Source organism: Larimichthys crocea, chromosome XVII, assembly GCF_000972845.2.
Source record: "Larimichthys crocea isolate SSNF chromosome XVII, L_crocea_2.0, whole genome shotgun sequence".
Lineage (NCBI taxonomy): Eukaryota > Metazoa > Chordata > Actinopteri > Sciaenidae > Larimichthys > Larimichthys crocea.
Window position 1 is genome coordinate 28,971,521 of NC_040027.1, and position 142,500 is coordinate 29,114,020.

At 39.2% G+C, this 142,500-nt stretch overlaps 10 protein-coding genes across 32 annotated transcripts in view; 6 read left to right on the top strand and 4 right to left on the bottom strand.

The window, feature by feature from the left end:
• Positions 1-676: 676 nt before the first annotated feature.
• On the bottom strand, positions 677-4,207 carry gamt (guanidinoacetate N-methyltransferase). The gene is made up of 6 exons (XM_010742670.3): positions 3,803-4,207; positions 2,413-2,558; positions 2,225-2,288; positions 2,061-2,128; positions 1,640-1,750; positions 677-928 (listed from the first exon to the last, which is right to left on the bottom strand). Exons 1-6 carry the CDS (start codon positions 3,978-3,980, stop codon positions 788-790), a joined length of 708 nt encoding a protein of 235 aa, XP_010740972.2. The 5' UTR covers positions 3,981-4,207; the 3' UTR covers positions 677-787.
• A 10,910-nt stretch (positions 4,208-15,117) lies between these two features.
• Positions 15,118-35,799, top strand: dazap1 (DAZ associated protein 1). 10 transcript variants are annotated; one of them, XM_027290278.1, is made up of 14 exons: positions 15,118-15,295; positions 16,525-16,565; positions 18,363-18,529; positions 19,078-19,143; positions 20,239-20,346; positions 20,585-20,633; positions 24,618-24,700; positions 28,238-28,385; positions 28,606-28,638; positions 29,233-29,403; positions 30,232-30,399; positions 33,048-33,140; positions 33,592-33,639; positions 34,896-35,799. In XM_027290278.1, the coding sequence occupies exons 1-14, from the start codon at positions 15,264-15,266 to the stop codon at positions 35,066-35,068; spliced, it is 1,380 nt and encodes a 459-aa protein (XP_027146079.1). In that variant the 5' UTR covers positions 15,118-15,263; the 3' UTR covers positions 35,069-35,799. The 10 variants fall into 10 exon arrangements, with proteins under 10 accessions (XP_027146079.1, XP_010740980.2, XP_019115167.2 ...); XM_019259622.2 differs by having other exon boundaries at positions 15,136-15,295; positions 30,235-30,399; XM_027290276.1 differs by having other exon boundaries at positions 15,137-15,295; positions 29,254-29,403; positions 30,235-30,399.
• A 1,038-nt stretch (positions 35,800-36,837) lies between these two features.
• Positions 36,838-50,842, top strand: LOC104928398 (dipeptidyl peptidase 9). Of its 2 annotated transcripts, none has more exons than XM_019259626.2 (21): positions 36,838-36,993; positions 40,123-40,213; positions 41,143-41,390; positions 42,443-42,555; positions 42,907-43,080; positions 43,989-44,160; positions 44,248-44,358; positions 44,595-44,723; positions 45,064-45,125; positions 45,214-45,314; positions 45,430-45,607; positions 45,718-45,877; positions 46,216-46,295; positions 46,525-46,695; positions 47,098-47,233; positions 47,398-47,543; positions 47,759-47,905; positions 48,057-48,209; positions 48,382-48,524; positions 48,707-48,818; positions 49,436-50,842. In XM_019259626.2, the coding sequence occupies exons 2-21, from the start codon at positions 40,158-40,160 to the stop codon at positions 49,526-49,528; spliced, it is 2,685 nt and encodes an 894-aa protein (XP_019115171.1). In that variant the 5' UTR covers positions 36,838-36,993; positions 40,123-40,157; the 3' UTR covers positions 49,529-50,842. The 2 variants fall into 2 exon arrangements, with proteins under 2 accessions (XP_019115171.1, XP_019115172.1); XM_019259627.2 differs by lacking the exon at positions 36,838-36,993 and adding an exon at positions 37,199-37,217.
• Positions 50,843-52,279: 1,437 nt separating this feature from the next.
• On the bottom strand, positions 52,280-54,997 carry LOC109141011 (angiopoietin-related protein 4). Its single transcript, XM_019269853.2, has 7 exons — positions 54,489-54,997; positions 54,234-54,344; positions 54,037-54,124; positions 53,434-53,547; positions 53,226-53,321; positions 52,841-53,131; positions 52,280-52,734 (listed from the first exon to the last, which is right to left on the bottom strand). Exons 1-7 carry the CDS (start codon positions 54,912-54,914, stop codon positions 52,553-52,555), a joined length of 1,308 nt encoding a protein of 435 aa, XP_019125398.1. The 5' UTR covers positions 54,915-54,997; the 3' UTR covers positions 52,280-52,552.
• A 15,635-nt stretch (positions 54,998-70,632) lies between these two features.
• On the top strand, positions 70,633-97,961 carry kank3 (KN motif and ankyrin repeat domains 3). Of its 2 annotated transcripts, none has more exons than XM_019269881.2 (12): positions 70,633-70,727; positions 86,512-86,586; positions 87,706-87,793; positions 88,491-90,269; positions 90,535-90,637; positions 90,811-91,044; positions 91,232-91,322; positions 91,667-91,886; positions 91,992-92,134; positions 94,531-94,731; positions 96,275-96,376; positions 97,232-97,961. In XM_019269881.2, the coding sequence occupies exons 3-12, from the start codon at positions 87,757-87,759 to the stop codon at positions 97,289-97,291; spliced, it is 2,970 nt and encodes a 989-aa protein (XP_019125426.2). In that variant the 5' UTR covers positions 70,633-70,727; positions 86,512-86,586; positions 87,706-87,756; the 3' UTR covers positions 97,292-97,961. The 2 variants fall into 2 exon arrangements, with proteins under 2 accessions (XP_019125426.2, XP_027145755.1); XM_027289954.1 differs by having other exon boundaries at positions 87,710-87,793.
• A 954-nt stretch (positions 97,962-98,915) lies between these two features.
• Positions 98,916-108,183, bottom strand: LOC113747957 (GTP cyclohydrolase 1-like). 2 transcript variants are annotated; one of them, XM_027289957.1, is made up of 6 exons: positions 108,146-108,183; positions 100,517-100,626; positions 100,318-100,373; positions 100,204-100,235; positions 100,027-100,111; positions 98,916-99,784 (listed from the first exon to the last, which is right to left on the bottom strand). In XM_027289957.1, the coding sequence occupies exons 2-6, from the start codon at positions 100,583-100,585 to the stop codon at positions 99,655-99,657; spliced, it is 372 nt and encodes a 123-aa protein (XP_027145758.1). In that variant the 5' UTR covers positions 100,586-100,626; positions 108,146-108,183; the 3' UTR covers positions 98,916-99,654. The 2 variants fall into 2 exon arrangements, with proteins under 2 accessions (XP_027145758.1, XP_027145757.1); XM_027289956.1 differs by lacking the exon at positions 108,146-108,183 and adding an exon at positions 100,891-101,152.
• Positions 103,769-105,646, top strand: LOC104928403 (GTP cyclohydrolase 1 2). Its single transcript, XM_027289955.1, has 6 exons — positions 103,769-104,111; positions 104,389-104,498; positions 104,646-104,701; positions 104,784-104,815; positions 104,908-104,992; positions 105,234-105,646. Exons 1-6 carry the CDS (start codon positions 103,850-103,852, stop codon positions 105,361-105,363), a joined length of 675 nt encoding a protein of 224 aa, XP_027145756.1. The 5' UTR covers positions 103,769-103,849; the 3' UTR covers positions 105,364-105,646.
• A 172-nt stretch (positions 108,184-108,355) lies between the features above and the next one.
• LOC104928409 (phosphatidylinositol 3-kinase regulatory subunit gamma) lies at positions 108,356-120,454 on the top strand. Of its 3 annotated transcripts, none has more exons than XM_010742691.3 (12): positions 108,356-108,423; positions 110,828-111,570; positions 112,984-113,136; positions 113,580-113,676; positions 113,889-113,987; positions 115,311-115,491; positions 115,823-115,948; positions 116,157-116,299; positions 116,379-116,555; positions 117,734-117,805; positions 117,895-118,056; positions 118,237-120,454. In XM_010742691.3, exons 2-12 carry the CDS (start codon positions 111,318-111,320, stop codon positions 118,424-118,426), a joined length of 1,653 nt encoding a protein of 550 aa, XP_010740993.2. In that variant the 5' UTR covers positions 108,356-108,423; positions 110,828-111,317; the 3' UTR covers positions 118,427-120,454. The 3 variants fall into 3 exon arrangements, with proteins under 3 accessions (XP_010740993.2, XP_019125387.1, XP_019125388.1); XM_019269842.2 differs by having other exon boundaries at positions 115,826-115,948; XM_019269843.2 differs by lacking the exon at positions 115,823-115,948.
• Positions 120,455-136,832: 16,378 nt separating this feature from the next.
• LOC104930920 (gamma-interferon-inducible lysosomal thiol reductase) lies at positions 136,833-141,311 on the top strand. The gene is made up of 7 exons (XM_010745817.3): positions 136,833-137,074; positions 138,092-138,280; positions 138,369-138,440; positions 138,522-138,611; positions 139,657-139,809; positions 140,792-140,860; positions 141,050-141,311. The coding sequence occupies exons 1-7, from the start codon at positions 136,937-136,939 to the stop codon at positions 141,107-141,109; spliced, it is 771 nt and encodes a 256-aa protein (XP_010744119.3). The 5' UTR covers positions 136,833-136,936; the 3' UTR covers positions 141,110-141,311.
• A 67-nt stretch (positions 141,312-141,378) lies between these two features.
• LOC104930919 (cAMP-specific 3',5'-cyclic phosphodiesterase 4D) overlaps positions 141,379-142,500 on the bottom strand; it is an 84,692-nt gene continuing 83,570 nt past the window's right edge. For all 9 annotated transcript variants that reach the window (XM_019268618.2, XM_027289928.1, XM_027289927.1 and 6 more), the window contains one exon: positions 141,379-142,500. This exon is cut by the window's right edge and continues 2,871 nt beyond it. The gene's annotated coding sequence lies outside the window, so the exon portion shown is untranslated.

The window sequence follows — 142,500 nt, forward strand, 5'->3', positions numbered from 1 at the left end:
AGCTGATTGTTTTAATGAAGAAAGCTGAACATTAAACACATTATAGGTACATGACACCAATGTATTATGCACGTCACTTGTCTAAGTCTCACTTTATTAGTGTATCATGGAATTATTAAGTTTTCAGGTTTTCATTAATTTTAGGAGCCATGTTTGTGTTTGGAGACACTTCTGGTGTACATGCTGATGAGCGATGTCACTATAATTTGTCATTTTACAGACAATTTTCCACAGGAATAACATGCGTCTGCAGTGTTTAACAATGAGAGTGGAGAAGCTGCATCATAGACTACACTCTCTGACGTTCATGACAAACTAAGCATTTAAACATGCAGCGATACATCTGCTGCTTGGTCTAAAATTGGGATATGCTTGCTGAGAAGATACTGGGTGATTTAAGACTCTAAACAGATGAGGCTCAGTGGGGTGTGAATGCATTTGTGGTAGTTTTGTGTGGATTCAGGCTGTTGTTGTTTCACATATCTGCTGCTGTGAAGAATAAAATATATCAATGGACTGATGTAGCACAGTCTGCTGGGGGAGAGCAACTAGATGACCATGCTGAACATAGAGGGTTTGACTCAGAACTAGAACTTATGTATTACTGACTTGAAACTAAATGAGAAAAGTACATATGATCTAAGAAATGTATAATAATGAGTGTGAGCACCTTGTAAGCTGAGTTGGAACAGACTTGAATTTATTGAAATGTGACAAACAATGAAATTAAAAGGAGAATCATTTAAGAGGGCACTGTAAAAAAAAATTGCAGCAGTGTTTCCGGACTTTACTCCTTGATGATGGTGGGAGTAATCATCTTATTGAAGGAATAGTATTTGCAATCATCAGGTGCTGAAATGTCCATGGTGGTGGTGCTAATTTTCTCCTTCTTGAAGCCGGCTTGGACCAGATGAGGCACCTGGGTCTCCTGAAAATCATTAACAGAGACAGAGCTGGTCAATGTTGAGGCGGCTCCCTCTTTATCAGGTCCCTTAAAGCCTGTTTATCATTAACTTTTAAATTATCGCAGCCTGTAATCCAGGTCGGACTCAGCGCAAACCTCCATGTGCACTCAGTGCACCTTGATGGAGAAGTGCACTCAAAGCAACAGAGATAAATATGAATGAAACACTAAGGTCCTGTTGAAATGCACGTCCCAGGAGTGGAAGAACAACGTGTTGATGATTGACAGGTACAATATCAGTGACTGGAAGACTGTACTGATATGTGTTATGACTGTTTGCCCTTCCTATGCTAAATAAAGTACATTTACTCTAATACACATGACAAAAACACTGACGACATTTCCTTCAGCTCATTAAAGTCTTCAATTAAAGCATGTACTGTACATACTGATCTTAGTGTGTCTCCCCAAGTGACAAAAGTATGTATATTAAAACCACTTGATTTTGTGTGTGCTGTTGATGGACACTCTGGTCCCATAATGCACAAAGGAAATACATAACAATGAATTGGAAATGGTGGTCAAACATTTTCATAGAGTTTTTAAATATGATGTTTTCTTTTATGCTAAGTGGAAAAAGCTGTACACTGATGCAATAGAACTGAGACTTTTTTTTGTGATTTTACACTAAATTTCTGTTGCATAAAGAAAATATGGACGGTAATTAAGACGTACCTCGAACATCTTCTCGATGTTGTCGTATTTGGTTTTGAGCAGCTCACCCCAGGAGGTCAGGTTGCAGTAGGTGAGGACACCACCGGACTTCAGCATCCTGTGAGCGTGACCCTGCAGACAAACGCAGACACAACAACAAATCAATCAGTCCTTTACTCCTGTTGGGACATGATCAAAAGAAAACAGACTACAGTACCTGCACCAAATGAAGCACAATGTATAATCGGAGCCTCTATCTTGACACTAAAGTCGCTAACATTGTTTATTGATGCATGTTTTGTGCTATCATTGAGTATTCTAATACATATTTCATGCAAACAATGCCAGGCATTCAGTGATTATCCTCAAGAATGTTAATCCTTCTAGGATTTACTTACTTACTAACTTACTGGTGTGTTGTGTGTGGATTTTAACTACCTACCTTAATGAAGTCAAACTGGTGAGTGTGCCATGTTTCCTCTGACAGGGGGTATGTGTCATACAGGATACCTGAGAGAGGACAGACAGAGTGTTAGCAGTGTGCAAATTAATCATCCAGATCTTGTCAAAAGCCAAAATTCCCCCAAATCTGGTTTAATGTCTTACCATCAAAGTGGTTATCTGGGAGGGTGGGAACAACCTCCTCCCAAAGGCCCTTCAGAGGGACGATCTACAGCAACATAAACATCAACCTTACTTGTCTGCATCAATAACAGTAAACTAGACCTGCAAGCAAACATATCTGTGATAAATCAATATAGGAAGATAATATAGGCTTGGTCGGGTCTACTGACCTTATGTGGTTGAGACTTGGCCCAGTTCTCCAGTCTGGCGAAGACACCATCGTTGCACTCGATGATCCAGTGCTCCTCGATGGGGTAAGACTCGATTTTTGTGGCAGCAATGGCCATACCGAAACCGATCTCCAGAACCCGACCACCTAACAGACAAAAACACAACAGCACAAGTTTAGGTATTCTGATGGCCAGTGATGTCAGGAGCATGTAATGTAATACAACTAATGAAATACAAAAAAAAGCTTATAAATAAACAAACAGTCTTTTGGGTTTCACTTGTACAACCCCACCTAAGATAAAGCAGGTAGTTGGGCAAGCAGGATCATAGACCTGATAGATCAAATTTTTGGTGTTATAGGTTGAAGTTTAGTCCCTCTTGCATGTGGAAGGAAAGCCAGTTGGTTGTAACGTGGTTGGACGGAAAGGTCAAAGGGTTTTATTTCCTCTACGAGGAGCACATAAATAGATTAAGGGGGTAAAGGCTATTTATTGTTGCTGAAGATTTACTGAGCTTCAGTGTAATAATCACATTTCAATGTCATTTTCACTCACTTCAACTGTGAGGAGCTGAAAAATAGGTGCATAAGTCCACAGAAACACAGAAAAGGTCAAAGATCATGTGACACTTTGAGTTAGAAGATTATATTTTTCCATTCTTTACGTGTTCACATTTAAAATTGTTCAACATTGTGGTAGGAAAATACATTTTCAGTGTGAGAACTCGCACGTAAAGCTAAGAGCAGATGAGCTGTTGCTCTCTGCAGACCTCCTGGCTGGTTCCCATGAGTGGAGTAACAGCTGCTGTAGTATTCGCAGAGCTCTGGGCTTCATGCTGCTCACACTCTCACACGTGTCCTCCAGATCACTTACCAAAGAATGAAGGAAAAGGCCAAAATGTGTGTAAAAACTAATCTTAAAATATCATAACAAAATCTCAAAAATAAAAACACCACCACATATAATTAATTTTGCATTTTTTTAAAATGTGTTTTGTTTTTTTTACTTTCATATGATAGTTGGACTGTTTGTTTGGGTTCTTTTTTTTGTGAGGGGTTGTTGTTTGTACTGCTAAATTAAATATATATAATGCACCTCACCTTTTTAAACACAATGTTTTATCACCTCACTTCATATTTTAGGATAAAGGTGTGTAGTAAAATATAATTTATATTTATAATGACATATAAAAACAATATTTTGATGTTATACATACCTGACAGCAAAGCAAAATGTAAAATGACAAACTAACTTATGAATGGCTGCTAATAATTTATGACACCCGCTTCAAAAACGGTTATTTTGGGGTAGTCCATATGCTCCCATTGTCGGACACACCCTTTAAAAGAACGCCGTGTCCGATGATGGATGCCGACCGGGGTAGATTTACCTTTTGAGGCTGCAACGGTCGAAAGAGAGTGCATGTACGGGGTCTCCCAGCGCTCCATCACGGGCTTGCCCATGATCTCCAGGTGTGTGTCGGTCTCATTGTAGCCGGCACTAGCGTCGTGCCAGGAGGCCTTGCAGTCCTCTCCCTTGGAGAAAATGGGCTGAGCGGCGGAGGTCATTTTGTTTTGATGTGTTGGAGGAGGCTGTGGTTGTTGTTTGGTTCTGGATAAACTGTGTCTCCGCACAGAAGAGGGTGAAAAGCGGGAGGCGGAGGTTTATATCGGGTTGAGAAGTGCTGACACGGCGGGAGTTATACTACAGGTCAAGTCACATTCCCAGAGAAGGATCTGTAGCGCACCGAGATCCTCTGGAGAGAGGAGCGCTCACTCCACGGCGAATAACATGGCTCACTGTCCTGGGATAGTTGAGCGAGTTGTTGCCCCCTGTGGTTGGCATGTGTAAGAATAAAGCGTAGTTCCTTTGGATTTGTATGTTTTATGTAGCCCTGTCTTATACAGTGAACATCTCTGGTGCAGTTTCATATTCATAAGTCTGCACAACAAACCTGACATGAAGGCTTTAAACAAACACAAACAACAACAAAAAATTGCGCTGTTGTTTATAACCTGCATCTGCAGTGTCTATAGCATCCAGTTTATTTCCATGTTATGCGTTTTTATGCAAACTGCATCCTCTGTAGCTGGTAAATGAAGCTAATGCAGAAGTGCTAAAAACTGTAATTGCTCGAGTGGCCACTTGAGACAGACTGCAGAAGTGAGTCAATCTCCATAAGTGCCCATATAAAAATGTCCAACTTTACAGCAGAAATAAACATGTTTACAGCCTGGTACAGAATACCGTTTAGTCAATTTCAGCGTTGTACAACTGTACTTTTAACTCACCTGTTCAAACTATATTAAAGTCCCAGTGTGTTTAGAGGTTTTTATTGACAACAATGGAATACAATATATGTTTACATTAGTGTATAATCACCTCAAAATAAGAATCATTATGTTTTTGTTAGCCCTGTATATCTACAGTGTGAGCGGGTCCTCTTCCATGGAGTCCACCATGTTGAACTGCCATTTTTCTACATTAGCCCAGAACAGACAAACCAAACAATCCTACACATTGTACCTTTAAGGCTTAAAGTTATGCTTAACAGCATGGCTGCTTTGATTGACAGGTAAGTGCCGTTACAGATGGTTTATTTGAGCACCCAGTCATCATTCAGCCCACCTCAGGTCCGCCGATGACCCATGTGTTTGCCGATATTTAGATTAACCAGGAGGCAAAAGAAAGCACAAGCAGTAATAGAGCTGCTGGTAATAGATTTTGTTACTAGTTTCACCTGTTTCTATGTTATGCTAAGCTAAGATAACTTTCACCCAGCTGTAGCTTCATATCTGACAGATTAAGCCAATGACTAGTATCAATTTTGAGTAGTATCAGGCCGATTGTCCAGTCAGAAGTTGACCTGGAAGTTGAGATTGCCCTGCCAGAAGGTGTCTCCTAAGTGTGGTCCACAGAGTGAACACCAGAGTGAATGCTCTTTTGTTATTTTTCTGCTCTCTGAGTCTTGGCATGGACAGCTGAAGTCAACCATTGCACTGGACACATGTACGTTTGCTCCTATTGCATAACATTATTGAGCAGTTTGATAAACTTTATATGTAGCATAAAACGCGGCTTTATCAGACGTATTAATAGCTACTATACCTGATGCCTGTTTCTGTATTACTACCCCAAATGCTCACGCAAAACTTTCAAACTGTAAATGCACCTGTTGCAAGTTCACAGCTGGTTTAAATGACACACCTTCAGCTTCTGTGTTAAAGAATATTTTATCCTGCTCTGTTTACAAACATAACTTATGCAGATGCTCCTTAACAAAAGGGAAAAAGTATTCTTCCTGTACCTCTATTTGGATGATGTGTAAATATTATAAGTCTCTTCAGGGCTATTATAGTCCCAGTGGGATTATATAAAATTTGCATTTGGTGTGATAAAGTCACTATAAATTTACATCTGATTATCACAAACACTGCAGGTGTCTGGGTATATTACAGGTATATTTGGTCTTAACCGGATATAAAAGATAAAGTTAATACTCGGACATTAGTTCCATGTAGGAAAAAGAAGAAGTAGAAACTTATTTTGCATAATCCATTAGTATTTTCATTACTTTCTTAAACAAATATGACAATCACTGGTTTCACATGTAAATATATTCTGTTTTCTTTGATAGTAAATTTAATAAATTTGGGTTTTGGACTGTTGGTCTAACAAAACAAAATATTTAAGATGTCAGTGCTCTGGGAAACTGACATTTAATAAACTAAACAATTCCCTGAGGAATACAGAGAATGTAATTCAGTATGGGAATAATATTAAAATCATGTTTAATTTCATCTTTTTATTTAAAGTGTCAATTATTTTACTTAGAAATGGCAGGGGACCTGAAAACAACAAGGTCCACTCTGCCCCCAAACCCTAACAAACCTTAGTTTATCTATTTTTCAATGTCACTTGGCCTTTTCCTGTGTGTTATATGACTCACTGCACAATGGGACAGAACGACAGTCAAAAATGGAACATCTGATCATCTTCACAGCTCCTCTACCCTGGTTACCCATCATCCACTTCACTCCCATTAGGTGAAGCTGAGTGGGACCGGCTCCTCAGTGAGGGTCCTCATCAAATCGCGGGTTTTCATCCATCTGCCACTCTTACACGAGGCTCTTCACTTGCACTGACTTTGAATAATACTTTGTACGGCAACCACAGCACTTTGACATGGGAAACAATAAACCATTACTCTTTTTCTGCAGTTCTCAAATGCTGTCATGTCACCAACCCCAAAAAGCCCATCATAAACCTTTTGATGAGCTTTAGCTCTAGGAAACGTCGCACTTTGGTAAATGCTGATATTGAATTGCAGGAACTACTTGGGCAGACGAGAGTGAAACCTAACTGGGATCATTTCCAGTGATTTCAGTTATTTTCAAGGATACCAGTTATATCAGTGCATAATAGGACAGTACTGTAAAGACACTCCAGTCCTCATAGCAGGGATTGTTAACTGGTTCAAGGTCTAAAGTAAAACTAAAGGTGAATATGCCTTTATTGTTGTTCCCTTCTCTACATGGGATTAGAATTAAACCACATGATTACTGCAAAATATATTTTTTTTAAATGTGAGCAGATGTGCTCTCATCCTAGCCAACCAAAGCTAATCATCAAAACATAGAAAAGAATATAATAAATAGAACAAAATAAAATGAAACCCAAGAATTTCTAAACCTCATATAATTTCACTCTAATCATTCTAATATTTCAATAGCACATATACTTTCCTCTTATGGCATATTCTTGTAGTCTTGTTTTTGTTTCAGTATCCTAAAATGTCCTAACATATCATTATCCTATTATTTCTGTTAGGCTCACACATTTATCTGTCTATCTCAGACTAGTTGTCAGACTAGTTGCTGTCTTTAGCATTCCTCTATCCAGCACATACAGAAGGCAATGTCCAGCAACTGGAGTCAAAGGGCAGACAACGTTTCTCACAGGTCAGCCAGATAATCCCTCTGTTCATTATCAGTCAGTTCAGAGTTCCCTTTTCCAATTCACATTCAAACAGACTTCAACATCTCTTTGCAGTCCAGAGCAGTGTATAAGTCATTTTATACTGCTTTGTGTACTGTAATACTGTATTGTAGTGACAGACACTAACTTGCAGAATTACATATGGAAGCAAAATATTTATAGATTGAATTTAATTGTCCATCAGGATTGTGACAAATAGTGTTGGTTTTAAAAACACATTACACATTTATGTCACATTTAAACAAACCCTGCACAGCAGCCCCCTAGTGGTAGTTGTGGTAAGACGTGTCACACTCTTGATGTCTTCTGGCAGCACAAATAGTGAAAATCATGTGATGGTTGATGATTACAGCAAAATTAATAACATTTCTAAATGGTCTATAGTACAATGTAAAAATGGACAGATTGGATGACTTTAATAAATTTACATGTTTAAGGTTAAACCTCATCCATTCTCCACCAAACCACATTTTGTTTGCAGATCCTGTTTGAATACCCAGAATGCTACTGCTTGTCTCCAGAGGGAGAGGAACTCTCGGTCTTACCAAATGAGCAGCTTGAAGGGATTACAAGATAAACTGGGACTGTTTGTTGAACAAGATGATTACTGAGGCCAAATGACCACGATTGACTGTGGAAGTTAAGATTTTAACCACATGTAGTGTTGAAGAGATTACTCTTTATCTTGCACTGTCAAATCCAGAAACTGTAAATAAGATATTTCCAAATTACAATATATGAACTACAGGAAATACCTTTTAATAAGACCCATCAGAGTGTTTACAGCAGCATATGTAAAGGTGTAATGAAGATTTTGTAGTATTCACACAGCAAAACAACACCCATATAGCAGCCACTACATCAGTAAATATTTATTTTACAACATAAAATATAAAACATTAATTGCATTATTTTGCTCACCGAAACTGTATGTAGATCATTTTTTTCACCATTCAAAGGCTTCTGCGTCAGTGAAAATAGTATAACTAGAACAGAAGAGTAACCAGGCAGGATTTTGTTTTGTGAAAGATTATATTATATTATCCATTATACTGTATTTCTGTTACAAAATGATTTGGCCCCACTGTGTTAGGGTGGTGGAATAAATCTCACAGAGGGATACCTCAAAACCTGAAAACATAAAAACATGTCTGCAATGCTCGAAACGAAACTGCTTTGTGTGTGTGTGTGTGTGTGTGTGTGTGTGTGTGTGTGTGTGTGTGTGTGTGTGTGTGTGTGTGTGTGTGTGTGTATATGTGTGTGTGTGTTTGGGTGAACTGACTCCCTTTCATGGCTGTACTTTAGTTACTATAGTAACCTTGTGGTGACTCCACGGTTGCAGTAGTAACACATGTTCACCCCTTCAGACCAAAGCCGAGCAGGCATGTAGCTGTTGTCAAGAGCAGGCTGGTGGTTGTAAATCTGCTGGATTGCCTTGCAGCTTACAACAGGAAGAGGGTGCTGTTTTTTCTCACGCTTGAGAAATAATTTATGGTTATCGGAGTCTATGGCTTTATTGTTTTATGACATCTGTCTCAGATGGATAATGCAAGACTGAATTTCATGACAGTGAGTGTTGAGTGCTGGTTGAATGCCTTGGGACCTCATTTAGCTTTAGTTTTAGATTTATTTATTTGCACAGTTAAAATTACATAGAAATGACAAAAAATTGAACTGTAGCTTTTATCTATATTAGATGATAATTAGAAAATATGATCCACTGATTAGAAAACATTGTGTCTGTGTCAGGGAAAATATCTGAACTAGTTCCCTGTTCACAAAGGGCTGCAGTTCTGTCAGTGCCTTTAAAGCAAAACTGAAAAGTCTCCTTAAAGCTGCTCAGCTCTGTAACCACTGACTTTAAACACAAATATCTATACATTTATTTTGCCATACACTTTCTGCTGACATGGTATGTCTGTGTGATGTACTGCTGTGTGTAAAATTTGTTTTATGTGTTTGTTTTGTGCTGTTCTGTCACTGTGCGTATGTTTTCAATGTGACCTTCCAAAGGACTGCAGGTCAAAATTATAGCCTTGAGCTAACTCTGGTACAATACATGAAATGGTAGCATTTCTGTTTAATGTAGTACAAAAATACACAGTGTGAATGTAGCTGAACATAAATTGACAATTCTGATTAGTTAACTGACAGAATTTAGAGGACACGAGATAATCATATCTTCTTACCATCCTCCTCCCGCTCCATTTGAACTCTTTATTAACATTATATATTAACATCTCAGGGAAGCCAATCTCCTCTGAGGAACATGATCAAGTTGTTTTCATTGTAATTAAAAAAAAAAACCTGTTTTGATGGACTCCGGTCCCGGTGGAGAGTCTGTTATAAATCTGATGTGTGACCTCATTTTGTCCTCCAAAATGATATTAAAGAGATAAAGACAAACAAGAACATCCTTCAGACAAACATTATGAGAAGGTGAATCGCATTCTGACAGTTATAGTTCCCACTGGGAGCTCTGTGTAAGCGAGGGGAATACTCCAAAATGTGTGCTTCTATTTTTATTGTTAATTAGTTCTACAATTATTGCATGAAGTGAGCTACATATTTGACTTTGCACATGCCTTAAATGACAAACTATATAGCTACATGGACAGCATTTGTACAAATGCACTAGTTGCTGATATACAGTATGAGTTTATGACCTACTGCTACTAAATGTCCTGCTTCTTGGTACTAGCAGAGGCTGATATGAATGGTTTTTCCCTCTGGCAGAAAATGTTTCACTAAATCTGACATGACTTGAATGTAGATATTGTTGAACCGTCAGGAAGTGCTGAGGCATTAATTCAATAAAACGTCTATGATAGGATGTTAAACTATTCAAAAATTGAAAGGTGGGCTGTTCTCACACCCTCAGTCTGATTTTCTAACACAATGACTTTTCCTCTCTAGTAAAACAGTTTTACCCTGAAAATCACAGCCTTCCTGCTTATGTGTAAGACGCTTCAATGTAAGAAATTCCTGTATCTAATTTTAAAAAAGCTTAAAAAAAAACAAATATTAAAAACATTATAAAAGTATTTAAAAATAATAAACAAAATAAATAAATAAAATAATAAAAATATTAAAAAACACTAAACATTATTGTAAGAGTAGTCTATTTTTTATTTATTTATTTTTTGCTAAAATTTGAATGATGCCTATGGAAAAATTGCTTAATTGTAGTGACAAATATGAACTGTAATTTAAAAAAAAGAGAGAAAAGTTCAAAATCTAGTAAGCAAATATGATTATTCAGAACCACATATGGCAATACATAATACATTTATTTAGATAATTTACTAAAGTACAGAACTATTGGCAACAAAATGTACTTAAAGTGTCAGTCATTACACAGAATGGTTCCTGTCAGTATTATTGTACTATTGGATAACCGTATTGATAAATTAACATTCAGGACTGGTGATGTAGCTGTTTGAGGTGCTTTTAGGTAATTTAATCTGTAGCAGTGTTTCATGTTTTATGAACCGATCTTGTGTTTCGTGAGTAAAATCTTAATCTGAAAAGTAGCTCGTAACTATAGCTGTGAGATAAAAGTAGTGGAATAAAAAGTACTGTATTTTTCTCTTAGATGTCAGAAAGTGTAAGCAGCATTAACTGAAAATAATTTGTAACTGTAAAAGCTCAGCTACACCAAGTTTTCTTTGGTGCAATGTAAATCAACAGCAACAAGGCAGGATTGCACATTGCACGTACATTTATAAATTTAACACTCACCAAAATTACATGTACTCCTCTCAAAGGCATAACCTGCATGAAAGATGTCCCTACTTTCATTTGTACTAAAACTGCAAATACAAACAAACAAATAAAAGATGCTCATGTGATTTCATACATCTGTAGTATGGTATTATAATCACAAAACCATGATTTTTTTCTCAGACTATATAATTGTACCATCATAATTTAAAAACATTGCATCCCTAAAGCACAGTTCTTAAGGAAGTGTGCTTAGTTACTTTCCACTACTAGTATTCACCTAATTTCTTTTACACTTGTAGAAATGCCATTGTAAAGATGTTTCTTTATGTCTATGTCTTTATGTTTATGTGTCCAACCAGGATACAGGATAGGACATGATATTTTATAATGTATATGTTATTTGTGTTGTGCTTTCCTCTAAAGCACTCTGCATGTTCTCTGCACTTTTGTATACTGCTTTCATGTAACCTACTGATTTTATACTGATGCTGATGTGAAGTACTTTGTCACCTGTGTTAATATGTAAATGAAGTTTCAGTCACTGACATTTTTACACTCCATAGCAGGTAACTCACAGGTGTATTAATGATTACTGCATTCCCTTTGGTGGTGGTCCTGCTATTGTGTGTTCTTGATCACTGTCACCATTACTGGGACTTTTAATGCAACTGAGCCATTGTTAAACCGTTAAATCCACCTGTGTTTTTGCAACTTTGACAAGTGTCTGCAGTGCAACCACCATCCCTCATACCTGTGATCTCCATCTGTAAATAAATGTAGTTTGTTTCTACATTCATGGACACCATTGTGCATCTGTGACTTGTTAACACTCAGACTTCTGTCGCTTATGATCACGCCAGGCTATTTTTACAAGGAAATGGTTATTGTGCCTGACAAGGTGTTATTTAATTGCACTACATTATGTGTCAACTCGCTCTCTCTCGGTTAGATTTGCATTTCATGATTTAAATGTCACTGCTTAATGCTTGTTACTTCACTCGTGTGATGATTTATTATCTCAGTAAAAGAGTCACTGGATCATCTCAGCCCTGGTTTCAGTAGCTGAAAAGTAATGGCTTGAAATGTGTTGTACACATTCATGTAAATATAGACACCCTTTTATGTTATACGACTTTTGTTTTTGGCTTCTGGCTAAACTTCCAGTTTTGAAATATAAAAAAATATTAAAATATCTTACTAATTCTTACTTTAGCTGTACCGCATGGTCAAACACAGCTTTGGGAAAAAACTAAAAAATGAAATTAAAATTATTACATTAAATTAAATAATATCATTTGACTTTGAAAGTTTACTCTCAGGTGTAACGTGAATGCCACTTGTTCATGTTTTCTGTAATGTAGTACTAATTTGTCTATGGTGTATGTGATTTTATGATTTGAGAATTAAATCTGTTTAAGCTTTTATCCTGCATTTTTTTCTCCTATGCAGGTCTATCGAATAGATAAACATAACACTGACGTTAACATTTACATCACTGACATATTCACACACTGTTATGTTATGTTTATGTTATGCTACGGTAATGTTATGTTATGGTTATGTTAATGTTATGTTTATGCTATGCTATGCTATGCTATGCTATGCTATGCTATGTTTATGGTTATGTTATGTTATGTTATGTTATGTACCCTCCAGGATCGCGCTAAGGGTATAGAGCTGGTCCACAGTTCCATGACCAGGACGAAAACCACACTGCTCCACCTGAATCCCAGGTTCGACAATCTTACAGACCCTCCTCTCCAGGACCCCCAAAAAGACCTTCCCGGAGAGGCTGAGGAGTGTGATCCCCCTATAGTTGGAGCACACCCTCCGGTCCCCCTTTTTAAAGAAGGTAACCACCACCCCGGTCTGCCAGTCCAGAGGCACTGCCCCCAATGTCCACGCGATGTTGCAGAGACATGTCAACCAAGACAGCCCCATAACATCCAGAGCCTTAAGGAACTCCGGGCGACGTCATCCACCCCCGGGGCCTTGCCACCGAGGAGCTTTTTGACTACCTCGGCGATCTCAGCCCCAGAAATAGGCAAGACCACCATGGGGTCCCCAGACTCTGCTTCCTCAGTGGAAGTGTCCACCAGCGGGTTCGGGGGCCGCCACAACAGGCACCGACCACCTTGCGGCCACAGCTCCGGTCAGCTGCCTCGACAATGGAGGCACGAAACAAGGTCCACTCGGACTCAATGTCCCCCACCTTCCCCAAGACGTGGGTGAAGCTTTCCTGGGAGTGCAAGTTGAAGCTCTTTCTGACCGGAGATTCAGCCAGATGTTCCCAATCACGCCCCTCCAGGTCTCACTGTCACCGCCCATGTGAGCATTGAAGTCCCCCAGGAGGACGAGGGAGTCACCAGAGAGAGCGCTCTCCAGCACCCCCTCCAACGACCCCAAAAAGGGTGGGTACTCCAAACTGCCGTTCAGCACATAGGCACAGACGACAGTCAGGACCCGTCCCCCCACCCGAAGGTAAAGGGAGGCTACCCTCTCGTCCACCGGGGTGAACCCCAACGTACAGGCGCTGAGCCGAGGGGAAACAAGCATTCCTACCCCCGTTCTGTGCCTCTTGCCGGGGGCAACTCCAGAGTGGTAGAGTGTCCAACCCCTCTCAAGGAAAGTGGTTCCGGAGCCCGACTGTATCTAGCCGGTACCTCTCAATTTCGTGCACCTGCCTCCGACTGCCGCCCAACTCTCTTTGCACACGCCCCCTGTGACCCCTCCCATGGGTGGTGGGCCCATGGGAGGGGTCCCCCTGACAACATAGCTCCTGGGATCATTGGAACACGCAAACCGCTCCACCACAGTAAGGTGGCAGCTCCAGGAGGGGTTTATGTGGTTATGTTATATGTTATGTTATGTTTATGTTTATGTTATGCTATGTAATGGTAATGATATACCAATGATATGTTAATGTTATGTTCATGTTATGTTTACGTGTGCTGCTGCCTTTCTTGGCCAGGTCACCCTTGTGAAAGAGGTCTTGATCTCAATGGGTTTTTTATCTGGTTAAATAAAGGTTATAATAAATGTTATGCCAATGTTATGTTATGTCATGTTATGTTTATGTTATGCTATGTTATGTTAATGTTTATGTTATGGTAATGATATGTTAATGTTATGTTTATGTTAATGTAAATGTTATGTTAATTTGTATGTTGTGGCAATGATATGATAATGATATGGTAATTATATGTTAATGTTAATGCTATGTTATGTTTATGTTATGTTTATGTTATGCTAGGTAATGGTAATGATATGTCAATGATATGTTAATGATATGTTTATGTTATGTCAATGTTATGTTAATGTTATGTAAATGTAAATGTAAATGTAAATGTTATGTTATGTTAATGTGTATGTTATGGCAATGATATGATAATGTTATGGTAATTATATGTTAATGATATGTTAATTATGATAATGCTATGTTATGTTTAAGTTATGTTATATTATGTTATGCTATGCTGTTATGTTAATGTTTATGTTAATGATATGTTGATGTTGTGTTAATCTTATGTTAATGTTAATGCTATGTTAAGTTTATGTTATGTTATGTTATGTTATGTTATGTTATGTTATGTTATGTTAATGTTTATGTTATGTTACGTTTATGTTATGTAATGTTAATAACATAACATTAACACTGACAAAACATTAACGCAACACAATCCTATGATCTACAGACAGAATACTTCCAAGAAGAAATTTTGATTTGATTTGATTTGATTCTTTAGAAATGATTGTGTTCTGTCATCAGCCCATTGTGTCTTAAGAGGACTGTCTGCTTTTCATCGTTTTCCAGTTGTTTAAATGTTTTAACCGGCTATCATTTATTGTTATGAGGGGCTGTTTCCTTGTAAAAACAATTCCCTGATAGGAATGCTTAATGAACTAAAGCTGCCCCTGTAGGATAGGAGAGATAAATATAGTGAGGAGAGTGAGTGGTTGGGTGTAATGTTCCTTTAAAGGCCGCTGCCCCCTGCAGCGTCGTCATTGCGCAGAAACAGTTTGAACCAAAAAGCGGAGTGACCTTCCTCCGCTCTCAGTCTGAGAGGGGCAGCACTGAAGCAATAAGCCGGTCACAGCTCCTACAGTCCCCCGCTTTAGCCTCAGAAATGAACAACAACTTAGTCGGAGATGAAGTCGGGTAAGATCCATTTTAACAAAGCCTCTCCACTGCGGACGCGTGACATTGTACGCTGCATTGTAACTTATAGTTAGCGCGCGGTGTGTGTCAAGCTGTCATTTGACAGCTAACGTTAGCTAGCAAGCTAGGCTAGCCGTAGTAACTTAGCGACATCGCTAGCCTGAGGAAAGACGGCCAAAAAGTGAAAGTAGTCAACAAAGTAGCTCAGTTGTGGCTGTTCTTGTTTGCGGTGAAATGGACCGTGTTTGTCCGGAGTCCTGTCACTCGGCTTGTCAGGAGAGTGAGTGGACGTGGAGTTACTTATTTCACTGCTGCTTTCGGTTAGCTCCGCTGAGCTAGCCTAGCTAACGCTTGCCAGCGAAGCGAAAGTCTCCTCTTCTTGACTTCGCCGATGCGAGGACATTTAGCGGGCACTGCCGGAGGATGGAGCATCCTCCTCTGCACTAACCCTCCACTTTTGTCACAGCCACACTTTCTCAGTCAGGCATTAACAAACTCGGTAGCTGGTTTAACAGCAGTGCCGCTTAAACTGTCGTTAAACTTGCAGTTTTTTTTGCAACCAGCATCACCCGAGTTCACCGGTCCGCATGCAGCGAGCCGAGCAGCCGCTCTCCTCCCGCTCCGGCTTGACTACACTCGGGGTTTCAGCGATGAAAGCTGGAGCCGGTGGTGGATAGCGGCTGCTGCAGCTGCAGCTGCTGCAGCATCTGGAGTCAGTTTTCCTCAAACTGAGTGTTTTGTTAGCCTGCTAAACGCTATGTCTCTGTCTGTCTGTCTGTCTGTCTGTCTGTCCCGGGGTAACTTACGTGGCAGGAGGTTCATAAAAAGACTATTATTATCGAGGCCATTGCATTCAGTATTAGAGCACCAAAGTGACATCCACGGCCAGGACTAGACCTGCACATGAGTCACATAAAACACGGGCATTTTTCAGCTGGGGCTGTGTACACATCTCCTTAAGCTGCAGCAGCTTTGGTAGCAGCATTGCCTCATGTTGTGTAATATCTGTGTACTTGTGTGTTTAGTCAGCTGTAGCGTTGTTATGCCTCTCAAACTGTGCCTTCAATCTTCTCCACCAAGACCTGTGTGTGTTTGAAGTGTTTTTTTTTTTTTAAGGCCGCTGGACAGACAACACTTTGTAATTATGCTTTTTAGTATGTGACAGTTTATAATTTACCCAAAGTGATGACCAGTGCCTGACTTGATGGTGATTTATCTGCTCTTTTCAGGAAACTTTTCGTGGGCGGATTGGACTGGAGTACCACACAAGGTAAGTCACACTGTTGAACCTGCGAAAGGCTCAGTCACTTGATGTGCAAAGTCTTTTTTTTATTTTTTTATTAATTTGTCTAGGTGACGATGTGTGGACTTGTTGTTGTTTGTTGTCTGGAGTTTGAATCAAAGTTGAATAAACTCTTGTCAGGTCATACCTATAGAGTGGAGCAATAGTATAGAAATATGAGGATTAGGGTTATATGATCTTTTGCATATGGCAATACAATAATTCAAATACGCCTGTTTGATGTGGTCACTGATTTAAATGACGGAGTGCTCATGCGGCTTTGTTAAGACACATTTCAGCAGCTTGGTTGATTTTTGTAAAATAACAACACGCTTTGTTGAATGCCATATTTATCACTGAGTTAAGGTGGACATCATATTGGCACCTATGGAGCGGTTCTCAGACTTTTCCTGGCATGCCTCACTTCAGAAGCTGAAAAAAGTTCACAATTTTTATCAACCATTAACACTGATAGACAAAGAGACTACTTAAAAAGCATCAGCAGACTCAGACAGTTTGTTTATTGTCCCTTCATAAATCATATTCATTCCACTTAGTTTCCCTCCATATTTTCTGGTCGTCCCCCTGCAGTGGCTGTATGTCCCCCTCAGGGGTCCTGCCCCTCAGTTTGAGAACCACTACCCTTACACTGTTATAATAACTACATCATTGCAAATAATATCAATTGTGGTACTGATATGATGTGACATGACACCACTGATATTATTGAAAATATCACATCACAGTGCTAATACGATGTGTATATCATGATAAGTGGACAAGAAAATAGAAACGTGTTAGCAGTCTTACAGCGCTGCAGCAAACACGGCATAGTTCAGCTATTCTGCACGTTTTTGCCATGTTCATTGTCTTTATGCAAATAGAAATGGTCTTCTTAACAGTGTTGGTAGACTGGACTTGTTCTACTTGTTCGTTTTTATTCATGCAGTTTTCCTGTGTTGTCATTGTGATTTCCCTTTTTCACATAATTACTGATGATCAGTTGCAAACCGTAACAACACTGGCCACTCGGCCTGCATTGTATATCCGGTGTACGTATACACTGTCATACAACTGTCATTCACAGTTGTCCAGAGATGGTTGAGTTTGTCTAAAGGACTTAACTGGTTCATGCTCGGTTGGCCATTGTGTAACTTTGTACAAGCCTGTGTTAACAGCCCTGTTAGCGTTATTATCTGAACCACAGCACTGCGTAACTCTCAGCTTGTTTCCCTGGCGATGCCCGAGGGCTTCCCAGCTATAAGAAAAGCAATCATGATAACTCCCTTTTACAAAGTGAGTCCTCATTTGTTCAAGCCTGCACGCCTTGCCTGTGTGGGCGTGTGCGGGCGTTATAGTAGTTGGGTGTACATTTAGTGCTCTGTAACAAGACAGTGGGTCAGTTCTTTGAATGTGACTGCGCTGTTTTGTTTTTACACGAAAAAAGCACCAGTACAATTTCCAACATTCTGCTATAAGACAAAATCAAGGTCACTGAATGACTTCTAGTGTTCCCTGTGTGATTTTATAGAGTGGTGCTTGTGTTTCTTTTTTACCCCCACACCTGTTTTGGTCCCAGTTACAGTTTTAGTACAGGTTGAAGTGCTGAAGATATTTTCTTAGCCTCATTTATCATAATGAAAGGACACGTTCTATAAATCATGACTGCATTTCTTTGTGTTCAGAGGGCAAACTGGGCTAAGTTATATCTTCAATTATAATTTCACCTTTCTGTGCTTATTTTTATGAAGCAGTGCTGTTATGTCATTTTCTTTCTCTTCTCAGAGACACTGAGAAACTACTTTTCACAGTACGGGGAAGTAGTAGATTGTGTCATCATGAAGGACAAAACTACAAATCAGTCACGAGGCTTCGGCTTTGTAAAATTCAAAGACCCCAATTGTGTACGGACAGTGCTGGAGACAAAGCCGCATAATCTCGATGGAAGAAATGTGAGTATTTTAAAATCAAAGGAGCAGATAGGCAAATCATGTTGAGTAATCTGTGTGTGCAGTGTGAAAAACCTCATCCTGTATTTCATCATTCAGAGTGATTAGAAGTTTTTCAAGGAGAAATGCATTTCTGCTTTGGGTTCTTGCTGTCTGCAGACATTAGGACAAATGATGCTCTCTGCAAAGACTGACATTTGTTTGCTCAACAAGACTTACCTGTTCAGATTCAAATGAACAAAACTGGCAGCTAAACTCGGATATCCCGCAGACGGCTGAAAAGAAACAGCTGCTGTTAATCTAGTTTTCTCCACTGCTTTAATGCTTCCATACAGTCAGCTCCCCATGAATGACATATTGCCTCCTTTCTACTGTTGACAGAGGCAGAGAAGGGCATGAAATGTTATTGGCCACATGTTTAAATGAATGTGTGTCAGTACATGTTGTGCGAGGGTGAGCCAGTATACCGTAATGGATTCGGTGAAGAACATTTGAAGGTGCCTTTTATTTGGGGCTAATGTCAAACGTTTTCTCTCCCTCTGTGTTGTCAGATTGACCCGAAGCCATGCACTCCCAGAGGAATGCAACCTGAAAAGTCTCGAACCAAGGAGGGCTGGGTAAGAGGAATCTGATTATTACTATGGAGGCTAGGCTAGGTGTTTCTGCTGGAATAAGACTCAGGCCGTCAGTCTCTGCATCCCCTCCTCCTGAGGTCGGACTCTAGTTTCTTTTAATGGGCCATGAGGAGACCTTGAGCTTCATTTATAAAAAAAAAAAAACCCAAAACACTCTGACTTTGACCTAAATCTCCATTTTCTCACAGGGTACAGCCTTAGTACATTTTGAGAATGATTGGAGTTGTTGTAAGGTTTTGATAAATCACAGAAGCATTAAAGAAGTTTGTGATCAAGATGTCAAATCAAATGTTACACTACCCTGTATCACGATGGTAAATATTTGAATTATAATAACAGTTTTGCATGACCTTTTCTTGAATGTGTGTTTTCTCGATTTTGAATTTTTTTTGCATTCTTAGCTGAAATATCTAGACGGAAAAAAAAAACGGTAGGTTTAGAGATGAGTTGGCTGGTGTGCTACCGAAAACTGCTTTCAGCATTTTTCTTTTTTTGAAATGCAGAAAATCTCTGCACCAACGTGGGTAATTTGTGGGTCGATTAACAATGCCCAATGATCAAGCCACTGCACATCAGATCATTTTGTTCCTTTGGGCAGCAAAGATTTTAGGCACTGTACCTTTGTTGTCAATGAAATACTTTTATACGTCACACATTTGGCTGCAAGCATAAATTGCAAGTCAGAAGCTTTTATTAATGACGCTCATTGCCTGCGACTGGAACTCCTCTCACTGATGTGAAGTCACGTAGCTGCTACTGAATGTTTTCTGAACAAAGCAGAAGATGTAATTGTTAGAAATCATTATTATTGTAAGCAGCCTCTAGCCTTTACAGCATGAATGCAGTGCACAGCAATGGTGAAATGCTTAGTGGTTGTGAGTAAGTGCAGTAAACCGTGCTTTCTGATCTGTGGAGACTAGTGTTTGCATTGACATGACATGTTAAGAATTATACCCCAGGGCAAGAGGAGAACCTAATTTCTACTGCACTGTCTGAATAGATGATGGCTAACTGGCCCCTTCCCAGAGTGATCCTTTAACAGACATTGAAATCCATACACTCCCTGTTTTCTTTCAGAAGGGCAGCAAAGCTGATAGCAATAAATCAAAGAAGATATTTGTAGGTGGAATCCCCCATAACTGCGGCGAGCCTGAACTCAGGGACTATTTCAATAGATTCGGAGTGGTGAGTATTGTCGTGTGCATAATACAAGTCAGTTCATATCGTCATTAAGACTGCTTGAATGGATGTGACATTGAAAAGGGTCAATGCTATAATATAACCAAAAAAAAATAAAAAATAGCGGGATGGGATAGGACAATTAATTATTTGTCCAAATTGAGGCAGAATATTTAATTGGACTAAGAACGGACCATGTCTGGTTTTCTAAATGGAGTCACTGTTTCCCTTTGTCCCATTCAAGGTCACAGAGGTGGTAATGATCTATGATGCGGAGAAGCAGAGGCCCCGAGGTAAAAGCTGATCCCGTTTTTTCTCTCCCCTCTCCATACCTTACCATCTTAAATCTCATGACAAACTATTCTGGCCCAAAGAGAAAAAGCCCATTCAGCCGCAGATATGCAATTGAATTTAAACACTGTCACCCATAACAAGGGTTTTGTGTGCAATAAAGACACACAATAACACACAAAAGCATGTTCACTAAAACCTCATACCAAGTCACCACAGCGTACATCAAATGGAAAACATAACTTGTAATGTTTTAAGGCGGTACATTTTTGTACAATTTGTACAATATTACATATTTACCTGCATAGTACAACCGTAGATGGCACCTTTTTAAAATACATCTCGATATGCTTAAATCTAAAATGATGCAGTGTCCTTAATGACCTTCTGTGACCACATGAGCCAAATTTGTACTCGGTTAAATATATTGTTTTCAGAAAAAAATTGTTTTTCGTGCAGAGCAAGAAGAGAAGTTATCTTCAAATCTTCGAGTCAAGAATAAGGCGTAAAAAACACAGGCTAGTTTCAACTTCACAAAGGCCATCATCAGAGCAGAAATAGTGAAAATGTTCATTCTCGAGAGCAACTTTAAAATTCTTTGGACCTGCTGCACGAGTAGTGCTCTTTATTATGTGTAATTATGATTACTACTAAAATGTATTAGTCCGACTAATGGTGCACAGAGGGCCCTTATGAAACCTCCAGAGGAAGGTTTAAACAGCTCAGCGAAACATTCAGATTTGTTTAAAGATATAATAAAGAATTTCCACCAGCATTAAATTATTAAAAGAGAGGTTCACAGTTTTTCAGGTTTGTCTTAAAACAATATTCAGATGCTCATTTGAACATTTCCAGAGTTTTTTTTTTCTTGGTGTGATTATTCCTCCAGTTCATGTTCGCTGTCAAGAGAGTCCTTCCTAGCATGTTTCCAGTGCTACTCTAAGCAAAAATGTATTCAAGTTTATTTAAAGCTCACATGAGGAAAGACACTGCAACCACATAAGGAAGGGATCTTGTAATGGCCGGTATGAACGGGAGGAAGAATTACAGGAAGCAGCATTTATATGTCTTGTTTCACAGACAGACTGTGGTGAACCTAACCTTTTTAAAGGACACATCCACTCTAAAACAAATGGCGGCATTAGCTGGTGATAGACTAAACATTTTGATGTCCTTTCTGTTGTTTGTTTTGTTCCCACTGCTGTGGATAACAGGCTAAATGTAAATGTGATGTTATAGCACATTAAGTAGGGCTAGTAAGAGTTATATTTATGTCAATTAGTGATTCATTAACTGTTTATTGATCACTTGTTTTAATATTAGAAAATATTAAAAACCCTCAAATCTTCAGTCGATTTCTGGCATGTTTGCTTAAGAAAATTAATTTAAAAAGTCTGTTTCAGAAGTAGGGATGCCAGTTTGTCTCCATAGTAGCGTCATTAAAGCAGATCATATTTGCAGTGCAATCTATTTGTCTACTATAAAATAATCTCTAATTAAACTTACTAAATGCAAGACGTTCATGCATCTATTTGGAGCGCTGAAGGCAAAGGAAATCACTAACTGGAGGAGAGAAGGCAGCTTGCAGGAAAGTAGGTGCTCCAAAAAATACAGTACTTTATCACAACATGCAACTGGCATATTGAGCACAGTTTGAGTGTCTAAGGGGGGATTTGTCCTTCAAAGAGTCTGGTTTCAGCCCAAATGCTGAAGGTGAACATTACATTGTTGTCAGTAGAACAATGGAATATCCTTTTGCTGTTCCAAAAGTCTCTCTAACCTATTTCGACAGACCTTTAACATCTCAGAAAAGTTTGTCCAGTTAATCATAAATGTATCGTGAGTTCATGACATGTGCCGACACTTTTAGCACGGATGGCCTCACTGGGAATCAGACCTCCACGCCACTGGCAGTGTTGGTGTCAGACTCTGCCCACTGAGTTACAGTCACAGCTGTTTCATCTGCATTTGTCCTACATAGCAATGATGCAGCGGCCACTGACCCACAACATGTATTGCTGCTGTTCCTTCAAAGCCCCCATTCATTCTCTGTTGGGACAAACCCAGAATAGTTTGTCATTGGAATTTAACATGATGTATTGTACCAGTAACAATCATTACATAATCTTTAATAGTAGAAACTTTTACTTCTTTTACTAAAACCATTAGACTTTCAGCATTGGAATAAGTTTTCTTTACCTTGATTTAAGCGTAACTGATGTATCTTAAATGGCATAGTATGTGTTTTCCCATATGTAGAAAGTTAAGTATTTTTGTAAGTAAGCCCTTTCTATTTTTCTTTCTTCTGTCCCCCTTCTCCTTGTGAATGGTTTGAATGTGATTAACGGTGTCTCTTAAGATTTGTCTTTTCTCCTTTTAGGTTACTGTGCATTTACTGGTAGCACAGAGGTACAGGCCAAATGTAAAAACACCCAAATTTTTGTAGTTGGTCAGAATGGGGTGTATGCAAAGTTACATCAAGGTTCAAAGTAATTAGAGAGAAAGAGTTGAGTTGAGCTGAACAGCAACTAAAGTTTTCCTTCTTAAATTGGTATGTTTGGTAGAAAATAAGTTCCTGATATAGAGTCATCCTCTGAATCATTTAATTTAAATCAAATGCTTGTTTAGTGTCTTACAAGATGTACTGTAATCAGGTCATTTTGTAATGGCGTAATTATAGACAGAATAAATGATGGCTCCGTAATTATTTCCACAATTAATAGATTAATTGTTCAACAATAATTATTTTAATATAGTTTAATATTAGTATTAAGAATCAAAAAGTCCACAGTCTACAATCATTAGAAAAGTAAGAAAACTTTAATACATTTTCTGTTGATTGGCTAATTGATTATCCAACACTTGTTATTGCTCTATAAATGATCCCAGTCCTACATCTGTCATTTCAAATGATAAAAGTTTTAGTTTAGTCGATATCTGATTTAAGTAAGAAGTCAACTTTGTTGATTGTAACGAAGACATGTCAGCATAACCAAGATATGTCAAATTCTTTAATGTGTCAACTTGGTTTCAAATTTAGATTAAGGACGGGTCATTGACAGATGTTATTAATAGCAATAGATCATGAGGCTTGGGAATCCTTGGCAGGTTACTAGAGGTCTCTAAAATCTCAGTTGTCTCGTAGGACTTTTAATTGGATTCAGGTTAGGTCCCCAAGTAGAGTTGTGCACACAACCCAGTTCTGCCACTGCGGAAAGTTAATCAAATCGAAAGTAGATCACTGCAGCGCGATATGGCCAGCTAACACTCTGAAAAGTTGTGTTCCAAATAAAAAAGTTTACTGAGTGGTTGGCGTGGCCAAAACCATGGACTAAAACGTTCTCGGACTTTGAATTGATGAACTTTGTTTGTCCCCCAAGAAAATCAGTAAATCGCTGCTTTGGGCAACCAGTTATGGCCTATATCTTTGTGTCACCTTTGTGAGCAATATTTTAATTGTCCATTTTAGGCTTATCCTGGCTGACTCAAAAGTAAAATACTGAATTTGGGAAAGCTTGGAGAAAGCTTTAGGCATTCTACAGTTTGTGTTTCTCCATATTTTTGTGATGCATTAACAATGGCTGCTGCGAGTGTGTGCTCCACAGCAATATACCAAGGGACAGATCAAGGTGGGGTTTGGATGAAACGGCATGAAGTAACAAAATGTAGTATTGGTTCAATTGGCAATTATCAATGTTAAGTCAAATGCTGTAGTCATCATGTCTTCATGTTTAGCAGTTAAGCAGTCCTGTGTTGTTAATCTTTACGAAATATTTCACTGCACAGTAAAGAGAAAAGTTTCCTTCAATCCCCCAGGCTTTAGCCTTGGATTTGTGTTGTTCTGCAAGTCTGCGACATCATCCGAACCCCAGGAGCCTCTTGCTCAGTCTTGACGGATCCTCACTCTGCTGAAGCCCAATACTGTTCTTCATCTTGTGTTGTCACAACCCCCCTGCTACCTTGATTCACTCTTGGTCGTTGGCTAGGTTTTGGATTTATTACTTTCGAGGCCGAACAATCAGTGGACCAGGCTGTCAACATGCATTTTCACGACATCATGGGCAAAAAAGTGTGTAGTTGTAGTTTTATTTTACCCTTAAGATCAAACAGAGGCTTGGGCGACGGAGTCACAATTATACTATGATGCTGTGTTATTAGTGTTCATTTTCCAGTGGCTTCCCATCAGTGACTGTAGCATCATATAGCACAAAATTCTTAATCTTAAAATGATCAGGCCACTAAATTAATTTAACTCATCTTACTGTCATTATTATTTTTTGCTCAAAGTTTGACTACTCTTATTGCTTTAGTTTCCAAAGGCACAACGATCCTCCACAAATGCTGTTATATCACAGTTTATATTGTCGCCCAAGGCTTTGTTTAAATTGACCACTCCTTTAGGATGTCTGAAGTGCATTAGGTTGTACTTAAAATATTAAAGTTACATTATTCTGTCATATTAGTCATATTATTCTGTGTTCTGCAGAAGAAAAAGAAAAGATAAAGTCAAGACCTTAAAGCTCATAGAGTTTCACTGAATATAAAACACCTAAAGGATTGGTCCAGTCAGTTCTGTTTCTTTTGTTTTCTGATATTTTGTTGGCAGGTCACTTACACGTCAACATGTTTTCTTTTCGAAAATTTAATTGAAAAGCTCAACTCAGTGACCTCAGTTGAAGAATCTCCATACTGTGTCTGTCATTTCACTGAATAACAAATGGCAGTTCTCCAAAATACTACTTAGGACAAGACATACAGTCTCACAGCAATATTTGCATGTCACTTCTTAGTGTTTGTTTTATCTCAGTGTGTGCACCAGATGGATGGGGTTTACTGCACAAAGACAATTCAGATAGTGTCAGGTAAGCTGTCCATCCGGATAGAAACAATAAATTCATTGTGGTGTTATATATTTAAACACACCTGCTAACCTTCTTCAATTGTTCCTTTGCATGTGGTAAACACCACCCACCTGGCACCTCGGCAGAGTAAAACAAACCATTAAAAAACTGTAGCGATGTAGTAAAATGAAGTACTACTTTGTACATATCTAGCTAGGATTGGGCCTGACACTTGGGTTTTAAATGCACTTTTAAGGCTCTCATTCATGAGCAACCCCCCTTTTCCCCAATAGACATTTTGTAATTAGCAGCTTTTAAACTACTCTACAGAGATGTCAGAAGAGACAGTCTCCTTTCTGCCCTCTGTGCCAACAGTAATCATTTGTGGGCATAAGAAAATGATCAAAGTTAAACACTCAGTCATATTATCACATGTATCTGGTTTCTATCCCTATTCTTTATATGGCTGCTTAAGTGTTCTAAATATTTGAAAGTCAGTTTGTGACACTTGACACTCAGAAGACCTCTGTGTATATTTGGTTTTATTTTACTCTTATTGAGTTCAGGCGTTCTCTTGTAAAAAAAGGATTTATTTGAGAGAGAGGACAGTGCACACTAGGGAGTGGAGTTGAACTATGGATATTTTGGGTTGTTGTTAGGACCTTAAAGCAACATTCTGTAACCTTTTTTAAAATAACAGCTTCAAAATATTTTTTCTGCTACGCTCACTTTTATTCCCACTTTGCATCCCCAATGTAACCTGGGTCGAGTGAGTACTATCTTCCGTGAGAAGTGTGTAACGCTTGATGGCACTACATCACACACTGCCAATTATGTGACTTAGTTTGGTATTCTCAGTATGGATATCATGGCAGAGGTTAAAGAGACTGAAGAGGACGTTGACAGACGAAGCTAAAAAGAGAAATAGAGAATGGGGGGAAAAAGCCCAGACAAGAGTAAATCTTGGACTGGCTTTTAGTCATTGGCGCGAGAGGGAATTGCACTCTGAAAACTGTAGGGGCGCAAAGTCACAAAAAAAACTAATGCTTGCATAATGTTGCTTTAAACCTCCTGACCTCCAGGGAGGCCCTCGTCTGTTTACTGTAAACAAACTATAAATTAAAGTGTTATTTTCTTGTGCGGCAATTAATTTTTCTCCCAAAAGAGAGCCACCAGACAGATTGTTATTGTTGTAAAAAGCTTCCCTGAATCAGATTAAACCAAATTTTATTTGTTAATCAGTCAAATTAAACAAGACATTTTCATTGAGACATCACTGATTATTACGTTTCAAAAATGATTTGAATTCCATTTCCTTGGAAAATGATTCAGCCCAACCTGTATACTCTCCAGTGATAGCCGCCCCCCTTGACTTTGCCCTGGTTTCCAGCAGGAATCAAGGCTCGACTTAATCCATTGTTCTTGACTTGACATTACCTTATGCTGGGACTTGAGGGAGGCTGGGAGATATGAGTTACAAAATTAGAAAATGGAGCACATCAAACTGTGGAACAAATCCCAGTTCTGCTGTTGGGGACTATACAGAAGTCATGGTATCCATCACTCGTAGCTGTGATGCCCACGGGAGAAAGTGCTCAGGTAGCTGCCGGCGGCGGCGGGGCCACTGCCGGAAACATGTGCATGTAATTAGGTCGACAGAGAAGGAAGAGGGGAGGCTGGGGAAGGTGGCAACACCTTAAAGCTGGGAGGAATTTGTGATTCGTTTTCCTCCTGCAAGGTGACCCCAATAACTCAACCCCTCAGTCTATTTCTGGTTGGCTCCCCCTTAGTCTCAGCCTGTTTCTTTGCTCTGGTTAACTGTTGGTAGCTTTGCCTAGTTACAGGAAGGGAAGTTTTGTTATTGGGGCAATAGATTTATATTTGACCCAAGGCATTTAACCATTAAACAGTGATGAATGATAACTATATATAAAAGTCATGTTTAAGGAATTTAATGGATCAATGAAGTCAGTTTCTGAGTGTTGAGTACACAAATTGACAAAATAAGGCAGTAATTCCCAAAGAATTGGTGTTCTTTATTATTATAATTGACTTATCGTCAAAAGGAAACTTGAGGTCACCTTTCTAACATTTAAGGTCCTCCAGCAGTGACATTAAATTGGGACCAAAGTGTAACAGTCACTTGTGCTCTATTGAAAAGTGTTGTCTCACCTTTGACACAGTATGAAGATTCAATTTTAGATTGACTGAAAAGACAATTTATTTGTACTATCTGCATGTTTACCTTTATGTATTATGTTAGAACTGAGATACAAATTTCTCTCTACATCCATTTACCCCTAAAACTTATTCCAAATAAAATAAAAAAGAGATTCTTGATAAGCGTTAGCCGGAGAAAGGTAAGTCATGACCTTCCATTAGATGTCTATCATATATAGGGCAATTCATTTGAGGAAAATAATAAATCTATGTTTCTCAGGTACATCTTAAAAGTCTGAGATCTGGGCATGATGCAGTTCGGAAAGATTGCGAATCATTCATCATTGTGATTTTGTCCACAGTGAAATTCCCGCTTGATAATTAGTACCTGAGACACATAGCTGTACAGCTCTCCTGGCTACACAGTAATATTAATTAACATAGTTGCCCCTCATTACTTTAATAAACATAAAGTGCAAGATTCCAAACTGGCCCAAAATGTTGAGTTTAAATAATCAGTGGTAGGACAGGTCTTGTCTAGGTGAGGGACTTCATGGACCTTATACTGGTGTTGCCAAATGTGCCCTCCTTGTCCCTTTGTCCAGGTGGAAGTGAAGAAAGCTGAACCTCGTGACAGCAAAGCTCCTGGCCAGCTTGGCCCTGGCCAGTGGGCACCCAGGGGCATCTTGAGCGCAGCTAATGGTTGGACAACACAGCCTGCCCAGGGCTGGCAACAGCCTTACGGGCCACAGGGTGAGTGGGAACGAGTCCCAAAGCTGAACCAGTGAGGCTTGCTGTTCAGAGGAAAACATAGTGGTAACTGTTGAAATGTGTTAAACCCTCTGCTTTGAGATTAACCTTGTACATGTAGGTCACTGCTCGCACTGTCAACTGATTCTGTGAACATTTTACATTTAAGGCACAGTACTGTCCTTAGTCTAACATTTTTTTCTCTCTCTTTCTCTTCTTGAAGGAGTGTGGGTGTCGACAACTGGCCAACCCATAGGTAGGTGTTCAACCTCCACTTGACAACAAACACAACATATCTTTTCTTTCCTTTTTAGTAAATTAGTCTTTTTTTTGTTTTGTTTTGTTGCATAGCTGAATTGATCAAATATCAGATAGATTTTGTGTCTTTGCCATGTGATCATGTGCTTATCTTGAAGCACTTGTGTCACAGAAATGGGCTTGCACTCTTTTTGGCCAATAAGCTGATGACAGTTAACAGCACGTGTTATCACTGATTCATAATGGCTGAGGCTGCTGATAATTTGCTGCTTGAGACAGATGGCAGCCTTGAATAGATTCCAGCCTCCCCCTGCTATTGGTCAGGCTCAGTTTCATATCACCACCTCCGGGTCAACCTGCAAACGCTCACTGCAATGTCAGCCATGTTCTTGCTCAGTTTCTTTCAGCTTTAGTTTGTGTTCTGTGTGACAATTTATTTATCAACTTTACGTCTTTTATTCAGCTGTTCAAATTGATAGAGTTCAAATGCAGTACATCTGTCTTCTGTTCATCATCATTATTATTATTATTATTATTATTATTATTATAAAAAACGTGCATATATTTATATCAAAACATTTCTATAAAATAGATCTGTTCTGTGTTGGAGCAGGCGGGTATGGACCGCCATTGTCGGCAGGTCGTGGAACCCCCACACAACCTCCATCACCTTTCAACGCATTCCTGGTCACGACCCCGGCGGGCGGCTTCGCTGCACCTCAGGGCTACCCTCAGCAGGGCTACAGCACAGCACCTCAGTTTGGTCAGTAATACTGATACACTCACTCATTACACTTGGGGGTTTTGACATCACTACAGAGTGCGTACAGGTAAGGTAGCGTATGTAAAGAAACCACTGTTAGTCGGGGAGATGAGGAGTTTTTGAAAATGGTTATTGATTTTTGACGGTCACAGAAGGTCAGCTGTGTTTCCTTCTTGCAAAAACTACTTTTAGATCAGCAAAACCGAAAACAGTTTCCCATTGTTCCTCAAGGCAGCATTTTTATTTTAAGTAAAATGTGTCGCATGTGTTAATTTAATCTATGACAGGTTTTCCAGGCAGCTGTACTATTGCTGTGGTCAGGGAGGAACCTCCACCTTATCAGACATGGACAGTGTGACTCACAGACACCCAGCATTTCATGAAATGTTGCAAAAAAGCCTGTGTCTTATTAAACCTGTTAGCACATAGCAAAATATTACAAAAAATGCTGGGATAGAAGCCCAAAACGATCTGTTACAAGTGTGTTGGCAGTGTTCACAGTTTGATCTGGCAGCTGATATTTAAATGACACGTGGATGTACAATGTGTATTTTTACAGACTAAAATGAAGAGAGATTTGGTGAAGAAATGGATTAATACTTTTAACTAGTAGTGTTATTTTATGGTTCATTTTATATTAGGGTGTGATCAACTGGACTTTTTTACATCCAAACTGTGTCATAAGATGGAAGTACTTCTGTGTTTTACTACTAACAGTGGGGCATGACCAGGGTCATCTGGTCTAAGGCCTTTATACTCCATGTACATTGTAAACAATCTGTGATAAAGCAGCACTAAAGTCATAGAAATGATCTTATTACTCTCCAGCAGGTTACAGTTTCGGCACACCCCAAGCAGACCAGTATGCTCCACAGGTTCCTCCTCCGCCCACCACTCCGGGAACTGCACCTCTGGGCTTTGCCCCCGCCACCACACCAACTCAGGACTTGAGCAAAGCTCCCACTGGGCAGCCTGACTTCCCTTATAGCCAGTATGGTAAGAAAAGCATTGTGCATCAAACGGTTTGCTGCCCTTTTCTCTCCCATTTACTTTTTTTGATTCACCCCTCAGCCCTGCCCATCTCCCTGGATATTGTATTGGATGCAACTACAGCTCATTTAAGTGCATATCTACAAACGTTAGACAAGCAAGGAGCTTGCTCTTGGTACCATTTAGCTTGAATAGCTACACATGCATACATGCTTCTTGCATACATGAACCCCTCTGGCTCTGCCGTGAAGATGCTGCTGAAGTTTCACCATATCCAGGAGTCTTCAGCAGTCATTTCTGTCAAGTTTTTCCAGCTGGGCTTTGGATTGGTAAAAAAATTGGTAGGTCTTGGTAGGTTTGAATTAGATCATCCTGCCTTGCAATGTTCTTTTTTTTGTTTTGTTTTGCATTTTTATTTTGTTTTGGTTTTCAAGGGAGTGCAACCTCCTCCTGACTGACTGTACTAGACATTCGACTTTGTACAAATATTCCTACCTTTTAATTACTCCCTTTACACCTCCTCCTCTTCCTCCCTGTTGATGACTGTGCTGGCTTCTTTTCCTGGTCTTGGCACGATTGCCATAGAAGAGCACCAGCATGACAGTATTATGTCCATGAAACCTTTATTTCTGGAATTAGGCATGTCCAACCTGCCAAGATACCTATCAAAAAATTTGAACATGTCCATCAGTTTTCACTCTGGAGCTTTGCATGCTTGTCTGCAAAATGTAAACTTTGCTCCTCTGCCTTGTAAATACCTGCAGATGTTAGATGTTAGAGTTTTTCTGACTGTCTGTAGGTTTTACTTTGTGGCTGTTGTCTTCGTGGCCTTTGAACTGGACTGTTAGTGTAGTCTAACGTTATCTTTGGACAGTGTGTAGGGACTTGAAAATAATATATATCATCAAGGCCACTCTAGTTTCAATGTAGAAAATGATGTGCCTCATCGATGTCTGTCATTTCAAACATTTAGCCTCTCGAGTGGCATACTGTATACTCATGCAGGATTAAGGGTTTGAGATCATGCTGAGTGCACAAATGGAGGCTGGAGGTTTTCAGTTCTGTAACGATAAAGGCCAAGATACTGTGAAAACTAACCAGCATCCATGGAAAAGGAACAAGCTCGGTCTTCATTTAACACCCACCCATTCAGTCGCCCATAAAAACATAGTCAGTTAAGGGTCAGGTGTTAATTCAGTTCTTTGGCTGGCTGGTATTTCTCTTCTGACTTGGCTTACAGCTGCTTCACACTGCTGGATCTACATTTAAATTCAGTCATGTGATCGCTGTCAGTCATGACAGTTGCTCATCGTGTTCAGTGTTTCCTGCTTGTGCTTATCTTCCATCCAGCTTTTTGCATTTAGTGTCCGCCGCCTGTTCAGGCACTTAGTCCTGTAATTGACGTCAGTAGTCTCACAAAGTTTTTGTGAAATGAGCAGAAAATCAGAAACGCTGATGATGCTGATGTTGTGGGCACAAATCACACACGCCTCTACCACGAAAGTGTACATGGCAGTAGCAGGAAAAAATGACACATTCATCTGTGTAAGGTTCGTAAATGGTTGAGGTTAGACAAATAAAGCGAGTTTGGTTTCAGTTCAGGTCAGTAAGTTTGGCTTATGAGGAGTTGGAGAGTTGAAATAATTTGGTTAGCGTAAAGATCAAACCAGTGGTTTCACATGTTTAATTAAATGGCATGCCATTTTCTAATGCATACCATGTATTTTAAATGATTATACAGTACACTGTGACAATTGATTTGTAGGTCATTTATTACAGTAAACATTTTGTTGACTTTGTTGACAGAACTACTTGGTGCATTCAAGAACAGTGACATCTAAAATGTGAGAATTGTCTGCTGGAAAGTTGTGCCCATGTTGGATTTATGGATTTCCATTTTCAGGAATGCAGCTCATAGAGATGCTTTTTACAACTCCAGGATGTTGAAATGTCCTTGAATGACCCATCAAGGAGAGATTGGTTCTTAGCACTCTTTTTCCTAAGAAGCAGGGTTACACTACTAACCTAAAGTTTTGAAAATAATCAGTTTACAACAAAAGTAAACACTAAACAATAATGTAATGTAACACAAAGATAAATAATGTTTCATATCAATTTATTTTCACATCAGGCTGAAATTAATGGGGAGCAATGGCAGCTTGGAAGATAGGAAATCAACGTAGGAACGTATGGCCTTCTTTGGAAAATGTTTGGCAACAGTGTGACACATATAAGTCGTGTTTTACAGACTACAACATGCAAAACCACTGGTATGGTTGTTTGAGTCCCTGTTTTTAGTATTCTTCCTTCTCCTGGTGTTTTTTTTTTGGTAGGAAAACATATTCCTTACATTACTTGCATCTTAGCATATCATGCACATTTCACAAAATTTCATGAGACCAGGCTGGCATGATTAAAAAAAAAAAAAAAAAAAGTCAGGCGTGCTAGCTGAGCAGATAGCTCACACACTCACACTCCATTTTGTTTTGACTTCCAGATGAAGCTGAGCAGTGACGCCTCTCCAAGCATAGTACAGACGCAGTAAATGAGTATATATGTGCAGCTCTGTTAGCTCAGTAAGGGGGGAACTATGTAAAGTAGTCGGCCAGCAGTATCTGGGTTCAGTCAACCTGGTCTCCTCATCTCCCTGATAGGCTTGGGTAACTACCCTCAGGACCCCTCTGCCTACGGACCAACGCGTCCTTCTCACAGTTATGGTCAGGATGAGCAGGGAGGATATAGTGCAGGTAGGTGCCAGCATCGTCTTCTCCAACCACAAAAAGTAGCATTTGTTCAGTACTGTAGTGTTTATAGAGCTGCAACCTGGTTCTTTTTTCTTTTGCTTTGTGTTTTGTATTTTGCATGTACATTTTGCATGTACATACAAATTACCGTGTGAACTCTTGTATAGTACACAGCCACTGACTGTCTTACAGCTGAGTGGATTTGAAAGAAATTTACATTGAGATTTTACATTGGGCGCTCAAAGCAAGTCATCTCACTCAACGGCTGTAGCTTTACTATACCAAGACTAACCATGTCCTCCTTTTTTGTCCACTCTCTCTGTCCGCATTGCTTTGCTGATTATAAAAGGATGATCTAATTGTCAGGAAATTTGTCCATGGTTCAGTTGTCTATGCATCAGCAATCCATTCACCCGTTGTTTTTTTTCCCCCATGTACTGTCTCTACATTATAGCTAAAGGGGTGAGAAAGGAAGGAAGATTTAAAGAAGGACACGATGCCAGTAAATTTCCAATTCCTCTCAGATTCTTCTGTCGGGCAGTCCTGTTGGGACCGCTCCCTGTTCTTCAGATTTATTGTTTTGGTTCCGTTCATGGAGCAACCCAAAAGAAATGTGTTGTATATTCTAACTTTTCCCCCTTTTTTTCTTTCTTTCTGTCTTTCTATCTCTTGTCTTTCCATTCTAGTTATTTAAAATGTTCCTTACTTCAGTGCTTATTGGTGACATTTCCAAATCTAACTGGATGTTACCATGGCAGGAAAATAAGTTTACCAGTAAGATGATGGAACGATTTGGCTGCAACTGTTTTTTTTTTTACCAGCCATTTGGTAGCAAACCACTCAGGTTGTTTCAACCTTAAAGTCCCCTTGGCTTGGACAGTGGCTGCTGAATTTTGGGTTGCAGCAGCCTTTTGTTTTTTTTTCAGGCAGATTATTTTCATTCCCTGGGTGTCACTTTGTTTCCCTTGTCTGTTTGCAGGGAGATGGTGCCATCCAGTGTTTGAATAGAAGAACATTGTGCGTGTTGCACTGATCATCAAGACAATACAGAGATTGTTTTCCTCAATGAAGCCCAACTTTAAATGATTATTAAACTCACCTTAAACATAGTCATTCTTGTCTCTATACATTTAAACATTGAACACTAAAGGGCTCATTGAATGAATACAGCATTTGAATCTAGAGGAAAAATCCACCATGAAACCTTTTAATGCTTATCACAGTTAATTTATGTATATTCTGTCACAAACATAGCCATTCATAGACAAAAAAATTAAGAATGCATAAATCTCAACATATCTGAAAATATAGATCTAGTCAAGATGTAATTACAGTAGATATCAGAAGTCGATAAGACAAAGCATTTTATTAAATTTGAATGTGATTATCAGGAAATAAATCTGTGGTTATTAACAGCTAGTTATAAAGTACATTCAGGGACAAAATGTGTTAAATTGGAACAATAAGTCAGCATGAGAATATTCATTTCAATGTGAATACATGTATTTCAGGTAGCTAAAGTAGTTTGACAGTTCACTAAAAATAAACACATTTAACCAAAACTAATAATTGGAAAACACTGTATAGTGTAAGGGTGAAAGGTGGATTTTTCCTTTACATTAAAATAATAATAATAATAATAATAATAAAAAAGTTCCTTTTTAAAGCGTTAAGGCTTCTCCCTGAACACCATTTGGTGACCCTGACATTAAAGTCCTCTTGTCTCTCTCTTGTTCCTCCCTCTGTCGACCTCCTCAGGGTACGGGCAGGACCTGACAGCATTCGGCCACAGCTTCGCAGACCCTAGCCAGCCGACGGCCTCATACGGGGCCCCAACAGCACAGCCCACTGCTGCCCCCCAGCCTGCTGCCAGTGCATTCGGCAGAGGGCAGAACCACAACGTACAGGGCTTCCACCCGTATCGACGCTGACCACCACCACCTCTGGCCAGGGCCGCTGTGTAAAGTTAAAATATGAAAAAAACAAAACAAAAAAAAACAAACAAAAAAAAGTCAGGGAAATGTGTGTTCTCGCTAACAAGCAAAACTGGAGTTCTGGATTGTTCTATGGCAACGTTGTTCGCACACAGTTTGTGAAACAGAAACCTTTGTGAAAGCAGGGATTCCAGTGAATTCAAATGGGGTGTAAAGAAACCCAGGTTTTTTTTGCATAACTTAAGGAACATTCAGCAGAAAGAAGCTTTTATCCCCCACCCCCCCACCCCATGTTTTATAGTAGAACTAAACTACTTTGCAATAATTTTGATTGTCTGGTCAAACACTAGCACAGAGACTATATGTAAAGAGACTTGCATATAAATATGTATATTTATGGTGGACACAAATGAAAACAGGGTCTCAAGTTTCCTCAGCTTTAAATTCTAGGGAAAAAAATGTTTTTATTTTTCATTTGGTGAATTTTGTTTACTTTCTGAGCCTTTAAAGTTTGTTTAAAATGGAGATTATGAATATATATATATTATACACAAACTGTGCAATTTTTTAAAAAGAGAATTTTGTACTATAAATGTACACTTTGCTTGTTTTTTTATTTAAAGATGTAGACTTCCCTCAGGTGGCTCTTTTGGGTGCATTTTTTGCACTTACGCAAAAAGAAAAAAAAAGGACAAATTATTACAAAAAATAAATGTTTTAAGGATACAGCGCTTGTCCCAGATGTTTGTATTTGGTTGTGGATGTATTTGTTTTCACTATTTCAGTGGAAGACCTAGAGCTGAAACAAGTAGTCGATGAATGCATTAGAACAGTGTTTGTCAAAGTTTTTACGCCGCGTACCACCTCAGAAAAAATTCAGCTCTCCAAGTACCACCATCATAACAGACGTTATGATACAGTCGAGCCTGTTCAGCTACAGACAGGTCACAGTTAAAAAGCAGAGCTAATATGGTGGAAAAAGGGGCACTCCTGATCTGCACCTCTCTTCCTAATGTTGGAGCCATGATTGCAGTTTTCATTTGACCTCCACTCACTATGTTAACGTAACATTTTAGCTTGTAACGAACCATGTGTATGTATGTGATGTATGCGCACTACGCTCTACCTGACTCCATGTCACACTGTATTTTGATAGTATTATGTTTTTAAATTAATTTATTTTCAAAAATTATTTCAGAGATTCCTTCAAGTATTACCACAAAGCGCTCATGTGGTTTGAGAACCAGTACATTTGTAGATTTATTGATGACTGATAAATAGTTTCAGTCATTTTTCAAGAAAAGATGCCACAAGGAAAAGGGTAAACCCAGCATCTAAAATATGAAGATATGCTGCGTTTCTCTATTTTAATATCAGTGTAAATGAAATATCTTTGGACTGTTGATCACATGAAACAAGTCACAAGACATTTTCTCACTATTTATTTGATATTTCAAAACTGAATGATTTAATAACAGAAAATAATTGATAAAAGTCCCTTTTAGAAAAGAGAGAGAGAGGTCTTTGGTAAAAAATAAAATAAATAAAAAACATTAAACTCACTAAACTGAAATCCTGTTAGTGCTCAAATGCTTGAAGACTGGAGTTTTCTACATTATTAATATGGGTTAGAGTTTCCACATGAGAGCTATTTAAAACATCCAGATATAAAACAGGAGCAGTTAGAGATAAATAAGACATGAAATGGAAAGAGACAGATGAGCTCGTGAGTCATCTCCGGGTCAAAGGTCGTGATCTCGGGCCGTTTGATTCCTGCAGCTATTTCCGCGTTGTTAGCATGTTAGCATCGAGCTACCTGCTCTCTGGAAGTTGAGTCCAGTGATTCAAACCGACCACTGTCTCCACACGGGCGTTTCTTCGACTAAAGGAGAAAAGCCTTCAGCATTTTTGGGGCAGAAAGTGTAAGCTAAAACGAACAAACAAACAGTGAATGAGCGTTGAGTGTTTTTTTTCTGTGTTTGGTGTGAAAGAGCTGATTCAGGATCAGTCACTGTCTGACGGGCGGCTAACTGACGAGCTAGCTCCGTGTAGCGTCCACACAGCGTTCATGTCGGAGTCTGTCACCGTGTGTCACCGGGGTCTGTGAGGGTCTGTCCGGGTCTGTGAGGGTCTGTCAGGGCCACAGGTGAGGACACACTCAGCCAGATGTTGTCTCTGTGCTGCTGTGAAGATGTCGGTCAGTTCGTGGACCTGTTAGCTTCAGGAGCAGATGTAGCAAAAAGGAAAGTTAAAAAAAAAAAAGATTTCTACATGGATGCTAGAAAACTTAAACCATGCACCAACTATGAGGATAATACCAGAGATATGTGTGTTTTTAAAAGAAGAAAGGTTGAAAATACAAACTGTCTCAGCTCTATGAGGGGTGTCATGATAAGATGTACTGAATCAAAGAAGTTAGTGAGGTAACACAACATTAATGTGATATTTTAAACCTGCTGGATGTGTTTGTGAGTCTGATGAAAGTGAAAGTAGACACAGCAGCACCTGACAGACAGACACAGTGCTCTGTATTAAAATTAACCTATAGGATAAATCTGAATTTAAATGTGCTCTTTCAGAGTAGTGCAAACAAAATGTACATGAATAAAATATTTGATAATATTTGATATGGTATTAAAGCATCCTTTCGTCCAGCTGGGGTGGCTAGAGGAATAATTTGGACTCATATGACACTGAGTTATATGGGGGAAATAATTTAATGCTATTTTATTAAACAAAGTCAAGTTGGATCCTTTTTTATTACTTGTGATTGTTTATGATTGGTAAATAAATAGTGCGGTGAGGGGGCGGCATGAACTTTTTTTCTTTGGTTTTTGAAGTAGGTCATGCCGCTGGTTTATTAATTCAACCAACATCCAGATGGTAAAGGTGCAAATAAGAAGCTCGTCGCTTTTAAAGGTTAAATCCAGCCTTTGTGTGACGAAGCAGGAATTGTTGATTGGTTTGTTGGTGATTCGGTTTGTGACCCTGGTTGGTTGTTGCTAATCTCTGAGTTTAATCACTTTACAGGTTATATACAAGTTTAACGCTGTGTTGTTTAGACTCTTCAGGTTATGTTGTTTACCTTTGTGCATTTTTGGTGAATGTTTGAATGGAGCAGCGTTTATCCACTAACTGGTTGCCAAAGCCATTGTTAGTTATTTATCTATTGGTGCATGTAATTGGCGCTGCTGGCCATGTATCATTTGGTAAGAGTCATACATCGTCTTTGTAGGCTGAAGTGGTTGATCTCAGTGTGAATGTGAAGACAATGTTTTGGGAGGATTTTTCTGGTTTCTGGATCGTTGCCCCTTCCCTGATTGCTTGCATAAGTCTTCATCACCACCAGTATCTGTCTGAAGACTAGTCAGATAGTGAATGAAATTATGTCGGCGCTGGGAGCTTTGCTTTTGATATTTTACAATTGCTTTTAACATAAATATGTAAAATAAATGTGTGCCCTTTGCCTGCTCTTTATGTTACGTGGCATTATCCATGTTGAGATCAACATCTCGACGTGGACTCTGGGTCAGGGCTCGGACACTGTCCTGGTCTATGTCAGCTGGCACAGGAGGGTCATCAGCTGATTAAACTCACCTGGGCCTTGAACAATAAAAGCTTGTCCCTGTGCCTCTCTCTCTCATTACATCGTTGTCTTTTGGTTTAGTAGCTTTAGTTTAAATAAATTACTCTTGTTTTAAGTGACAGTAGCTCTTGTAAACATAACGACAAATGCAAAGTGCTTTTCATACAGCTTTTAAAACATTTATGTGACTGCGCATCTCTTAAAATATCAGACAACAATGAAGTAGAGTAAAATAAAGGACATCAGAATAGACAGACCGAGGAGTTTCAGAGCAGTTACAATCATTACATAGTAAAGATCTGTCTTTATTTAACAAAAGAATCAAAACTGGAGGTCCGTGTAATACTTGTATTTCTTTTAACCTCATCTCAGCCTTCATGGGAAGATGAATCACGTGATAACAGGTGGTTAATATAATAATAATGATCATAAACTTTATTTATACAGAACACAAAGTGGTTTAAATAAAAAAGGATTAACACATTTCAGGACTGAAGCAAATAAAATGAAATAAACTTCCCACAATAAATGCTAATAATAAAAAACTCAGTTGAAAGAAGTGAATCGGGTGGTGTCGATTAGCTCAGTTGGTAGAGCATCCGCCCCATGTACAAAAGCTCAGCATTGGCCCAGGGTTCGAATCTGACCTGCGGCCCTTTGCTGCATGTCGTTCCCCGTCTCTCTCTCTCCCCACATTCCTGTCACTCTTCAGCTGTCTCCATCTTTAAAAAAAAATAAAGAAAAAAGAAGTGAATCGGTAAGCCTCAGATCCTCGGGGACTTCCAGAGCTGGGGGGAAGGCCTTGATTGCAAGAGCTGAAAAGTTACAGTTGATATTTTAGCCTGGACCAAAGTGATCCAGTCAACTACCAGATCGCTGCTGCCTGTATGGGAAAAGAATGAATGAAATGAACTTTCATACTCATAATCACTCTTAGGAATAGAAATAAAAGTATGAAATTTGTTCCTCTGATAACACGTGAATTAGTGAAGGAGGCTCCTGCAGTGTTTTCTGGGAATGAACTTCTGTCGAATTTGCACTTCATTTAGGCCTCAGGCAGGAGAACAGCCCACAGTGTACAGCCTGCAGTAAAATGTGGAGTAACCGTGTAACATTTGCCACAGTTATGACACAGACGTTGAAGTGTCGGCGTCGTGCAGTTGAGTCACACTCAGTGAGACTCCATATCAGGAACACACAGCTGGAAGTGTGGCGGTTGTCGGCTGAAGAGAAGCAGCAACTCCTCGATGAAGCAACACAGAGACATCTGCCCTGAATGGGGCCGTCACCTCAGTAACAGATTCACTGTTGATAGCATGTGAGCTTAGCTTAGCTTAGGGTATGGTCTGTTTTAATGATCTGTCAGTTAGACCAGGTGCTTCCATGTAAACCCTCTGGGATTTGTTTTAACTCGAAACAAGCTTCTTCTTCAGTTCTCTCATTCGTTTTACCTGGTTTCCCACAGGATGTCAGATCTGGTCCAGGATTGTTGAACGGTTAATGCACAGAGTAAAGAGGCTGAAAACCGAAGACAAAACAGAAGACGGCCAGGAAAGGTACGAGACGTTTTTCCCCTTTGCAGCTGTCTGAACTATATTTGTTTGGTTTTGAAACATTCGAGCCAAAGAAAAGAATTTCCATCCTGTTTGCTGCCAAACAAAAGCTGTCACTTGATATATTAATAGTGCTGAGAAAATGTATTAATGAAAAAAAAAAATCAGAATCACTTTAAATCACTTTTATAAAGCCTTTTATTAATGTCATCATGTTGGTGTATCTTGTATCTATTGTATTTCTTTATTTTTATAATATTTTCTGTTTGGTGTTTTATTCTATTCTCTGCTTTCACTGACCTTATTTCATTTAATTGGTATCGTGCGCAGTTTCTTTTTTTATTATAGGTTTTATTATTATTAATTCATAATGACGATAATAGTAACGACAATAACAGTTCTGTGTTTAGTATCACGTCCATGCTGTGAGGCTGTACTTTGACACAGCTTTGAGCTGAACGCTAAAGTTAAGATTCTGAGGAGCAGATAATTATTGCCACGTTCATCATCCTAGTTCAGCGTCTTTGCATGCTAACACTTGTTACAGCTCAGGCTGATGGGAATGTCATTAGTTGTGCACACATTTGTTCATAAAGTATTGCACAAATTTAAATATGGTAGCGCTAAATATAAAATGAATCATCACAGTCCATCCCATAGTCGAGGTACTGTATTTCAGTCTGGATCAAAGTGTTGGATCGATGAACTGACAGACCGCTATGGCGATCCTGCTTCATCCGACACACAGATTATATGATCAGAAGACAAAGAGATCAGTTCAGGTTTCTGTCAGGACGTCTGATGAATTAGTAGACAAATTAAACCTCAATGAAAGAAAAAACCCATATTGTATTTGACGGTTTTCTAGCGTTACTTTCTCGATGTGATTAACTGTAGCTGTGTCTGAGCTGATCAGAGTGTCTGTCCCACAGCGTCCACAGAGAGTCAGTGGCAGGCATGATGGGGGTGGACGAGCTCTCAGACAGCACAGAGGTGGTGGAGATGGAGGACGTGAATTCCACCCGGTTCCAGGTGGAGAAGCATTCATGGGATGGTCTGCGGAAGATCATCCACAACAGCCGCAAGAACACAGGCGTGGTCATCAGCAAGGCACCACACGACTTCCAGTTCGTCCAGAAGGACGAGGCCAGTCCGCATTCCCACCGGATCTACTACCTCGGTGAGCTCAGGGGGCCTAACAGCTGGGACCTGTCACAGCTCAATAATTTATTAATTTTCAGGCAGAGTACGACTTTAAATTATGCTGAGTGGCAAATAATGTCATCCTCTGCAATATAACGAGTAAAACCCAGCTCAGATAAGGTGCTTTCAGCAGGCAGCGACTGGTTTGCATGCAGATTCAGTTGCTTCCTTTCACTTTGAACAGTAGCATGCTTCTGTGAATAATCAGTGGATACAGCTGGTGAGTCAGAGGTGCAAGCCTGCAACTGTTTTCAAGCTTATTTGATATCCAGAGAGCCGCAGTGGATCGAGTTAGTGCGTGCTGAAGTCATCCAGGAACACCATTTTGCTTCGTTACCACGTTTCTGCTTTTTTTTCTGATGCAGCTGCAGTGCAGAGTATTTCTGTAAAATGGTTGCTGTTCTTTGCTGCCATGTGTCAGACTGCTTGTTATAGCATGTGATATCACTTCCAGAGCTGTTTTAAGTGATGTAATGTGCACTACACAGAGTCATGGTAGCATGGTTGTTTACTGTACAAACAGTCACGCCAGGACGGAAATAATTGTTACCGACTCAAATTCTCCCTTTTAGTATTTAGAGCTCGAAACAATTGTAACAGTCAGCTTTATAAAGCGATACTCTGTGACATAAAAACAATCTTTTCCCCAAATACTGTGATTTGTTGTTTATCTGTCACATATGTTGATTCTCAAATATAGCTCAAGCAATCCTGCATAAACTCCTTGAACTTTTTTTAAAATGGGTGCTTAACTTTGTGTTTTTCTTCCTTGGGTGCTGCACAGTTAGATTTGTAGTTTTTGACAGCACAAAAATATTTTCAGCTTTCAAAAACCTCTGTGGTTTTGGTGAATCAAAAAGCATTTTTTCAATATACAGGAAAAGGGTGAAGCAGACCCAGTTTTTTTATATGATCTGTAGCTGAAGATTCACCAGAATATAAACCGGATTGAGCTTGTTGGCTCTCGCTGAGCAGCAATCTCATGAAAACAGGTTTGCTTGACCCTGTCTTTGCTGTCTTTTCTTGCAGGAATGCCTTACGCCAGCAGGGACAATGCATTACTCTACTCAGACATTCCCAAGAAAGTCCGCAAAGATGCTCTGTTGGTTTTGTCATGGAAACAGCTGCTGAATCACTTCAAGGTGAGGAGCTCTCTCCCTCCACTCTCTGGCATTTTAACAAGATTGATTATTTCCAAACATAACCTTTTAGAGCATTTAGATTGATTGTGAAACATTCCTTTAAAACTTCTGTTGTAAATTTACCCATAAAGATAAAAATAATCTGGACCACTAAGGCTACAAGAGAATATTTCACTGAGGTGTATTGATTTCACAAACAGAGAAGATAAGGGGTCCTGTTATGTTGGTTGATAGTACATAGTATGGTAATATCTTCTTACTGTGTGTTTGTTTTCTATGCCCTAACAAACACTGACCTCGCTTGGCCAGCATTGTCACGTTGCGTGTTCTCCTTTCACCCCCTGACCTCAGGCTAGCCCTCACCGCGGGGGTTTCTCACGGGAGGAGGAGCTGCTGCGGGAGAGGAAGCGTTTGGGGGTGTCTGGCATCACCTCCTATGATTACCACCGTCCCAGTGGACTCTTCCTGTTCCAGGCCAACAGCAGCCTGTACTACTGCAGCGATGGTGGAAACAACAGCTTCATTGTGAGTAAAAGGACAGTTAATTAAGACTTTGATTGCCAGTGACTGCTCTTGACCTGCAGGAGTTGATGAGGTTTCTGAATATGCCAGAGTCACAGCAACTGCTTGGCCAGAGGTTGAGATTTCTGTCTTTTGAGTTCCCCAGTAAGAATAGGAGTGGCTACATTTAAACTTTAAACTTGGTGTACTCTGCTCCTCGACCAATGTAGTCTAAACTTCTCTCCAGACCCCTCAACCCTGAAGATGATAATAGAATAGAGTCATGCTTATGTAAATATCGGCCAGTATTAGCTTATCACAGATATACTTATTTAGAAATCTTATTACAGGGTTTGTTTACCTGAGAGCACTGACAACTTTATTTTTGATATTTGCTTTTGCTAATTTTCTGGATTGATTTATAGTTTCTTCACATGAAATGTCATAAAATAGTGAAAAACAGACAGTATGGTTTTCCAGAGCTAAAAGTAACACACTCTGATATCTTGTCTTACTAACCAACAGTCCAAAGATAGTAAGTTTAGGGTCATAAAAAAAATCTGATAATCACCATGTATTTTGGTATATTCTTCTTTAAAAATGACTTTTCCTACCCTTATGATATATTGTGTTGTAGATTCTAAAGATTAGATTAGATAAGATTATTAATTGTTGCTGGTACATTTTCTCTTGATCAGCTAATTGTTTCAGCACTCATCACATTTCTCATCAAGGCCCAGAAGGAAGAATAACAGTCCCATTTTTAGCTTTGCTGCAAAGCATTTTGTTTATTTAGTCTGAGATAGTTCTCTCACAGCAGCATTATATTAAAAACCAAATACCACTCTGATATCAGCATCAGCATATTTTTGTGAACTCTTGGTCTCGGCAGCTGCGGCCTCATCCTTCATCCTCTCTTTGTGCTTGTGCAGACTTCTCCTATCAACTCTCCTGTTGAGATTAAGAGTCAGTGTTCAGGCACGCGGATGGACCCCAAGATCTGCCCCGGGGACCCCGACTTTATCGGCTTCATCAACAACAACGACATCTGGGTGACCAGCATTCAGACGGGTGAAGAGAAGAGGCTCACCTTCTGCCGTAAAGGTCAGGCTGAGACACATATTTCATATATACACATTTACATTTTTTATTTTTTCTGCATTGTTTTATTGATCTCATTGTTCATTTCAGGCATTGATAACCCAAAAGAGGACACCAAATCTGCTGGTGTAGCCACTTTTGTCACACAGGAGGAGTTTGACCGCTTCACTGGATACTGGTGGTCACCAGCTGCTCGTGAAGGTGAGTTAGTCACAGAGACGTAAAGTGTTCTCAGAGGTTTCTTAGCAAGGAGACTTATTTTAAACAGTCATTATAATCATAGTATTAGTAGTTTTCAAATGAAAATTCATTATTAGATGCAAAATAATGAGACTTTTCTAAATGTGGTTTAAAACAAAGATTAAGCAGGATCTTTAATGAACTAAATCAAGTGTTTCTGCTTGGTTTTACTGGTCTCTCTTTCTCTCTCACTTCAGAATCAGAGGGTGGTAAGACTGTGCAGATTCTGTACGAGGAGGTGGACGAGGCCGAGGTCGAGATCATCCATGTCCCGTCTCCGGCTTTGGAGGAGCGCAAGACTGATGTCTATAGATACCCACGCGCAGGTACACACAAAAAAAACACCTAAAGACACTTTTTATTTACACTATAAGACGTGATGTATGATTGATGTATGATTTAAAAAAATATATATTAAAATTTTTTCATGTAATCAGTTTTATTTTACATTGGAGTAATCACTGACAAAAAAAACACTATCTTTGAGGACAAAGTCTTACATCCACGTTTAGTAGCAGTCTTTATCTTCCATATCTTTGCTGGTGTCTTAGAATATTAGCCTCAACACGTTACCTGTATGCAAGTAAAACGGGCAGACTTCTGTTACCAGAAAGGTTTCATGTGTTATTCTATTTTGGTACGTAACTCAGTTTTGCTTGTATCCAGGCAGCAAGAATCCTGATATTACTCTCAAAATAGCAGAAATTAGGACAGACAATCTCGGCAAAGTAAGTTCTTGTTCAGTGGCACAAAACTTGATACCTGAAGGTTCTTCAGAGAAATGCTAAAATGTCAGCTTGTTGTTTTCTCCCACAGATTGTCAGCACACAGGAAAAGGAATTGCCTGTTCCCTTCACCAGCCTCTTCCCTGGTGCTGAATATATCACCAGAGCTGGATGGACAAAAGACGGCAGATAGTAGGTTTCTTTCCTAAAATGTAGAAAAACGCATCATTTATTTATTTATTTATTTTTTTTGAGTAACATGGAGACACGACACGTGGTCTCACAACTCTTCGTGTCTGTGCGTTAGTGCATGGGTGGTCATGATGGACCGACGGCAGCAAAATCTCCAGTTGGTCCTGCTGCCTCCAGCACTCTTCATCCCAGCCAATCAGGATGAAGCGAGCAGGCAAGCCAGCCTGGAGGCCCTCGGAGACACCGTACAACCCTTTATCATCTACCAGGAGACCAGTGACATCTGGATCAATGTAAGGCCCAACACCACATCCTTCTGTTGCAGCCACATGTTATGATTCATGTCAATAAGGATGAAGATAAAATGTCACTGATGTCAACATCATGTCTATTTGTCTTTCAGGTCCACGACATCTTTCACCCGTTCATCCAAACCAGTGATGACGAGATCACATTCATAACAGTAAATGAATCAAAAACAGGTTTCTGCCACCTCTATAAGATCACCTCGCTGTTACAGCGGGGCAGCTACAACTGGGCCAAAGGCTACACACACTCTGAAGGTAAAACTATCAACAACACCTCATAGTTTGCTCTTTCATCTAACCCACCCGTACTGTTCAATCCCAACCAATGTGATATCAGTCCATGTGGTTTATACATGTATGAGCCTCTACATATTCATGAAATTCTCAGATGCAGCTAAAATATAGAAATTATATTAAAAATGACAAAATATAAAATAATATATTACAAATCTTTAACTTGTTGACTCATGCCCATGAAGTACCACAGGCAAAGAGATTTTAAAATTAGTCATGCCATATGATGTAAAACTTGTTATAAGTCATTTAATGTATTCTAATGTTTTAATCAGTTTATCCTCTTATCTTCTCTCCAGATGATTTCAAGTGTCCGGTCAAAGAGGAGGTGACAGTAACCAGCGGGGAGTGGGAGGTGCTGGCCAATCATGGAGCAAAGGTAACGCCAAAAGCAGCACTTAAAAACCATCACACCTGCTCATCAGTTTGTTAGAATAATTTAGAAATAAAACATTTTCTAACTGCTTAAAGCATAAAAGCACAATATAGCAAACAACATAACTGGTGCGGTAACCAAATTAATGAAGAAACATCTTCAAAACAAGATATTGATTTATGTTTGTGTCTTGTGACAAAACGCTTTCTCTTGTTCTGTGGTGTCTGCTCAGCGTTCGTCCAGTCCTCAGATTTGGGTAGACGAGGCAGCAAAGCTGGTTTACTTCCAGGGAACCAAAGACTCTCCACTGGAGCATCATCTCTACGTGGTGAGCTACGAGTCACCGGGTGAAATCGTCCGACTCACCAAACCCGGCTTCTCTCACAGCTGCTCTGTGAGCCAGGTACGTGAACACACACACACACACTCACATGATTTGACTTTTTTGTAGGTAATCAGTGCTGCCGATAGTGGACTCAACTTGTTTAGCAGTACTTTCACCAGTCATACAGCTTAACCTTAACATTTAACAATTGCGATTGACAAATTTTAGAGATGTAACAGATTATCTTATCATGTATCGTTGTCATAAATAATAAAAATAAATAAATAAATAATGTCTGACTACAGCTTCAGTACAGTCTGGAAAACCTGAAACACACATAACACATTTTTATATTTGATTTAAAATCTTTCTCCAGTGTGACTGACCCCACGTTTTTGATGAAGAAAATAATCATCAGTTAATTTCAGCAGTTTGGGATGCTCTTAAACTCTGTGTGTTTTTCTTTTTTCTTCCATACAGACGTTTGACATGTTTGTCAGCCATTACAGCAGTTTGACCACAGCACCATGTGTACACATCTACAAGCTGAACGGCTCCGACAGCGACCCGCTGCACAAAGAGCCTGAGTTCTGGGCGAGCATGATGGAGTCTTCTAGTACTGAAAAAACATAACATATGAAATGCTGACTGACAGTTGTGACAGTTTCTGTTTTAAGTTTGTATTGCTACAAGATGATTTATGACACAATGATGTAGTACACTATATTACAGGAGTATATTTTTTGTGTAGTTTTTTTTATTGTAGTTTTTTTTTTCCAGGTTTCCCATTCGAGCAAAGTCCTCCAGAGATCTTCAGTTTCACAGGGAAGTCGGGCTTCGAGTTGTACGGCATGTTGTACAAACCACACAATTTGGTCCCCGGCAGGAAGCATCCCACCGTTGTCTTTGTCTACGGTGGTCCGCAGGTTTGATCTTTTAGATTTCATGTCATGTACACCAAGCTGTGTACGACGCGCGTGTAGCAGTCCTGTAGCACTTAATCTAAATTTTAATGAACCACCACTTGGTCTTTGTATCAGTACAACAGCTCATATTTAAGGCATATTTTTAATCATTTAGCTGATCATCAAGAAAAACAAGCAGTAGGAACATTTCTGTAAATATGTTTTCTTCCCTTCAGGTCCAGTTAGTGAATAACTCTTATAAAGGAGTGAAGTACCTGAGGCTGACCACGCTGGCGGCTCTGGGCTACGCTGTGCTGGTCATCGATGGGCGGGGCTCCTGTCAGCGGGGACTCAGGTTTGAAGGAGCCGTGAAAGACAAAATGGTAAATCATAAAATAAATCATCTGTCATGAAGAAGACAAACACATGAACATGTGTCTTTATAGAAGAAATGAATGTCATTTATTGATTAAATGCTATGTTGTCCTATACTAAATTAGTAGTGTGTTTACCTCACTGTTCTCCTCCAATCAGGGTCAGGTGGAGATTGAAGACCAGGTGGAGGGTCTGCACTACGTAGCCGACAAGTACAAGTTTGTGGACCTGAGTCGTGTTGCCATCCATGGCTGGTCGTATGGAGGCTTCCTGTCCCTCATGGGCCTCATCCACAAACCTGACATCTTCAAGGTCAAACCTCTGACGGTTACTCTGTTACTGTGCTAAACTAGAGCGACGTGATCGTTACTTTATTACATTCATTTAGTTTCTTTACCGTTACGGTCTCATGGCTTTATAAATATGTTAATATGAAACATAATTTCTTTGTCTGCTTCTGTTTGTCTTCCTGTTTGGTTTTCAGGTTGCCATTGCTGGAGCTCCGGTGACATTGTGGATGGCCTACGACACCGGCTACACCGAGCGATATTTGGACACACCTGAGAAAAACCAGAAGGGATACGAGGCTTGTTCTGTTGCCCTGCATGTCGACAAACTCCCCAATGAGTGAGAACTCTTGTGTTGTGTTTTCAGTGTTAAAACTGTGAGAGAAAAGGACACGACACATAATACAACCCTTTTTATTATACTACACCATACATCATGTTGTCTACCTGTGTTATCATTTACATGCATGTTTATGAACATGAGTGGAGAAACTAAGAAATCTGTCTTTCTGTTAAATGCAGGCCCAACAGGTTGTTGATCCTTCATGGGTTTCTAGATGAGAACGTGCACTTTTTCCACACCAACTTCCTGGTGTCTCAACTCATCCGTGCAGGAAAACCATACAGCCTGCAGGTAAGAGGATTCACTCATATATAAACCAAATTTATTCATATATAAACTGAATTTATTCATATATAGAGAGGTCAAAACTCGAAAAAAGGACTTTATTGTGAGACCATCAGTGTTTGTAGATAGTGTAGGCTTTGGAAAAGCTTTGTTGACTTTGACAATTCTCACTAACGGGGTGGCAAAAATACTCCTGCTGGTGTTTTTTTTTTTTTTTTAAAGTGATGCATCCCATAGCTTACCAGGTAGAACCTGCAGCTCATGTACAAAGCCTGAGTCCTTGTAGCAGTGGCTCGGGTTCACTTCCAACCCATGGTCCGTTGCTGCACGTCATCCTCTCTCTCTTTCCCCCTCTTTGCACTGAAAGCCATAAAAGTGCAGACAGAAATGTGGTCCAAGTATAAATATAAAAAGAGCTCTCTGTTTCACTGAAGGATATTCTACTGCTAACTGAAATTTCAAAAAGTGTTGAGTCTGAGTGTCTTTTCTGTTTTGTCTTGTTACATTGTTTTTGTCATGTCGGAAAGGCTTGCAGTGATGCAAATAAATACATAGATATCCCAGAATGCACAAAATAAAACGTCAAATTCCACCAACTTTTTTTGGGGGTTGCTGTTTTCCAGGTTTATCCCAACGAGCGACACAGCATCCGATGTCCAGAGTCTGGAGAACATTACGAGATTACGCTGCTTCACTTCCTCCAGCAGAACCTCTGATGAGCCTTCCTTCACACTGACCTCCACTTCCTCCTCGCTCTCTACCCTCCTCTCTCCTCCCCATTCCTCCATTTATTTAAACGTGCATCACTTTTCTCTTTCCCTCGAATTTATGATTTGTTAAATTCAAGCTATGCCAAACCTTATCACACCTCAAGAGTTGTCAGTCTTAAAGGTGCTGAAGCATTTTCGTATCCGTAAGTCACAAGATGAAGTAGCGCTTTAATTTGGTCTGCCTACAGATAATTTCTGGAGTATTTCTACAACTTATTAGTTGAGATTCAAGAATTCAGCTTGATTAATTATGTTCATGAATAAATTGTCACATATACTCTATAGATATCGGCTAAACATCTGCAGACAAAGTATTATCACCACAAATGAGACCATCACTGAGCGAAGTCTTGTAGTCTTTACACTGTATTTCACAGTGGAGGGAAATCTGCTGGATTGCTTTAAGCCCTAAAACAAACTGAAGGCGCCGTTTGTCCAGAACGAACCGGGCTGAAGCTTTCCAGTGATGGCAGAAAAAAACGTGACGATGACACTTATGTTTTGAAATGCTGCTTGTCGCAACATTAAACACCAAACCTGTCAGCAATGCAAAAAGTGGACCGGCTGCACCCAGGAGATATTCCTCTCTTTTTTTTGTGCCATTCCTATTTTTTTTTATTGAACTCTCACTTTCTTTTTCTGGGACCCAGCTGATATCATTTATGTGTGTCTGTGAACAAACACTGGAGTGAAATTAGTAAATGTAAAGCTCTATAAGAGCAGACAAGCAAGCTCTTAGCCCCTTTTGTTGTATACTCTCTTTGCTGTCTGTGTTGTCATAGATTACTTTTTATGTGGTGTGTCACACATATATCTATAATGGAAAAAAAAAAAACGTACATGCCACATTTTTATTGTGTATTAAAAAATATTTTTATGGATTCTTATGCATTCATAAATGGTGGAAATATGTAGCGACCTGTTGCTGTTTCACCCGCTTGCTTTAATTTTCTGGGGAACTTCTTTTTCTTCTGCTGCTGAGGACTTTTGCACATATTACTTATTTGCCTTGGTGCCAACAAACTGACCTATAAGATGATTTGTGACACAACTGTTGGCGGTCTGAGGTGCCTTGTAAGAGTTTAAGAGCACGTGCTCATAAAGCATATATCAGGGAATCTGTCTGAGGACCTAAGACAGTAAAAAGCCTTGTTACATGTGTGTCTGATGACCATCGAGCTGTCATGACCTTTTCATGGTTACATGTACTCTCAGATATCGTAGAAATAAACAGAAGTGAACAATCTTTTTCAAATGAAATGCATCATTTATTATATTTGTTTGTTTGTAGAAAACAGGTTTGGGGCTTTGATATGATGTATATTTGAGTTTAGGGGAAAGGAAATGAAAGAGCCATGAAATTATAAGCCAATAAACCAATTTATTGCATTTTGGTGAATATAATGGAAATCAAATATTAGTCAATTCTTAGCAACTCCTCTTTAAAGGAGCAGTGTGTGGGAGTTAGTAGCAGTTCCTGCAACCCTCTCGTTTCACTTTAAACTTCCAAGTGTGAAGGAGAAACTATGGTGGCTGAAAAACTGTAAGACTCCTTTGAAGAGGATCCACAGCGTCTTTCTAAGTTAACAAAGACAATGATTCTTATACACTAATAAAAACATAGCTATGAATATTATATTCACAGGATCCCCTAAATCTTACACACTGGACCTTTAACATACGTTTACCTCTGACTACTTTAAAATCTGAGCTGCATAAGACTCTCAAACTACACAACAAACATTTAATTACAATATAAATAATCTGAACACAGCTGTTGTCTTTCTGGTTTAAAGTGACAGGGGAAGGCAGCAGTAAATGTAAGACTAAAGAGTATTCATATATTTCCTGTGCAAAACCATTACATGTTTACTGAAGTGGGAGAGTTTGTTTGTATTAACTCATTCAAATACAACATCTGTATTTTATTTGATTTTTTACTGTTTTCTCCAGCAGGGAGCAGCAGTGTCAAACTGATACTGGTAAAATCATCCAAAGGTAGTTTGATTTTCAACCATATACCCCCATAAACATGCAAACGTCCAAATCAGTGTGAGTGTGAGATATTAGTTCACATGTTAATGTTAAAGCAATATCCCATGAGAAAGAGTGCTGTTACACTGAATACTGACTTGATGAACAGTTTTTATCCTAAAGCCATCACTATAATGAACTGAAATGAACTGTTGACTACTATTAATTATTGGTTTGATTAATGGTTGTGTATTGATGACTGACTGTGGATAATCAGGTTTATTATCAGCTAATCATATTCAGTTGTGGTCGTTAAAACATCTGTCAAATAGAATGCTACATGTTAAACATTATCAGTGCTGTTATTCTCTATATCAGCACTCATGGAACGACTCTTGTCCAATCATGAGTCTAACTAACTGTGGTATAAATGTTAATGTGTTAGAATATACATTTGATGGTATTATATTGTGACAATAGACTCACTTTTAGTGAGTACATTTAGTTTGAGAGACAAAGTAAAGTGATAAGTTGATTTAAACATAAAACTGCCAATAAAGGCACACATCAGTTTAGAGGGTCACCTCATACTTCAGTCATTCTAATTGTGTATTGAATTATAGTTTATAGAGAATCAGTCTACATATAATGTGCTAATCTAAGTCCCAACGTATAAAATCTGTTTGTACATTTGTTTGTACAAGAGCCAGGATTTATTAAACCTTTGAAAACTTTTATTTTCATCCACTTCATATAAAAATCTGTACAAAGACATTGGAAATAACAAACACACTATACATTATTAAACTAGAAGGATTTAAAAACACAGTATTACAAAATAAGACAAAGTAAAACCCTTTTAAAGGGAATAAAGTTCAAACTGTCAATATGACAAAATGAGTCATTGTATAGCATAGCATAGAAATGTGATGATCCACTGAGTGATTAGGATCATTAATGTGCATTGAGTTAATATTGTCTTTGATCCTTTGTGTCTTATTGTTTTATTGTGGTGGGTGCGATCTTCATCAGCGTGGTCTTCACAGACTTGTTTGGTCCCTTTGTGGACGTCCAAAACATCCCCTGTCTTCTGGACTGATGTCGTCTGAGTGTGCTTGGCCTTCTGGGATATTTGCCATTAAGGTTCGACTCACCACAGCTACTGAACCACCAACCACCTGCAGCAAAAGAGCTTTTTTATTATAGGAGACTGCCACCGGCGTTTCCTGATATGAAGACATCCAGACAGTTTGCATGTGTTGTAGGTCAGTGGAGCAGGTTTACCTGAGAGCTGTTCAGCACAGTTAATGTCTGCAGCAAGGTCGTTGTCTCTGTCTGCTGTGGAGAAGGGAAGACCAGTGGTGCCAGTCGTCATTATTTTCTCCTGATCTCCAGATGAAGACTCCTCCTGCAGGTGGAGAGTGAACTTCTTCTCTTCTCCGTCAAGTTGGAAGTGATATTGAGCCGCCTGCTGCTGCTGCTCTCCGGCCTGACCAGAGACCAGCTCAACCTGCAGGATGTACTGGCCTTGTTTGGACAGAGAGTGGATGTTCTCCAAGCCCAACCAAAACTCGCCTGAGGGATGACAAAAATTCAGATTAGTTTTTGACACTGAGGTTTAGTGATGCAGATATTTAAGGAACTCTTCCAGCTTTTTGTTTGTACTCACCATTGAGGCTGCCGAAGCCTCTCTTATAGGTTTCCCACAGTTGATTGAAGTTCTGGGATCCATCATGACGTTTCTGGATGACGGTCCATCCACCTTCTGCAGCGAGAGAAAGTGTTGAGTTAGAGAGGCCAAGACAAATCTGGAAAGCCCAGCCTTGCTCAGCTTTCAGCAACGTTACACTGTTGCTGAAAGTTCCCGTCTGACTCACCTGCAGTCATTTCACAGAGGACGTTGAAGGGCTGGGAGCTCTCTGGTTGGATTGTGTAGACGCCGCTGGCTCGCTGCCCTTGTACAAACAGATCGTGACAGTCTTTGGCCAAACCTGAAAAAACCAGAATACAGAAAACTTTGATCAAATGATTCAGTAACCAGAGGATTGAGGTTTCTGTTCAGACTGAGGCAGACAGATGCAAAGAGTTAAGTTTAGTGTGTCCTGTGAACATACAGTAGGTGTGTGTTAGAAACGGTTGATCTTTGGACTGCATCTGTGCTGCTCTGCCAGCGAGTCAAATTATAAATTCAGGTGCAAAGGTGAACCTCTCTGCTCTTATGTCACAATGCTTTGATTTAATGTGATCTGTAGACGTGTACTCCCTCAGGTATTGCATACTGTATATTGGTAGAAGGTGTGTAGCTCACAGAAGGAGATGTTAAAGAAGAAATGAGGGCAAAGCTTTCCTTCTTCTCAGCAGTTATTGGTTAAAGTCTCACAACAGCTACAGTCTTTTCAACGCTATCGCTTTTTAAGAATCGCCCTCATTCCAGCTTTCATCTCTTTTTTAACTTTTTTTCCGGCAGTTTGTTTTCTTACCTGATGTGCTCTCGCTGCGCTCTGCCTCTCCTCTCTGGGCCGTCTCTTCATCTCTCCGTCTGTGTGATTTCACTCTCTTATGTGCAACCTGATGGATCGCAGAGCAAAATTAGCGCTTTTGTCTCTTAACAGAGAATTGACCATCTGAGAGGTCACAGGTTTGTGCTCTCTGACCAGCTAAATGTGGTGGGACTCACCTTGCTCTGCAGTACTTGTAGGTGCATGCTCTGCTTTTCCAGTTTGTCTTGTTGCTGCTTGATTTTGTCCACCAGCTGATCGATGCGTCTGTTCTGAGCCATCACCAGCCTCTGGAAACAGAAAGAGAAATAATATATCAGCTTCATAGCATCACTGTGTTTTCACAGATAAATCTAACTTGGCCTCAGCTCAGCTTTCTAGGAGTTTAAATGATCTCTGATGGGTGTGGACTGAAAACTGTATTATTCTCTCACCTGGATAAATGGGACTCCTGTGTGATCGCTGTTGTTGCTGTCCACAATTTGCACCTCATCCACCTTCTCCTCCAGTCTGTCCATCCTGGAGTGGATGTCCTCATTCTGCCTCCTCACCTCCTCCACTTTCACCCTCACCTCCTCAGTCAGCTGTGCTGCCTTCAGAGCTTCTTCTTGCTCCTGCTGCTTCCCCTGCAGTTCAGTTACAGTGGTGTTGAAGGCCTTCAGTTTGGCGTTGACGTCTCTCATCTGGGCTTTGGTCTTGTCCACGTGCTCCTTCAGACCCTGGCCCAGCTGGAGAAGGCCATGAGCCACCACGTTCACGTCGTCCCAGGAGGCATGTTTGCTCTGGCTCTGGAAAGGGAAACCGGCTGCTACGTGCACCAAAATGGTCACCAGGAGGATGAGAAGCTGTGGCATCTTCATCTTTGTGTCTTCTCAGTGTGTTCAGTATGAAAGCTGTGATGTGTCTGTCTGTCTTGTCTGCTGCTGAATGGCACTGTGACGGTTTTTATAGCTCAGTGCTGCAGCAGAGGGCTCCTCTGATTGGCTGTCAGAGCTTGGAGGTGGGGATGAAGAGGAGTTGTGGGTGTGGAAAGTCTTTCACAGTGGTCACCCTCCAAGAGACTGGGACCATGATGCAACCAATGGACTGAATTACTGATTAAACATTTCTGAGATTTTTTTCTGACACAGAAACATAAAATGGATTCAGTTTTTATTTACTTTTCTACAAATCTGCATCTAATTTGTGTCCAGTCACACAGTTTGTACTTTGTTTGGTGTTGAAAAAATAAATGGATAATAATAAATTATAATGTTTAATACATTTTTCCAGCTCTGCTCTTTGTAGTTTCTATTCAAATACTACAATTTTCTTTGTAGGACTGTGCCTAATGATTACTTTCATTAACCAATTAATCTGCTGATTATTTTCTCGACTGGTTGATTGATAGTTTATTCTATAAAACATCAGAAAACAGTGAAAAGTGTCCATCATAATATCTTAGAGCTCAAGCTGACATCATTCTGCTCTTTGCCCTCATCAGTCTTCTTTAAAACAACCATCTGAATATTTAATTCAAAAGACAGAATTAGTCTCTATTACCTGGACCCAGTAAATATTGAACTAAATGGGATTTCTGCATGAAAAATTAAAAGATAATCAAAATAGTTGCTGATCCATTTTATCTCAGTTGATTAATCAATTTAATGTGCATTTGTTATCCCAAAAAAATCCCCAATTTTACATCCCTGACACACTATAGATACACACTGTAGTCAGTGTTTCCCATATTTCAGTTTTATTCATCCCCTAAAGTTTCACCAAATACAAATATAAAGTTTTCTGTGAGGTCTTTTAAAATGTAGTGTTAAAATGCAGAAAACCCCCCCTGGACAAATGAGAGAAATTTGTACGATGGTAAAGAATCAGATAATGACATTTGTCAGATTTGCTGTCTTTGTCCTCCACAAATAAAACCCTGACAGCTGAAGACTGATGTTTATCTCAGTGAGTCCAGCTACCATCAGTGTGCCTCCAGCATGAATGAGGAATGCTGGAGAAATTCAAAGATGGAGGAGTCTGTGAGAAGTAGGGGAAAGTTCAACCCTCAGGCTGCTTTACACACTCATTCCTGACAACAAAAATCCAACAACCACACGTGCAGACACACACACACACACAGGCAGAGCCAGACACAAGGCACGTGGAGTACTAATGAGGTACAGATGCCATACATAGGAACACACATGCAGTACACTGTGACACTGTATCAACTTTACAAATTTTACTCAGAGAAGAGAAAAAGTTTCAGAGGAGATTAATTCCCTCTAAACTACAGAAATGATCAATTAATCAATATTTGTCAATTAGAAATGCCAAACATTTCTCATTTCCAGCTCCTAAATTGTGAGAATGTGCTGCTTTTCTTTGTCTAATGTGACAGTTTACGGAATATGTTTGGACACAAGCAAGCTCACCAATATTTGGCAGATTAATCGATAATAAAAAATATTGTTGCAGTTCTAATCTTAAGTATAAGAAGAAACAGTATAATAACAAGACTAAGAGTTTACGGCCTGCTAGCTGTTCTTTGACTTTTAGCTAAATGCTAAAGTCAGGATTCAAACACACTCACGATTACGGTGCACCCATTTCAAATCACGTACTTTTTCGCTTTACTTCAAATATGGATGGATGTATGAGCAAGAGCGTCAAAGTTAAAGGCCCAGTGTTATGCCGAAGTAGCATGTCCTATCTGAGGCTGATGGGAATAAAAATGATTGTCTTATAAACCAAAATACTTTAGAATGTGGGGAACAGTTCTGCACTAAATTTTATGACAATTGATCTAATAGTTGTTGAGACATTTCATTCAGAATCACACATGTGAACTTCAAGATGAAATGTCAGAGGAACAATGAATGTTTCTTCCAAATTTCATGGCAATCCATCCAACAGTTGTTAAGATATTTCAGTCTGGACCAAAGTGGTGAACAGACCAAAACATCAGTGTGGTTTATGTTTGCCTGTAGTCACTGAGTGACACACTGTTATTATGATGTAAAACAAAATAAAGATGGCAAATAAAAAGTCTAATCTATCTCTCTGCAGTCATTAATTATTCTCAGTCTGACTCAGTAGACAGACCAAAAATAGCCTGTCTGGAGCAGGAGGCCTGGAGGCTTTTTAAAACAGCTTTATTTATTTCATTTCTGAAAAGAAAAACCACAATGACTGAAAATGAAAGTAAACAGCTGAGGAGGAATATATTTGCATTTGGCACAGTTGCAAAGTGCAGTACAGTTGTCTGAAATATGAACCAGCACGCCTAATTGTGTGTTTTTATTACAGCTTTAGTAAATGAACGTGTTGTTACTTTTTCTACTGTCAAAATCTGAGTGCTGACCTCAGACATGGCACTGAATATACTGTACTGGGAACATGGCAATTCCTGTTTGCTGGTGACCCAGTGCACGTATCTGTGCTGCAGGCTGCCGCTCTGCACGTATCCTTGAACCTCCTGCTCTCAGCTGAAGTCAGGCAGAGTGTTATGAGTTTAGCAGCTCGATCCTGAATCAGCTGGACGAGGCTTTTTCGATCCTTAGTCAGCTGTATCAGAATACAGTGTTCAACTTGTAGATGAGGTTTTGGTTGGACGTGGCAGCTTGCAGGTACTTCACTTGGGCGAGTTAAAATAACAGCGGTTTTCCTGTGAGTTGGAACAAATGTTCAGGAGTTCAGACGCTGGGAAGATCTGATTGTTTGTATTAAAATCGACCTCATTTACATTTGTGGTGGCCGTCATCACAAAATCTTCAGAGGCAGGATGTTCTGCAGCCAGTTAGGAAGCTGAGTGTATTTTTTCAATTTAATTCAGTTCAATTCAATTTTATTTATCTAGCGCCATATCATAACAAAAGTAATCTCATGACACTTTCCATGCAGAGCAGGTCTAGACCGTACAACAATTCCACCATGAGCAAGCATTACTATTTTAAAGATTATTTTAGTTAGTTTCATTTTTATTCACCCTGCCAGCAAATTATTTTTGGGCCAAATTCAAGACAAGATTCAACATCCTTATTTTCATTGATTTTTTAAAAGTCTTTAAAGTTATAATCAGTTATTGCTTTGATGTTTTGCTTTTGTCAATGCAGTTTATGGTCAAAATTAAAGACTGCAACTATAAATGTTGCACCGCAAAAGAATTATGTTTGCATCACACATCATCAGCCCCTCTCATCCTCGTTTTGGCTTAGAAACACTTCTTTTCCCCTGAGTGATCATAATGAAGTGGTATCTGCTCAGATCATTTATAGGTGGGACATTTTGCTTTGACTAATTGACTAATTTGATTGATTAATCCGTCATGGTTGTCACCGTTTTTCCACCTAACTGGCTAACTATGTGGTCAGATGTTCAGTGATTACTGAAGGTGAACCACTGATCCACTGATTATTTATGAGTGGATCACAAACTGTGAAAAATTTATATTGATGTTTTAGGTTGTCCACAACTTAAATGTTTAACCTGTAACATTTAACACGCTCATAGTGCCTTTTTTTTTTTTGCCGCTGTTGACAAAAAAAGCTTTATAAAATGACTTCACACCACCAGCTCAGCAGCGGAATGCAGACAAATAAAGTTAGCAACTAGTTGGTGAAGACACTGGAAGAATTTAGCAGCTAAAGAGGCATATATTTCACTTTCACTTGGTGGAGAACAAAACAGAGCTAAAAAAGAGTGTTCACCATGTCAGGATTGATGACAATGAAAGAATGTCAATGTTGTGTTCACATCTTACTATCCACAAGTGGCCAAAAACTCAATTTAAAGTGAAAAATCTTTTAAGTAGAGACTAATTATCTTCTCTAGACTTAAAAGGTGCCCTTAAAAAGGTTGTAACATGAGTTAAATCTTATTTTAATCACTTTATATACTGAACACTTTTCAGTGACAGGCAATCTAGGGATTAAATAAATGATTTAAACATTTTTATGCTGTTCAGGTCAGTCACGCTTAAACACCCATTTACAAACCTTCAAAGACAAGTTGCAACCAAATGAATACTCTGCCATGCCTCACCCTCTCCTAACATGCATGAAAGAAAAACTCTGCTCTGTGAAATTCACATAAAACGAAAAAGGACATATCTAGTTATAAGTTAGTTTTACACATATATTTCATGTAGTTTGAGCGAGGTGGATGACGCTGACAGGCAGATAGATGATAAAATATGAGATAAAGTGTGGTTATCTTTAGATTATAAATCTCAGCACATGACTCGCTTACAGACCGTTTTCATCTTCTAACACAGACAGAAGAAGCTTGAGGGCAGTACAACTGTGTAGATTACAACAAAACAACATGTCCATCAGATCGGCACATGTACAGTACGTGAGCTTCCACCCATTGGGGAGGTGGTAGTTGGGGTAGTGTTTTTAAGCTCCAGTGGGTTAGTGTGTGAAAGGTGAGGATGTTGTCACGTGTCTTGCATATTGCATCAGCCTCTCAGGCAGAAAATACCCCGCGACTCTGTTCAGATTCAGACGTGCACAGCTGGGGGGCGACGCCTTGCTGAGTGACAAAAACATCCAGAAGTGGTGCATCTGGATTACGTTTTATTTTTAGCTTTTGTCATGATGTTCAGCCTCGTGTGTTTGTTCAGTCTTTATCAGTAACCTCAAATAACACAGCCAGGTCACTGAAACACAAGTCAAAAAAAACTTTCAGATTATCTATGCTCATATGCTTATTAATTGATTTTATAAGGCGATAAATACATTATTATTATTTTTAATTTTATTATTATTTTTATTTATTTTTTTTTTCAATTTTTAACCCTCAGTGTAGACATACGCAATAAATGTAGATTAAATTAATAGTTACTTGATATTTTGGTAAATACACGTACTCACTTTCCTGCCAAGAGTTTGGTACGATAGATTTGAAGCTACCGTTAGCAGATAGCTTAACTTAGCATAAAGACTAGAAATAAGGAAACAACAGCTAGGCTAGTTTTGTCTGAAAATAGTAAAATCCAGGTCCACCAGCAGCTCTTTAATTAACTCTCTAACTAATTAACACATTATGTCCCATTTGTTTATGCTAAGCTAACCGGCTGCTAGCTGTGGTTTCATATTTGCCAAAGAGACGTATCGATCTTCTCATCGAACTCTAAGCAAGAGCCTCAAACTATTCAGACTTCATAATGTCAATATTTTCCTTGTGTTGATTCAGTTCATAAAGAAAACTAATAAGACAACTTTTTACATTTGTATTTCATCACATTTATTTATCTAGATTAGGCAGTTATGTCCGACTCCAGTCAGTGAGATTGCTATGAATTTTTCTATTTATTTATTTTCAAACACAAATAACCAGAAAATCCTTTATTTTATTTATGCACTAATACATTTATTTCAGACTAAGTATAAGTTCGGAAAATCAGACTTCAGTTCTGACTTGTCTCTCTGTTTTTTAATATCTAAGCTGGTCAGTACTTCTTTGGCACAGAAGAAAAGTGTGTGAAAGGTAACGCTGCTCTACAACCTCATGTTGATGTCATGGAGGACTCATTAAAACCAGCTGCTTTTCAAAGGTTGATTCTCTGTTCATTCACATGCATCACAACGACCTTTTACCCAGATTCCTCATAGTATCTGTATCCTTCCCACTTGCTTTGGGACCGGATCCTTTTCTTTTTTTTTACAGTCAGATTCTCTAGTTTGCACTTTAACCTAGAAAGCAGTGTTTGTCCCGAGGCGTCTGATCAAAGAGTGTAACAGAGGGTTAGGTTTGTAAGTCAGAGATGAACTGTGTAGACTGTTTTATTGTGGTTTTATGGGCACTGGGAAACACTGCATGCACAGTTTAATGTAATCATCCTTTAACTTTAAGTTTAATTGTGTTCATTTGTCAGTTGAATTATCAACTACACTTTAAGAAGCACAAAACTGTGTTGATCTATGATTTATTTTTTTAAACAGCTAGATAAACATTACAGCCTCACAAAGCCTTTAAAATGACACTGCCTAGAAATAGGTATGTTTGTGATTTAGCACCCCTGGTTTCAATGTAATGCCACTGTCCTAAATATGGAGAGCTGTACACGTGTATTCGTTCTGATTATACTACTTATGATCAAAAACTAGTGAGCCAACCGCTAACTGACAGACATAAGAGTGCAACAACACAAGACATAGCAGCCAGCTAAAATTGCTTACTAGGCATCTGTCTTTCAGCCCTTTATTTCATCAAGCTCCGGTGGCTTCTTTGCATCACTTTCCCTTTTTCTCTAATGAGCTTCCTTTGGTCATAAGAAGCTCAGCTTCATAAAGCCTGGTTACATTACTTTTACACTGAGAGAGAAGTTCAAACCCTGCCAACTTCCTCACCTTTGCACAGCTGGACAATCACAGTGTGTGTGTGTCGTTGGAAAATTACAGAAATTGTTGGATGTATCACCTCCAGTTCAGATGAAAGGTGCGTTTGTGTGGAGGCGAGGAGATTTCCAGCATTATTCCACCTCATCACATGACATGTCAGGCTCTTCTGCTGTGGCACGTTTAGTTTTGTTTGAACCTGTTTGGTTTACAACATGGACAGGCTGCTGGTGCTGTGTTGGATTTAGTGCTTCAGACCTCCCTGTGTGATAAACTCTTAATCCCCATCTTAACAGGAAGAATATTAATGTATCCTTCAGTTCACTGGTCCATGTTGCTGCAAAGAGATTCAGGTTTACCTAAACTCAATCTGTATTTTAGCAGACTCTCGACTATGACCTTTGTTCACCACATCAGTAAATCACATAAGACATTTTTACATTTTAAAAGCTCATGTTGGTTCCTAGTTTCTACACCAAGAGTGAAACAACAAAACTGACAATCTGTCTAAAGTCATTGTTTCTGAGTCTTATTACATGAAATATAAAATACTCGGCTCCATTTGTGTAAATAAAACCCCAGTTGACCTTTTTTGGAATTAACCTCTGTCTGATATTTACTCACATGGGGCTTCCCTAGTTCAATGGACCCACCACCACATTACTTAACGCTCCGCTTGGCCATGACCTTTACTGTGAGGTCAAATTGCTTTTTTACACGGTTCACCTTTTACCCAGAAAGCAGGAGGAAAGCCTGAGGTGTGTGAGAACAAAGGGAAACATGTGCATGTGCATCTTAAGTGACTGAGTTTGTTCTGATTGAGATTAGCTGATTCATATTCATGGTTTTTAAGGTGTAAGATTTAAAACATCATTGAGAGACACTTTAGCAGTTTGATTTTGTTTTGCAATCACATAAAGTCTGGATTAACAATCATTGGTGTTTTTAGACAGAAGGTGCAGATCGCTGATACTTCGCAATATTATTTAATATAATGTGTAAGAAGAATATTTACGACGATGAAAGGACACAAAACCAAACTCAAGAAAACAAGTTATTAGTCTGCAGTCAATGCATTAAAATAGCAAGACAAGAACTAAGACATGTACATGAAAAGAGACAGAAACAAATCTAAAGTTCATACCAGCAGCAGAGTCTCACTTCCTCAATTCTTGGTATGAACCTGCTCTAACTGGCATCGAGGCTCGAGACTTCAGAGGTGAAAAGTTTCAGACGAGTGTCGGATGTAACAAAGGACACGCAAACTAAATGCAACAGAGACAGTCAGACAAAAGAAAAATAAAGTCAGTAATTTACATACACTTACCCCTTTTGATCCTTCATTGATCAGACAACATGTTTGGGACATTTCCAATCATTCAACAGACTTGATGATGGATTCATTTGAAGCTCCATTTCAATGGCGTATAATATCAATGTCCCCCATTTGTGCTTCTTTTTAGTTAATCAGAAGATTTATTCAAAGATTATTAATGCCTTGTTATTCCCCTAGTTACAGGCTCTTCCCATCAGAGGTAAAGCACAAAACAACCGAGCCAGGAGTAGTTTCAGCTATTTGAGTTTGATGTGTGGTGTTACATCTTTTTCATTAGTGTCACAGGGTTATAATCAATAACTGTGATACATACTTTTGAAAGGGTTTTCAAAAAAAGCTGCAGACCAACAAACAGCATAACATTTTAATCCACTCCTGAATGAAGTTTGCTGCTGGTCAGACGAGCCTGATGCGTATCAATGATAAATTAACCAGAACAACTGATAAACTCTAATATATTAGTTTTAAATTTCAAATTATAATAATATTATTTACACTGACAAACGCTAATCCAATATACTGGATGAAAGCCCACTATTGATACATGTTTAATAAATTCCTCTTTATGTAGTGCTTGTCGATTCATCGATAAATCAGGAAATTATTATTGATTATTATTTTAATTATCATTTCATTAAGAAGCAATGCACAGATTATACTCAGTTCTGCTATTTGATAGAGTTTTGAAAACTTGTATACTGTTTTTTTTTTTTTTTGGGCACTGTTGGTCGAAGAAAAACAAGAAACTATTATATAAGATGTCACCGTCAACCAAAAATTGTGTCTTACACTCATTATTCTGACTTACTTGTGTATACACTACAGTAAATTATGAATATATATTAAAATAGAAATCATTAGTTGCATTTTATGACTGCTTAAACCTGTTTTTCAGGAGCTTGTTTGGCTCCTCAGAGGCCTTGAAACTGATTTAAAATGTGTTTATGACTTCTTCCTGTTTGGCCCTGCCTGGACTCTCCTTGAGGCCTGCAGTAAAGAAAACATGTTTTGCTGCCAGCGCCTCTGGACTTTGATTTACACTCAGAGCTGACAGACAGGTATCCTCCTATCTCCATCCTGTCAGTACCACACGCTGCTTGGCGGGGAAATTACTTTACAGGTTTTTGTTCTGATAACGAGCTGCTAGTGTTTGGCTCCAAAAGTGTTTTTCCACCCAGTGTTTTCACTGTGTGCAAAGGTTTCTACAAAGTGACAATGAAGTACTGCTCTTCTTCATTGTGGGTAACAGTAGAACTGATTTAATATCCTGAAATTAAAACAAGAAACCAGTGATCGAGGTGAAGGGTCAAAGACACAAATAAAAGGTGGTAAAGAGTTACCTGTGAGCAGATAGTACTGTAAATAGTAGAGAGTAACACACCCTCTTCTTTACACCGACTTCACAAAGATAAACAATGAGTAACTTTTCGTCTTGGTAAAGTCTAAAGATCAGTGAACATTCTACTGTGTCTTCTAGAAAATATTAAAACCAAAACCCCAGATTAGTGGTGGAATCATTTTTTTGACTGCAGAAGTAATAAAACATGATTTGAGAAAATGTTACAGGACTTGCTTTGCTCTTAAGGAGGGAATCATGCCATTATTTGTAATTATAGGATGTGAGTAAGAGGTGATAATATTGTGTGTGTGTGTATATATATTATATATATATATATATAATATATATATATATATATATATAGCGAGAGAGAGAGAGAGAGAGAGAGAGAGTATACAATATATATATTGTACACTATTTGGATCAAATTACTAATCACAGATTATAAGTAATGTGTCACTTGTAATGATGATGAACCTACAGATAATTATCACTCAGCTCTGTCGTTTCCATCAACTCTGTGGAGCTTTATAACATCTTTGAACTCATCATTATCATTATTCACAACTCTACTGTTGTGGTTCACTCTCGCTGCTCTCATCAGTGTTGATAAACTGACTGTACATTACCTGCCAGCACTAAACTAATCTAAACTAAACTAATATAACTGTTGCTCTAATGCTTTTGACTGAGTAAATAGGCCTCTGTTTGTTACCATACTTGCAGTAGTGAGTCTATAAGGTGACATTTGTGTGTTTACAGGTTGTTTTGCTACCCCCAAGTGGCCAAAAAAGAATTTAGTACAGCTTTAATGTCACATTTATCTTCCATTAACTGATCTTTCTCTTTTAGCTCAGTTTTATTGAAAAATCATCCATCATAAATATGTGCTGATTATATTTTTTATTTTTCTTAATCTAATGTTGCTTGTTTAGTAAAATGTGTGAAAATGCAACAGAGATAGATTTTCTGCTGGTCATACATGCAATAATGGAAGAACATTCATTTAAAGTATTTAAAGTAAAAGTACTCATTATGCAGTAAAATGGTCCTTGTCAGTGTTTCACTATTATATTTGCTGTATATTTGTTTTGGATTAATATTACTGCTGCATGTATGTGTAGTGTTACATTTTACTGCTGTAGATGTTTAAAGTTGAGCTAATTTTAACTGCTTTATATACTATTTGGTAGTGTATTCTACAATAATGCATTATTTTTTTATGAGCTCATTAAATGTATGTTGTGATGATGCATTTTCCTGCTAATCTAAAATAGATTATTTATCTTAAGAAGTCAGAGAACATTTAATCCTTCAGTTTATCAGAAACATTCAAAATCACCAAATTTGGAGATGCATGGCTTTCACCAGATGAGAAAGATATGAATAATTGTACTCTGAAAGAGCTCAAGTAGAGTACAAGTACCACAAATTTGTACTTGAGTAAATGTACTTCCATCACTACACAGAGTACATATGTGTGGAGTAAACACGCAAGAGCTTGGATGAGTGTTTCCTGGCTTTGTCAGTGTTTCACTCCTGAATAAAAACCATCTCATGGAAGTAATGACTCACACTGAGAGCTACAGTGCCAACTCTCCACCAGGCAGACGCCCTGTTTGTCCTGGTTAGATGACCTGAGTGGAGGAGAAGTATGATGTTTATTGCCAGCAAAGTTTATAATGTGATAAGAGGAGAACACTTTAATTAGTCAGGGTGTAGGTCTGATAGGACTGTTTGTGATCTGTGAAACTCTATACAAACTGTTCTTTGAGAATAATATGACTTCTCATGTTCACTCATTAAAAAAGTTTTAAAGGTTACAGTCGCAGTATAGTTGAGCTGACAGCTGTAAAACAGGATTTGGGAGGATGAGGGTGTGTTCGTGTCTCTTGGGTCTAATCTAATTCACTGTGAGTGTGACCTCCTGGACTTAAGGTCAGATTGACCTGGAGGAAACAGAAGCCATAAAATGTCTCAATGCTCACAACTTACTGCAACTTCCTCCATCTGTATGCTCCATCAGAAAACTCTCCTGCTGCACGTTCGTCAGGTCAGCACACGTCTGCCTATGGCTGGACGTGAAAGCTGAAAGTCACTTTCAGTTATCTCTGAACAGCTGCACGTAGACCAGGAGCAACCTTTCATATTTTAGTGGTTTGAAAACTGAAGCAGAAGAAGTACATTCAATTATTTAATCAATATTCTAAATTATGCTAAATAACTAAAATAACTCTTAAATGTATACATAAATGTTTTTAATTAAATTGAATTAAAAAAACATTTAAAATGGCTTTAAAAGGTAATTTAGTGGGCTCCACTTAGAGAATATGGCAAAAATAGAATATAATATTCATAACTATGTTTTCTTTAGTGTATAATCACCCCAAAATAAGAATAATTATGTTTTTGTTACCTTAGAATGAGCCTTTTATATCTACAGATGCTCTCAGTCCTTTTCCACAAAGTCCACCAGAGGTGAGACATGACCCAATGTTCTTCACACCTGGTTGATGATTGAGCAAACTGCGGAGTGCATTGACGAACCCTCCATGGTTACATTACTCAGAACTTTTCATCTTCTGAAATGACTTTGGGCAGTACAAATTAAAGTACCAACAGTAAAAGTACCAATTTTGCAGAATGATGTTCATTACGTTAATGTTGCAGCTGGTTAAGATAGAGGTAATTTAACTTAATTAATAAAGTTAGTTATAATAATATAACATAATATCATTTGATTTATATTTTGTGTTATTAATCTGAATCTGCAAAATAAGTAGTCTAAAGCTGTCTAATAAATCAGACAGAAATACTCAGGTAAATTACAAGTACTTCAAAATTATACTTAACTACAGTACCAAGTCAATATACTTTGGACAATGGAGAAGCATTAGCTCTGTGAGGATGGGTTTTAGGTTCCCTCTTCTACCAGGATCACAGAGCAGCTGCACATTGAGTATCTGTGTGTCGGTTTGACCTCAGAGAAGTTTAAACTGTTCGTCTCTTCCTGTTCTGGCTCTGTGGTGTTTTCACAGTGTCATGTTGTCCATTTTAATTCATTTCTAAGTTGTTGTTTCTGCTGGGTCACAGCGATCTGCCAATCCCTGCATTGTTCCCTGTGGTCAGCGGAGAGCCAAGCTTTCATTACCGACAACTCACTTCAGACTTAAACGCCTGCACACTGAAGTGTCTATGTGTTGTATTCAGACTTCCTCTTTAGTAACAGCTGAGTAAAAATAAAGAGTTTGTTGTTGACTACGATGAAAACAACTGCTGAAAGGATTTTATTTTACACATTTTACTTTTAGTTCATCTGTGAAATCCACAGTGATCCAGTTAAAGATACCTTACTATTTTACAGTGACAAAGTCAAACTGCTTCAGTCACGTGACATATTTAGAATATCACCCCTTATTAATGTTTAAAAACAAACAATAACCTCAACTCAAGGTCTACTTACTAGCTTTCCCCCTCAGCTTTCACTCATGTAATTCATTGACTTCCTCAGAGGATAGAGTTTGCTTTGGTCGTATGACAACATGTCCTTAACACACAGAACTCAATGTCAACTTACAACTTAGAAATGTTCCACATATTAAATATTAATAATAATGCAATACATAATAGACCAAATAAATCTTTTTGACGTTAAAATACTGTAGGTAAGACTACTGTTTAATAAGCTGATTAAGATGATGTGAACTGAATATGAGCCCTATTAAAAGCCTTTCAATGTAAAAAAATCCATGTTTTTCTGACACTTTTGTTTCCCAGAGCAACAGATACAAACCAGATGACTTCACAGCATTGACACAGCTATTGTTTAGTTAGTGTTTACAGATGGGATTTTGGTTGAGGGGGAAGACATTTACTGTAACAAAACAAAATCTATGAAGAAAGAGGAAGGGTGGGGGAGAGAGACAAACTAAAGTCTATATTTACAACATGTTCACTGTGCAGGCATGTAGAGGCCGAATAATAACAGTCTGTAATATTACATGAATGTAGTCTCATACAGTAGCTACACTCATATTCTATTTTAGTATATTTTGTATTTTATATTCTTTTCTTTACCTACATTTTTATAGTATCATATTTCACTTCTTTAGCTTATTTCTATTCTTGTTACACAATCATGCATGCTCATAATGCTGAGCTGCTGAACAGTTCCTCTTGACCAACACATTTCATTACACTGTTGACCCTGTGTTAACCTGCACGTGATAAATAAACCTAAAACTTGAAACAACAGTAAATATCAAGTCTGTATCACCGATGTTCTCTAAACTTGATTTGTATCATTAATAAAGTATCTCTAATTTCTAATGACATAATTAACCAGAAAATAGACTCTTGTACAGCAGCCATTTTGACATGAAACAGGTGTTACCAATGATACTAATTAAGGCTCTGTTCCATTCAGGTCAAACAGAGTCAGGGTGCTGCTGTGGTGCTTACTGGAAAGTCTCTGCTGCACTAAATGGCACTGAACCTTAATTAGATTGGAAACACCTGTGTTCACCTACTATTTCATGTCACAGTGGCTGCTGTGAAAAAGGTCTGTGATGTGATTTGATTATTATGTTCACCTGCTTTCTGCAGACTGCACACTGAACCTCTTTAGCATGCAGATATGTTTGTTTTTCTTCAAGGAAATTAGTTTGTGGCAGACTGACTTTAACCTGAAAGACAACAGCGCCCTCAGCTGCTCGGTGGCAGATAATGCGGTTTTTAGTTTATCAACATAATATCAAATATAGCTGTCTTAAACTGTGACTGGCAGGATATATATAACATGTTTAAAGTTGTATGAGGGCTTCTTTTGTAAATTATGACTGATGAACAGGCTTATAAGTGCGCGTTATTCTGACACTGCCTATGGAAAATGGGTGGACCGTCTTTAATGTGTCGGTGGGTGGATCAGGTGTGGACCGACCATGGCACTGCCTCCATGAGTAAATATAATTACGTAGCTACCTTCTCACTTTGGCGCCATTTGACCAAACTGATGAACAAACCACCACGACTCTCTGAGGTCACCGCCCACAAACTCATGATCTCGCGCCTCATTGGATGATTCAGCTGTCTGTCATTGAGTCCTACAGACAAACTGTAAAGCTGCGTCAGAACCAACAGTTATACAGGAATCTGACGTGTTCTGCCTTCAAAATAAAAGCGCGTAACAAGGCAATCGAAAGCAGAATTAATGTATGCATTTAAAAACATCTATTTAAAGCATAAGAGTGGTTCATCTGACAATAATGTATGTTTTTGAATAACCATTGGTTATAATCATTGATGCATGAGTACATCAGAGTGGTACAATTTTTTTTTTTATATAGCTCACCCATGTAAATTCACTTAAAGCTAAGCATAATAAACAGCGTGGCCACTTTGATTGACAGGTGGGTTGTTTGAGCAAGCAGGCTTCATTCAGCCTGCCTCAGCACTATCTACACTCAGCAGGACCATGTGTGGAACTATACTGCACTGGTCCAACAACCACAATAGGTTGTTTTGCCTTGCAATGCACCACAAAATACAGCAAAACTCATTCAACTTCCACTGCTGCTGTCCACAGCAACTCTTTAGGTAAATTAGGTCAGAAGTATGCTCACTCTGACTTCTTGACCAGACCATTGAGGGACTCGCTGCAACTGTAGGTTCCTGCCCAGATGTCAAGGACATTAAGAAAGTGTGCAAGGCCGTGCTGAAAGACCTGCAGAAGAAGTATGGCAGCAAGCAGCTACTGGAGACTATAATATTATTAGAGGATGTGGACACAGCAATCGTCCAATGCTTGCAGGCTCAAATCAAAGACTTCTCTGCTCAGCTTGCCAAGACTCTTCACACAGTTGGGGAAGGATGCACTACAGGTTTTTATGTTTGCAGCTGGTTTACTTGCTGCCATCGTTCTCATTGCATTCACCCCAGTTTAGCGTTGCACTAATGTCATCAAACTAATGCTGTGCAGGTGTGAATGTGTATAGGACAGCACAGTGGAGTTTCTTCATGTGTTTGTGAGGGTTTAGTCCAGGAAGAATCTTTGTGTGTATTATAACTGGCTATTATTATTGGGGCTGCGGGGTGCTGGAGCATATCCCAGCTGACATTGGGCAAGAGGTGCATTACACCCTGGGCAAGTCACAAGTTCATCACAGTGAAATGTAAAATGTAAAATCTAATCTATAATGCAATATTACGGACAATATAACAATAACGACAATATGTAATAATACAGACTATAGTAGAGAAATATAAATAATATCATAACATAGAATATACAGTATCGTTTAGTTATTGTATGGTATAATATATAGGCCAAACCAAATACATAAATCAGTCCAAGAAATGTTAAACTATAGCCTGTAATGGTGTAAACAAAAACAAAAATACTGTACATACAGCTTTACCTTTTTAAATGTTTGTCTTGGCCTAAAAGCCAAGACATATGGATGATGCAGGTTTTATATATATATATATATGCATGCAATAGTTTTTTTTTATTTTGAAGTCCAAGAGCGGAAAACGTCTTTCACCTTTCATGTAACTTGACATCAGTCGAGTTTTTTTTTCTTTTCTTTTTTTTTTCTCCTCCTCCCAAACTTTTCCTACCTTCTCTGAAAGTCATGACAAGTCTCAGTGTGACTGGACGGGGACGAGCCAGGAGGTAAGGAACAGCCCGAGGCATCGATTATCACGCATGATCCTGATATGTATTGATTATAATCATTGGCTGACTGATCGACTCTGTGAACAAAGAACAAAACGATTTAGTTTGGAGCTGTTTCAAAGCGTTGTGGTAGATTATTGATTATAACTAATGTTATTGTCTCTGCAACGCATTAAGAAACACTTATAAAACTGTTCTTTTTTAAATTATTGTATTTGATGCATTATAGTTAAAATCTTTTGCAATATTTTCAGCACTTTGTGTCTTACAGTTTGTGTTTATAAACTTACTGTACTTGTGACAACTCCTAGAGTACATTTGTCACTTCTATAACTGTTAGGATTTTCTTAATAATTATTTGTAATATTAAATATTTATTTTTGACCCTACAAGTCTGTCAAATATTATGTTTTCACTATTTGCCCCCCAAATCACCTAATTTAAGGTCTTTTCTCTACTTAAAATTGAAGTTGTGGGTCTGAAAAACTGTTGTTTTGTGTGAGTGTCTGATCAGATACATCATTTGTGATCTATAATCTCAGATATGGTTCTTTGCGGCAAGTGTAGACACAGCATTGTGTTTTTGTGCTTGTTGCTCCTTGCCCTTTCCACATAATCTCAGTGCACATCTTTTTTTGTTGGTTGAACTCTTAATTCAGCTCGTTCTTCAGCTCTTTCCGTTCTCCTACTTTGTTTTGTCCATCGGTTTTGGAAAGTGCTTATTTGCTTACTAAAAGTGAGGACAGATAGAGCAGATATATCTTGTATAAATATCTTTTTTTTTCTCTCAGTTCCTATAACTGTGGGTGAGGCTGTGACATGGAAATCCCCACGCCCCCTCTATTGTCAGAAGTGTTGCACCCCTCCCCTGACTTTTATTACTTTGCATTAACTCAGAGTTTTCATTCTTGGCACTGGATGTTCAGATGCTGAGTCAGTCACAGAGAGGCCGACCTCCGCCAACGTGTCTCTGCTGCTGGTCATGTTTCGTCTGATGGACCACGACTTGCAGAAAAGGTCACATCCACATACTTCTAGAAGCTGCAGTGAAGTCTGATAGCAGAAAATGATTCAGCAATTCAAAACATGTACAGTCCCTAAGCATGAAACAGAAATAAAATATGAAGAAATCCACCATGCGAGAGGTAGAAACAATAAAATTTTGTCACTCCCCTTCCCTGGGGAATGTGGAATGGGATTCTGGGATATGCAGGAAATCACAACTTTGAGTTGAGACTCCTAGAGTACATTTAACATGACAGATTGACGAGCTTTGAGTGTTCAAGTGTTGTTGGTTGTGTTGCTGGAATTACTGTAACTGGGGTTTTCCCCAAACATTCACCAAGTGTTTATAGGTGCTCTAATCTATAATTTCTACAACAACAGCGTATCAAAGGACAATGTGAAAGACGTCACTCAAAGGAATGAATCTGCAGAGAATTATCACCTCTATCTACTATTGCTCCAGCTTTTCCGAGCTTTATAGTGAGGTTCAGCTCAATATTTAGCTGTCTGGCTCACAACTTTACTGTTTTGGTTCATTCTCACAGCTCATGGAGTAGTTTTCGGCTGCAGCTGTTCTCAGCGAAAAAAGTTTTAAAGACATAACTGTACACCGCCTGCTCAACACCAAACAACAGAGAGTCAGAGTTAACTAGCTGGTGAGCATTCAGCAGCTAAAGAGCCAAATATTTCCCTGTGAAGTTGGTGGAGAGGTAATCATGGTAGCTCACAAAGTGTTTCTGTAACTGAAATAATGGAGTTGAATGAGAGAATAAGATCGGTGTGGCTCCAACAGTGATGCAGGTGTTGCACCAGATTGTCATGAGGAGGGAGACAAGTCTGAGGAAGACAAAGTTCTCAGCATATGACCCAGTGACCTGTGGTCATGAACCATGTGTACTGACTGAAACAGGTTGAAGGTAATGGCTAAAATAATTGATCTAACAAATGTTCTGGTTTCATTTTTGAAGAATCCAAGAGTTGAACCACTGTTCATACATCTGGATATAAGAAATGAGAGGTTCAACCATTTGAACATAACATTGAGACAAAAACTGACCTAACTTGCAAGATCACAAAATCTTGAGTTCATGTTAGAATCCACCTTCAAACTATGTGCTTGTGTGAGAACACAGTGATTAGAGGCCAATCAGTGTCCAGCTATGGGTGAGGTTTAACAAGTGACTCTTCGCTCAGAAACAATGGTGGCTGCCAAAGAAGTTGGCGCACAGGCTGCTAGCATCAGTTACATCAGACCTAGAGAGTAAAAGTTTGACTACGTTGTCATTTGTTGATCTGAGTGGTTGAAGTTTCCCAATAGTAGCCGATGAGAGACAGATTAATAATCCAAACACCTGTGCAACAAACCATGTGGGGCAGTCAGGTTAGAGAAAAGAGGAGGATCTGTTGACTGGCTTTGGAATAATTATCAGAAGAGAAACCTATAAATATTCATTAATAATGTCAGGATGTGGTGGCCTTTCTGTTGAGCCTCCTTTTATCAAGTGAAACAGAAACTGAAGATAGATTTTTGTTCTGTTCACAAATTGAACGGCAGTACTGTACAAAGCTGGGATGAGGCAACAAACAGAAGCTGAAGTCATCCTTTAAATGACTGTTAATCTCTTAACAACTTTCTGAAGCTCTCTCAGGGGAAACTGTGTTTCTGCAACAGGACCCTCGGGTTTGACTTACTGCTGTCGCCTCAAAAATAGATTCTCTGTAAGTTTATTTAGAGGTGTCTGGGTTTCAGTGTTACACTCTGATACCTGTCCTGTCATTTTTTCTTTCATGTTCCTAATTTCTTGACCTTGTTTGCACCTTTTGAACAGAAGGATAGTTTATTAAATCAAAACTGAATTAAATGTGGGCCGGTGCTCAAGCTCATAAACGCTGCTGCTTGATAAAATACGGGCTGTCGTATTTTTAGCTCTATTACGAGTGGTTTTATTTTTAGCACCACAAGACAGAGTTACTCAGTTCATGGCAGGGACTTGATACAGTGAAGAAAAAGAGAAAGCTGGACTCACAAAATATTTTAGTGCAGTCAACAACAAAATCAGCATGTCCTCACATGTAGTATGGTTGGTTTACAGAACAAATGTATTAGGATTTATTTGCTACTATGTGTACAAGCCTCCACCCTGAGCTCATGCATTCTCCCTCTTCTACATGTTTAGTTCAGAAACAGCCTGTGTTTCTTTGTTTTGGATTTTTTCTGGCTTATTTCCGGCCTCTTCTCCTTTACTGTCGGCGCCACCTCTTGGTGTGTACAGACAGACCTCTGGTTGGATTATTGCACCCAGCCTTTAAGAATGTGCCAAATTAAATTTTTAAATTTGCGTACTCAGCCTCAGATCTTTTCCCGTTTTTTCTTTGATGTTCTCAGACGAGTCAGGTTGGTAAACACGAACATGCTGGGAAGAGTTTACTGACATCACCTCGCTGGATCCCTTTGTAGTGAGTTTCAAGCTGTTTCTTCCCAAGTCCATGTGAAGCATCACTGAGTTGGTAGGCATTCGGACTGAAAACAGCCCTGAGCGGCTGCATTGGTGGCAACATGTTGTTTCAGGTACCAATGAGACAATAAAACGTGATACAGGAAGTCCAGTTGAAGTAACAGATTAATTCTTATCAGATACCAAAACAGTGGACCGAACACTGTAACACTTGCAAACTTATCACAGTCGTAACAATTTTATCTTTTGTCAGAACAGTCATGAGATAAACAGCAGAAATGTGTGTTCCTTTAATACAGTAATCTATCAGGAACTTGTGCTTTTATCTGATTGGCTAACGCAGCGTTTTTGGACGACCCTGTGTTGTTTTGTCCGAGCACTCGTTGGAGGCAGTGGTAGAAGGTAATTTATCCAAGAACTGCACTTAGATACAATTTTGGGGTACAGTATTTCAAATTTATGCTACTTCCACTTACACTACATTTCAGAAGGAAATATTAATCCTGTTTACTCCATCACAAGTTAAATTACCTCCACCTGTACAAACTACAATAGTAAAATGCTTCCACTTACTTGACTTTTCCTTGTAATGGATATATTCCCAGTGTAGTTCTGAATACGTCTTTCACTTCTGATTGCTGAGTCATTCTAAAAGCAGCCACAAACGCTTAAAGGTCAGAACCATTTGTTCATTAGTTCAAGGAAAAATCCTGTGGTTTATTTGTTATTAAAGCACTAAACTGATATCCACTGATTGTGGACTCACAGTAATTATTCCAGGAGAGGTAAAACGTATCAAGCTCTTTGAAAGTCGCTCATTTGTTTACGATTTTAAAGTTCAAGATCTTTTTTTCTGAGGCAAACAATTAGTTTTAAGTGTCAGAGCTACATTGAACCTGATAGCAGGAGGCTTTCATCATAATTAGCAGGCATCCAGGCTTTGAAAATGGAAATTTCCACTTTCAGCTTCACGCCAGATTTCTCTGATTGGAGAGGCTTTCCAAATTGCCCTTGAAAATAGAGGAAGCTTTTTAGAAGTTCAATGTGTTTGAGAGAGGCAGCTGCATGCTTTCTACATGTAGCTTTTCTAAACTTTTTTTTATTAGACTTTTTTAGTTTTTCAATTATTAGCTCCAGAGTTGGCTCCAAGCTGGGGCGGTGGACAGGAAGTACACTGTATACAGCAGAATGTAATAAATAAGGATTAAGCAAATATTTAAGAGTAAAATGAGGGCAGCTCTGGGTGAGAACATTGCGGGGTCTTTGGCAAAAATAATTTCTTGGAGAAGTTGGTAGACTTTGCTCCGTTAGTTATAATTTTTTTGCTTCGCTGTCTCGTACAACTCAAGAAAAAGATTTAGGTGTTTGAATTTAATTGTTGTTTTGAGATAGCAGGCGTGTTTCAAGTCTTCTCAAGATGACAGATTGATGGTTTTGCAACTCTTTCCATTTTAATTTAATAATGCTGAATTTGGTTGCCAGTCCATGTCTTATAATTTTCATCATGGAGTCCTTCATCCTGGGTTTGAATAAATTCAATCAGCTGGGATCTCTCCTTTTTGACTTTGTAGAATTCAGTCCAGCTATGAGACTTCAACAGACATCTCTGAGACGTTTATGATATTGACCTTTAAAAATGAATATCATTAATAACATTTCAGAATGATTTTATCACGAGATAATGAGATAATGGGAATAATAAGTGGTGATAAGAGAAAAAACAGATGTTGATCTCCAGATAATACTTAACAGACCACCCTTGTGTTCTGGAGTTGTATTTACTGATTGCTGTAATGGAAAAGGAAAATGAGCCAAAGGTAGACTCTCTGAATGGATCTACAGTCAGCTCTCGCCTGAAGCTCTGAACTTACTTCAAGCTCTGGCTGCTAAAACAGCGGTCTTTTAAGTGGGGTGGTGCAACATCGTGAACAGTTTGTTAAAGGTTATTAAAGGAGACGGCTGGCAACATTCTTTAGTTATTTATGTGTTGGTCTGTTTTTCAATACTGCTCCCTATACCCCATCTGTGGCACTCAGAGCCCACTGCTTCCTATCGAAAAAAACAGGTGGGCACTGTAGTTTTAAGCTAATGTTACTCAAACAGGAGTAAATAGTGCATTTCTTGGGGACTGCGTGAATGTGAAATGAACAACAAAGCAAAACAGGTGTGTATTCTGAATTTATAGGATTGTCAGTGAGATGAACCACTGTGGTCCGATCAGATGTTGTTCCCTTTTCTATCTCCACTGCCTGAGAAAACTCTGAATGTAAAACACTGGGCTAAAAATACCCATGTCAGCTCAAGTGCTGGCAGCTTGGGAAACAGGCACTAATCAAACTATGTGCACTAACATCTGGGTGGGAAAACACCAAACTAACCAAACACTGCAGCATTTTGGCACCATCTGTTAGATTTGTTTACACTGCCAAACACTGATGATGAGCTAGAGGTCATGATTTGACCCTAAAAAGCTTTCTGACTGGTAAAATTGCGAAAGTGGCAGATTGGTTTGAAGACAGACCAGATTATTGTGGCCAGAGGCCAAGATACTGGCTCTGCCTAAACTGACCGCTTCTCCTTGGAAGAACCAAACCACGACTGCTTTTGGAAACACTTACTGCATGTCACTGCGATGCCACAAACCTTTGAACCCAACTTTCATTTTTGGATCGAACAATGAAAGTTTTGTGTGACACTGAAGGGAGAAAGTGAGAGAGAGCTCTGAGTTTACTGTGTATTCAAACTGACGCCGTCTTGAGATTTTGTCTTCACTGCTTCTGCTTTTGAATCTGATGCCTGAGAAATGTCTCTGAGGGCAAAGTGAGAGAGAGGCCGTGAACTCCAATTTCAGACTGGTTTCCCAAACCTATGGCAGCACAGAGATCACCTCTGTTCACTGGCTCATAATGGAACAAATGTTGTGTTTAGCACCGAGGTGCCGGTGGAAAAGCACCCCTGCCCTATGAAGTCACATAAAAAGCCTCCAACACTGCCATGTTCAGTTCCCACTGCATCCGCACGACATGAAAACAACCTTTTATATCCAATTTAGCCCTTTTTACATTCCATATGCATATGAGTCATAAGTCAAGCATTACATAACAGCTTCAAAACTCCAAATATTTTACAGTTCATTTTGCCATAGACACTTTTGTATCTGCAATATGTATATGCAATATTAACGAAAGTGAAAAGTAATGTGGGTATCCACCCCGTGATTCAAATCTGTTCCAAGATGTAATGTGTTCTTCCTTGGCCCACACTACACCCCTTCACCAAGTTTCTGTAATCATGCTGGCAGACAAACAAACGGCACCGAAAACATAAGCTCCTTGGCGGACGTAATAAACTTTTAAGGACAGAATAAATTTAATAAATAATCTAACAAGACAACAGCAGAGGACTTTATGAAAGGAGTCTTCTTTTGCAGTTTGGATGAAATCACTCTGTGGATCGTCTCGGCATCGATATGTTCAATTAAGTTTCGTAATGCATGGCAGACATCAAATTGCCTCTCAGTGCAACTACAGAAGTAATGACCGACCCAAATCTCAGAAGCTAACTGAATCAGTGCATTATGGAAAACTGAATTAGAGCCCACAAACATGTATTTTCCACAGGAGCAGCTCCGTGGTGATGAAGGTGTGTTCTCAGGAGCTTTGGGAGACATTTCAAAGCGTTTCAAAGACCCACGTACATCCAGTGCCTTGTCATTAGCTGGAGTCTCTCCATCAAAGAGATGCTGAACTGTTATAATTTTGCACCAGTGAAGGAAATAACATGATAATAGACACATATTTTAGTTGTTTCTGGGCAGAAAGCAGCAGCGGCTGACATCTGGTCTTGTTCTGTAGTTTTGAGAATCAGACATCTGGAGACTCCAGTTGTTACTGTTGTTAAAGAGACAAATAGGTCACAGTCCCATCTTAAATTCAAATCAGTGTACCTGATATGTAGGTCAACTCAGACCGGTGCTGGTTTATTTTAGTTATGTGCTTGGCTAGAAAAATGAGAAAAAGGAAATGGAAGAAAATAAAGACAAATTTCTACAGTTAAGATGGAAACTTCAGTTGAGAGAGAAAAAGCCAAATACTTATTTAAAAAGCAGCTTTTACCAAGGTTCAGTTTGTTTGGAGGAAACAGGCCTGTAGAGTTTTCAGAGAGAGAAAACAAGGTGTGTTTGGTCCAAAATGCAACGTGACATCAGAGCTGGAAACTGGCTAATTGGGGAAAACTCGATTTGTGAGCCCTGCTTTGTTTCAGGGAGGGGCAGCCAGCCGTCAGGCATGGGACTGCTTCAGCCTCAGCTGACTGGATGTTGCTGCTGCCGCTGCTGCTGGGATACAAACTGTGTGCAGCTTTCTAGGCTGCAAACATCATTGTTTCCAGAAAGAAACATATAATGTTTCTATTCCAAGAATCCATTCATGTCCAGTCAGATCTTTGGTTCTGTGGTTGTCCATGTTTGAATCTTTACTGGATAAAAAAAACCACAATGCAGTTTTCCCAACAGATGCCGAAAGTTGTTACTGGCACACTGAATGTATACCAAAATACTTTTGCAATTGTAAGTGATTTCTAAAGGATATTTCACGAGTTGCTTTCTTTTTAGTGTGAAATTACGACATTTTGGGAAACATAACAGATGATAGACTAGTTCTTGTCTAGCCTATATCTCACATCTGTATCTCAGCCAGTTGGACTTTCTTTGATGGTTGTCAGTCTTTTCAATGTCAATCAAAAATGGTCAACCGCAAAGTGATGTTGGCAAGACTGATCTATCACATTCCCCCGACTGTTCTCCAAACAGGAAGTTGGGTAACATGCACCCAATGTCAGACTGAATGAATTAAAACTTAAAAAAAAAAAAGAAAAACAAATTAGAAAAACTCATCACGAAACACCTCAAATGAGTTGAACATCACAGAGTGAGCAGATCTGACAGAGCAGGAGGTACAAAGTTATCACTGGATGTTGGCGTCCATTCACAGGGGCCTCTTTTTATCCCTCATGAGAAGCTTTATGTCAGACTTTAAATCAGTTCTCAGCATCTTCAGATCCACCGTGGGAGCCTTCAGTGCTCTGCTGCCAGACGCTTCATCTTAAAACTCATCAAGTGGCGGACTTCCCCGGAGACTTTATTGAATTCACTTTGTGACATTTTGAACCTGGACAGTCTGGAAAAAGGCAGAGAGCGGAGGTGGTGGGGTGGCTGATGTGGAGAAAACAACGAGGCCTCACAAAACTTTTCGAAAACAGCGTCGCCACCAAAGAGGCATAATGCCTCATTGTGGAGGCTGAATGTGGCTGATTGTGTTTGCTGGAGAATCTGGAAGGAAGAGGGAGGGGAGGCAGGACGCATGTGATGTTCGGAATCAACCTGATTGTGATAAAAAAAAAAAGATTTTTGCTCTGAATACAGCAGGACACGCAGGACGTTGGTGATGTGACGTCAGTGTGTGATTCATGTTGAAGAGGTGGGAGACAGGAAATGGCGCCTGGTGGCAGAATCCCTGTATGTAGAGGTGTGTGTGTGTGAGCTTTCACACACACAAACACTTAAACACTTAAGTCTTCGGCCAAAGCTGATAACACGTTATCTAACCTCAGTGTGATACATCATGTGATGTTGGCCTCTGTGCTGTTGTTGGCTGCAGGATGCAGCAGTGTGTGTGTGTTTGTGTGTGTGTGTGTGTGTGTGTTCATGTCACATTGGCTCTATTTGGCTCTATTTGTTCAGCCCTCAGTATCTGCTTGTCTTCTCTCCGGTGTTTTCCTGCTGCCTTCAGGAAGCAGCTTTCAGGACGGCGCGATGGGTTTCCTGGCAGGACCCTCCTCCCCCCCTCCAGTTCCTACTGGGAGACAATGGGAGGTCTCCTATAGGGGCATGAAGGGGTTGTGTGTGTGTGTGTGTGTGTGTGTGTGTGGCGATGAGGGGGATTTATTGGAGGAGTAGTGGGCTTCCCATCAGGAAACTGCAGATTTATCCCAGCAGCAGAGAGGCCCTCTTGTGTGTGTGTGCTTGTATTTCTATGTCTATTAGGCCTCACAAGGATAAAGACATGAAAGAAATCTTCTCCTCGCTTTTACAAGAGATTAAGTTTAGGATTAGCAGTTGGTTTTAGCTTCAATATTAGCTGGAATGTGAGTTTTTAAAAGTTTCTAAAGTTTGAAAATACTGTTTCCTGTTTCAGAAAGCAACAAATAAGTTGAGGTTCAGAGTTTATTCTTGACCTTGGAAACAAAAGTTACACAACAAATCTCATCTACAGCTCTCTGATCACGTCACAAAATTTTCATTTTGCCCAGTTTTCATGAAACCTTAGATGTTCATGTTTCCGTTCCTCTGTCTTGTTCAAGTCGCCTTTAAAAGCAGAAGTTTCAGAGTTTGTCAGTAAATTCTTCATGGTTGCAAATTTGAATTATTTTGATTGTTAAATTTGTATTTCTATTATGATTGGTGTATACATTACCAGAAGAGCCAGAAGATTACTCAAAACTCAAAAATAAAAGTGTACTTTGTATGACTATTTTATCAATAATTTCTGTTATAGACTAATAGGAGAATAAGATTAGACTGAAAATAATGTCAGTGTCTATGTGTGGTATTCATATAAGGGTGGAAGCCTGTATTTGTGGTGTGTATCTTTGTTTCTTTGGTGGTGTGTGTGTGTGCAGTTTTCTGAATGGGTTTTTTTTCTCATGTAAAGCAGTCAGAGAATAAAAGTTGCTGTCAGTGAGAGGAGGATGTTGACTTTCACTCCCTCCCCTCCTCATCTGTCAAATTGAGACTTTTTCTGGCTTCTCTCCTTGGGAAAAGGGTGGCGTGGGGATGAGGTCACTGTTTGAAAACATAGCCCGAGCCTCAAACGAACACAACATTTCCTCTTCCGTGAGGTGGACTACCCCGTGAGGCAGGACAACCCTGTGTCCTCTTCTTCATTAATAACGTGTCCACGAGTCCGCTCTGGTACTTCTCCACTCGTCACATGTTCCTACTGAACCAGAGAGGAAACAAGTATAGAAAACTAAAAGAACAAATTCTTCTTGTTGTTGTCATTGAAATACTAATCCATCTAAGTTATTTTTATAGTAATAAATGTATGTATTCCAACAATTTAAGGTCAGGTTCATTAGGTCTTAGATGACAAAGTCAACATGTAGTGTTGTGTTTTCAGTGTAAAATGAGCTGCTCATTTGGTTTGTGGCTCTGACTGCTTCATTACTAAAGCAGTTTTGGTCAGTAGATGATTCCTGTAATTTCACTTTATTACATTTTGGGTCTTATTTTTGTAGGTCTGGGAATAATAAAACAGCACTTAGAACATAATAATGTCCCTAAAAAGAAGTTCAACAGGGGAAAAGAAACACAAGCAGTCACACAATCAAACTGGTTTTAAACAAAGACACAGGTAAGAAAGTTTGAACAAAGACAAACTATGAAATTATTTCCCAAATGGTCTGTTGTAAACATCCATCACAGTTTCCACATTCAAATTTAAACATTTATTAAACTTGAGAGTCGTGCATGCTCAGTTTCCCTGTGTGTTACATTTCAGGTGTGCTCACTGTGTGTTAAGTGTCGAAATACAGTGGTTCTGATTAGAGATGCAACAATTAACTGATTTTACTATGAACTGTAATTTTAAACATTTTGTAACCACGAAAGCTCAGCTACAGTGTCAACCTACAATCTGTGAAGTAGTGTTGAGTTAAATGTTCATCTTCCAGTTGTTGTGGAATTTTCTATTCTTAGGTTACATGAGGTCACATGTGGGCCTTGAGGTCTTCGGCAGTATTAATTGTTTGGCTTTTTTGGGAACAGTAGGTGCCAGTCTATCTCAACGCCGTGGTGGCCAGGGTCGCAGAGACCTATTGCTGCCTTCCTAGACATAATAGATAGCTTGCTGTTGATTTTCCAATCTGCGTAAACAGACATCTGTGTCTCCAGACTAGAATATGCTGACAATAACACCTGCATGGGTAAAAACATTCTCTTTGGCTAATTCTGGGCGTATAATATTTGTGGTGTTATCTGTAGAGGTTTGAAGTCTAACCACCAGGATGACTTTGGCAGAATGTGAAGCTGACTCAGGCACTTCTGATGCACCATGAGAGTGTCTCTAATTCTCCTCAGCCAAGCGTCAATAAATATTACAGCATAAGACATCAGAGGCTCCTGAAGACTTTCTTCCCTCCTGACCTCACCATTGACCTTTGACTTCAGCAACTAAACAGGAAAATGAGCATTGTACCATTTTAAAGCAACATTGTATAGAAATTGTATTTTTTTAACACCCCCCGTTTCATAGTGTAATACCACTGTCCTACATATGGACAGCTATACATGTACTTGTTATGATTACATTACTTAGGATGAAAAACTAGCAAGTCGCCAACTTTGCTAGCAGCCAAACATCAAGCAAGTGCAAAAACACAGACATAGCAGCCAGTCCCAGATTTACTCTTGTCTGACAGCTTCTAGCTCACTCACTCTCTCTTTTTATCTACTTAGCTTCCTCCATCAACGTCCTCTTCGATCTTTTCACGTCAGTCATTATGTCCATAGAGCCTGTTGAGCCCAGTTACCTCTGGTACAACACCAACTCTCCTCCCTGTCAGCCCCTGGGCCTGTAAACCGCATCTTCTTCCTGGTGGTCCAAACGCCTGTGGTACAAACATCAACACTCCCCCTGGTGCTTTGAGCTCAAAGTCTGTGCAGTGCGGCGAACAAACTGAGCTAACGTTAGCTAACAGCAGCTGTAGTTCGCAGCAGTTTATGATCTATCAGGAAACTCGCAGTTGCTGGTGCCCATGTGATTATGGGATGTAAACATCCATAGCGTTGTGAAATAAATGAATACATGTTTTTTTCAGACTATTATCGTACCCTCAGAATCTATAATCATTGCATTCCTACTTTAGATACTTTGGCTATACAGTTGGCTTGTTTACAACCTGTAATTATCTGACTCCATTGTTGTAGTGATGTTGTTGTTGTTGTTCTCAGGTTTCAGCAATGCACCAGTACACTAAGATGGTTATTCTAAAAATGAATTAGATGTTTAACAGGTGAACATTATCTATATTTTCTCTGTGTTCAGTACCAGAAAACCTGGAAACTGGAAGCATAAATAACAGTTAAATAAATAAAAATGTAGACTCTTCTGGGATCACACTGATCAAACTACAATATGTATGTTTTTATTTTAGTTATGTATTGTAGGAACATTTATTCCACCTCTTTTCACAGAGCTCTGGCTTTATTTGACGCTTTTGGGTGTGAGCTGCTGCAGTTATGATCGCAGTGTTGCATTAAAACTGAATCAAGAATGTAATTTGCACCCATGGAGATGTCTCATGCTGTTTAGTCACCCTGTAGAACAGTGAAGTTCATCTGTTCACAACAGAAACTCTTCAGGCGTTTACTAAATTAAGTTGGTATGACTGAATTTTCTAGCCGTGAACATTGCCTTTGTCTGACTGCACAATCCTGTGACTCTGTCTGTCTGTGGATACATTTTTGGATGTCTGTGTGCTCATATGTTTGTGTTTATGTGGGTTTGACAAGTTTGCACCGTGTTTCTGATGCGTGCGTGTGTGCGTGCGCTTATATATATGTGTTTATGGGCATTTTTGTAATTTTGTGTGTTATTATGAGCATTGGCACTCAGTGGTGTGTGTGTTTGTGTGTGTGTGGGAGAGGGAGAAGCTTGGCAGCGTGGCTCTCAGCTGGTCAGGACTCTGGGTGTAGAGGGAAGGAATGCAGCTTCTCTGTAATTTGCTGTCTGTCATCAAATCAGAGAGAAAAACAGCAACACTTGAGGAGCAGGGGGAAATGTATGTGCGGTGGGTGAGAGGAGAAATGAGTCATGTGAGGAGGGTTGAGATGAAGATTGGAAAGGAGGAGGCGAGAAAGAAAGAGGACAAAAGAAGATAAACAAAGGACGAGGTGAAGAATAAGGAAGTTTTAAAGAATTCAGAGAAGAAGACAAAGTAAATGTGGAAAAGGTGAAGTAGAGCAGATGCTAATTAACTTTCCAACATTGCGCAATTTAGTTTCATGAAAAATGCTCTACAGAAATGATAGTTCTCAGCATTTGATGAGTTATTTGCAGTTTACAGCATGGTGGCCCACAGAGCAGTCTTCTTTCTGGCTGCTGTGGATGATGGATAGAGAAATTAAAGTGAATAATTGTGTCTTCAACTGTGTAAGAAACGGTTATGATACTATTAAATTAAAAACCTGTGTATATGCTGTCAGTGTAGTGCTGTTAAAGCAACAAAACTTCTATGTACTGGAACTTCCCAAAACTTTTATGAACCTTGAAGGTTTTCGTTCTCTGTTTTTCCACTGTTTTGTTGTGTCACATTCTGCTTTAATAATTGCGGTCTTTGGATTTAGTTCCACTTCATGAGCCGTACCAAAATTAAGTTTTGACAAGAAAATGGACGAGTGGAAACTCGCGACAATGACTGCACGTTTAGTGATGTGAAAAAAGGCCTACAGCTAAAACTGGTCTTCTTATTCAAAGATTCCTCCATGTTGAGTTCTAACTTCAGTTGCTCTTATGAGAACAAGTTTATTCAGGTTTAAAGGATTCAACCTGGACAGTCCGAGTATGATTTGTCCCAATCTCCAGCATTTCTGATCTGAATTCATACGTGTTATAGCTCTGACGATCTGCAGCTCATCTTGGTGAAACTCTCATCATCACATTTATTTGGCATTATTTGTAATGTTAAATTTGGTGTGGCTGTCTAAAAATGAATGACGTAGTGCCTACAGTACATGTCTGCGTACAGTCATAGTTGTTGATGTGTGGAAAACATGGCACCCTGTGTCTCTGACGTGTTCTTTGTTTTATGTTTAAAGACACATACTTTGTTATCCTTGATACAAACCATATCGCAGCTGTATTGGATTCATTTGGACAATGAACTGAAGTTAAATAAACTGAAGCCGGATATGTTTCAACATCAAAATCGCTTCTCGTTCAAACCAGTGAGAATTACATGTTGCTAAAATTGCCCAACAAACAAACCGTGTTTCAGTCATGTGACGTGTTTATAAGCTCTGGTTAGCTTGTATTTGATCCCAAACAAATCCAATACAAAGACTCAAAGTACAGTAAATTACCTCAACTCTGGTTTGGTCCAAAGTAAACCGGCAAAATAAGGTTACTAGTGTAAATCGTGTGTGATTGGCTCGGACTCTGCAGCATCATGTTTACTGTGGTTTGACCTGACAGAAACTCTGAGGAGAAACAGAGCTGTGGGCGATAAGGTGACACTGAACAGAAACATCGTTATCAGTTCCAGAAGATTCTTTCTTTTCTTATATTTCCACTGCATATTTGAATGAATCCATTGTCCATAATGACCCATAATATAATATGTCTGCCTGTCAGAATATTGCGGTCATAACTTTGACAATAAACTTTCTGTCCGCTGCTGTCTGGGCTGACACATGATGTGTGTGTGTGTTTATATGTTATCAGTAGTCAGTCAGCTAGAAGGACGACCTACGTGTTGCAACAGCATGTGTTAGGAATGTGCCTGAGGCTGCTGGAAAACACATCTGTGTGTGTGCTGCTACAAGAGTGTGTATGTTTGAAAGAAATGACTGCAGGTACTTGGGGGTGGGGGGGTGGGGGGTACAAATTTTGTTATTTTCATATTATAAAGACAGAGAGTGTGTGTTTTTGTGTTGCATGAATTTTTTTGTTTTTTGTGAAGAAGAAACTGAGATATGCACTAAAAGTAGTTTTTTATGTTCAACCACTTTGGTTTTATGTGACCCACATAGACAACAACACCTATAATTTCCTCTGTAAACACACACACCTGCGATAGTGAGGTTTTTGGCGGTGCAAGTGGATACACACTGTCGCAGTGTCCTGCCCGTCAGCTAGGCACATCCTGGCTTCTTCTATGGTCACATGATCTGCTTATACTTGATTTCTACAAAAGATAATTGCAATATTTAAAAAGCAGCTGAAAAACTTTTGATTTTGGGTAACAAAAAACTCCAATCAAGGCCAACACTTCAGGTTTACTCCGTATAGTGTGTACACGGACAAATACATAGACCATGTAGGCATTATGAAAGGTGTTTGTGCACCACGACCCTCCAGTTCAGCTTCAGTGTGCCTTAAAGTGTGTGAAACGCAGGGTCCTTCTCAAACATTTCAGAGAGCCTGTGTCCTGTATATGGAAGTATCCACACCCATTGTGTTTGTCACTTGTAAATGATTAAAATGCTGTACAGTGTGCAGTGCGATGTGTGTTTGACTGATCTGACCGTCCCTCTCCTTTAGGGCTGTGTGGAGCAGGCAGAGGGGAACCAGCCTAAACTCCAGCTGCATGAATCGCTCACTGAGCGGCTGAGAGAGGTAAAATTCAACACAACATAATATCATTCATTGTCCTGATTAAGTTATCATCTATCATATTAAGTTAATGCATCCTTCTTTTCTCTGTAATTGTTATACAATTGTCCAGATGACCAAGTATCTGGTTTATGCTGTTTTAAACTTGCTGTAGGAACTCTTGCTAACTGCTAGCTCTTTTCCTGAAGCACAGGAAGTGTTTTTATATTTCCTGTCTTGTTTGGAACAAACAGAAGAACCAAGTTGTTAATATGAGCAGTGAGATCTACTATGGATGAACAAAGAAAAGCCCTCAACTTATAAGATTGTTTTTGTCTATTAAAGATGATGCATAGCATAAAAAAACACTCTTTTAAACATTGATTTAAAAGAAAATAAGTCTCATTAGTACAATGCAGTTTTCCCCCTTAAAATCTCTGTGACATTTCTGAATAGATGCACATTTACACACATCACAGTGTGTATGTATGTAACGCTGTTGTTAATGGAGCAGCTGTGGGTTTGGACACTATTCAGCTCTTTTGTTGTTGACTTTGTTCTGAGGTGTTTCCTCTGACTGTTATCTTCACTATTTGCCAGAAGCTTCTATATGAACACTAAAAACATCTGAAATCTTTGACTCTTAGTGACTAACAGTAACTTGCACTCGTCCACTATATAGATGATGTGACAGCTCAAACAACCACTAGTAGGAATTTAAGCAGAAAACACACAAACTCTACAGATGATGCCAGGCTTAACATCCTTCATCACCTCTAAAGAGGAAAAGCAAACAAGAGTCCCATGTAACAAAACCTCTTTATGTCTCACCTTGTTTTTGATTCAGTCACAAGCTGACATGTGCTAATACGCCATAAGAAAATATCTTCAGGCGTCTATCTAAGCATCTGTGTCTACTATTAAAGTGAAAGCGAGCCACTTGGGATAACAAAACCATAGTCATATTTAGAGCATGTGATTTTGATCCTTACAGAAACACCAGTTAATGTAAATCAACACACTTCAGTCAGTAGGTAACAAATGAGGGCCAGCGTTTTCACCAAACTACTGTGCGATGTTTTGGAAATCATATCCTCTTCCTTCCATGACAAATGCATTCATGTCACTCTGTGTTTCCTTTAGCCAGGTGTTGATTTGAAGCTGTGCATGTGCTGAAAGGTCCCAGTGCTGAAAATGACTCAGTCGGTGCAAGTAAACCCGAAGCTTCCTGGTAAGAAACTGTAATAATAATATGCTGTTGTTTTTGTATTTCCACCTCATATCCGAATTTCGTTTTTGACTGAAAATTTAGACATTTCTCTCTCTTCCTCTTTGTGCTGTAGTTTTTCCATGTTTTTGTTATAATAAATCATTTGTTTCAATCTGTCAGTGTTAGGTTTGTGTGGTTTACCACATGGAGATGAAGAGATGAAGAAACAATAGTATGATGTGTCTTTATGTCGCTTGTGCTATAAACACTACAGATCAGACCCGTAATCCAATACCAATTTATGACGACACATTGCAACATGTCGGTGTATTAACTGTAATCGGTATTAACACTAAAGTATGGTCATGCTGTACCAATATTTTTATACTGGATTACAACATGATATTATCTCTCCTCTTTTGAGAAGAAGTTATGTTTTGATTTGAGATTTGTCTGCTTCTGCATTAATTAAAGGTACACTGTGGAGTCATTAGTTGTATTATGAAGAAATATTTTTAGAGGTTACCTTTTTGTTTATCTCGTTTATATTACATTATTACATTGATTGAAAGTTGGTGTCAGTAATGTGCAAAGAAGACTGCACTTTTTGGTGAAAAACACTAAAAGCAAACTCGACTTTTGTTTGTTCACAATAAAACTCCACACGCCACCTTAGTATCTAGCCACATTGTCCAGTTACATGTCTTTTTCCCTTCAGATCTGGGCTCTCCGTTCATGTACTCCAATCAGGAGGAGGCTGACCAGCCTGGCTCCTACTCCGTCCAGACTCCATATGGTTTCCAGCTGGATCTGGACTTCCTCAAATATGTAGAAGAGATAGAAAGTGGGCACAATCTTCGTCGGGCACCTGTCAGCTCCCGGCGCTCTGGCCGAGGGCTCAAACTCTCCCAGAGGAGTCCTGGCGTAGGAGGACGTGCCAGTGGCTGGACATCCACAGAGTCTCTGGCATCGCCAGCCAGTGAAGATGGTAGAGCTCCTCCTCCCCCGCCACCACGCAACCGCCTTGGGTCAGCACCCTGTGAAGGGCTCTGTCTTTCCCCTGTGACTCTCCTAAGTGTTCCTCCTCTGTCTGCTGGAACCAAAGTACCACCCCCTCCACCACAGCGCAACCCCAGAGTTGAGCGGACACTTTTGGAAACCAGCCGGCGGCTACAACAGGAACAAACCCACCAGCACCAGAATGGTGGGCGCTTCCAGCTTGCAGATCCTCCCAAGCCCTCTCCATCCACTCAGCCCCTGCAGAGTAACTGGACTAAACCCAGTCCTCAGACCTCTGGGCTCAGCACTCCAGCTGCTGGCACCACAATGACTCCAATCCCGCCCAGCCAGCTGCAGACAGTTAGAGAGCAGATGGCTACCGCCTTGAAACAGCTGAAGGAAATGGAAGAGAGAGTAAAGGGTGTTCCTGCACTTGAGAAAGAGGTGGCCAAGCTTCGTGCAGAGAAGGACATGCTCCTGTTAGCCCTGCAAGAGAAGAAAGTAGCCATGGAGATGGCCCAGCAGAAGCAACCATCCACAGAGTCTTCTACCCAAACCACAGAGACCATTAAAACTGATCACAGTATCCACAGTCGATTGACTGCACCAACCTCACCTGGACATAAAGGCCTTGGAAAATCCAGTGACCTGAAAAGGCTGACTGAGAAATTTGAGTTGAAGGAAGAGAAAGCTGCAGAACCTTCAACAAAGATTTTAGTAAAAGCTCCAGCAAAAGTGTCTGTTGTTGAGAAGAAATCAGTGGCTGTTGGAGATGACAAGCCGATGGACTCAGTTGTTTTCTACTACAGTCAAGGTATGAAAGATGCTTCTGAGGGCACCAGGGTAAATGTTTGTGAGAAAGGCACCAGAACAGAGGCCCCTCTGCTTCACGAGACAGGAATACAAGCAAGAGTGGAGACAGAAGAGGCTGAGGTTTGGGTTATGGAGTCACTACTTGGGCTGACAAGTGAGGCACAGCGCGAGATTGACACCTTACAGGACACCATTAAATTCCAGCAGGAGTCAATTGTAGCTCTGGAGGACAGGCTGAGTGTGGCCGACAAAGACATGGTAATCCTGAAAGCCCAGATGGAGGAGAAAACCTCCATAGTCACATTTGAGAAGGGGGTTCTTGTGAAACCAGACACGACGGATGCCCATATAGAGACAGTGATTCCTGTGTTAAAGCATGCAGCAGTTTTGTGCTGTCCTGATGTGAACGACGCATGTGTAGGTGAGAGTTTAACAGCAGATCAGATCGAACAAGGCACCCAGACTGAGGCTTTAGTAGAAACTGCAAAAACAGTCCCTGTTGCAGTGGTCAGCACTGGTTGCCAATGGGAGAACGTGTTTGAGGAAAAGATGGAGGAGCAGAAAGTGCTGAAGAAGAGACAATTGACCATTGCTGAATACAAGGTTTCACCAGAAGAGGAAGTGGTCAGTATGGCTGAGAAGAATAACCAAGGAGAGAAGACTGCATCCAGCAACACCAAGACAGGTGAGAACCTGGAGATATTTGCCTTAATCATAGGGTTTAACATGCTTTAGGTTCGGACATCATATGTGGCTCCTTCTATTAATCTTAACAAAATACACTGGTGCAAAAACATAGCACACATTACTAAGTGCATCCTGGGGCACATACTAAAGAGAGAACATCATTTATTATTCACAACAAATAAAGTCATGTGTAAGGTATGCATTTCTCTTGTGTACTTTGTTTGAACTATTGTTTGATCCAACTGCTTCCTTTATGGTAACAGGTATGCTGAAATCAATCATGAAGAGGAAGGATGGGAGTAACTCAGGCGAGAATCGCACTGCTGGCAAGAAGAGCCTGCAGTTCGTCGGCATCCTAAATGGAGGGTGTGTAACGTGAAGCCTGATTTTATTTTGTACCACAGTAAAAATAAAATAAGAGCGACAGATGGTCTACAGGTTGTAAATAACACTTTGACCAGGTCACAGGTTTGATAAGAAACAAAAGACTTGTTTCTTCTTGTGTGTTTTGTATTCAAGCAAATATTTGTGTCTGCTAGGTATGAATCTACATCCAGTGAAGAAGAAGAGGAGGAGGAGGAGGAAGAAGAGGAAGATGGGAGTTCTTCTGGAGAAAGTGGAGAAGGCGAGTGCTTGGACAGCACAGAGGAAGATGAGGCAGCTCTGGAGGAAGAAACATCCGAGGAGGAGAGAAATATTAATCTAGACGAGAGTGACAGTGATGAGGAAACCCTGAGAGCCACAAACTATTCATCCGATGCTGTGAAAGAGAAGTATGTCGTCTGTGTTCGTCAAGTTTCTGTATTGGTTAATGAGTTATTAAGTTTCAGGACACAAAGAGAAAGTCTTACATACATCGTATAAACACACATATTGTAAAATGTACTTACAATCATATGGTAAAGATAAATTATGTACAGTCAAAGTCATACAACCTTCACACATTGTTGTTTGTTACAGGTTTGAGCTGAGCTCAAAAATGCGTGAGGCCTGCCTCATCATGAAGAACCACCTGAACGATGATATCAAAACACTGAAGAGTAAGGAAGTGGTGCGTTCCTGCATGCTTCTTCAAACTATTTTATGAGAGTGGTGGGACTGTATTAATTTGTTTATGTATATTTTCAGCAGCTGCATCAATCACAAACAATAGGAGCTTCAAGTAACAATAACACGAGTCTAGACTGAGAAAAGACTCAGGAACTGGATCATTGTTGGCTTTAACAACAGATGACTTCCCTTGACATTCAGTGGAATTTGAGGCTGCCCTGAACAAATACTGTTTGACTTTTACCAAAGTCCACTGAATATACAGAGATAGATTTGTTTCAGATGCTGTTTGGTTTACAATGTAAACTTGTACATAATATATGATCTCCCCACCTTCACCTGCAGCTCTCCAGCACCCACACTGTCCAGCTCGAGTGGTTCCGTATCTCTAGTGCCAAAATGGCTCAACCTTCACGGGTGTCGGACTACCTGATGGCGTTCTCTGAGGTGTCGTCAGTGCTCCTGGAGCACATAGTCAACATGACCGACGGCAACGGCAACACAGCTCTACACTACAGTGTGTCCCACTCCAACTTTGGTGTGGTGGGGCTGCTGCTGGACACAGGTCAGTGACAGAATAAGCATTTAGCTAGTTGTACCGAATGTGTGCATTTATATGTAAGCAATGTGTTCTGTATATCACAGTAAATGTCTGACACGGTTCCCGCAGGTGTGTGCAGTGTGGACAAGCAGAACAAGGCAGGCTACACGGCCATCATGCTGGCTGCTCTCTCTACTGTGAAGGAGGAGGAGGACATGGCTGTGGTCAAGAAGCTCTTCGGTCAGGGCAATGTCAATGCCAAGGCCAGCCAGGCAAGTCAATCAGTTCGTGACACTTGCATAACACGAAACAAACGTGTGTTGTTTACTCTGTAGTAGCCACTTTCTGTTACTCCTTCCATGTTCCCATGGTCATTTACTGCTGTCATGCCTGTCATGTGTCATATTTGACATGTAGGTCCTGGTTTTATTAGTGAGAACATGCTGATTTTGAGATGTAAACATGCTTTGTTCTGACATTACATTAGTCATTATGATGTGTTCTCCTGATGTAAAATGTAAAAATATTTGTAACACACCAAAATCTTTTTTTTTTTTAAATAAAAAAAATCACATTACCTGAGAAATGTGAATGAATTCGTCCAATAAAGATCACAAAGAGCTTTTGTGAATCTGTAGTCAGCACTTATAAGAGTCGATTCTAGGTAAGCTGACTTTGTTCAAAGAATTAAATCTGATTTGGACTCATTAAACTGTTAACGTGGAAAAATGTAATCTGGATACCTCGGCTCAATTCTACATATTAGAGCTAAATTAGAAAAATTGTAAGTGAGGTGAACGACTCACTAATTAGATCTGTTAATAGCATTAGTTGGGATAGATTGCGTTTTTGCAGCATTTCTTTGCTGATTCAAAACTTGGCTTTTCCCTGCTGGTTGTGTTTGTGTGTGCTGCAAATGTTTAAAAGTCAGTGAGAGTTATTTTTCGGTTAGTTGAAACTCAAACTAGTTTTGAATGAATGTCTGTTTGAGTCCTACTAGTTGTTTAAGTGAAAGTAAAGGAGATAACAGGGGAAGTGTTAAGAGTATTTCCTGTGTTGTGAAGTACTACATTCAGAGTGGGATGAATAATTGGTTATGTGTTAAATTGGATTAAGGAGAATGAGGAGCCTTACATGAAACTCAAGTCATCTGTAAGAATCTGTTGACTTTTGAGTGGTTTTATCTCTTTGCCTGATCTAATAAGGTTGTGTAGTGTGTGTTTGGACACGGCGCCTGACAGGCTTTCACACTGCCAAGTCATAGGACTCTGAATTTATAGCATCACTGGCTATAAATCCAATTACTGCCGCTAGTTATTGTTGCTGCATGTAATAACACGAGGCACGCAATGCAATTTTACAGTCAGGAATTTAAGTCATACTATTTTCTGCTGTGTTTTGTTTTAAGTGTAGCTTTTGGACCGTGAAGTCATGTGCTGAATGACATTTGCAGAAGTACTTGTTTGACTTAATGACTCAGATTTTGAAATTTATAGCAAATCTGGTGGCATGAAACTAGAAGAATTTACCCTTTTATGGCTTGACGTTCTCTCAGAAATGTTTTGTTAATCCCCATGTTGTATTTAAACCACATTTATACCTGGCACAAGCACTCTGTATCTGGATATCCTGTATGTCTGGATCAGGAAGAACACACTGGTCATGCAATCAGAGCAGACCATCTTCAGAGCTGTGATGTGGATCTGAGCCAGATATAAATGCAGTCTGCACAGCGTGACCACATTCTTAATAGAAAAATTCCCCCATCAAGTTGAAAGGTCGCCTAAGTCAGCCTCGTCCTGATAGCTCAAGCTGCCTCGCAAGTCTCACCTTGTAAAAAGCAATACAAAACTCACTTGAACTGGGGGATATCAATTTTATTGACAAGTTTGCCAGCCCCAGTTAATTTGATGGTTTGAATTCTGAGTGCGTACATTTATCTTATCCCCTCAAAATTTTCCACAATGGTCTATAGCATGTATGCTGCTTTCTGCAGCAACTGTCACTTGCATTGCACCAGAGTACATTTGCATAAAGCTGATAAGGCTGTCCCAACTTCCCCCTTTAGTGTCACTGGGCACCCTAGTCTCTGTAGCTCAGCGAGCTGTGTGGGCAGCTACAATACCAGGTTCAACTGAAAATAAGTAGCAGTCTATTGCTGTCCCTGCTGTTGAGCAACCTATGTGAGTGAAGGGCCGGTAACGATGGGCACTATTTAGGGGAGGAAACATAGAAGCAGCTTTGTTGTGGTAACGTCACTAATTTTAACCTTTTAACTGATTAGAAAATCTGGGTTGAGGTAATTATTGCTGCATAATAACTGAAAAGCTCTCAAGTAAAGCACTTAAGATAGAACAGTTTCAGAGGAGATGTGCCAAAGACTGAAACTAAAACATTGTGCTGAAAAACAGAAAAAGGATGTGTACTTAGCAAACGTTATCTGTATAAATAAAAGTAAAAAAAAAAAAAAAAAAAAAAAGCTTCACTGTTTGTGGTTAATCTTTAGTTAAAGTCAACAGTTTCCTCATTCATATTGTTTCAGATAGTGGAACAATAGGATCGGTATCAGTAAATCAGTGTTCTTTTTCCCTTTTTTTCAAAAACTCTTCTCAAGCTGGATTTGTGTATTTATTCTCACCACATTTATAATTATTCAAACTTTTTGCAGGCGGGCCAGACAGCATTGATGCTAGCGGTTAGCCATGGTCGACAGGAGATGGTGCGGGCGCTGCTGGAGTGTGGTGCCGACGTTAACGTGCAGGATGACGAGGGATCCACGGCTCTGATGTGCGCTAGCGAACATGGCCGTGCTGAGATTGTCAGACTTCTCCTGGAACAGCCGGGTTGCGACATATCCATTGTTGATAATGTAAGGCATTTACAGTTTATCCTTTCAGTTGATGCACCGTACAGATCGAGCCAACTGTTGGATCTCTGGCTGCTGAAAACATCTGAGCACTTTCTGGTCTGGGATTGAGCTTAATCTGTTCTCAGGAAGCGGCTTCTCATGGGAAATTGTTCTATGCCCCCCCCCCCTCCTCATCACCTCTTTTTCTCCTTCTCTTCTTTCGTGTTTTTCTTCATTAGCAAGATAGGCTGAGTGCTTAAGAGCCACAATCAGATTAGTTTCGCCTGCCCTCTACTGAAATCAGCGCTGTTTACAGGAAACACAATCACTGGGCAACTCACAAGCCCCCAGGGGATTAATTAAAAAACCACAACTCCCCTGTTCAAAACCGCAGACTTGCAGATTTCAGACACAATGCCCTGCATACTTCACCACATCACCCATGCTGTAAGAAGTAACTGTTCACAGTCAAAGGTGGAAAAGATTCATCACTAAGTACTTTTAGTCTCTGAAGGGTCCAGACTAAATAATATTGATCATTTTGTCAACCAACTGACTTCTATCACTTCCCTTACTTTTCTCAAATAGCAGAAATCTTACTCCAGAGTGAAACTCCTCACAGCTCTGCTTGTGACATTTCTCGCTTCTTTGTCTTGTTAATCGGCACAGCCGTGTGTTTTAAAGTGATTTTACAGAGGATTTGTCTTGAAGACAGGCCAGGCAGACAGATATTTGAGTATTCACATCTGTGCCAGAGTTAGTTGGCCATTCAGCAGAGGCTTCTGGCTTCTGGATTATGTTTCAGAGCAGCACAGCTGGACCGAGAGGTGGACCGGGTAGGATGGAAAACATTTGGAAAAGCCCCCACCTCCAATGTCCGCTGAACACACACAACAACAGGACAAACCATGACTGTAAGACACAGTCGAGTTATATGTGCAGTGCTTTTACAGAGACTGAGGTTTTCAATTTATTCATTCTTTGATACATTTGAAAATAATATAATTTTAGTTCAGTTTGCTCAATACTGTCAAATTAGGTCTAAACTTGTATGAAACATTAATGTTCTTCCTGAAACAGGTGTTCTCTGTTAGCTACAGCACGATCAGATTAAAGTCTGCAGCACTCCAAGATTATTTAGATCTTTTGTTTGGAAGCGTTACTGTTTCCTCTGGAGGTTTTTAAGTTTATTTCTCTAAAAACAGAAACCTAGAGTCAGACTAAACCATTCCCAGTGGCTTCAATGAATGAGTCTATTACAGGGCTAAAGTTTAGTAACTGAGTACAAGCTGCAGTTTGCTGGGAGAATAATTCCTGGACGTTACTGATATCAATATTTTAGCTTTTTAAAGTAACATTAATCACAGAATGTTTTGAGAAGGATCCCCTAAAGTTACAAAACAACATTTTTACAGAAAAAAAGACCAAAAAAATTGTGGCTGAGGTGGCTCGACTGAAAACGATCAAACGTGTAATGTTGTTCACGTGATCCATGTCAAAACTTTCTCCTGTGTTTTAGGGATCAATGAAGTCAATTTAACTGTTTGTCCTTGTCTGTCTGTAGGATGGCAGCAACGCTCTGTCCATCGCACTGGAGGCGTCTCACAACGACACAGCTGTGCTGCTCTACGCCCATATGAACTATGCTAAGACCCAGACTGCTTTGGTGAGTCCACCCTCCCACCCATACACCTCCTCCTTTGTGGAGATTGGGTAGATACAATCTGAATATTTCTCATTTAAGTTGATGCTACAACTTTTTCAAGAGAACACATGTAAAAGAAAGCAAATTAAACACAGTCAAACAAAGTTACAGACTTAAGTAGTCCTAGAATTTGGCCTACCTTATAGCAAAGTCACCTTTAGTTGTCTGGCTTTGTTCTTCTCGCGTTTAACAACCTGCCAAAAAAACAGGAAAAAAGGAACAAAAATCTACATTTGGAGTTTACTTAGTAGATAACTGTGTTGTTACCTTTTATGAATTTTTGGGGTCACCAGTTCAAAGATTTGAATTGAAGCCACCAAATTTACATCTGCTGAGAAATGGCATGCAAGCAGGCTAAAGTGAGTGTAGGTCACACTCACGACATAACTGTACAGTGAGCAATGTGTCTTGTATTTAAAGTGGGTAGGATCAGTTCCACAGAGGGCTCCAAGCTTTAGTTTGGGTGTGGGCAGCACCGACTGAAGGTGCACTGCTGCCCCCTAAAGGTGTTGTCAAGCTCATGTGTATTGTGTTTTCTGTTAAATGGCAGAAAACTGAACTGAATTAAAACATTTCCATTAAAAGAAACTATTTTAAATTCATTTTATATCGATATAGCAATAAAAGTAATAAAGAAATGACTTATGAATGCTTTTAAAGTAATCTCAGATTTGAAAGTGTTTAGTGATGTCCGTGTTGTTTTGCTATTTCCTCATATGTGTATATACACACACATACTAATTTTTGATGAATAAGTTCTTTTAATGTAATTTATAATATAAAAGTTAACCCTGTTCTTCACATCATGCCTTTTAGGGGAGTCCAAAGGCCCAGCCGAGGAGCCCCACCAGCCCCAAGCCCTGGCCTTCAGACTGACAGGATCAGGGCTGCTCATGTGTGCTGACAGACCAGCAAACATAACTGGATCTGAGCTGTGAAAAGCTCCACTGGAATCTACTTAAATATATATGTATTTATATATTGCCATATGTCCTGCATTTATAATTATTGTTAATATGAGAATCTTATTTTTCCATAAAAGTTGTGAATGGTTATTATATATACATGACTAATATGAGCTCCAAGCATGTCTGAATGGGTCCCCGCTGTGTTTTTTCTGTGACAGATGAGACCTTACATTTATTATTTGCACTCCACTAATACTTTACTGTTTAGGGCAACACACACTGGTGGTTTATGATGCACGTCATAAAAAGCACCCATTATTTTCCATGTTAGCCTACACACAAGATACTCACTGTCTTTTAGTAAATCCCAGTGTCGACGCTGCAGAAAATGTATCATATTGGTGCCCTGGATCGACACAGGCTACCTTGACTACTTCTGACTGCATATCTGGTGTGTACTATGGACATCAAATGACACGACGCAGCCTGTGTGTGTATTATTCTTTCTGCCCTGCCTTGGTTAACTCATCTGTGAACCTCTTTGCTCTCATAGTCTGCACTAACTGTCTGTGCATTGTATGTTCATATAAATGTATACATATATTCATGTCTGAAATAAACATATTTACATAAAGGTTTATGTAAACTAATTGTTTCTGCACAAACATGTTTAAATGATAAATAACAGTTTTGTGAAGTATAGTCCTGAAAGAGTGTGACCTAGACAGCCTCTGAAGCATTAACAGTCTAAACTCTGTTTAGCAAGTGAACATTTAGGTAAGTAAACTTAATTAAACTTACTGAAATTGATTGTGATATTACATTACATTTGCCAACTGGGCCGAACAGAGGGACACATCAACAAACATTTATGATAACAAACAAACAATTCCAAGATTTGTTGGTGGGGACATCATTAAAAAAGGTAATACTATTGTGCTGAAACTGATGCATTTAAATACACAGAATAGAAAGAGCAAGTTGTAATAGTGGTGGAAGAAGTACTTAGATCATTTGCCTAAGTAAAAGAAGCATTGCTGCAGTGTCCTAGACTTTTATTTTACATACTGTAGAGTAGCTTGTGAAGAAACCACAGAGGATTAAGAAAATCTGAATTTGCAAAGTAACTAATAACTTAAGTACTTAAGTACAGTACTTGAGTAAATGTATTTACTGTAGCACCTTTCTACCACTGACTGTTATCGTTTTCATCCCTACACTGCAAACAAATTCATTTACAGTGCATGTTTAATTGAATACTAGACAAATCATGATGCAACTACATATTCTGGCAAACTGTGAAAGTTTAAAGGATGTTTATCCCGTTGTCGACCCTCTGATGGTCTGATGAATGAAGTGTGACTTATGGAGAGAAAAATAGTTCTCTGGTGTTCCATATTTGTTGACTTTATAATGTATAAATGTTTTTATTATGACTAGTGATCTATTTCATACACATTACACTCATGTTGCTTAATTTAGATTTTAAGAAACTGATGAGCAGTTGGAATCCAATGGCGTCAGTGGATGAGTGTATGTAGTGTAAAAGTGCAGTGGTCGTAAGACAAGAAAGAGTCGTATAATCCATTTACTATTTGTCAGTCCGGTGAGTATTTATGCTGACAGTCAGAAGTAATAAAACACACAGTTAGTATTAGTATAGTATACAGTACTAATACATAATTTGGTTATTTCGAATTAAAGGTATCAGTTCTTGGTTTATCACAGTGTGCATGCTTCTAGTCGTCTTTATAAAATGTAATTTCAATAATGAACAAGATTATTGGGAACCATGCACCCAAAACAGTGTTAAACTATTTTGCATGCCTTAATATCACATGCTTTCATTCAATACCATCTGCTGTATTATGAAATATATATTTTAAAAAAATCAACATACAGAAAACTTAGAGTGACATTTAGTTTTATCTTAAAAACATTTTTACATTAACACAGTATTTAGCACCTTTCATCTGAGAGACAAACCTGTCAATGTTTAGACTTGTTTTGTGATGAAGAACAATATTTGCAAAAAATTCTATATTTAAGTTAACATCGATAATACATAAATATGACATTTTCAGGACTCTGAATAACTTATTAATGTTATTAAAGAAGGGCACCAGATGACAGGAGAGAGAGGGAGTGAACAAATCAGTGTCCTTGACAATCACCGTCTCTTCATGGCTTTCACGAAAGATGGCATCATTGTACATGTACACAGTGTCTAGCACCTTTCATCTGCCTCACAAAGCTTAATACAACAAAAATCTTATCTCAACTATGAACACCACCAATCAAAGCACTGATCTCAGTAGAGGTAAAATATTTTCACTTCCTCGTTATGAGGGAAAGGAACTCCTCCCTGGTCTTAGGATCATCATGAAATGTTCCCAGCATGACACTTGTAACAGTACTGGCGTTCATCTTCTGCACACCTCTCATCACCATACACATGTGGCTGAAATGAACAAAGGACGATCTTTTAGTTACTGTACATCTCTTAAGAGTAAGTTATTGATTTGCACAAATTATTTCTTATAAGTACTGCCCTTTTCACTACATCTAGGTGACCACAAAACTACTATTTTAAAATACTTTAACATAAACGTAGCCAGGAGACAGTAAAAAACAATGTTCACTTCAATGCAAAAGATAAAACAAAGAAAGAAAGAATTGATGAAACAAAAGCTGAACACTCACACGGCCTCAATCACCACTGCCACTCCAGAGGCCTCCAGCGCCTCAGAGATGGCTGAAGCAATCTGTTTGGTTAGACGCTCCTGAACTGTGGAGAAAGTCAAAATGAGATTACAAAGGAAGATGTGAGTCTACAGGATTATATCTATATCTAAATCATAATTATATAGTTAGTTTGACCTTGAAGCCGCCTGCTGTAGATCTCAACAATTCTGAGAAACAAAAATAAGGACAATGACACACATGTCTAAGAGTATGAGAGTGTGTGTGTTTAATGTATGTTTAATCACATACCTTGCAAGCTTGCTAAGTCCAACAACTTTCTTGTTTGGGAGGTATGCTATATGAGCCTGGAACATTAAAAAAAAGTCATCATCATGATCAGACATATTAATGTACATGCTACAAAAATGATTAATTTCAGTAAATATCAGTGATACATAAATATGACTTATTCAGGACTCTGATTAACTTATTAAAGTTATTAAGTTACCTTGCCAAAGAAGGGCACCAGGTGATGTTCACAGAGAGAGAACAAATCAATGTCCTTGACAATCACCATCTCTTCATGGTTTTCATCAAAGATGGCTTCGTTCAAGATATCTGTGGATTAAATGTTAGCTTTACATGTTGTGTCTATACTGGGGCAAAGGATGAAATCAAGTGAGAGGGGTGGATAATTTATCCATTTATCAAAAAAATGAAACGAGTCCATGACAATAAGCTTAAGCACATGGTGGGGCTGCAGAGCTGTCATAATGCATTATAGCAATCATTTATTATTATTATTTTTTTCTAAACTAATATAAAAAGTCTTTACATTAAAGTTTAGTTTTGAACATGATAAAGAAAATAAATCTTTCTTACCATGGACAGTTTCTTTGTAACCTTTAGTGAGGAACTGCATGGCTATGAGAGTGTGGTATAGGCTTTCTCAATGTGAGGCAGCTTGTCCTCATCTGCAGCATTCTTGGACTCCTTCTCATCTCTGCACCAACCATTGTGTTTGGACATTTTCAGGTAGTCTTCAACCGCTCCGTTCATCTCTGAAGCATGGTGATACTCCATTCTGGCTCTTAGCTCTACTTTCAAGATGCTGCAGGATGCAATGAAACAGGCCCAGTGGTATGCTGTTAGCTCAGTGGTGTCAGAGAGGACGTCCCCTTGGTTTTTAAAGCCTGACATGAGACACTCAGGCTACAGCATCACAGGAACCTTAACACACGCTTGCAGGACAAATCAATTTCAAATTTCCTTGCATCACACGTCATGCAGTAATTGACTATCATGAGACATAATTCAAAATACCTCCAGAGCAATGAATCTGTCAGATTGTGACAATTACTCCACAGTCTTACTCGGCCTGATGAGTGTGTCTGCTAGTTAGAGTCACTTATTACTAAAGAACAATAATTGTAATTCTAGGAACAATACACAGGGAAAGGCCATAACAATATTCCAAGAAGCAGAAGAAAACCATGCAAATCTGAGGAAAATGTATATGCCTTGTGCTACCAAATAATATCCTGAGGACAATGGAGTGAGAAATTGTGTAGTATTTGACGGCATTTGTTCCATTTGCCACTCAGCTTTCGAAAAAATGTTGAAATGTTTCACCCCAAAAAAGGTCCAGCTGTACATGTTTTTGTACATGTTGAGCACACATTTACCATTTACCAATACTTAACAATAAAAAATAAATTATATTTGATTATGCAACAGGAGGCATTGCAGGATTGCTGCTACACACAGTGGAACACTGGGACTTTTAGCTTGTTAACATGTATCACTTGAGCAATTTTACAAAAGAAGGTGTCCTTTACCGTCATTATTTGGCACAACGGCGATGTGGTCATGATCTGTAGTGCCTGAAGTGCCAATTAAATGGTAAATTTCAACCTTAAAGGTAATATTGTCTTAACAGTTGCCAACTAAATAAAATATAATGAAGTTGTATTCATATTGTGCAGCAATTCTCTTTCAAAATAAACATTTAGTGATTCGTTTATACTACTAGTCATCACACTAGCAAGCTGGTCATCATTTCAATGTGACAACCATGTCATCTGCAAATTTTAAAGTGTGCATGTGCTTTCACTGATGTCTACAGCCAATGTGGTGTAAGAACAATGGACTGACTGGACACGATGCAACACTCTTTGGGGATAGTCACACTTGGTTAACACCATGCAAGTAATTAACTACAAAGTGAGCATCAATTCAATTTGATCATTTATTACGTTATGTGATCATGGCATCTCTTCTTGGTTTATGAATGTGTGCTGATGTTTTAACAGTTTGAACACTTTAAATTGATTCTCTCTACCACCAGGAGAGTCTCACCTCTAAGTAAACTAAATGGGAATAAAAGTACATGTGTACTGCTACTGCTGTGCAGTTAGTCAAGGCAGCATCGTGACACTCAGCAATCTGGGTGTCGCTCCTGACACGTGCATATACGTCATCCCATGTCATGATCCAATAATTAAACAGGTATTAGTAAGAAGAGGACAAATAGAAACTGTAAAGTCAAAGTAAAGTCTGATGTGGCTGGGTTCATCTTCATGTATTATTAAGATGTGTGAAGATACCATTGTCCGTTAAAGCACAAGACAGTCAGCAGGATGAAGGCTGGTCTGGTGTTCAATGAGATGCTCTGTTGTGACGTAGAATGTGAACCCAGATGTCTGGAGTCAAAGTCAATCTATTTCTACATTACAACAGAGCTTTACTTTCTGTATTTTAACCTAAAGAAATGTGGCAGATATCTCTATAAAAAAAAATGTTTTAATCAGTTTTAAGAGGTGAAATAAAACGTGTTTGAAACAAAAACCATGTAAATCTATGAAAGAAAATTAGTATGTTTTGCTAGATTTGTCTATTTCCCTGTGTTTTCCTGATGTTTCCCTGCCCTTCCTGTTCTGTCTGTTTTGTCTAGTCTCCCCTGTCTGTGTCTCTAGTTTCCCCTGTCCCCTGTCCCGCCTGTTTGTCTGTTTTGTCCTCCAGCCGTGCCACGATCAAGTTTATGGAATATGTAGTGGGGACACTGTATCTAAATGACATGACATTTCCCTTGTCGATAACCAATAAGTTTATGTTGGCTGATATCAAGTTATTAGTGTAGTGTTTCATAAAGGATTTTTTTTAGACTAGGCTTTTTATGTTTTCTATGTTATATCTTATATACTCTATCCTCATTCCTATTCCACAATTTCATCGAATAAGGTGGTGATGGCTAGATTTTAGTGTGTTCACTCTTATTCAGCTTCATGTTGCTGCCCCATGTAGACAGGATTCAAAAGAAGTCAAGACGTGCATGTTAGTGCTGCAAGCACTTAAGACTGGTCTTTTGTGACCTCACAGCAGAGCATGGGACTTAAAGGCTTTTAAACTCAAATCACAGGATCAGTATAATGCTACTCCATAACATTTGATGGGGGGAGACTTCAAATTGATTTGTACAGTAACCCTGTCAATGTGGAAAGTTTCAGTTTACTCTTGACAAGCTGAAATCAGACAATTATTTAAATGCAGTCATCTCTTGCATGGGTGTCTAAACGTTGAAAGATTCATTGCTCTGTATTTTTTCAAATTAGACCATGTAATTTCGAGGTATTTTCGAGGAATTATGTCACATGATAGTTAAATACTGCGTGGCGTGTGATGCAAGCGCGTGTTAAGGTTCTGTAATGCTGTAGCCTGAGTGTCTCATGTCAGGCTTTAAAAACCAAGGGACGTCCTCTCTGACACCACTGAGCCAACAGCATACCACTGAGCCTGTTTCATTGCATCCTGCAGCATCTTGAAAGTAGCGCTAAGAGCCAGAATGGAGTATCACCATGCTTCAGAGATGAACGGAGCAGTTGAAGACTACCTGAAAATGTCCAAACACAATGGTTGGAGCAGAGATGAGAAGGAGTCCAAGAATGCTGCAGATGAGGACAAGCTGCCTCACATTGAGAAAGCCTATACCACCATACTGAGTGAGCTTGGAGAGGACGTGGACCGGGAAGGACTTCTACGTACACCACTACGTGCAGCTAAAGCCATGCAGTTCCTCATTAAAGGTTACAAAGAAACCGTCCAAGGTAAGAAAGATTTATTTTCTTTATCATGTTCAAAACTAAACTTTAATGTAAAGACTTTTTTTTTTTAGTTTAGAAAAAAATAATAAAGGACAGAACATCTTGCTATGATTGCTATAATGCATTATGACAGCTCAGCAGCCCCATCATGTGTTAAAGCTTATTGTCATGGACTCGTTTCATTTTTTTGATAAATGGATAAATTATCCACCCCTCTCACTTGATTTCATCCTTTGCCCCAGTATAGACACAACATGTAAAGCTAACATTTAATCCACAGATATCTTGAACGAAGCCATCTTTGATGAAAACCATGAAGAGATGGTGATTGTCAAGGACATTGATTTGTTCTCTCTCTGTGAACATCACCTGGTGCCCTTCTTTGGCAAGGTAACTTAATAACTTTAATAAGTTAATCAGAGTCCTGAATAAGTCATATTTATGTATCACTGATATTTACTGAAATTAATCATTTTTGTAGCATGTACATTAATATGTCTGATCATGATGATTACTTTTTTTTTTTTAATGTTCCAGGCTCATATAGCATACCTCCCAAACAAGAAAGTTGTTGGACTTAGCAAGCTTGCAAGGTATGTGATCAAACATACATTAAACACACACACTCTCATACTCTTAGACATGTGTGTCATTGTCCTTATTTTTGTTTCTTAGAATTGTTGAGATCTACAGCAGGCGGCTTCAAGGTAAAAATAACTATATAATTATGATTTAGATATAGATATAATCCTGTAGACTCACATCTTCCTCTGTAATCTCATTTTGACTTTCTCCACAGTTCAGGAGCGTCTAACCAAACAGATTGCTTCAGCCATCTCTGAGGCGCTGGAGGCCTCTGGAGTGGCAGTGGTGATTGAGGCCGTGTGAGTGTTCAGCTTTTGTTTCATCAATTCTTTCTTTCTTTATTTTATCTTTTGCATTGAAGTGAACATTGTTTTCTACTGTCTCTTGGCTACGTTTATGTTAAAATATTTTAAAATAGTAGTTTTGTGGTCACCTAGATGTAGTGAAAAGGTCAGTACTTTAAGAAATAATTTGTGCAAATCAATAACTTACTCTTAAGAGATGTACAGTAACTAAAAGATCGTCCTTTGTTCATTTCAGCCACATGTGTATGGTGATGAGAGGTGTGCAGAAGATGAACGCCAGTACTGTTACAAGTGTCATGCTGGGAACATTTCATGATGATCCTAAGACCAGGGAGGAGTTCCTTTCCCTCATAATGAGGAAGTGAAAATATTCTATATTCAGTTCAACTGAGGAAATCGCTACAACAAGCAACAACTTGTTTACTGCCAAATTGCTGTCTTTCATGGCATTGGTGGAGAGTCTTCTCAAGCTGATATTTTTGTATGTATTTATGTTATTTATGTTACCTAGCTTGAATGTCACACACAGGGAAGGTCTCACCAAACAGACATTGAATGTGAAATCACATGGTCGTGATTTGCATTTGCATTTAATTGATGCAATGGTGCTTCAATTACAACTTCCAATGCTAATGTACAATGAAAATAAACTTATTCTTATTCAAGGCTTTTTTCTACTAGTCTTTATGTTTTAAAAGGACAATCTTTGTTTTTCTAGATGGTACTGCAGGTCAATTATGAGATTTTTAAAGACAGTGTAAGTATAGTACAATCTGTTTAAAGTATTTATGATATATATATCATTACATATTGAAACCAGATTATCCATGCACTCTGCAGTCAGAGATGAAAGGATCTGTGGACATTATGGGCTTAATGAGGTGGAAAATTACAATTATGTTATTCTCTACTTTCCTCCTCTCTCCTCTTTATATTGTTTACAAATTGTCAAGATCAAGATTTGACAAGAAATGATGGAAAATTCACAGAACAGTGAATATTTGAGTTGAAATGAAAATAGATCTTTCTATGTCAATCATGCACTGATTTTTCACCAATATGACGAGGTACTCAAAAGGCTGTTTACTTAAACAAATAAGGTAATAAAATAATATTTCAGTTAATGATTGTTCATGTCACACATTGTACATTGTAAACCAATTATGGTTGACGTCGTTGATGGCTGAGAGATGCTTCTTCTCTTTTTCCTCTTTTTTGCCTGCTACTATATTGTAAATCGCAGTGCACTCTGCTGGATAAACTATGCAGTAACACAACATATCAGCACAAGCCTTTTTCCTGCATTATATACACTGGAAAAAGAGATTTAACAAGATACTACCATCTACCATGTGCCAATTACAGCTAATATTATTGTATGACCAAAATATTGGTCAGTTGGTTATAATTTGTGGATTTTTGGACAATACATTTGAGCTAGATTTGTTATATAATGTCCAGATTATTTGCTGTGTGCTTTGTTTACATTTATGTGATTTCATATAGAAACACGTTGTTGAAAGGTATACATAGTGGATTTGTTTGTTGCTGATTAATGCATCTCAATAATGACATCATAGATCAATAAATTAAGACATTAAATACATTTCAAATAAACAGCAAAAATGACTAATCCATAAGAGTTAATTGTTGGGTCTCTGTATTTAATATTACAAAGAGTACCGGCTAGATCTGCTCTATATGGAAAGAGTCATGAGATAATTTTTATCAAAAAGGTGCAGTAAACTCACAAACATCAAAAAACATCCACAAACCAGATAGATATTAAGTAACACATTATAGAAACGCCTTTTAGGAAAGTATTTATCCTGCCTGATTCAAGCAGATAAATCCTGGAACAAGCAAACAAATAATGGATGACATTTACAATAGTGGCATGTTGCATTTTACAGCAAGGCTCCACAAATCTACTGGGCTCCATAATATTCCTTTTTGGGATCCCGCCAAAGCCATTTGCATGAGAAAATCAAGTCTGTCAGTGTGTTTATGAAAATGTAGAAAATAGATAATTATCAGCTGAATGTGTTGGTTATGCACTGCTAGATAAAATGAAGAGGAATTAGCAATACAGTGTACGACTTAATAATAATGCAGATTATAATGTATGACAGAATGTCATTCAGAAGGTGTATAAATGAAGGTATAAGGCGGTAAAATACACATGAGCAGAGCAATACATATTCTTTTCTGTGCTTGCTTGTGGCAGTTTGTTTAACGTTTGATATACAGTAGGTGTCCTAGTTTATTATTGCAGAACCTATATGTCTAAGATTGCTAGAAATAAGGCCATTTTTATGAGCAACATTTCACCTAAATAACAAAAACTATTTAATTGACTCCATATTCTACAAATGTCCAGTGAGCCAAAATGCAGTGAAATCATTTATCTGCATTAAAAGAATTTGTCGCTTCCTTCTCGTTTGTTCGTCTGTAACCGAACTGGCTGGGATATCATGGAGCGAGTTGGGATGGTGGGGGGCTGTCTGCTGTTTTGTCTACAGTGTCGTAACATTTTTTTTAACCAGTTACTTCTGCACCACTTCTTTCATTATGCTGATCTGTGAAGTGGAACGTAACGCTGGCGGAGTTGAGAGGTCAGGGGCTCCCACTGCCTAGATACATACAGTCTAATATTAGAACATTTCCTTGATTTGTTAGCAGCATCTCTGCTGACTCCCGAGCACATGGCAACAGCCTGGCCAATAGGATTTCAGGAGACCGCTAAGCCCCCTGCTCTGTATAGCAACAGTGGCATCCTTCCCTTATTTATTTATATAGTTTTTTTTCCCACCGACTCATTCTCGTGCTCCTGTCCCCCCACTGTGCAGCCACACACTGCTCTCAAACTGTGAAAGAGTGAAAGAGTTACAGTGTGAAGAGTAGTGCTGCTCTTTTACTTTTGCCTTTCCTTTATCTGCATAAGCTCTAAAACCTACATCATTTTTAGTGATTTTTTTCTAAACTATTTAGATTTTTTCTAGGTTTGTTTTATACCGCACGCCATAGATGAGTGGAGTTTTCTTCCATACGTTGCATGAAAAAGTAAAAACAAAGTGGGAAATGTCTTGGAAAAAGCTTGATTTTCATGAAGACACAAGATGCATCGAAGAAGACAAGAGGAAATACCTAGAGGAATGGCATCGTGGGAAAATGTGGCACTCAGAGGGGACTGACCACGTCCAAATGGAGAGGATCTTTAAAAGATGGAGGACACAGGAGCAGAGGCAGTATGGGATAGGAGGAGTTGGAGAGGTGGGGGGGGACACAGGATGGCGTGAGGACCGAGGCCTGTGGTTGGTTTGATCTGAGCCACGTGTGCGTCCAGCCACGTCTTCTCGCCGCTTCATGGATGTCGATGGAACATTGGCTTCCCCTGCTGCCCGGTCCCTTCTGTCTTGGCCCAGGTAGGTGTGCACTGTCCGGTCCTGCTGAGTTTCCTGATGATGTTTAATTTTTTCAGTCGGTTATTAACATCAGAAGTTGCCATTTTGAAAGTTCTCTGTATGTTCAGCCTCCATATCTATTCGTCATTACCATCATTACCAGCTTTGGTACAGTACGATGGAAAGCTTAAAGGCGGTGAGAAATGGCGTACATCAGCGTCATGTTTCGGGACACTGATCAATAACAAGATTATGACCGAATATTTAACGAAAACAAAAACAGAAGACAGTCATCATCTGCAATTTTTAGTTGCCTGACACTGTGAAAGTACGGGACATTTTCAGAAGATTTCTGCTGTTGTTGTAACATACGTCATGAGATTTTTTTAGGATTCTAACTTTGCTTTGTATGAACAGGGCAAACACCATTTTATTTATTTTGATTAGGTCAACAAATCTGACTTACACACATAAACAGCAACGCAAATTAATAACGAAAAAGGTATGCAATTATTGGAGTTGGGGAATAACACATATGTGTGTCGTCCCAGATGAATGCATACATACTGGAACGTTTTTTAAGACACAAGAACTATGTGAAGAAGATTGCAGGACTTCCTTTAAAATGATTTACTAACATGCATCGTCTTAACAGTGAGTACTGGACACGGTGTACCATTGACATTCAGCCATGGACTCAAGACTAGACTTCATTGGCTGCGTACCATTCAGAGTATTTTGATGTTGACGCTATTTACCACTTTTACTCTGCAATGTTGTGTCACTCAGGAAATTTGGTACGACCCAATACTTCTTTAATAGATACAGGCCACATTATAAATCATAACAACACCAATACAGATAAGCAAATTTAAATCCTCGTATAAACATTTTTAAAAGCTTTTCAATGATGAAAGCTTTGATATTCCTGACACCTAAAATTGATGTTGAAAGCAAAAGGCTATCCAGATTAAGAAAAAAATGACATGTCAGTGAAGCTTAATAAATGTATTTTCAAGATTTTCCAGTTGCAGTTTAGAGTTACATCAACTATGACTGCTCATTTTTCTGTTAAAACAATATCCATTATAATGTTTGCAAACAAAATCAGATCTTTCATTACAATAAATATTGATTACAAGGATGTTTCCTCTTGTAGAACAGCTAGACAATACCCCTACTTCACACCCCTTCAATAGGATGTCACATTGTAACGGGTAGAGGAGGATAATAAACTGCTGACTAATCCCAGATGCTTAGGAGAGGAAGAGGATTTAGCTAGCCCACCTCAATTATTTACCATGTAACAGGTTTCATGATAAAAGACTGTATCTGACACAGACTTCCCAAAAATCTAAAGCCTATATTATCTTACATGCAGATACTTTTTTTCCTCTTCCTATCAACAGTGACACCCATGGAGATAAATGAATATGTTTTTGATGAGACTGTAAAGCCTTGTTACGGGTTGTTTTTAGTGCAGATCACCGTGACAATATCAGCATGTTAAATGTTGATCATGGGACAAGTAGGTCCAGTACTGAATTATCACATATAATCTGCTTAAATACTGTATGTTTGAAGACATTCTGTTAGAGCACATATTCACTACCACACATTACATTTTTTATACTTGATAGATGGACAGCTAGGTTTCTGTTTTTATTAAGCATCCTCGGAAGAGTCTGGATTATGCTTGATACAACCAGTCTCGGCTTCCAGCTTGGTCCTGCTCCTCTCGATCACTCTGAACATTAAGAGGGATGCCGATAAAGCCTTTAAACATGCTACAGTATGTGCAATTTTAGATGAGTATGTTGTGATATATCACATTTCTCAATCAACTGAGAAAATGTTTATGGAAGAAATGGCTCGACAGGAATGTGTGTACTTTATTTATCAAGTGAATTACACACCTGATAATTCCAATATTGCCACGAAGCAGTCACACTCAACAATGTAAAAAACAGATTTGTAAATGGTTATGGACCACAATCTAACTGTTGAACTACACAATTGAATTGGAAAAACCTTTGACAGATGACAAATCTTTACTGTCTCACAGTATATGGTGCCGAACATTTCACTGCATACTGTAAACATGACATTAACAGCAGTGGCTGAGTTTATCTTGCCCTGCTTTACAAGAAGTCCCTACAATACTCAGGCCGACAATGCCAGAAGTTAAATTTAAAAATTACTGAGCATTAACACACTGGGCAGCAGGTCTGGAACATGAAGGGGTAATGAAGGGTCAACTGACTCAAATAGCAAAATAACTAATGTATTAGTATATGGCTAGAGTTATTAAACAGTGCAGATTATTACACAATTATTAGGCCAGATGTTCACATGCACAAAGGATTATTTCACCTTATTCTACAGTACTGAGTCTCAAACTGTGTTTATGCCTGTTTTGTTTTAGGTTTTCTGATATGAAATGATACACAAGTCCAGAAGAAAAAATCAAACAGCCATGCTTCAGTCTGTCACAGTCGGTTTACAGCTTAATAACTAGTGTCAAGGTGTCTATGAAGCAGGCACTGTCCAGTGTCCAACTGTGGTGGTTCTGGGAATATCCCAGGTATGATTGCCTTAAAGCGAATGACTGTAGCGCAGAACAGTGATCGACTTTAGAGAAGTCCCACTGCAGTATAGAAAAGCGAAAACACAGCATCCACTGGCAATGTCAACGCTCTGCTCTGTGATGAGTTTAAACCGGGAGTTCAGGCTGAGGAACATGCTCTACCTCGACAATACGGGGCAGCCCTAAACTCTGCACCATCACCCTCTCTACCCTCAGCCATGAGTGTAACTGTAAGCTGATAGTATGTGATCAACTCCAACGTGGCACCTGCCATCCTGCTGCTTCACCAACTCGATAAAAAGTTGGACTATTAGTCTGTGTTGTAAAAATGGCAGAAGAGGGTTTCCAACTCAGAGCAGAGGACAACGGACTCCAACCAGCTGATTTCCCAACGTCATCGCTAGCATCCCTCCATCTCAGGGACGAGGCTGCAGTCATCAACGAGAGCACCAACCATATGGTGGATAATCCTGAGCCCCATTCTGTATTGCCTGTGATGATGTCATCACCTCTTACCCAATCACGACAGGAGACAGACATTTCCATGGCTACTAGGCCTGAGCCATCACCAGCAGTTCAAGGTAAGACTGAAAGGTGCTATATTGAGCATTTTTGAGTAGAAATACAGACACATTTTTAATAATCATTCTTGTGATTTACTTCCTTTTTCATGTGTGCAACAAAGCAGATTTACAAACCAAACCACTAGGCTTTGGAAAGTCTTCTTAAATTCTCATATATTTACAAGAGAAGAGCAATATGATGTTATTTTATTTATTACAGGGTTAGTAAATAATATGATGATGTTTGATTTGTTTGACAAAATCATGTGGCACAGATGCTATAGTCACTGAAGCTCTTGATTTCTCAGAAACAAACCATTCAGGCTATAACATGAGCTTACATTAGACGGTTGATCAATCTGCTGTTTACTTCACCAGTTCACCAACGTATCATTTAGAAAAAATGGCCCTCACAATTCCTCAAAGCTCAAGGTGACATCATAAAATAGTTTAGTATGTCTGACACACCAAAACCCAATGCTATGCAGTTTACTATGACAATACTCAAAATCCAGAGGCTAGAACTACAGAATGTTTGAACATATACTACAATTAATCAATTATTAAAATAGTTGCCAATTCATTTTGTGTTAATCAAATGCTTAATCATTTATCATAGCAGCAGGGATCACAGGGTTTTAAGGGCTTTGTGAGTTGAATGATTCACCTAGATTTAAGATCAATTATATGCAACTTTATTAGGTTTTTATACCAGGCAAGTTTTGACAGAGTTTCACTGTTTGTGGGTCCGGGATTAATGAGTTAACGCCCATTCTCATTTTACAACAGCATACATATGATTCCTTGAACATACACGTCTGCAGTAGCAATTTAATGCATCTCCAGGCATGCCACCACAAGTGCTGAAGAGATGATTTACATCAACTGCTAATGCCATGCCTCTCGCAATGCACATGCATCAGTGCCCCATACTTGTACACAGAAAGAAATGTACAAATAAATGTAATGCTTTCAGAGAATGTCTGACAGACAGGTTCTCACCTTTCCCTGCCTCCCTAATACCACATTAACACACACACACACACACAGGAACAATAAACACAAACAGAAACAGTGGCACATCAACTCCAGTCCTTCAGGCTGACATGGCATCTCGTTGCAGACAGCTGTTGTTTGTTAGGCGAGGCGAGGCGAGGCAAGGCGAGGTCGAGCACTAAGCAGAACTGAGTCTGGCTGAGTGTGCCTGAGTGTTGAGGAGTGCCCGTTCTGGTATTTTAGGCAGTCAGACAGTGTCACCTGTCAGCAGACTAGTCTGGACAGAGTCTCCCACATGGTGCAAGACTAAGCAACACAACGATATCTCCCTCTGGAGTCCTTGTCAGTGGGCCAGCAGTGTCTGTTGAGCAGCCACAAAGTGCAGATAGCCACATACAGACCTGCCTCAGTCCTTAACACTGGGTTGCTGTACAGTTGATTTTGCAGAGTTCTTGGAGCCCGACACAGGTCAAAGCGACAGCGAGGCTGAGGCTCAGACCCTGACAGCGTTCCTGCAGGACCTTTCCTCCCCTGTTGATCATGATGATGTGTTTCCTGCCCTAAGAATTGGTATTGTCGAGGAAGGAGGTACTCTTCAGCATCTCTTTGTTCTGCATGTTAGAAGTGTACTGTAACAGATCTTTTGTAGCATATTTAATCACTTTTGTCAAAAATAAGTTAAAATATAGACCATATGCTATTACAAAATGACTGTTAGGACAGACTGCTAGTTTTTATTTTTTAAATTTTAAATTCATTCATTCATTCATGCATCAAATTTTTAGCCTGTCCAGTTTTGTAGTTTTGTCATTTTAAAAATAAAAAAATTAACCCTCTAAATTACCTGCTGCTGATTGATTAAAAAAATATCATTATATAGTCAAATAGAATAAATGGATAGAGACTACAATGGACTGACTTGTCTATTATGTCATTTTTGTATTTGAAGAATAAATGAAAGCAAACCCCAACTTTGAAACAAAAATGATCCTTGATTGATTTTTCCTTGATTTTTTTGCTTTTGTGGTCAGAACGTCAACCGAACAACAACATATCCAAAGAAATGGCAGCCAGCTCTGATGACAACCATCTGTTTGATGCAGAGTGGTACTGGGGAAATATCTCGAGGTATTGAATGCATTTATATGGCTAACATAGTACAGAAAAAATTAACTCCAAAATTAGGTCCAGCTCTTTTGTGTAAATCCCTTTAAAATTGACAGAAATGGCAGTACTATATGAAAGTTTCAGACATTTGAGACTCATTTTGTCTGCAAGTTGTTTTCCTAAAACTCCTGCATGAACTGTTTGAGACCTTATTATCCTTTGTGGTTATCTAGAGAGGAGGTAAATGAGATGATGAGAAACACTCCTGATGGCACATTCCTGGTCCGAGATGCTTCCAGTAAGATTAAGGGGGAATACACTCTCACACTGAGGTAACTATTTTTGAAGTCTATTATGTGCACATGTATATGCTGTTTTTGTGTGTTCATAAAATATACAACATTGTCATTACATTTAATAAAATAAAACTGGATATGGGTAGCGTTTTAGCCTTTGAACTGCTAATGCTATAATAATTATTAGTCCCCTGGGTGTCGTGGGAAGGCTATGTTCGCCACAAATCGAATACATGTAGTCTGAGGTCAGTTATCATTTCCTGGTTTCAAAGTCTAACTTTAGTTTCCTGGTTTCACACAGTCTTAATTTAGTTTACTGGTTTTATAATGTAACTTTATACATTTCCTGGTTTCTGTCCAATATTAGTTGAATCAGGCAGACTAGGTTTCATATATAAAACTTTGTTGGTAAGAGTTTGGCGCAGACCCGGCGGTCAGCAACATAACACCCTGTCTACAGACGATGTGTTTCAGTTGTGATTTTCCAGTCATCAGTCTCAAATTTGTCTGAAGGAACAGACACGCTCCAACTTTACTCAATCCTGTCTACACTGTCTTACTTACACTCTGCTCGTGCTTCATATGCCTAACTGTGACCAAAAGCTCTTTTTAGACTTGAGGTCTACTGCGCATTTTCATACGTCCATACACTGTTTATTGTGCTGTAAGAGGTAAAACTCTTCTTTTCTGGAAGCACAGCAGTACTGGTGCTAAACAGACCCAGTGTACACTGCCAACTTTCTGGCCTCACTTCACGTTTGAGGTAGAAGAGATGTTGAGTGAATTGTAAACACTCTTGGTTGAATGTTGGCATCTATGCATTTACATGAGTGGGTTAAGCCTAATAAGAAATGCCTCACATATTTCTATATCTGAAATACATTGCACACTGATTCCACAAGTGTGATGCTGACCGGCTGCTCCGGGTTGCATTAGGAGTAAATATATCTCACACCAGCAACACTTGTGCTAGAGTTGTGCAGGCCCCGTGAAATTTCTGGATCACACAGCAGGCGCATAAAATTTCCACGAGTCTAAGTGTTAAACTCGGAATATACGAGAATAGCTGTTAAGCTTAATTCTTTCTCTTTTTCTAAGTAAGGAAAAATGAAAAATTATTTCTTATTGCCACTTGCTGCACCATCAGATATTTGATTTGATGGGAGGGGTTAGCAGTTGACATGAGCTTTTCTTAGTAAACAGAAAGAATGGGGCAGCATTAAGAGATGCACAAAGTGACATAATAACATAAAAACAAGTCAGAAAATACTTTTAAAACAGAAAAAGGCTTTCCTTTGACTAGAATAAATCTAAAAAGTACATAACGTATGTGTGTATGTGTGGCTTTGACTTCTGCAGAAAGGATGGCTCCAACAGACTCATAAAGATCTTCAGTCAAAGGGGGAAGTACGGCTTTTCAGAACCACTACCCTTTTCCTCCATGGTGGAGCTGATCCAGTATTACCAGAACAAGTCTCTGGCCCAGTATAACTCTAAGCTGGACACACGACTACTCTACCCCATATCCAGATACCAGCAGGTACATTTATGAGGCCTTGAGCTGTAAATGTGTGCTGTACAACAATTATTTAGCACTGTTTTAAATTTTTACATGTATAATTACTAAATATTAAAACATAATCTTTTTATTTTGTCTTGTTGTAAAAGTTTATTTTTATGATTGTGGATTTGGCTGAATCAGAACATGGATAGTTATTTTCTATGATTCTTTTATTTGTACAAACATTTTAGTGACAGTGGAAAGAACGTAAAATGTTGCAGCCTTCTATTAATTAACTTTAGTTCAAATCAGACTAAATGCATCATAGATTTTAGGCTCCTAAATATCCTGTACATTCTTGTCTATATAGCAGCAGGTTGTGATGGAAGTTGACATTGATGCAGTTGGAGAACAGCTGAGGATATTTCAGGATCAATACAAAGAGAAGAGCAAAGAGTATGACCATCTGTATGAAAAGTTTAACCAAACCTCGCAGGTACAACAGCATCCTCATCATTGAGACTTAATTTAAAAAAATAACACGGGGCTTTTAGCAGTTCAAAGTAATCATCTAAATATTAACACGGGGCTTTTAGCAGTTCAAAGTAATCATCTAAATATTTATTTATTTATTTTTTACTTATGAAAGCTTTACTACAACAGAGCCTAAAAGTTAAAGTACATTTGTTTCCATTCCTCTCCAGGAGCTGCAGAGCAAACGGACAGCCATAGAGGCTTTCAGTGAAATCATTCGGATCTTTGAGGAGGAGTGTGAAACTCAAGAACGCTACAGCAAGGAATACATCGACATGTTCCTCACATTAGACAGCAGTGCAGAGAGTGACAAGTATGTATGCTTTTTATCCACAGTGCTAAAATGTCACTTTTTATGTATTTACTAAAGATTTTCTTCCACCTTCTCCCAGGATTCAAAGCAATTCAGAGGAGCTGCAGTCGAAGGTGGAGGAGATCCACAGCAGCAAAAAGAAGTTGGAGGAGGAGCTGGGGAGGAAGGCTCTGGCTCATATGGAGGTTGACAAGAAAATGAACAGCCTGAAGCCTGACCTTATGCAGCTGAGGAAGCTCAGAGATCAATACCTTATGTAAGTTCAACCCTTCAGCAACTCAAGTACTAGATTTTATACTGGTGGAGAAAGGATTCTTGTACTTCACTGGCCTGTGATGTATAGTCAGAATAAATGAACGCTTCTGGATGTACTGTATCAATCAGGTCAATCAGTCTTAGAGTTGTCTGCATAGGGTGACCACACAAGGGGTCCCAAACCTGGTTAATTAACTGACAAGCTAACACGTGGTAAAATCCATCTGTGATATCACTGATAAAATGTTCAGTTGAAAACAGTCTGTGACATACCGGTGACATGCCAGTGACACAGCTGAGTTGTAAACATAGAAAAAGCAATCAGCTGTTATCAGTGTTACCACAGCTGTGGATTTCCAGCATGCTCAGGCGTTCTACACTGAACAAAAATAAACATCTTGAGTTGAATCAAGACTTTTTTGCACTTTTGCGCACAATTTGTTAACAGACATGTCTTTGCCAAGATAATTGATACAGCCAACTTGCCACTCTAAAATGTGCAGTTTCTATGACATAACATGATGCCACAGATGTCCCAAGTTTTGATGGAGCATGCAATTGGCATGATGACTGCAGGAATGTTCACCACAGTGGTTGCCAGTGAAATGAATGCTGAACTCACAACCATAAGCTGTTCCGATGTAACAATCTGGCAGTAACTGCAGATAACTTCATTTGAGTGCTTGTCAATCTCACTGGGGTCTTCAGATGACTGCAGTGTGTTGTCGTAGCTGACTTGAGAGTCAAAGTTACTTAAAAAAAAAAAACACACAAATTGACAATCAGAATGATGCCATCTGCCATCAATTAGCTAGTGAACAATCTCCATGTTCTCCTCCCATGTAAACTACTGATAGTCATACAAGTCTGCTGCAGAGACACAGTGAGAGAGACGTTATCTGATATATCTGATCTGAGTGTTTATTTTACAAGTACAGTAAACAAATACCTGGCTGGTACCACATTGGTTTCAATCAGCCATGTCATTTTTTTCATGTCCATTTTTATAGTGTCTATTGATGGATGCATATAGAAAATTACAATGAATATTGATATGCTTTAGGTGAAGCCTTCTGTATCATCTTTTTGGCTTTTTGTTATCTAATATAATTAAGTTGAATCTTACAGCATGTTTTACACATATTGTTGCCTTCTGACTGTGTTTTGCTCGTGTTTCAGCTGGCTCACACAGCAAGGCACTAGGCAGAGCCAGATTGATGATTGGCTAGGCATCAGGAATGAAGAAGAAGAGTGAGTATCCTCATTTTATTCAGATTATTATTGATAACTGACATTTTTCCCAACTAATTTAACCCTACCACACCCCCATCTTCCCTTAGCCCATACACCCTAGCAGATGACACTCACCAGGAGGAGAGAAGTTGGTATGTTGGTGGTATGAAACGGAAGGAGGCAGAGGAGCTGCTGAGGGGAAGGAGGGACGGGACTTTCTTAATCAGAGACAGCCAGACTCAGAGAGGCTCCTTTGCTTGCTCAGTTGTGTGAGTACTATCAGCATTTAAAATTAAAATTAAATAAAATAGATTTTTCCCCTCTGTAGGTGCAGTGCAAATTAAACCTAACCTTGTCTGTGTTGGCCTTTGGGGGTCAAACTACCATAAATTTTTATATTTTATTTATTAACAGTGCATAGACAATGACTCTCCTTTCGCTTCATGCAGTGTGGATGGGGATGTGAAGCACTGTGTGATCTATAGGACATCCACAGGGTATGGCTTCGCTGAGCCCTACAACCTATACTCATCCCTGAGAGAGCTGGTCCTGCACTATCGACACACATCCCTGATCCAGCACAACCAGCAGCTGAATGTAACCCTGGCCTGGCCCGCTCTCAGCCAGCAGCCCAGCTGAGACACACCAGCACGCCACCCTGATGCCATTTTCCCTAAAGCTTCACTGTATTTGCACTGAGGACGCATCAATACGGACACTGTTACCAGACCGTAACACAGCACCGGTTAGTGTCACTATATGAGAGATTTGGATATCTAAAAATCCTACACTGGTAAGACCTTACAGCAACGAAAAAAGTTTGTTTAGTTCATTGTCAGCTTTGTCAGTTAAATACATTACATATGCAGCTCCTGGTATCAGTCAGACTGGAGCCCAGCGCTAATCTACTTCTCCACTTTCTTTTTTAAAGCTATTACTACTAATATTAAAAATCCCATTTATTTGCCATCTGCACATACAGCTTGCAAAACACAATTGGGATTAAGTGCTTAGCATTTTACAGCATTCAACATTGAATTAAATCTTTTGCAGCAGTACTAAAATAATACCTCAACATCATGACAACACCAGTACTTGTATCAACAAGTTTCCCAAACCTGTGCTGGTATTAAAGTTGCAAAAATCTTAACAGTGTATTGGTTTATGATGACATAATAATATATGGATACTAGTATCTAACTTTCAGAATACTAATACTAAACTAATTGAACAAAAAAGCTGATAAATATAATTTGGCTGGTTTTCTTTCTGTATAAAAATGAATGATACATTTCAATGGTGGAGAGAATGTAATGGAAGTCCTAATCCACACATGACATTTTAAAAGGCACGTACAATAAATTTGAGAATACTGAAGCAGCAAATATTCTGCTTTGAACAGTATCCAAAGTCATGGTCTTTGGATTTCTGGCTCAAAACAAACACTAAAATAATGTCCAACAATCCATAATGCTCTGTATTTTGTGGAGCCAGGCAAAATTTACTATGAATATATGTATATATGTTAAATCTATATAATTAGTGCAGTGCAGTTGTAATGTTTAGTTGCTTCTGGGAAACTGAGCTCAGGATGAGACTCTGCACTACCAAGCACATGTGCATTATGGTTAGTGTAGGAAGTGAGGAGACACACAAGCACTTTATCCAAAACAAGACAACCAGAACAGACACAGAGATGAGAGCTGTGCACCATAACACTGATTCACATACTGATGTTGCTGGTTGAAAAGAAGTTCAAAGTTTTTATTTCATTAATTAGGGATATAGAAATTATTTTATTACCGACATCTGTGAATCATTCAGTTTTAACACTGAGTGAAAACACTCGATGGTAAATACACTTGTGTCCTGTCTTCATTCTGCACATTTCTGGACTATCTTCAGGACATTACAAATGAGACACAATATGAATTTGTGGATTCTACCTCTGAAGTGTGTTTATGCTTTAAAAGCATTGTCATTATAGCTTCTTTCAAATTATTCTGATGGCAGACAGAAAAATAGGACAATCATGGTAAATTTTGTATAATCTAAGTGTTGCTTTAAGCTCACTCACTTTTTAAACACTTATAAGTGTTAGTAATAATATATGAGCGGGTATTAACTGTGAAGCAGCAGACACAAAGCACAGGCAAATACTGAAAGCATTTCTGCATGTCGTGTACATGCAAAACACACTTACTTAGGTATATTTGAGATATCAGTCTGGCTCAGATCAGTCTTTGATGAGTCAGACAGGTGTTTCTTAATTTCTTTATTTCTTTTCTGAGGATTTTGGTTGGAGTCAGTGATCTAAAAGACTCTGGAGCCTGATGTGAAGTGATAATATCTAAGTCTTTTAGATTTCGGGTCCTGGTTGAAAAGTGCCCTTAAGTGTTCCTGTTCCAGCCGTCATAATTTACTTTATTACTCTCAGGACAGGTGTCTTGGCCCGTACATGAGTGTGATTTTAGGTGTAAACAAAAATGTTGTGATGAACTGAACACTGAGGTTTGGCTACAAAAGCATGAGTACCCTGGAGTGCCCTCAAGAAAAGCGTTATCAAAGGTAGTTACCATTTAAATCAAAAAATTATATTTTGTAAATGTGAGTCAAATAGACCTCATTTCGCTGAGTGTTACCACATTGAACTTACATCACACTTGGTATGAGAAGAAAAACAAAACAAATCCCCCTAAAAAAAATTATTATATATATATAGAGATAGCAAAATGAAATATATGTATGTATGTATATATATATATATATATAGATAGATATATAGATATATATAGATAATTGTTACATTTTACCATGACCTTAAGTGTACAGCTGGAAGAGGCCAAAATGTATATCAAAATTATACATAATATTTAAAAAGGAGCTGTAAAAAATGTGTTACTTTTACACATTAAGATATATTATTGACCTGATTTTTTGACCATGTCTGCTTGAATTCTGCAGGCATGTTGGCTAGCATTGCTGGCTAATTAGCTACTAGCTAACACGGTATGATTCCAGCTATAGTGGACCAAATAACAGCACATTGGAAATCACTTGTTTGATAAATGTTGCTACACAGCTCTCCTTAAGTGTGAGGTATCTTCAAAATGGTGATGGAAAATTTGTAGTCTGTAGTGATATATTTCATTTTGAAACAAAAATTGTTTACATGTCAGGCCTATAGGTTACCCTATAGGTAACAGGGATTCCTTTGATAATGCACTTTGTGAGTGGAAATGAAGCGGTGCTTGTGGTTACGGTGAATCACTCAAAATACAGGGAGAATACAGTAGTCATTAAAACTAGCATAGTCAGTTTGAGTTCATTTAAAACATATAAAAATAGTTAATTTTTACATTTACATTGATTTGATTACAATACTTTCATTTTTCATTTCCTGTTAAATGAGTCACCTTAAAATGCACTTCTTTCTTAGCTGTTGTCCGTCAAACACATTGATGCTCGTTGCGTGACTTGAAGTTATCAGTTTATTGCCATGAAGGGAGTTGGAAAAATTGTGTCCAATTCCTACTTCGTGGCAGTGAAAAAGTGTAAATGTTTGATTTTGCATGCCACCATGTGTAACAGATTACTTAGGTATTATATGTATTACTAATCAGAATATGGACTACGGCTGGGTGCTGTTTTGTTACCAGTTCTGGTACTATAACTTCACCCTTGTTTCATGGTTAGCCGTATTCTGTAATGTTTTTTTTATTTTTTTTGCTTTGTGTCCATTATCGGTGCTAAGCACTCATTGCTGTAGTTTTCCTTAAATGCACCTCTAGGAGATCACCCATCAGTCACACGGTATGAGTGATACTGTGATGACTTTATGAAAGCAAATGAAAAGGCTTTCATGTTGGGTGTGATCTGTTTGTAACCACACAAAAGAGATATAGTGTTGCACAGTAGTAAAATGTTAAGTGCTGCTCAGGTTGTGGATGGAGTGTGCCATAACCACTAGATGGCGATGCAAATAGGACTTTTAACCTATGTCTATTTACTCTTTGAAGCACATGTTGCAATGTTGGTCAGTTGTTCATGCTGTTCTGTGCTTATGGACAAGCAGTACTACACTGTGTATGTGTACAAATTAGGACTCTGTAACAGTGGTGTAGTCTAAAAGCAAATATACTGTTAAGTTAAGGGATAGATGACTCACACCTGCTGTCCTTAGACTGCTTTCATCCTGTCTTACATTCATCTAATGTAACTTATTACATAGTTAACATGTATTATGCACCTAAATGGCTATTATTATGTAAGGGTAAATATGTAGGTTGCATGTCTGGCATGTGAAACGAAATTGTAGGTATCTGTCCCTTGTCATTTAAGGTATCTGTATTTTTTATTTTATTTATTTTTTTTACTTTTTTCACATTGAATAGATTGAGTGTTAAATTAAGTTCATAACTTGAAATGTATTTAATATTGAAACTTTACATATCCCAGTTAATTTGTAGCAGGATTACAGAAAAGGTGTACAGCTTAAATGTGCACAAACATAGACTACACCACTGCTGTGTGGGGTTTAGATTTAAAGCATAGCATTTGCACACAAGTATCTCATGTGAGGTGGAGGTACTGAAGCAGGTAGACGTGGTGGTGCTAAATATGGACAAGTTGCTCATGAGATTGATATGTCGTAGCACTGACAAAGCACTAATATGAGTTTTAAAATATTTTTTTTCTCTGTCTTTTTAATGAGGTGACCACTTAGTAGTATTTAGTTCTGTAAAGTCAGACATATATGTAACTGTATGTGCATAATTTGGTCTTTTCTGTTGTCACTGTCTCTCTTCGTAACTTTACTGTTATTATTGTACAAACAAAAATGAAATGAAGATATTCTGAAAACACGTAACAAAATGATTACAGTTTCAAAAGGAGAATAATTGGTTACTTATATCATAAAATGTGTGTCATTAGGTACTTTGAGATGCAATCATATTAAGTAGTTCTATGTCCAACTAATAACTACCTAAATAGACACCCTGGTATTAGCTATGTTGGTAAGCTATTTAGCTAGCTTGCTGACCCTTCAACATCGTAAATGTCATGTTTATAACTAACAGAGAAAAAACAAGCGATTGCCATTTAGATTTAGCATCCTGTCTTCTTTGTTTAATTATTTTAAGTAGCGCATGATCCATAAAACCTTCCACCAAGGAGGTTTCAAATCAGTGAGTTCTTATTTCTGAAATTTTGTGCTAGATACTGTGGGGTTAATGGCATGGGAGAATGAGTCAACCTAACTGGTGTGCGGTGTAGTAATGACAGCTACAAACCTTTGTTTAACCCAAATGGTTGCTTAAATGAAGGACTTTCTAGATGCAAGAATAAGTGAATGACAGCAATGGTATATGTGTTAAAAAGTAGATAACCTGGTTTGTCAAGTTCTGGGGTGTAATGAAAAGGTGAAGGTTTTAGTGGTAACAATTTTCCACAGTTAGGTCAGCTAGGTTTAAGTGCCAGAAGGGAATGTATTTTTCGGATAGTTCCTCCTCCCTAGGAATTAAGATCATATTGGATGATTTTGGAGGACGGGATTTACGTCAATGTCGATGTTCAGCAACAACGCAGAAAGTAGTGTGTATCACTTAGGCAGAGGGGAAAAGCTGGAAAGCTGGGATTGCGGATGGGTATGTAAAATGTTTTTGATAATGAAGACCAGGGTTTAAAACTTGGTCTCAGACCAATAATTAATCTTTGTTTTTTGTGTACATTTAACCACAACAACAATCGTTCATCAACCTTAATTAAGCATTAAGCATTTTAATTAAGCATTTGCTCAACTTTAATCATACTACTTTGCACAGATGGTGTAGGAATAATTAATTAAAAACTGTTTGCACTGAATATTCAAAAACATTTGCACTACATGCAATTTAGAATCTTTTGCAGAATTGGTCGACATCGGCTTATTGTGTGGTAAATAGATTGTTATACAGAAATGGCTATGTTTAGGTACAAGGTTAGATGTAGTTAAGTGAAGTAACCGGTTATGCAGGCACAGTATAAAAAGTACAGATAGGTTTGGTATAACGTTAGTGATAGATAAAGTCATGTAAGTATAGAAATGGTTATGTTGCTTGAGGGTTTGGTGTGGTTATGGGTTAGGTTAGGAGGGAGTTTGGTTCACTTTCTTCCATGCCATGAACATAGTGGATCTAGTAGAAACATGTCAAACAGAAACCACATCGTTTTGGGGAATGATTTGGAGTTTTTTAAAATGTTTGAGCTGTGCATATGTTCAAATACCTCTACTTGTCTGCATCGCATTCAAGGTAGTACTTGTTGAAATGATGTTTCTGCAACTTTGATTTTTAATTTTTCCATTGTGGCTGTATGGACTTTGGACTATGGTCTTTCTGTGTTCATCTAAAGCATTTAGAGCATTAGTCCTTTGTTAATAAACCTATTGCTGTGCAAAAACACTGTTATTGTTAAATGTTCATTTACTGTACTGATTATGCAATAACATTAAGCTTTTTTTTAAACTAGCTTGTGTTTTCTTTAGGAATCATATCTGATGAAAAACTGATGGTTTAAAAACATTTTTTGTTGGAGTAAAACCTGACCTTACCCACTTCAGAACATCATTGTTCATGTATGCACTTTTAAATCCCCAAATAAATTTGAGATGATGGTTTAATGAGTTGTTATGAGCATTATTTGATAAACTGAGCATTTCAACACAATTATTTAGAGGTGGTGTTTGATCAAATACGACAGGCCAGGATTCATGGACCAATAGTATAAACCAATATACATCACAAATATCATTTAGTATTCACATAATATGATTACTACAAAAACTAGAGACAATGTATGTACCACATGTACAGTACCACATGTACAGTACCACATGAAATTCTGCACATAGATTTACCATTTGTAGTAATAATACTCCTGTTTTTTGTAAGTGGATAACCAGGTTTAATTATAAAGTTTAGATTAATTTGATTAATCTGAATTTATTTATTTATATTTTTGGTTCTTTAAAGATGGTTTGAAGTCCATCTGGAGCAGCAAATCCTTAAGACCAAAGTTGCCAAAGTGCAGATTTATTGACAGTTAGCTGGATCGTGACCAAGACATACTAGGGTAAACCACATCTATGAAGTAACTTTCAAGTATCAATGCCTCAATGTCTTTATCAATAATGAGTGTTGATATAAATCTGATTTCAGAGAACATGCAGGTTAATTGGGATCATTGCTGTGATCTGCAACCACATGATCATCACTCAGATGACTCTTTTCTTGAACACACTTTTATTCAAGATAACTTTATCCAGGATTAATCAATCAGCCCTCAAACTGCTTTCAATGAGCCAAATTAGCTGGATCAGAATAAACAGTATTATTTCACCCTGAGAACACCTAGCCTGAATTAGACAAGCCACATTTGAAGAATATGGCCCAGGTGTCAAAACAAAACAGGTTTCCAACCTCAATGAAGCTTACCATACAGCCTCATTAGACTACACACTGTACTGTGTGCATTGTTAAACAGCATAGTCTGCAGCCTAGATTAGAAAATTTACTGCACATAATATTTAAAATATCTCTGCCATAGATTTATAGTGTTTGGTAAGACTAAATCCTGTGACACGCTGTGTGTAGTGGTTAAACACTATGGTTTACACTGTACATGCAGACATACATCACCATGCTCTCAGTGATAACTGGTAAACGACTGGCCTACATGTCAAATTGCTACAGAGACAGCTGTGGTGAGAATAATCCCACAATTGTGTTAAATTGTGTAATTGTTACACTGAGATCAAGCCTTAATGACTGCTGCAGTCCACCATGAACATCTGAATCAAGTCAACATTCATCACTGTCAAGTGTGAAAACACTTGAATAAAGTGTATAGCGCAGACGATGTCGATCGGGTGTCCGCACTAAGCTCAGTATCGATATGGTGCTTCTAGGGGAGCCTGGGACCACCAGGGCGTCTATGGAGGGGTGCACCGGCCCAGGTCGGAAAAGAAGCAGGTCAAAGCCCCCTGGGTAATACAGCGGGACCCAGTCTTTTTACACTCTTTGTACTGTTCAACAACTTGGACAACACACACGGTCAACAACAAACTCCGTCTATGTTTAACAGCTTCATCACTGCACATTTCTTTTCTTGTTTCCATGAAAAACCTTTAAAAAACAGCTGTGTTTGTTTGTCCTACAGCGCCTCCACCTGGAGGAGAGGAGCAATGAGCAGCAGTCACAGCAGTCAATGGAACAGCACACACTCGGTAAACTAACAGGTTTTTCTGTCAGTGATTCAATGAACTTCATCCAGAGAGTTGGTGTGGAGCAGCAGGACAACAACAGAGCAGTTGGAGGAATTTCACAGATTACCACAAAGGGAAGGAGAATAATTATATTTTTTTTGCTCGTGAATGCTTATTTTAGTTAGCTTTTTTAGTCATTCTGTTCAAAGACCATAATCAGAAAGATAATCACTAGATAGGCATTTTTTCTCTCTCTCTCTCCTCTCCTCTCCTCTCTCTCTCTCTATATATATATATATATATATATATATATATATATATATATATATTATATATATATTTTTTTTTTTTTTTTTTTTTTTACTCAACATAGGGCACTGAAGTAAGTGATTTCTGAGGGATTTCGTGTCTGTCGTGCTGTGTTACTTTTTCAGTCGTCCCAAGATTTTATCCCTGTGTTGACGTGATTAAAGCCTAAGAGGAGAAGGCCTCTGCGTAATTAGGCTGTAGTGAGTTAGTTGTAGTTAGTTTGTAATGAAGATTATAACTAATTTAACTGGGTTGAGTCAGAACAACAAAAGTCACTTCATCTGGAAGTGAAAAAATAGAAGCAAAGATTTGATTTGAATTAGACTCTATCGAACACTATGATGTAAATATTGAAATTATTCTCCTCCACAGTTCTTTGTTTATTTGACCTAAGTACTCTGTTTTACCAAAGATATGGTGTCTGATATCTCAAAGAAGATCCTGAAGATTGCTACTGAGCATCCAACAGTTAAATCTCTCATCATACACACAGGAGCCCTTGATGTTGTGAAGCAACAATCAGAGGTATTAAAAAAGGACTTTGTTGATCTGATGAAGAGAGTCCAATGTCTAAATACAGAGGGGTTTTTCAGTGGACCTCTAACAGAGATTCAGCAGGCTGATGATGCTACACAGATGGCTCAAAGACACATGTGCTACTCAATCAATAAACTTTATTGACAATTTCAGCATCTTTTGGGAATGCAGGCACCTCTTTAAGACCGATGGAGAAATCAGGAGTACAGCTGCTAAGCTCCAGCATTTTTTATTTTCTGCGTCAGACACCAGCAGCCACTGCCAAGGACCAAAGACAAGACAATCCAAAACAACAGATAAGGCGGCGCTCTGGTGAGGGTGCTGAGATTAGGACTGAACAGGGAAGACAGCAGACCCAGAAAGAACCGGCAACATCATTATTCTCACCCCAACAAGTGGAGTCTCCCCCAGCCCCAACAGGGGACACCCAACCTCCACCCCCCCAGACCCCACCCAGCCCTGAACTGTCTCCATTCAGTCTGGACGACTCCCCACTTCTGGATTTCACTGACAGGATCAGCGCCGGTCCTGGCCACATTTGCACCCTGGGATCAGTCTGTCCGCCGCCCCCCTCCACCTTGCCAACCCCCTGGGGGCGCCCGCTCCGCTAACTTGATGAGCCGTATAGAAAATTGGCGAGGTTTTTTTTCATTTTCGGGGCTCGTGCGCCTCTCACGGACACTGTGCCCTGGGCGGTTGCCCACATTGCCCATAGCTAAGACCGGCCCTGGACAGGATGAAGAGTCTTGTCAATATGGGAATCCAACTAACACCACACCAAAATTCCCTATTTTCTCCCCTTAAGCTACCACATCGTCCAGCCCCACCTATTCCACCTCGGAAACAACCCTCGACTAAAAGTCACCGAGCCCCCCCACCTCCTTTGATTCATCATATCTGTGAGTCTGACTGATATGTGCCGGGTCCAGGCTGCAATACTGATATAAATAATCTTCACCAGGAAAAGTCAGGGCCCCATGGAGTTCAGATACCCTTCTCAATCCCTGTGATGACAGGTAACAGAAAAGTGGTTAAACTGATGAGAAATAAAAAAGGGTTCATTTAAATCTGCCAATCTATTGAGTATAGCATGTCAACCACGGAACTTACCAGTGTCTCCTGTTATCCCCACAAGGATAGCCCTACTCCAACTCCAGCCAACAAACCACTGATAGTAAATGACATGATTATGACCTATAATCTAGACTTTTTACTTCTTAGTGAAACATGGCTGACTGAATGTAGTTGTGTTACCATTCTTAATGAGGCAGCACCAACAAATTACAGTTTTATGAGTAAGAGTCAAAGTGGTAAGAAGGGCAGGGGTGTTGCTGCCATTTTAAAATCAGTATTTCAGTGCAAGGACATTACATTTGGTGATTTTAGTTCTTTTAAATATCTCAGTTTTTTAATGAAGGGTGATCCAAAAGTCCATTTTCGAATCATTTATAGACCACCAATGTACTCAGGAAAATTCATCGATGAGTTTGCTGATCTGATGTCAGTTATCTGCACTGACTACAACTTTTTTATCATAACTGGGGATTTTAACATTCACATAGACAATAACATGGATACTTATGCCAAAGACTTCTGTTCTCTACTTGACACCTTTGGCCTTGTCCAACACGTGAAAGGGCCCACACACACCCTGGGACACACTCTAGATCTGGTTATTTCTAAAGTTGTTGACATTTCTTCTGTTGTTGTTAAGGACTTGGCTCTTTCTGATCATTTCTGTGTGTTCTTTGACTTACAGATAATTCCAAACATTCAGATAACCTCTGTGTCTGTTAGGAAAAGGTACATAAATGAGATTACTAGTGCTAAGTTTATGGAGGCTATAGCGATGTCACCAACTGTGAGCGCAGAGACAGTTGATGAACTCCTGGATAATTTCAAGTGGAAAATCTCAAATGTCATGGATGCTGTTGCACCTATTAAAACTAAGATGACCTTGAGTAGACAGAGATCACCATGGAGGAACAGAATGCAGGAAAGCAGAGAGCAAATGGAGAAAAATCATGAGTTAATCAAGGCTAGACAGCAACACTTCTCTAAAATTATTAATAAGAACATCAACAACACTCACACTCTGTTTGCTATAGTTGATAAGCTTACAAACCCGCCAAAAGAGATAGTTTCAGAACTCTCTTCCAAAGAAAAATGCAATGAATTTGCTCGCTTTTTCAATGAAAAAATCAAATCGATAAGGTTAAATATCAACACAAATCTACAAAATGATAAAATGATGCAATCCCTAAAACCGCCTAGAAATTAATCAACTGTGATGTCAGAATTTAATACAGTTGATCAAAAAGACGTAGAAGAAACAGTTCAGCATCTTAAACCATCGACATGCTGTCTTGACACAATGCCATCTGACTTTTTTAAAGCTATTGTAAAATCTGTCCAAACAGATCTGCAGCAAATAATAAATTGCTCACTTCAATCAGGCATGTTTCCTAAACCCCTAAAAGTAGCTGCCATCAAGCCACTCTTAAAAAAGCGAATACTGGATACTTCCATATTAACCAACTACAGACCGGTCTCAAATCTTACTTTTATAGCCAAGATTGTTGAGAAAGTGGTTTTTAATCAACTCTGTAATTTCTTGAACTCCAGTGGACTTTTTGACAAATTTCAATCAGGTTTTCGAGCTCACCACAGTACAGAAACAGCTCTTATTAGAGTGTTAAATGACATAAGGTTGATCAGTTCTGGTCATGCTGGATCTCAGTGCTGTGTTTGACACTGTCGATCACAGCACACTGCTGAACAAGTTGGAAACATGGGCAGGACTCTGTGGAACAGTCCTAGAAAGGTTCAGGTCCTACTTGGAAGAGCGGAGTTATTTTGTGACTATTGCGAGGTAATCAATCGGATCGAGTGGCTATAACATGTGGGGTTACTCAGGGGTCAGTTCTTGGACCCCTTTTGTTCAGCGTATATATGCTGGCTTTGGGTCAAATTCTGCAGAATTCTAATGTCAACTATCATAGTTATGCAGATGACACACAGATATATCTTGCGCTGTCCCCAGATGACTGCAGTCCTATAGAGTCATTGTGTAACTGTCTAGAGCAAGTCAAAAATTGGATGATGAGGTCATTGTTTTTGGCAATAAAGAGAAGAGGGTTGCTGTCAGTAAACACCTTGAGTTACTGTCTCTAGAAACTAAAGACCAAGTCCGAAACCTTGGCATGTTGATAGACTCAGATGACCTTTAACAGTCACATAAAATCAGTCACCAAAACAGCCTTCTACCAACTTAAAAACATATCCAGAGTTAAGGGCTTTATGTCCCAAACTGATCAGGAGAAGCTGATCCATGCTTTCATCTCCAGTAGACTTGACTACTGTAATGGTCTTTTGACTGGATTCAGCTGCAGCTCATTCAGAACGCAGCAGCTCGAGTTTTGACCAAAACAAAGAGATCAGAGCACATCACCCCAGTTCTTAAGTCTTTACCCTGGCTCCCAGTTAGCCACAGAATAGATTTTAAAGTTCTGCTCCTAGTTTACAAATCACTGAATGGTTAAGGCCCACAATACATAAACGACATGTTAGTAGAATATAGACCCAGTATGGCTCTGAGATCTACTGACTCAGGTCAGATAGTGGAGCACAGAGTTCAAACCAGACACGGTGAAGCAGCATTTAGCAGTTATGCTGCTCACAACTCCTTCTTTCGACATGTGTGGGAATCAGAGCACTTGGAGAAAACCCACAAAAAGTTTGGTTATCTAACATAACCTCAGTTCTTAGAATAATATGAGCGAGGTGTCTCGCTATGGGATGCAGCCTCCTGCAGCCCTGATAGAAGCATTTATCTCAATCCGCCAATCCTGATTGGATGAATGTATTCATCCGCGTCGCACCCAGTAGTCCCATCTACTATATATAGTGCATGCGGATAACATTCCCCTAATTCAATAAGCAAACCTCTTCTCACCGCCCAGCAAGAAGGGTCGCCTGGCGAGACACCTCGCTCATATTATTCTAAGAACTGAGGTTATGTTAGATAACCAAACGTTCTTCTTCATAATATTCACTCGGTGTCTCGCTATGGGATATGGTAGCTCCCGTATTGCCAGACAGCTTATCAAACAAGTACCGGCCAGTAGGGAAGGTACATGGGTTCCAGTTAGGACTCCAGGATCGCGCTTGCCACGCACGGCCCTGACACGTGAAGCATGTAGAACTGGACAAAAGTCAGAGGCGAGGACCAACTCGCTGCTAAACAAATGTCCTGAACAGACACTCTCCTAAATAAAGCCCACGATGCAGCCATCCCGCGGGTAGAGTGCGCACGCACACCCGCCGGCGGCTGCAGTCCCCTGCTCATATACGCCAAAGCTATAGCCTCCACCACCCAGTGGGCGAGGTGCTGCTTTTTGACCGGCTTTCCCTTTCGGGGTTCAGCTCAGGAGACAAACAGCTGATCGCTCCTCCTGATTTTCTGTGTTCTTTCCATATAAGAACGCACAGCTCGAACCGCACACAGCATGTGCGGCCGCTGCTCTCCAGGAGAAGCGGCGAACGCTGCGAGCTCAATCAGGGAACATGAACCCACCACCTTAGGTACAAAGACCGGGTTGGGCTCCAGAACCATACGTGTGTTCCCCGGGGCAAACTGAGCGCACGCAGGGCTCACAGAGAGTGCATGGATATCACTCACTTTCACTTTAAGCCCCTCCAGAACCACCGCTAAATCCCACGGAGGTATTAGTGGTCTGGAGACAGGGAGAAGCCTACGCGTGCCCCTCATAAACCGGCACACCAAAGGGTGTTGGCCCGCTGTTTTGTCCCCAAATCCTATATGGCAGGCCGCTATAGCTGCTAAACCTTAACCGTGGAAAAGACTTTTCCTTTATCAATCAGGTCCTGTAAAAACAGGACAGTAAGACAGTATCGCTGGCACAGAACACTGAAAAGGGATGTGGCCTTGTTGGAGACACCACCGCTCAAACACTCCCCACTTAGAGTCATACAGAGACCTAGTGGATGGAGCTCTGGCGTTTTGTATAGTGTTAACCACACTCTGCGGAAGCCAGCAGTGGTCAAATTGAGCCACTCATGGGCAAGGCCCACAGTTGCAGTCGCTCCACCCCCGGTAAAGAAAGTGCACACTGCTCCAGAGGATCAGTTTGCGTGCCAGAGTGTGCAACACACGAGAGCGCAAACCCCCTTGATGGTTTATATACGCTACCGTCGTTGTGTTGTCCGCCCTCACCAGGACATGGCGGCCTGAAAGGAACGGGAGGAAGTGTTTCAGAGACAGAAACACAGCTGAGAGCTCGAGAAAGTTTATATGAAGACGTTGGAGAGCCTGGCTCCAGTGTCCTCTCAGACCTGCCCTCGTAAATGCCACCCCAGCCGGATAGGCTGGCATCCGTGGTGACCACCTTTCTGGATGAGACAGTGCCCATGGACACCCCCTGAGTCAGGAAAGATGGGGCCCACCAGTGGCGCAGAGCCGTCACGCAGTCCGCAGTGGCCTCTGTGCACTGTATGAAAACCCTCGGGCTGAGAGACAGGCCGAATGGGAGCACACGGTATTCGTAGCACACCCCCTGAAAGGTGAATCAGAGATATCATCTGTGAGGGAGGTAAATGGGAATGTGGAAATAAGCGTCTTTCAGATCCATGGACGAAAACCAATCGTTCGGTCTTACTAGACGCAGCAGCGAGGAAATATCTGGAGTAAAAACCTGACAGACTCTGTTCGGGAGATACGACAGAAATGGCTCTTTTTTCTAGCAGAGAGAAGATTTTCTCCTGTAAGATTCAAGCTAATTCTCCCTGTGCTCGTGACTGTAATACTGTGTGTGTGTACAGTAAATATCTGTACTGCTCCGGATACACAAAGAGTATACTGAACAGTAGACATCTTTACTGCAGACATACTGTCTGTGTGTCTGCAGTAAATATGTCTACTGCTCAGTACAATGTGTGTGTGCGTGTACCTTAAATATCTGTACTGCCCGGGATATACAAACAGTATATTGAACAGTAGACATCTTTACTGCAGACATACTGTCTGTGTGTCTGCAGAAAAGATGTCTACTGCTCACTATACTGCATGAGTGTGTGTGTACAGTCAATATCTATACTGCTCGGGATATACAAACAGTATACTGAACGTAGACATCTTTACTGCAGACATACTGTCTGTGTGTCTGCAGTAAACAATAGACATCTTTACTGCAGACATACTGTCTGCGTGTCTGCAGTAAATATGTCTACTGCTCAATATACCGTGTGTGTGTACACTAAATATCTATACTGCTAGGGATATACAAACAGTATACTGAACAGTAGACATCTTTACTGCAGACATACTGTCTGTGTGTCTGCAATAAAGATGTCTACTGCTCAGTATACTGTGTGTGTGTGTTTGTGCGCGCAGTAAATATCTGTACTGATCGGAATATAGAAACAGTATACTGAACAGTAGACATCTTTACTGCAGAAATACTGTCTATGTGTCACACTGGATCCAAATTTGAACTTTAAGAAACATGTTTAAAAAACAGTTAAAAGCATAAAGTACAACTAGCAAATTTTAAACAGAAACTGTCTCTCTTTGGACGCAGCCAAGACATTTATGCATGCTATGATTATTTCCCATATGTCTTATTGTATTACATGCTGGGGGCAGGCTGGAGAAACAACCATGTGACCTATTAAATCCATACACAAACAAACTCTACACAAAAAGGCAATGCATTTCCATCACTGTAGGGTACTGGAAAAGTACAATTCACTAAGCTTTGAGAATTTTAGATTATTCTCAAATTTAGAATATCCTCTGTACCAGATTGTACCATACCATTCCGTCGCTCTGCATTTGGGCAATCAGCCTTCTCTGTGAAAGCCACAACTCAGTGGAATGACCTACCTGATGATGTAAAGAGCTGCTCCTCCATCAGTACATTTAAAACCAAATTAAAAAGTCTGCTAAAGGATACTCAGCTCTGTAGCCACTGACATTGTGGGTGTATATTATATGCTATTGTGTGTAACTCTGTATTTTGTATTATCAGACCCTCCAGGAATTCGCGATGTTGCGATTTGCAACTTCAACGCAACTTCAATTAATCCCCGTGGGGTGCATATCCTCCGTGGCAGTGCGCCGCGATCGGCTCTGGGTCGGCTTGGAAAGGCTCGGGGACAGCGCCCTCCCGCCCGGACCTTGCCGCTTCCCGGGGCCTTGGACTTAGTGCTCGCCCACGGCGCGACTGTCAAATCGCAGCTTAACGCAACTTTCACTTCCTCCCGCAACAAAAATGTAAAAAGCACCGCAACTTACAGCGCAATTTAAAAAAAAACAAAAAACGCATGCAACATCAGGCATTTTAGGCCGCAAATATTTCAAAAAAGGCCCGCGACATCCTGGTGGGACTGCATTATGTGTCCTGTGTGTGTTTTGCTTTGTACTGTTATTGTGCTTTAATATGTTTTAACTGTGTCTGCAGAAGGGACTGCAGATGAAAAGTAGCTGGAAGCTAACTCTGGTGCAGTAAATCAAATGTAATTGTTTATGTTTAATACTGTACATGGTCCCATTAAATAAATCAACTGAAATTCAAATGGATACATTTTAAACTAAATCATAACATGTTTGCTCCTAAACGTCCTATCTCCATGGTGACAGAGAAACCTGAGATTCTTAGCTCTGATTCAAAATATGGAACGGTCGCCATCTTTTTCCATAACATTTCATCGATAACTTTGCAAGAAAATTATGTCCCCCAATAAAATGATAAGTATGTTTAAGTTACTACACAATTGTTGACACATTTTTCACAAGTCCCGGGATATTCAGTCAATTTTTACCATCTAATAATCGTTTTACACCGAGAAAACGTCGAGTGTCACCAAAAACTGTGTTTCTGTTGATTTTTTTTTTTGCGTTATATTCAACAATTTACATGAATTAAATACTACTTTGTCCTGAAACTCATTTAAGGGTTTCGGAAATATCTTTAAATACATTTGGCACAACATTAAAAGAAGTCTTACTGTAAAATTTAAGATCCACCGCCTGACTCTGCTCAGCAGGGGCTCCGAAACAGGGGCTGTGTTTGAAGAAACTTTCCAGCAGGTCCATTTTTCTCTCTCTGGGTTTTTATTCAGCTCACAATCCAACAGTTTCGTCTGCAGGAGAACTTTTCCAGTCCACTTTCCGACAGAGACCTTTCTCAGCAGCCTAACCCGTGTCCAGTCCAAGCTCGAATGAGCAGTTCCAGAGCTGCTTCGCGGTTCTGGACACATATTGGCCACGCCCCTTTCTGTCTCCATGACTACCGAAGCACGAGCATTGGCGTGATGGAGGTGATACACGTGCAGCAGGCGCATGGACTTCATGTATAACTAACTAAGGTTAAGACCTTAATAAGGTTTTGTTTTTTTTATTGAAATGTGTGTCACGTGGGCTACAGTTTGTATGCGTAAAGAATGCTGATGTGAGATATGAAACATCACCCGTTAACTGCTGCCCATCAAATGGTGAATAATCTACTCTGTTGGGTTCATATGTTTGTAAATCTGAGTCAGTGCCTCACCAGCCCTGAAGCTCAGCGCACGTCACTGGTATCCATATAGTTATAATCACCACACATACTGTAGAGTCCTACCTTTCGAGGAGTTTCTTCTAGTTTCTCTAGCCAGTTTAGTGCCACAGTTTTGCAATGACAGAGAATGGCACTGTTGATTTTAGTTGTAGCACATCCAACTGCTAATGGTGGGTGAATAATCCATGCTCTTGATGCAGTTAGTTCTGGAAATGGTAGTGAAACAGGAGAAGATGAGTCTTCAACTGTGAATAATATTAATAATAATAATAATAATAATAATCATGATAATAATGTCAGTAATAATAATTAGAATGATAATTGATAGCAGGGCTGTAACATTTTAGGAGCTTCCCTCCTGCCATTACTTTTCAGTGCCCGTCCAGTCATTTACCGCCGGCTGTCGTCGCTATGAAAAAACACTGGCTCCGTCCCGCATCGTTAACTTAAATTAACTTTTCTTCTACCAAGAAAATGTCAGCTTATGTTCCTACAAACAGCTGTTGGTGACCGGGCTTAAGAGGTCACCATTGTCCAAATGTTTTCACCGAAACAAGTACATTTCTTATTTCTAACTGATGACCGTGAGGTTATAGATCCTAGATGGCTTTTCCTGAACGCAACAGTTAGACGTTTGGGTACTGCTTATTGGGTAAATATTGACAATTCAAAACAAGCACAGGGAAGGTGAACTTCTCAGATACACAGAGATTTTTGACATTGATTTCAGACGTTTATAAAGTACGAAAAGTGCAGGTGAACCCACCTGAAGATCTCCTCTTCCTCCTTCGGTGTAACTGGCTCGTCTCATCAGCGGCTCTTTTCACGTTTCAACCTGAAAAGCTGAAAATATTCCTGGAGATTTGTGTCCATATTCAGTTGAAAGGGCATGTAAGACATACGCACATAATCATTTAAACAAAGAAAAAACGAGTTTTTCCATTAACATTCAAGAACTACAGTTCCCATAAGGCTTTGTTTTTCAACTCAGTTGCGTTTCCGGTCGAGTTAAGATGTAGACACAAATCAGACACTTCTCTCTGTCTGGGTATTTTTAATTTTATGAGAAATAAGTATAGTTGCTTGTAAACGTTGCTCATGTGGGGCCACTAGAGGGGGATATTCACTATAATATAATACCAATATTACCAAGTATTTCAGATGACCATTACAAGTTATCATAACATTTGCAAATTTATTTTTTTCTAGTGTATTATTATGTGTATTTGCACATTCTCCACGCTTAAACCTCTCTAATTAATCCCAATTTTGAACAACCAGATATTATTGATTGTGGTTTTCCTCATCTTCAAGGAGCCAGAAGTAGGAGTGTCAGAGGATCCCTGAAGGCTGCACCAGTCACTCTCACCTGGCGGTAATCAGCTGCTGATGAGGCTGATTATAGGCGAGGGAGGAGGAGGAGCAGCTCCAGTCATCTATGCTCGGTGTGTGTGTGGAGTTTTCTCGTCATAATCAAACATGAAGCTGTCAGTACTGTTTGTTGTGTTCTTACTCCTCTGTGTTCACCGGAGGAGCTCCGGGTCTCACCCCAAACCTTCCTGCCGTTATCCTCCATCTCAGTGGTGCCGGTCCCTGGAGATAGCGATAGAGTGCAGGGTGAGTAGAAGAAACACACTGGAGTCTGTTGACAGGGTCGGTGGAGACATGTTAGTCATTTAGCATGTAGGGTCACAGTAGAAAATGTTTAAATTGATTGATTAAAATGTTGATTATGATAAAAAAATATGAAGTGTTTTATACAACGGTATTTTTCCACAAAAGTGGAAAAACCTGCTAAATACTAAAATATATTTATATTCAATTTCCATTTAGTCTAATTTATTACAGGCTTTTTGAGCTTTATTTTAGTTATCTTGTGTCCTAGTCAATATCTGAACTACCAGGCAGTTTTTTCTTTATGTATGAGGAGGAAAGAGTAACTTGAGTTCAATGTCTGCCTGATGTGGGTTTAAATTAGAGTCATGCTTCAGAAATTGAACACCAGTGGTTCTTCATGTGACCGGAGAAGCAGCGCTGGGTCAAATCACACAAACACTTAATCAGTTTAAACATGAGTGAATGCTGGGAAACAAACAGGACAATTTGTTTTACTTTCAGCATTGAGCTGCAGACTTTATAGTCATGCTTTCATTGGTTTTTAATTGGCTGTAATGCTACAATTCAAAATTCTCATTTAAACTTAAATCTGTGGAGTATCTATAAAGTATAAAATGCTCACTGACAAAACACCAGAGCCTGCAGCAACATCTCAAAAATACATGTTTGACCAGGTGATTTACACCCCAGAACTCAATTTACAATGAAATTAACTCAAACAAAGACAGTCTTTTAATATTTAACTGCTGAATTCATCATCCTCTTAGACAAAAACACTTGCTTAAATCCGTGTTTGGATGAAAATAGTTTCCTCCTTCTTTATGATACTCTTGGTGAATGTTAGTGTTTTAATTTGTGATATGATTTCAGTTCTTAAAATTTTTATTGTAATTTGTTACATTCTTTTCACCAAACTGACTTTTTAATACATATTCTACAGGTGTTGTGTATCTCATTGTATCCATTTTTTTTTTTTTATGAATGTATGTTTTGACAGAAGTCTTGTGTCTCGTGTAGGTTCAGAAGCAGTGTATGGAGCTGAATGCTATCAGAGCAAACCAGTCTGTTCCTCCTGTATCTGTCACTCTTTACTATGAGAGTCTGTGTCCAGCCTGCAGAGCCTTCATCAGCCAGCAGCTCTTCCCCACCTGGACCATGCTGCAGGACATCATGACAGTCACTCTGGTCCCCTACGGGAACGCAAAGGTACGCACTGACAAAATCTTTACTCAAAATGTAGATGGGAATATTTCACTACTGTAAAAATATAAATCTCATCATCCTTCTCTTGTAGGAGCTTCCATCAGGAAACTCTCCCTTCACTTGTCAGCACGGAGAGCCTGAATGCAGAGGAAACCTGATTGAGGTTCACATGTACTGTAGCTCTGTCACATTTTAATCAATGCAAAGACATGGTTACTTTAGACTGACTGATGCTGTTCTTCAGGCCTGTATCATCCATTTGACGGGACACTCAGCATTTCAGATCATCAACTGCATGGAGTCGGCTGTAGATGTTCTCAATGCTGCCCAGCCTGTGAGTATCTACAGGAAACAAAACTGTAGCTTTTCTCTTCTTTATTTATTTGCACTGTTTTGGTCCTGACTCCAGTTGAAAATATTTAGAAAGATTGTGATTGATTGTGTGAGCTGTATGAAGTGGAAAGGGAGACCCTGTTTCTGTTTTGTCTTGTATAAATTATGATTAAAGAAGGCTGGTGTTTCAAAAAATAGCTAAAAACCTTTTTTACAGATGAGTAAAAACTATGTTTAAGTTTGCTAACCTGGGAAAGAAGGGGTGTTTAGTTCATTTGTTGTCCGCAGCAACCGACCCACTGAAGAATAATTGCAGTGATGTTTTGAGTCAGATGGTAGCTCTGCAAACTCAGAGAGGCAGATTTTTATTTTTGTTTTTGTTTTGTTACATTTTTAGTGTCAAAGTGAAGTTCAGAATACTTGGATAGATAACTCATACAAAACCACGACAATGAAGAGTTTCCAAGTTCCTGTACTTACTTGCATACATGCCAGAATTTCCACTTTAAATCTCTTTAGGGAGGAAATCCAGACATCACCGAATACTTTATGGTGATCACTCGGTCAAATTCTCATGACATGGAAATCTAAATCACAGTTCTTAAAATCCCTGTAGATTTTTGTTTTTGGGTGCACCCATGACCTCCAAGTTAAAGCTCCTGATAACTTGGCTTCAGAACATATGTTTTCTCTGCAACATGAAATATTATCAGTAAAGTAAAACAAAACATCTTCAACTATTATATTACTAAGCATTCAACAGTAATCGGTTTCATCAGACATGTGTGTTTACAGAAATGTTTAATGTCAATGATGGTAAAAAGTTGATTTAAGAAGTCTCTTTTCAGATATAAAACAATCAAAACAAAAACAGTGAAAGTGAAATGTTTTTTTTCTTCAGGACCAGAGTACAAAACACACGACAAAATATAAGACAATGTGCAAGCTTATTTTAAAATAACTGTCTTTTAAATTTCACTAAGTCCCTGATGACTGTAGTTGTAATCTGTAAGTATTGTTGCTGATGCTCTGTCCTGTTGTTTCAGTGTCTCCAGCTCTATACTCGCTCTGTCTCCTGGTCCACTGTTGAGTCCTGTGTGAAGGGAGACCTGGGATACCAGCTGATGCACGCCAACGCTGCCATGACTAGAGCTCTAAACCCTGCCCACACACATGTCCCCTGGGTCACCTTCAATGGGGTAAAACACTGATGGCACTCTAATTATGATAGCCAGATATGTTTTTGTGCTTTTATCGATTTGAAAAATTCAGAATTACAATTGAACTTAATGTTCAAAACCTCCTTTGACGTAAAGGAGGAAGTATTCAGATCGAATACCACACACGTACACAATACACAAGTAAACTCAAAGTACTTAAAGTATTAAAAGTGACAAAATGTTTCCTGTGATTGTTTAGGTGGAGTTATATCACTGGATTATTATTAATCACACATACAAATAAACTCTTTCTGTGCCAGTTGCTTGCCCCTTTCTAATGTAAAAGTTTTATTTTGATAAGATTTTGGCTTCTAATGTTTTAGTGTGATAAGAAAATCACAAGATTTCGTGAAATAATTTCAATGTATGTGTTTTTTGGACATTTGTAGAAGAATATTGCGATAATATCGTTAACCATGATAATTTGGTCACTATAATTAAGATATCAAATGTTCTATATCGTTACATCTCTAGCTCTCACAATACTTGGTTTGTCCAGTGATACAAACTTCAAAATAATAGAAATTAGAAATAAATTACAAATTTAAAAGGATTTAAAAGAAAACCAGCAAATTGTCACACATGAGAAGCTGAAACTATGAAATGTTTGACTTCAATGAATGATCAAACTGGTTGTGACATGAGAGGACAAGACTCAAGTTGTAGAGATTTTAGACAAAACTTTAGTTTCACTGAGAACTTTTTTAAAGATCATTTCGTAGCACGAATTGTGTCCAAGCATTTTCAAGCTTCGGCTTAAATTTTAACTGTACTGTAAATATTTATCTGGATCCAGTTATGTTATTTATTATTTCAGTGAGTGGAGATTGAAAAGGTGCACATTAAAAGTGGCAATAAAGGAGGAAGGCAGTATAAAACTAAACTCAAATACAGTTTGGGATCAAACTGTAGAAGCTGAATCTCTGTACAAATATCATGACGATAAACTATTGTTTTTTAGGAATACACAGACGAGAACGAGGACAAGGCGATGTCGTCCCTTTTCCATTTGGTCTGCCAACTCTACAAGGTGATGACTCGTTTTTATTTCTGTCTTGTTCTACTTTGGGATATTCGAGGTGCTGGTGAAAGAAATGAAGTTTGGGGAATCTTCTCACATGGTGTGTGTAAGAGGGGCAAGGTACACAGGAATAATAAAGATTTAGTAACTTTCTCACTGTATGAGATGTGACTATAACTCTTTGTGTTGTGTCCTCAGGGTGTGAAGCCTCCAGCCTGCACTGGAGCTGCGGTCAGACTGAACAGAGGCTTCTGCTGAACAACTTTAAACTGTATGCTACCTGCAGGATAAGAACTAATCATAACATACATACAGTTATGTACCTAAACCAGATAACCAGATCAAACTATCATCATACTAACATGTTTAGTTTTTGTTAGAGTAAAATCATGCAGTGGATCTTTTTTTGTGCTTCTTACACTTTAAAGGACAAGTGAAATAAATCAGTCTTTTCGTCCATGAAGCGTTCCTTGATTTCCTTTTTCTTTTTTTCTTTTTTTAAAAACAAACAAAAACAGCCAGTCTGATAAATTTCCATAATTTATTGGCATTTTCCACTTAAAACACCCTGAACTCCCGAGACTCTTTTGGCTTAATGAGAAACAAAAATATAGTTATTTTCTTTGACAAAAACATTGGAGTGGAAGATGTATACATACTTCTCCAGAACATAAAATCAAATGTCCTATGATACAGTACTTTGTCTCGACAGACACGTTTTGAGGAATAAATATGTTATAGAAGTTTTCACGACACAGAGGCTGAGACAACGAGACGGCATGAACATTAATGGTGGCAGTATCAGCGCAACACAATAACAGAGGGAGACCGGAGACATGGCTACTCGTCAACACATTTAACACTGTATGGCACTGATGTCTTCCTGTAAAGAGCCACAGTTCTGTGTTAAAACATGCCGGTTTGACACCTCAGATCACTCGAGCTACAGACGGTACATTCAGCTGACTGGAAACTGTCTGAAATCGACTTAACTGTTAACGTAATCCAACGTGATAAACGCCATGTTGAACAAGAAAAGTGACGCCTGTTCTTGCTATAAAAATTGAGGGATAAATTAGAGCCTTAAACAGCTCCTGCAGCAACAGACTGCTACTCCCACCATGTAAGAATGAGCACTACCACAGGTCCTTCATTCGAGTCAGACTCCTTAACACCAGCATAACGTATATACATATCTTCAGGAGTAATTTCATATCCACCTTGTGTATACAAGCTGGTGTGACGAGTGAATTTCCCCAGTGTGGGATCAGTCTATCAAGTGATAACTTTGTACATGACTTTTTGTTCATGGTGGCAATCACACCTTGTGCAAACCACACAGGGCTTCAGTGTATTTCCACACTGATTGGAAATGGAAAAGCTCATCACTTCCTGTGCTGTAGGAAAGCTACCGGACGTCGCATGGAGGGAAGCACAGAAGTTTATTTATTTTTTTAAAGTAAGATTTTGATATAAACTGTACTAAAAACATCCTTTACTTCCTGAAAATGTAGATGGTTCAAACACTTTAAGAATAAAGCTGTCTGAGCTTCCTTAGGCCAGTTCTGGTCAAAATCTAACTTGTAATGTTACATGTGCTTTTTAAACAGAAACTGTAACTGCACACCAGCAGACAATAGCTGTCTTGT

Excerpts from the sequence above, each read along its gene's own strand:
- gamt (XM_010742670.3), bottom strand. The coding sequence starts at position 3,980 with ATGACCTCCGCCGCTCAGCCCATTTTCTCCAAGGGAGAGGACTGCAAG. Across the intron at positions 2,129-2,224 it reads CCCAGATAACCACTTTGATG|GTATCCTGTATGACACATAC; the intron begins GTAAGACATTAA and ends GTCCTCTCTCAG. Across the intron at positions 929-1,639 it reads ACATCGAGAAGATGTTCGAG|GAGACCCAGGTGCCTCATCT; the intron begins GTACGTCTTAAT and ends AATGATTTTCAG.
- dazap1 (XM_027290278.1), top strand. The coding sequence starts at position 15,264 with ATGAACAACAACTTAGTCGGAGATGAAGTCGG. Across the intron at positions 24,701-28,237 it reads ACGACATCATGGGCAAAAAA|GTGGAAGTGAAGAAAGCTGA; the intron begins GTGTGTAGTTGT and ends CCCTTTGTCCAG. Across the intron at positions 30,400-33,047 it reads CTTCCCTTATAGCCAGTATG|GCTTGGGTAACTACCCTCAG; the intron begins GTAAGAAAAGCA and ends TCTCCCTGATAG.
- LOC104928398 (XM_019259626.2), top strand. The coding sequence starts at position 40,158 with ATGCACAGAGTAAAGAGGCTGAAAACCGAAGACAAAACAGAAGACGGC. Across the intron at positions 42,556-42,906 it reads AGCTGCTGAATCACTTCAAG|GCTAGCCCTCACCGCGGGGG; the intron begins GTGAGGAGCTCT and ends CCCTGACCTCAG. Across the intron at positions 48,525-48,706 it reads GTCGACAAACTCCCCAATGA|GCCCAACAGGTTGTTGATCC; the intron begins GTGAGAACTCTT and ends TGTTAAATGCAG.
- LOC109141011 (XM_019269853.2), bottom strand. The coding sequence starts at position 54,914 with ATGAAGATGCCACAGCTTCTCATCCTCCTGGTGACCATTTTGGTGCAC. Across the intron at positions 54,345-54,488 it reads CAGGAGTCCCATTTATCCAG|AGGCTGGTGATGGCTCAGAA; the intron begins GTGAGAGAATAA and ends TTCTGTTTCCAG. Across the intron at positions 53,132-53,225 it reads AGGCTTCGGCAGCCTCAATG|GCGAGTTTTGGTTGGGCTTG; the intron begins GTGAGTACAAAC and ends GTCATCCCTCAG.
- kank3 (XM_019269881.2), top strand. The coding sequence starts at position 87,757 with ATGACTCAGTCGGTGCAAGTAAACCCGAAGCTTCCTG. Across the intron at positions 91,045-91,231 it reads TCCGATGCTGTGAAAGAGAA|GTTTGAGCTGAGCTCAAAAA; the intron begins GTATGTCGTCTG and ends TGTTTGTTACAG. Across the intron at positions 91,323-91,666 it reads CACTGAAGAGTAAGGAAGTG|CTCTCCAGCACCCACACTGT; the intron begins GTGCGTTCCTGC and ends CTTCACCTGCAG.
- LOC113747957 (XM_027289956.1), bottom strand. The coding sequence starts at position 100,930 with ATGCAGTTCCTCACTAAAGGTTACAAAGAAACTGTCCATG. Across the intron at positions 100,374-100,516 it reads TGGTGCCCTTCTTTGGCAAG|GCTCATATAGCATACCTCCC; the intron begins GTAACTTAATAA and ends TTAATGTTCCAG. Across the intron at positions 100,236-100,317 it reads GGACTTAGCAAGCTTGCAAG|AATTGTTGAGATCTACAGCA; the intron begins GTATGTGATTAA and ends TTTGTTTCTCAG.
- LOC104928403 (XM_027289955.1), top strand. The coding sequence starts at position 103,850 with ATGGAGTATCACCATGCTTCAGAGATGAACGGAGCAGTTGAAGACTAC. Across the intron at positions 104,112-104,388 it reads TTACAAAGAAACCGTCCAAG|ATATCTTGAACGAAGCCATC; the intron begins GTAAGAAAGATT and ends TTTAATCCACAG. Across the intron at positions 104,816-104,907 it reads CTACAGCAGGCGGCTTCAAG|TTCAGGAGCGTCTAACCAAA; the intron begins GTAAAAATAACT and ends CTTTCTCCACAG.
- LOC104928409 (XM_010742691.3), top strand. The coding sequence starts at position 111,318 with ATGGCAGAAGAGGGTTTCCAACTCAGAGCAGAGGACAACGGACTCCAA. Across the intron at positions 113,677-113,888 it reads TACTGGGGAAATATCTCGAG|AGAGGAGGTAAATGAGATGA; the intron begins GTATTGAATGCA and ends GTGGTTATCTAG. Across the intron at positions 117,806-117,894 it reads ATCAGGAATGAAGAAGAAGA|CCCATACACCCTAGCAGATG; the intron begins GTGAGTATCCTC and ends ATCTTCCCTTAG.
- LOC104930920 (XM_010745817.3), top strand. The coding sequence starts at position 136,937 with ATGAAGCTGTCAGTACTGTTTGTTGTGTTCTTACTCCTCTGTGTTCAC. Across the intron at positions 138,612-139,656 it reads TTCTCAATGCTGCCCAGCCT|TGTCTCCAGCTCTATACTCG; the intron begins GTGAGTATCTAC and ends CTGTTGTTTCAG. Across the intron at positions 140,861-141,049 it reads TGGTCTGCCAACTCTACAAG|GGTGTGAAGCCTCCAGCCTG; the intron begins GTGATGACTCGT and ends TTGTGTCCTCAG.